Below are 144,179 nucleotides of genomic sequence, written 5' to 3'. Positions count from 1 at the left end.
TACCACCTTGTCAGGCAGACATCCTATAGAATAGGAAGAATCAATAGACATATTCAAAACTTACCAAGAAGATGTAAATTGAATGAAGTCTTCCTGAGGCAGAAAAAACTCTTTTGTTGAGTGCTTTGGGTGAAGAAGGACAGTCTGTATGCAAGTACTGCTGATGTATTAAAAAGAAGCCAAGTCATGATTTGATTCATCACAAAGTTTGAATGCAACCACAAAGACCGAAAGAGACAATGAACAAATGTGTTGCCCCATTAAGAGTCCTAGCCCTAAAATATCAATTTGGGTCTGAAATGGGTGAGTTAATAAAATAGCAAATCATCATACAATGCATCAGTAAAAAATGCAGGCGATACTGTGGATGATGAGATATCCCGCAATGAAGGATGCCACGTACATTGCCAGAGTTGTGGAAGAATCTGACCATTGCATGAAAGAAATGCTACAGGTGGCAGGAAAAAATCCTGTGTGAGTATCAATAACTGATGAAGTTCTTGCAAACATTAATGTGACGAACAAGAAACCAGAAGCATAAGGAAAAGGAACCAATGGTGAGGTGACCTCGAGAATAATAGACCGAGCGATGCTGCTTTGAGGAGTGCCACAAAAGGTTGCCAAAGATGTGGCTGGAATTATCGTGGACCAAATTCGAAGAACTATTTTACCATTGGCAAAGACTGTAGAAAGGGTGGAAGAAGGGGAAATGTTGGTCAAGTTGCAGAGAAGGAAAGAAGAACAGCGTGGAATTTGTGGAAAATAATGAAGAAAGAATGGACAGGGGACTGTGAGTAGAGGGACAGGATAGCAAATGTCAACAGCTTCAATGGTTGACGTGGGGACTACGTACACTATAATTCCTGAACCATTGTTTGTGGAGTTATAGCCACCGACCGAGGTGTATCACAAGAACATCAACCCCCAAGGAATATCAGACCAGTAGCATAAATGTAGTAATGGACATTTTAACAGATTTCCACTTCAAGAAAAGGAAAATAAAAGGGGAGGTATATGTAGTGAAAAGAGGTTTACCTATATTAGGGTGTACACACCAGCATGACTTACATATCATCATCAGGCCCAGATCAGTTTATCATATTTGATGATACAAATTTAAAAGAACTCTCATAAATGCAAGAGATGTATCTAAAGGCAAGGTAAAGAATGTTGAAGAACTTTGTGCACCGCATAGTATTAAAGGAAGCAGCTGCGTAGTTCGGTACGGTGCAAGACAAGTTCCAGTATCAATAAGAGATCAAGTAGACGTTGAGGCAGTTGGTGCATGAGCGAATAATTAAGTCTGTAAAAGCCATTGAGTGGGTGTCACCGATTGTGACCGTCAAAAGTCTGATTGGAAAGTTAAGATTCTGTGTAAATCTTTGCTACTTAAATTGAAGTATTTGTTAGACTATTTGCTTCCTAATGTTAACGAAATAGCATTGTTGAATTGTGGTTATGTACTTATTTATTTAGGACCTAAAAAGTGTTTTCCATCAAGTCAGATTGCATCCTAAATTCAAAGCGCAGTTCCTTTAGTACAAGGAAGGGGTGTTCCAATTCGTCTATTTGGGCTCATATCAGCAGCAAGCGTGCTCCAAACCATGATGACAGAGATTTTATGGGGGCAGGACAAGGTGACTTTCTTTCAAAATGAAGTCCTGGTGTTTGGAAGAAGCATCCAGAAAGGGAACATAGTGTTGAAACATAGTGCTGAAACACGTGTTAAATTAACTGGAAAAGTTGTGAATGACATTGTGGAAGGAAAACATGTAAATATCTGGAGGTAGGGTGTTTGGGTTACATGATTTCAGCTGCAGATGTGAAATTGAAGAAAGACCTGGTTGGGGGGGGGGGGGCGGCATAGGAGAGGCTGCCACACATGTAGAAAAGGATTAGTTAAGATCCTACGTAGGGTTTTTCTAACATCTGTTTGAGGTTTTGCCAACGAGATAGAGCAAATGCTCATATTGTTAGGGAAGGGGAGATCTTTTAAGTCATGAATTGCACTGCAAAATTGTTCAAGAGAATTAAAGAGTTAAATAATATGCTAGAAACCGTAACATCTTTTAATTTAAGGGGAACAACTTATGATAGGGTAGGTACAAGCTCTATAGATGTTGAGGCAGTTCCATCACAATCCCACGGAGAGGAAGATGGTTACCCTCACGTTGCTGTATGTCACAGTCTGAGGGGAGTCATTGGCGCTATATGAGCCATTGAATATGTACAGGAATACATATGGGGCTTTATAATTGCCTTGAGAACATTTCATAAACCCTATTTAAGGCTTTGCTTCCAGGTGTTGCAATAGTTCGACAACAATAGCAGGACTAACCACAAGGCTAGAAGAATCTACTATGAGAAGGAATATATTCCAGGATGACAAAATAGTGTGGCTGATTGTCTCTCCAGGCTACCTGAGAATAGAGAGTGTGACAATAGTGAATTTGAGACAGACTAGGTGGTAGCTAGTGCAGGTAGCGCTACTGATAGATGTGGCAGTGCAATTTCAAGTGGCAAGTGGAATAAAGAAGTTGAGGGTGGTAATGTGTAAAGGAAGTGATGTAGAAGAAAGAAAAGAAGGTATAAGAGAGAAGATGGTTTAGCAGACCGTGTAAGGCTCAATACAAGATTTTGCATGAAATGAGAGTGTGCGCGTAGAGTAGTAAGACAGCAAGACATATTTGTGCCTCCAGAGACCGTGCAAGGCAAACTGATTGGGTTAGCCCATGAGGGTCATCTGGGCCACATTATATCAAAAAGATAGATGAAGGAAAAGTTCTAATGGCAAATGCATCAATTAATAGATTTGTAAAGGTTTAATTTATTTTGTGCATACAGGGAAGGGAACAACATTGTTGACGGTAGGAGGGGATACTGTTCATGAAATTAGTGACTCTGGGACTTCATGAACAAAGACATGCTTACGTTTCATTGGGCTGTCTGTGTGTCTCCCAGTGGCAGTGTTATGGATGTTCTTGCCAAACGGCATTCATGAAAGTGGCAACACAGTGAAGGTGTTGAGGAATATATTCATCAGAGAGGTCTTGCCTACATGTATTGTGAATAATATAGTCACCAAGTCATGTCACTGGAGGTTTGTTTTTTTAGGCATGCGAAGTAAAACAATCGGAGCTACTTTATACAGTCCACGAGCCAGTGGAGTAGTGAAATGACCCAACTGGATCACTATAGAGATAGCTGTAAAGGGTAGGTTGAATGTTGAAAGGGCTGCAGTGAAAAGAATCATACTTCTGCCTTACCTCTCTGAACCAAGAGATGCGGAGTAGCCCAAGGGTCCTCCCTCAGCCCCACACTCTTCCACATCTACAAGGCCCGCTAGCAGCCATTGTCAGAAAACACGGACTCCGCATAGTATCCTATGCCGATGACACCCAGCTTATCCTCTTCCTCCCCAAGGAACCTGGCATCACCAGACACAGTTTCCAGGACGGAATAAAGGACGTCACATCCTGGATGAGCAGCAACTGCCTGAGGCTCAACTCAGAGAAAATGGTAGTCCTTGTCCTTGGATCCACCCCCTCCATATGGGACAACACCTGGTGGCCCCCCTGCCCTCTGCAACTCTCCCATACCCACAGACCACGCCCGTAGCCTCTGCTTCATTCTGGACTCCCCTCTCACCATGAACCGACAGATCAACACTCTATCGTCCATGTGCTTCGACACCCTCAGCATACCCTGTAAGACCTTCAATCCCCCCCCCTCCCCCCTGGAGTCCAGAAAGACCATCACCTACACATTAATAACCAGCAGACTAGACTACGGGAAAGCCCTCTTTGCCGTAATCAACAAATGTCTCCTCCACAAAACTCTAGATCGTTCAAAACATCTCATCCTCAGCATCCCACGACAAGCCCACATCACCCAGCACCTACGAGACATCCACTGGCCCCCCTAAAAAAGGGAGTAACTTTCAAGCTGCTCACACACGCCTATGAAGCCCTCCACAACACCGGACCCGAATACCTCAACAAAAGAATCCCCTCCTATGCACCCAAGAGGAACCTCCGCTCCGCCGACCTTGCCCTGGCCGAAATCCAACGCATCTGCAGAGCCAGAACAGGAGGAAGATCCTTCTCCTACATCGTGGCCAAGACCTGGAACTCCTCAGCATCAGATGAACCCCCACACTGCAAGCAGTCAGGAGGAGCCTCAAGACCTGGCTCTTCAGGTGAACTGGAGCGGCCCGATTTCCCCCCTCCCCCAGCCCCTTGAGACCCTCACGGGTGAGTAGTGCGCTTCATAAATCTTGGTTGATTGATTGAGGAACGCACTCTGCTCTCCTGTAACACATCACCCAGTGCTCCTCATGTGCACAGCTAGTTGTACACGTCATCCTGTGTCCCGTGGTGCGCAGGAGAACCTATGACTCTTAGTCCATGTGCCATGAAGAATATATGTTGGTTGAACGGTGTCCATGGGAGCCTCTATGTCTTTTAACGAAAAAGCGTGCCTGCAGACGTGTTTGTGTGTATACAGGAATGGTCCATACACGACACAAAAGCCACATTGATTATCTTTGCCTGTGCTTATTTTAAAATGTATTTATTATTTTGCTCCTTTTCTTCCTCTGTTCATTGTGGGAACAGACCATGTCTTGTCTTTCTGCTTCCCTTCACGTGCTCTCCATGCGGGTCTCCTTCTCTTGCTGCTGGGCGGGCGCCTAGAAGTCTATGGCTCTCTATTTCTGTGCCACTATCTGCCTCCTCTGCTATTAATAAGCAGTCTTCGACCAGCACTCACTGCTGCAGCCCTGCCAGCTCCCCTTGCACAGGGCTGTGCTCTGGCTGAATCTCTCCAGCTGTCAATCATCGGAGTGTGTGCAGCTCTCTCATGCAAAGGGCTTTGGACAAGAGGACTAAGGAGTATGAATGAATACATGAATCCTAAAGTGACATAGCACCCCAATTGAATCTGCACAGCAGAAAGCGCCTGGAAGTCACTTCCAATCTCCTCCTCCTCCAAAGAGGGAGGGGGCAAGGGAGAGGTGTATCATTGGTCACACATCGCCTATCCATGCAGGTCATGCATCTTCTTCCCCTGCCTGGGGGGGGGGGGGGGGGGTGCACATCACACCCCAGTAAGGCAGCCCCTCCAAAAGGTTTAGGTAGAAGTCTGAAGATGAAACCTCACTCGTGGAGGACAGCCCTCCAGCCACAATCTCTTGTCTAGCCCCAGAACTGGAAGCTACAAACAGTTCAAGTACAAGAAGTTTTCTGTACCCAGCCATCCACCTGGGTGACTGAGCCCCAAAACGTGGAGTGCACAATACCAGAGTGTTGCTGGAGTCCTGGCCTGACCCTCGGAAATCTGAATATCTCGATCCTGTCCATTTAAAAGCAGCAACTGGGAGTTGAACTCAGCTGAATTATGTTGACTGGTCAGTCCTCCCAAAAAAACAATCTTGGAGGCCTAAATCTAAAGGAGGCCGACATTGGCAGACTGTAACAACAGACAGACTCTGCCCTCAGATGCCCACCCCAATGCATCTCCATAGACTTCCAAGCTACAACCTTTGACCACACTGGAGGGGGTGTGGCACTAGCTGGAGTTCCAGGGTGGGGGTTGGATCCTGGTGCCCTCCCACCTCCCTTCCCCCCCCAGAGCAGAGTTAGACTCTGCCCTAAGATGCCCCTCCTCAGGGCATCTCCATAGACATCCATGCCACAAATCTGCCACAGATCTCTGACCTGGTCCCCAGCTTCCATTGTTCTCTTCCTGAAAAGCATCACCCACTGCACATGTGGAGAGACCAACCCCGGCCCCAGCACAGGGCCAGAACCCCACAACTATTCTGGTAAGTAACTTTGCAAAGCTTGGATATACAGATGGGAAAAGCACACTATTTTCTCTCATTTTATTGTTGTACAAATTTCGAAAAGTACTCGACATTGATGTTTTTAAGTCCGGCCTGGAGATAGCTTTAATCTCCAGCTAGCCTAACTTTCCAAAAAAAAAGTTAAACATGTATTTGTATGCACAGAGACTTTCTTACAGCCCTCTTTAACCATTCATGTTTCATTCAGACTTTCATTCCGCCCACCAAAGTTTACAGGATCAGCCCACTCCGACACTTAAGTTTCTCCACTGTGAGTGATCCTCTTACGCACTTGGTCTCTTCATTTCTGATTACATTTTGTGTATCTTTTTGTTGTTGTTTTTCCAAGGGGTTATTTATTTATTGCAAGCACTTAAAGTTCGACAGTGGTATTTTTGTATTCCATTATTTTGTACTGTTACACGTTTAATGTTTATTTCATAGGTTTCCAAAACAAGAAAAAAGCAGGCTTGCCAAGGCCCATTCTAATTGACTTGGCCAGTGCTTGTTTGTGTGAGAGAGAGCGAAGTGTTGCGCTGCATGCGTGTGATCCCTGTGCCCAGCTCTCGTGGGCGGCGCCTTGACTACTCGACCAGCTTCCAGCGCAGTGAAGGTTCAGACTGGATACAAATGTGTAAATCCCCCCTTTAAGGGGAACTGATCAAACTGGGCATGTTTCTACTCTTTGCACCGCGGGTTCGCCTTGTCTTTACATGACGCCTGGGCGGAATAGGCGCTTCTATAAATATTTGGAGTTGTGGGCGCTACTTTGTGCTAAGCACGCCTGCGCCACCTTTTCCCAAAGAGATTCGAGCATACAAAGGCAGGTCCAGTTTCCAGGACCCGGTGGCACTACCCAGACAGACAGCGCCGTGTTTACGCATGAATACACCGCATAATAAAATCCATCCTATTTGAAAAGTGCGTCTCCCAGGGGGAGGGGGGGCTCGGTGGTAACATGAGGAAGTATTTATCAACGTGCCTGGGCCGTGCCCGGGTAATTGGCGCGCCATTTATTTCGGGCTAATTGGAGGGGAAGGTGTGCGTGCCTGTCCATGTTAGCGTGTCATTGTGCGTGTCCGGTGCGGAGGCCGCGTGGAGCGCGGGGGAACAATGCCCCCTTTCAGGAGCCCCTCCCGCGCTGAACACAGGCAGCCCCGCTCGTTTCTTGAGAGGGGGCTCACGCGGTGCGGGAAGGGAACACGAGACGGGGGCCCTGTAGGTTGGGAGGCGTTTAAAAGGCCTAGTCGGAGGGCACCAGGAGAGGTTGTGGGGCCAAGGTGACCTTGTGCTGCGGTATCACCCAAACGACCCGGGGTAGCGGAAGTGACATCACATGCCATTTGACCCTTGGGTTCACTTACACATAGATGCACACACAATCATACATACACAATTTCTCTCACACACAAACACCCTCTCAACCTGCAAGCATGCACACAATATACATTTAAAGATTTTTTACTTACCTTAGCTGCCAGGGAGGGTCATATTCCAGTGAATTATACTTCATTTTTTATTACACTAACAGACAAAAGTGCATGACAAAGGAAGTTGCGGCCTGCTAGCAAAAGACAGCTGCAAAGCTGTGCAGTAAAAGGGCATCCACGGGGAGGCAGAGGGGCACATCTGGATGGGGAACAACAGACCAGCTGAAAGGGGAACATGAAGAATGCAGGGTGTGGATCTGCACACAAATGAGAAAGCATGAAAAAACAAGGAATGCAAAAAGAAAGAAGCATTGAAAATGCAATACGTCTCGCTCTCGCCTTTGATTAAGTTAAAGCCATTTGCTTTGCTAATTGTATTGTATAGCAAAGCAAATGGCTTTAACTTAATGAAAGGCAAGACCTATTGCATTTTTAAGGCTTGTTTTCCTTATGATTTTTTTTTCAATACATGTATATGTTGACTGTTTGACTTTACATGACTCCGCCCGTTGTGACTCCACTTTTCATAAGCCACACATTGATCCCCAATACATGGGTTCTTGGGCATTTTTGTTTTTGTTGCAATTCCAGCACTGAACCCAGAACAACTTTTCATGCCCTCAATAAATCGTCCCAACTGGGGTAGGTGATACTAACACCTGTTATTGTAATAACCTAGCTGTGAACCACCATGTCTCTGGCAGCAAGCACTATATAAAGCAAAATTTGAAATCTGTGCCTTTACCAGGGAGCAGAATGGCTCAGTGTCCGTCCATATGGCCGCTTGTAAAGCACTCCTGGTTGACGCTACAGCCTCTTGATGCTGTGGGGGGTGTAGGTGGCCCCAAGGTGCACAGCATGCACGTGTCCACATCTCTCCAAGATGCGAACACTGTGACTCCAGGGCAGGATGCTTTGTGGAATGAGATGTCCACCTTGAGCATTCCAGCGGTCTGTTCCGTTCACTGCTCGGACCCTGGGCCTCCCAGGAGTCCAGGGTTGCGACAAGCGCCAGCAGATGGGGGGGTCGGGGGGGCAAAGAGCAGCACGCACCAAGGGAGCAGGGCTCTGCTATCGTCCCGGGACACCCTTTAAGGGCGAAGAGTTCTGGGCACAGCACCGGTCATCCCTCAGAACTGGGAGGGCTTTTTGAGGATGACGCCTTTCAAGAGCACAGAGTACACTTGCCCTTCTCGTGGAGACCTGCAGCCCTCGGACCCAGTACGAGCTCTTCCAGGACGTCCCTCCGAAGTTCAGAAGGACCGACGCCACAGCCATGAGCCCTGCACGCCTCATGGAAAGCACTGCGTTTCCAATGCATATCCCTTGCCTCCTGTAACAAAACGCTCCAGTGACACATACTTCAAGGCCACCCCGAAGAGACCGCTCCAGACTTACCTAAAACAAGCTGATCGCAGCAAAAAGACAGAACTGGATGGCTGCTTGTGCCCCGGGAGAACTGCAGGACAGCAAAAAGACAGAAGTGGATGCCTGCTTGACCCCAGGGGGAACTACAGGGTGCAGCCTGTCTGGGAAAGCAAAAGCACGCCGCCATGCCTGCGTAAGGACAAAAAAATGCACGCGCGTGTGCACATCCCTACGCTAATGAAAGTAAACAAAGATGGCGTCGGGCTGTCCACATGCGCATGCATTTTTTAGTCCCTACGCGTGCATGTTTCGTTTTGCGGATGGAGAAAGCAGCCTGCGTTGTCCATCTGGACACGCGTGCCTTCAGCTTTGGCTGAATCAATTCCAAAAGGTCCTCTCCACGGTGAGAGCAGCGTATGCTCTGTTTTCGCTAGTCGAGACCTAAAATAGGTCCCTGAAAGCAAGCCGTGGATGGACACAAGTGATGCAATCAAAACATGGAAAAAAAATCGTCAGCGGTGGAACAAAAATAGAGAGTAAAGTAATTGAATAAGTAACAGGGAAATTATGTAGACAAGAAAAAAAATCCAATCGAGAGAAAAAGCATGTTTATAAGAAGAAGTACGGGCAGCAGGGCCCTACAGTGTACGAGGACACTGGAATGATCTGATATTACGGATGCAGCAATTTATTCATAGTGATTCATTTGCCACATAATCAATTAACTGATGCATAGCCTGCTAATATTAATAACAAAAGGGCGTTTCTAGCTCAAACTGATCAATAGTTATTAAAAACGCAGCAACGTGTTGCTGACCAGTGCAAGGTCCTTCACGAAGGTTGCACGGTGACTTGTTGCTTTTTGTTGCATTTGGGTGTTGAACTGTGATTGAGGAGGAATGACAAAATAATGAAGTAATACTATTGCAAAAAGTGTTGCACTGCGCTGCATACTTAGCCTTTGGTTGGTGCATAACTTAGTCAACGCTCCCACGTAATTTGGTCTTCCGCTGCCACATAATTCCAGTGGCCCCGAGTATATTTCTGACTGCCATCACCCCAGCAACCACCCCCACATCGGTTTATAGATTGCTCAGTGACAAACATCAGTGTGACATTACCGACCCACTTCATAGACAGTATGATAAAAAACACAAGAAGCCAACAAATGAATTCGGGTCCTCTCACATTCAACGAGTACAACACAAGAACTCACAGGGAAAAAAAAAACATACAATTAGGAACGCCCACGTAATCCAGCAAAATTACACCCTCTTTAGTAGACACATTAAACAGGGCGGATTGCTCTGCGTCAACCTGAACTACAGCACATGCAAAACTGCAATTATTTTGTAGAAAAACATTCAGTTTTTCTGTGCTTTCCACGCGGAGAGGGCGGTGACACATTTACAGTTGTGCGCATAATTAACGCCTTATTACGTTCTGTCTACAAAAGTACTACTTCCCTGCACGCTTCCCAAGCAGGTGCCAGGTGCCGCCCTGGCAGAAACCTCACAGGAGGGAAAGGAAGATGGCAATACAGGTCTCGCGAGAAGGGAGCAGCTTCCGGGGCATGTAATGAATCAGGCCATTAACTGCACATAAGGACCCAGCACCAGTACAATCGGTCCAGCCCTTCAGATGTGGGCAAGGGAGGAACTTATGCCACTTCTTTGCACCCATGAGTAATTACCGACAGATATGAATTCAAGCATGTTACATATCACTGTTCCTGTTCGGGTATCCACGCCCTGGCTCCAGGGGCTGCTCTAGGCCTATGGCGGCCCTGGGCAGGGAGAATAGGTTGGGGGCCCCGGAAGAGGGGGTCCTGGCGGAGCGCGGAGGCCAGTGAAGGGAGGGGGGGGGGGGGTGTTTGGAAGTGGAACAGAGCCGGCCACCAAATCCCTGCCAGAGGCCACTACGCAAATATGTATCCATCCTCTGAGGATTATTATATTAAGGATATATTTTGGTGTGGTGGCCCCTGGGGTTTTGTGGCCCTGTGCAGGTGCACCGCTTGCACACGCCCAAGGCTGCCCCTGCTAATAGTTTGGCATGCACGGCTCTGTTATCTGATTATGGTTCCCATTTCTGACTGAGTGCTGTGCATGTGTTAGGTTGTGCTGGTCAGCAGTGACAGTGGGGAGCACTTGTGGGGAAGATTGTGTGGGGGTGGGGGGGGGCTGGGAGGGGAAGCCAGATGTGCAAGTGATCTGGTTTCCGAATATAGAGGTCTAAAAAGAGATTTGCCCAAACCCACAAATGCCCCCATTGAGGGTGCAGAGGCAAACTGGACTGTACAAGAATGAAGACGCCCCTCTCATTTTGTTGTAGACAAGAAGATAGCTCAGTGGGCTGAGAGCAGACACCAGAGGTTGGTGTACAGCTTGCAAAACACATGCATAAGGCCTAGAATTGCGCATCAGGCTTTCATCCTTGCATAATTTGTGTACTTGGGTCGCAGGTCTAGAACATCTTTTATTATAACAGACCGGAAGAAATGTAGTTTGCATTGTGTGCTGTAAATGGATATTATTATAACCCATTTTGACTGTTGGGAGTGTTGAATTGCGCAAACATGCATGCCGGCTAAACCGAGGCAAAGATGGTTGCGAAATGGTGTGGGGATTCCACATTTTTTTTAGGATTTGGGTTATAACACAGAAATAAACCGGTTTAATTGTTCAGATTATATGTGTATATATATATATATATATATATATATATATATATATATATATATATATATATATATATATACATACAGTATGTAGACGTCCCAATGCAGCAAGGATGGCCAAAACAGACTAAGCGAGACCCGAAGTTTGGTGCAAATTTATTTATCCAGAAGCCCAACACCAAACTGCTATATATATATATATATATATATATATATATATATAACCTACTGGCGGTCGCCAGAAGGTATATATAGTTAGGATTTTTTCTCTATGGGATTTTTGAAAATTCTATGTCTAATAACTTTGGCGTTTGTGGATGGAATTGGCTGAAATTTTCAGGAAAATGGAACATTTTGTTTCTGAGCAGCCCCTGACAATTTGGGGGGGTTTCATCAAGGGGGGCCGAGAAAAAAGGGGGGTCCCAAAACGCTTTTTTCCCATGTTAATTTCCATAGGGCAGTTGGCCTCACTTTTAGCTCGAACGGCTGAATGGATTTGCACGAAACTTGGCAAAATTGTAGGGACTGTTAGCCCGATGTGCCTTTGCTAGGTCTCAATATATGTGCTCCAGTGGATTTTGAGTAATTTAGGTTAAAAAAAAGATATATATCTGGGCGGAGCCTAACCACACATCTGATCTGATTGGCTGTCAGCACTTCATCCAAGAAGTGTTGGCAGCCATCTTGGGACCAATATACATGATAGCACCTCATTAAAAAGCATTGTAGTTAATAGAGGGTTTTAGGACTTTAGTTACATTATAAATCATTTGTTGATGGTACCATACTCGTTTTAGGAATTGTGGTGGGTTCTAAGGTGATTTTACCATGTGAAAAAACCTTCTGCTGTGATATCATGAATATTGTTTGAAAGAAAACTAATATCTCATGATTTTCCCACAGTGGTTTGGAAGGGGATCTATAAGCTAAACTGAAAGCATATTTTCTGTAAATTCACATTATCTTTCTCAGTCATGTGAAAATGAAGTCTGACATTCTCAGTAAAACATGTACATCCAACAAGGACAGAGACTGTCAGTTGATTCCTTTGTGTTCTACTGCAGCCTCCTAGAGTGTTCTAAAGAACAACTAGAGCGCTAACAGTCCTACTTATTACAAAGGTATGGCACACCTGAAGCCATCTTGATTGGAATAAAGTGGTAACTCTTAAAACATTTAATTTAAAAAGAAACAACATGAGGGGGTATATTTTGCCATAGAAAGTATGATTAGTGCTGCAGAATGAAAAATTAGGGCACATTTTGAGTGACTTCTCAAATCCTTTTCTATTTCATTAAAACATTCTGACATGCAGTCTCCCAAAATGGCCACCAGAGACAAAAGAGCCCAAATGTAGCCCAAATATCACCCAGATGTAGCCCAAGTATAGCCCAATGACAGAATGTCCCAGAGTGTTCTAAAGAACAACTAGAGCGCTAACAGTCCTACTTATTACAAAGGTATGGCACACCTGAAGCCATCTTGATTGGAATAAAGTGGTAACTCTTAAAACATTTAATTTAAAAAGAAACAACATGAGGGGGTATATTTTGCCATAGAAAGTATGATTAGTGCTGCAGAATGAAAAATTAGGGCACATTTTGAGTGACTTCTCAAATCCTTTTCTATTTCATTAAAACATTCTGACATGCAGTCTCCCAAAATGGCCACCAGAGACAAAAGAGCCCAAATGTAGCCCAAATATCACCCAGATGTAGCCCAAGTAAAGCCCAATGACAGAATGTCCCAGAGCGTTCTAAAGAACAACTAGAGCGCTAACAGTCCTACTTATTACAAAGGTATAGCACACCTGGAGCCATCGTGATGGGAATAAAGTGGTAACTCTTAAAACATTTCATTTAAAAAGGAACAAAATGAGGGGGTATATTATGCAATAGAAGGTATTATTAGTGCTGCAGAAAGAAACATTAGGGCACATTTTGAGTGACTTTTCAAATCCTCTTCAATTTCATTAAACAATTCTGACATACAGTCTCCCAAGATGGCCACCAGAGACAAAAGAGCCTAAATGTAGCCCAAATATCACCCAGATGTACCCCAAGTATAGCCCAATGACAGAATGTCCCAGAGTGTTCTAAAGAACATCTAGAACGCTAACAGTCTTACTTATGACAAAAGTATGGCACACCAGAAGCCATCTTGATTGGAATGAAGTGGTAAGTCTGAAAACACTCAATTTAAAAAGGAACAACATGAGGGGGTTAATTTCGCCATAGAAGGTATGATTAGTGCTTCAGAAAGAAAAATTAGGGATCATTTTGAGTGACTTCTCAAATCCTCTTCTATTTCATTAAAAAAATTCTGACATGCAGACTGAAACATGCACTTTGAATACCAGCAGCAGACGTCCCTGGTGAGCAGTAGCTTTACCACAGTGATCTAATGTGCAACTAGAGTGCTAACATTCAGAATTTATGGCAAATGTGTGACACATCTGAATGCCTTCTTGATGGAACCAAAGTAAACAAGCATTGAAAATGCAATAGATCTCGCCCTCGTTTAAGTTAAAGCCATTCTGTTTGTAATGAGGTGGCTTTTTAGCTTTGCTTTAATTAGTGTTTTTTCAACTTTCATGTAAATAACATGCATCTGTATGCATATAAGTATATGTATGCATGCATTTATGTTTGTATTTATATAGATATACAGATGATATATGTTTATATATGTATGTATATATATATATATATTCACTGAAAAAAACATAGGCTATAGACCATATATAGTTAGGAATTAGCATTTACAAAACCTTGAAAATTCACTGAAAAAACCATAGGTTATAGACCATATATAGTTAGGAATTAGCATTTACAAAACCTTGAAAATTCACTGAAAAAACCATAGGTTATAGACCATATATAGTTAGGAATTCGCATTTACAAAACCTTATTTTACTCACACAAAACCATTGAAATTCCATATATAGTTAGTTGCACTAACTATATATCGCGCACCCGCAATCCACTGCTGATGATGTCACATATTACATCATTCATGACATGGTCAGTGACATCACTGATGACATCACTGACGACATCTCAAATGACATCACTGATGACATCACTGATGACAACATCCAGTGACTGTATGTTTCTGTAAAGTTAAAATATGTCTTACATATTGAAGAATGAGTGGATGTATAAGTGTCTGGATGAAGGATTTAGTAGGTGCATGACTGACTGTATGAGTGAGTGATTAAATGTGTCTCACTGAGTGCATGGGTTAGTGACTAAACTGTCTTAATTTGTGCATCATTATGTCTGTTGTTCTGTAAACTGTTGCATGTGTTGATAAGTAGCTATATGAGTAACTATATGGGTTATTGATTGGTTGCCCAAGTATTTGTATGGGAGACTGAGTGTGTGTGTGTGGGTGGCTGGGAGGTGTATGACTCTGTGCATAGATGTGTGAGCAGTGATTCACTAGATGTATGGTTTCAAAAGTGCATGTGGAAACAGCTGTATGGGCGGTTGACTGTGTGCATGAGTGTATTGGTGAGTGAATGGATATCTCAGTGCTACATGTCAAAGTAAGTACATATGTAAAACACAGTACATGTGAGAGTTGACATATATAAATAACTGTGCATAAGAGCCAGTGAATGTGTGAGTGGCTGTATGGATCATTGTGAACTTGTATCAGGGATTGTATAAGAGAGTAAATATGTGTTAGTATATGTTTGAATAAGTAAAGTTTGTATAACTGTATAGTTGAGGAAATGGAGGTGTGATTGATTCTTTGCATGACTGACTAGGTGTGTGAGTAACTCCATGGATGAGTGACAGTCTGTGAGTGTCTGTTTACACTGATTGTATCTAAGGTTATATTAGAGTCTGAAGAGGTTCATCGTATTATCACATGAATGATATCATCAGTGATGTGATCAGTAATGTCAAATGAGATGTCATCAGTGATGTCATCAGTGATGTCATTTGAGATGTCATCAGTGATGTCATTTGAGATGTCATCAGTGATGTCACTGACCATGTCATGAAGGATGTAATATGTGACATCATCAGCAGTGGAATGCGGGTGCGCGATATATAGTTAGTGCAACTAACTATATATGGAATTTCAATGGTTTTGTGTGAGTAAAATAAGGTTTTGTAAATGCGAATTCCTAACTATATATGGTCTATAACCTATGGTTTTTTCAGTGAATTTTCAAGGTTTTATAAATGCTAATTCCTAACTATATATGGTCTATAACCTATGGTTTTTTCAGTGAATATATATATATATATATATATATATATATATATATATATATATATATATATATATATATATATATATATATATTCTTTCAACAACACCGTTCCTCAACGAAATCAGACAGCACTCCAAGGTTGTGTTTCAAAAAAGATTTATTGGCAGACCCCCTGCCCCCTCCGACAGACGCGTTTCACCTTTCGGCTTAGTCAGTGTCAGCAAGTGTGTTGAAAGGAAACCATTATATCGTCCACAACAATAGTAAAGAGTGAAAGTGGACTGTCCCGACCGTTTTTTGCGGTGGCCATCTTTCAATGGACTAGTGGGATAGATCTTTTAGGTTACATTTTAGTTAAAAATAAGGGTTTCTAAAGTGCAAATGTGATTTTAAAAACAGATTCTATTACACAATTCATATTCAGGCTAATAATTGTGCACATACCATACATGTTGTTCCAGCAAAATCAATTTTGTTATGAAACACAGGGAAAAATTTACCCATTGTAAAACTCATGGTAATGATAAATTCTTAGGGGTACAGGTTCCCAAGTAATTGTACAGAGAATCCACTTTTGTCAAAGCATATATTTGAGTATTTATATTGCACCATTCCCCTTATGTTTTGCAGTCATAGCATATTACACTGTCCCTGTGATCATCTGTCAATATCTATGTTTGCCCTCTTTGCATTTTAAGGTATGTGTCTGCATATATAGCCCTGTATGGGCATGTTCAACTTCAGTTTTACTATGTTGTTAGTTATGCCCTGTATGGGCCTTTTTCTAATCCATTATATTTCAGCTATTGGATGTTGGAGAGGGGGACCGGCCAGAGGGCATCGTCGAAGCTCTATGTAATGAAAGTACTAACATAAATCTAAGAACTGATGGATGTTAAAACTTGTTGTGAGTTAAATCAAAGCTGGTTAGCACAATGGTCCTATTGTAAGCACAGTAAAACAATCCTATTTGTCTTCCATGTCCTTGTATTCTAACCCAGTACCGATGTTTACCTGTTCTTTGTATCTATTCTAGATGAACCCACAATTCCTCGTCGTTGTTTAGCCCCATCGGTTGTTTGCTCTGCAGGTCAGTTACATATTTTGATTCTAGAACCCTTATTTCTTTAATCCGGTCTCCACCCCTCTCCCTTCTGTCCACCTGATTGAGGCAGAAGAATGGGAGTAAATCTCGATTGCTGTTGTGGTGGGTTTCAAAGTGGCGAGCCACTGGATAGCCTTTGTCGTGATTTGTTATCGCACGCATGTGCTCCAGTATATGTTTTTTACCGGATTAATGGTGCTGCCAATATACCTTTTAGAGCATGGGCATTCTAAACAATAGATGGCAAAATCAGAATTACAGTTTAGGAATTTCAAAGTTTCTCTTGTGGGGCATGGGTCATTGGGTCTCCCCTCATATTTTGTTCTTTTTCTGCTGTACTTGCAAGCCTTGCAATGCATGCAGGGAAAGAAGCCTTTGATGGGTTTTGTCCTGGTGGATTTAGACGGGTCTTGGAAATGGCTTTGTATCAGGTGGTCATTCAATGACTGACAGCGTCTATAGGTTATAGACAGATGTGGAGGTATTATATCTTTCAAAATGGCATCGGTTTTTAAAATGTGCCAGTTGTTATTGAATACCTGAACCAGTTCACTAGATCTCATATTGTAGCTGGTAATCATCCATGTTACCCCCTCTGAATCAGTTTTCTTTTTCTCTTTTAGAAGGTCCTTCCTGTCAATTAAGCCTACTCTACTTGCTGTATTTGCTGACAAAGTTCTTGAATAGCCTCGTTCTTGAAATCTTGTTATGGCACCATCCCTAGCTTGTACAAAATCTTCAATGTCTGAACAATTTCTTTTCAGACGAAGTAGTTCTACGAATGTTCCGGATCATGCTTTTGGGATGATGACTACGTTGCCCGCTGTAGGCTTTCTGTAGAGTTTTCGGTGTAGTGTATTTCCTGCCACATAGACCTCTAGGTCCAGATAATACACTGAGCTGTTTCTGACAGTGCTGGTAAATCGCAGATTTAGATCATTACTGTTCAGAGCGGCCACATACTCCTCGGCCGAGGCCCTGTCGCCGCGCCAAACAATAAAGAGATCGTCAATATGTCTGGCCCAGATCATAATTTGGTCTAGCCATTTTTAATTTGTCCCGCCCCAGGCCACGTGCTTCTCCCACCAGCCCACGAATAAATTTGCGTAGCTGGGGGCGAAGCACGTGCCTACCGCTGTCCCCCTGGTATGTCGATACAGGGTACCTGAGAATAGAAAGATGTCATTTTCAAGACAAAATTTCGTCATTTTCAAAAGCATACAGTTATGTTGATGGAATGTCAGTGATTTTCTGCCAAGAAACCACTTGACCGCATGAATGCCGTCCTCATGGCCTATGCAGGTATACAAATTAGTGACATCAAGGGTGATCAGAAGCATGTCTGTATCCCACTTGATGTCGTCAATTTGTCTAAGGAAATCCTGGGTGTCCCCTATGATGATGACAGATCTTTAACAAAGGGTGCCAAATACATGTCAATTAATCTGGACGTATTCTCCAAAAGACTGCCCATTGATGAGATTATTGGTCTCCCAGGGGGATTTTTGAGGTTTTTATGCCCCTTGGGAAGGTGATAGAAGGTGGGGATCACTGGATTCTCACAATGTAAGTAATCAAATTCGTTTTTATTAATCATTCCCTCAACCCTCCATCCCTCCAGTAAAGCTTGATACTCAAGGGTGCATTTTACATAGTCCGTTCTTGTGATTGTTTCGTAGCAGTCTCTGTTCTGTAATTGATTCATTGCCTCTTGTTTGAAATTCTGCTTGCTGAAGATCACTATATTTCCTCCCTTGTCGGAAGGTTTAATTTCAATAGTATTGTCCAGCTTAAGCGATTTAATGGCTTCCTATTCTTTCCTTGAAGAAAAAAACTATATACATATATATATATATATCATCACACGATTCCTGACAATGACGAAGCCTTGAGCGAAACGCGTCTGTCGGGGGTGTAGGGGGGTTCGGAAACAGAATAAAGAAAAAGATCACATCATCTGTGTGCTGGCCGTTTTTTCCTGGTATCATTGTCAGGTATCGTGTGATGATGTCTTAAGCGCTGCAAGCACCCGGAACATTGTGGAGCGGCGGCGGTGACGGAGCGGTGAAGTAAAAAAAATAAAAAAATATATATATATATACACACACACACACACACACACACACATATACACACATATATATATATACACACGTATACACATATATATATATATATACACACACACATATATATATATATATATATATACACACATACACACATATACATATACACACATACACACAATATATATATATATATTTTTTTTTAACACAAACTCTATCCCGTTTCTAAAGGCTCCCATTTTCTACATCTGTGGTACCCAGCTAAGTTACATGTGGTTTGCCCAGGGGGACACAGTCAAGAAGGGCAGCAAGGATTAGATGCTTAGAAGTCACCACCTTACCTTGAGGAGGTGAATCCTGTTTCACTCTGTTGATTATACCAAGTTAATTCAATTTCTCTCTAAACGTAAAAATTGATTATTAATTTGAGCGTTCCGACAGACCTTATTTTTCGGTGGGCCCAGACCTCTACAAGTCAAGGCTGACGCATGCCAACGTAGATTATCACACAGCATGTAATGTCCTTCCCATAGGCATGGAGTGCCTTGAAGGCATGCAGAAACACCTCTGCAAAGCATTATAAACTGCTCTTCCACAGCACTGGGAATTCGTGGGTGCATGGGGACTAGGCAGCGGGCCTGCTTAACATGCTAGGCACAGACGAGCGACCAGACGCATAACTTACAATCAGTGAATAAACTCAAATGTGGAAATGCAAAAGCACAAAGTGTCTAGGACTTGACACCGGGCCGAAGCAAGAACCTCTTCCCCTACGACATGTTCTGAATAGAAGCCGGTGATTGGTGGCGGCGTCCCTTGCACGTAACGTTGTGTATCATTCCGTCACAAAAAAGCATGTGTAGTTCTACTGCCGCAAGACCTAAAATCAGGGCTCAAGTTGGGGTACCACGTGAGTGGACGGCGTCCCCTCACTTATTTTACCTGGAGCCTTGCTGAAAAGGAGGGAGCAACACATGGAATTATTGGATTCTTTCCGAACTGGGATAGGCCCTGCCACCCTCTGCATGGAGGATGGTCGCTAAAAAGTTTGGGGTATGAGGTGGGACTCTACGATGTTGTTGGTAATGTCCAGTTTGTGAAGCAGGTTTTTAGTCACTTGGGTGTGTACGCAACACTGTGGCTGGATTGCGCCATCAGCCAATTGTCTAGGTATGAGAATTCGTGGATGCTTGGTCTTCCCAGGTGTGCACACACTACCGCACAGCATTTTGTGAAAACTCAAGATGCGATGGTGACCCCGAGAGGCAGAACTTTGAACTGATAGTGTTTGTCACTTACCACAAAAAGGAAGTAGCGCGGATGTGCTGGATTTATCGGGATGTGAAAGTAGGCGTCAAGTGCAGCCATGAGATGCCTTGCTGTAGCAGCAGATTGACATCCCGGAGAATGACCATGTGGACGTGTTCCGACAGGATTTACCGGTTGAGGTGACAGAGGTCTACCATGGGCCCGTCCTTCTTTGGACTGAGGAAGTAGAGTGAATACACCCCTGTGCCCTCTTGGTTTTGTGGCAAGGGCTTTATGGCCCTGCTGAGGGAGCACCTGAACCTCTTCCCAAAGCTTGTGGTGGTGTTCTGTGGATTGGACTTGTCTACATGGTGGTATGATGGTGGGTTGTAGTGAACTCCAGATAGTAACAATGCTAAATGAGGTATAATACCTACTAGTCTTAGGTAACGTGCTGCTGGGTGGGGGGGAAACATCTGAAGTCATCCCCTATAAGTGTTAAGTGTTTCAGGGAGGAGTGACAAGTCTTTGCTTGGTTGAGGCTGCTCCTTTGTGGGAACCAGTTTTGACTCAACCTTTGGCATGGTTACCACGGTTGTTGATGTTTGCTGGGCTGGCTGACAATGAAAGGATGTGGAGGCTTCGGGGGAGGTGGTTTTCGAACCTCCACGGTAAGCAGAGTGGTGAAGGACCCACGAAGGGTAGGTATTTGTAAGGCACCTATGGCCTTCACTGGATCTGTCTTCATCTTCTCCAACAACTTGTCAACCTGGGGCCCAAACAGATGTTCCCCATCAAAGGGCAGGTTGAGGTGATATTGTTGTAAGTCTGGATTGAAGCCGGCGACATGGAGCCAGGTGTTTCTCCGGAGGAGCACTTTGTAGTTGATACCCCACGGACCAGCGTCAGCGGCATCTAACGCACTGCGAATAGTGATGTTTTAGATGAGCTTGTCCTCCAAGACCAGCTTCTGCCCGCTCTTATGGTGCTACCCTGGGGCATATTTGAGGAGCCCCTCTTTTTCGTTCCAGCATGCTTGGTCATATCTGGAAAGCAGTCCGATGGAGTTGGTGATGCAACAATGGCTGGCAGACTGCGCTGCAATGCCAGCAGCATCTATGCGCTTGCTTTCTTTATCAGGAAGAGGGTTGTCACTGGTATCTTGTGCGCTTGCCCATTTGCGAGCAGTATGCACTACTAGACAACTGGGCGGGACTTGGCCCCTAATGTAGAAAGGATCTGAACATGATGTCTTGCACTTTTTATCGCCCCGGAAAGTGAGTACTCGAGCCATACCCATCTCCTTGAAAATGTCAGGAGTGGGTTTGATCATTCCCTTCAGCATGATCAGGTACTGCAGGGAATGGTGGGCAGAGGAGTTTTAAAGGGGAAGTCGTCTTCAACAGGTTCCTTTTGTATGTCCACCTTATGGAATGATGTAGCCCTACCTAGTACCTTGTGGTAGGCGGTTGCAGTGTCGGCAGGGTTGAGGTCAGGATCCTTATCCACTTTGGGGATCCACAGTGTAAGTTTACCATGGATCTCCTTGTGGGGGCATGGCATATGGTGTCCACCCACCATGGTCACCCTCATGCTTCGAACAGGTTTTTTCTACAGCTTAGTTGTACATACTACAATGGGAATGGTATTTACCTGTAACAAATGGTTTGCAGCCTGTAGTGCTGTAGATTCACATGCTGTGTACACTCCCGACATCTAGTGTGGTAGCGGGTGCTGCAAGTTGCTTTTCAAACCAGAGGATTCGAGGTGCCTTGTGAGGCCTTCCTTGAAATGCAGAATCCACCACGGCACAGAATCCACATCAGATTGCTTTTTTCATCATTGGGTTTGGGCGTGTTCGAACATATTTCTAGTACACGTGAAAATAACCCACTAAGCTGGCTACTTTTGCTTACAGGAAGCATAAAGACGAAGGCTCCACCAACATCTGGAATGTGCAAGACATTCACAGATTTGCCATTCAGTGCAAACTTCAGGGATATTCAGCTCAGCCTCAGAGCCATCTTCATTTATTCCACCATTGTCATGCGTATGTGCCAGGTGCAATCTGGGCCCGGTGGCGAGAGGAAGCGTCATTGGTAGTGCCTGTGCAATACAGTTTAGCAGCACCGTCTTACAAGGGAAGCCAATACTGTGTTAGTAGACATGGGCCATGGATGTGATCCTGCTAACTGCATCACAAGCTCAATGGCCCGGCTGATCATACCGCCAATCTAGGAACATTGATAAACAGTGCACAAATATAAAGTTACAATGGTGCAAGCTCGTTTCACAGCTTCCGTTCCATAAAAATGCCTGGAGACTTGATGCATGTCTCACATCTATCTCCGCGAGTGCAGTCATTGTCCAGAACTGATGTCTAAGGCCCCAGTTTTTAGTTTAGAAATCCTGGTCAATAAGACGTTTGTTAAATCGTGACTACTCACCCGTAATGGTCTCAAGGAGCTGGGGGAGGAGAGGTGTGTGTGTGGGGGGCCTGGGGGGGGGCGGGTTAGCAGGTTCCAGTCCATCAAGGGGGTGGGGTCTGTTGAAGAGCCAAGTTTTTAGGTTTCTTGTGAAGATGGGGAGGGATGTGGTCTGTCTGGGGTGGAGAGGGAGGGCGTTCCAGGCTCTGGCCGAACAGAGGAAGAAGGAGCGGCCTCCCGATCTGGTCTTTCTGATGTGGGGGACCACGGAGTAGGAGAGCTGGGCTGATTGTAGGGTCCTCTGGAGTGCATGGAATTTGAGTCTGCTGTTCAGGTATGCTTGTCCGGTGTCGTGGAGGGCCTTGTGGGCATAGGTTAGCATCTTGAAGGTGCCTCTAGCTTCGATGGGGAGCAGGTGGAGTGTGTGCATGTGGTCTTTGTTCGAACTTCTGGGCAAGCGGGGGTGGTGGTAGGAGTCCACGAACAGCTACTTCTCCATGTCAAGAAGTGTCTGTTTCTGCACAGATGTCCTCAGACTAGACTTGCATGGCCGTCACAAAGTCTGGCCCTGTTGAACCATCCTGCTAACCTCTGTCCCCCTGGCACTTTACGGATTGTTTTGCAAAACTCAGGCAGGGGTGGTCACTCCCTGTAGGATCCCTTGGTGTTTCTGTTGCAAATCAAAAGGCAAATGTTTGGCCTGAGCTGGTCATCTATGTTAATTCACCTGTGTGCAGTCCATAACAGCAGGCATATGCAGTTTGGTTTCTTAGGTTGGCGGGTTACTGGAAGCCATTCATTGACCCGTGCTGGGCAAGGTCATTGACCGAACATTGCTATTGGCTGAGACACAAAAACATTCAAGGAAGAATATTAGAAGGACAGGAATCGGGGGTGATGACTACAAAGGAAGCAGCTGCAACAAACTGGGCTGCCCTGTGTGTCAAGTGGAGAAGTCTGAATCCACTCCTGAACTAAGCTAAATTGCTCGTGAACCGGTCACAGAGGCACTCATTACCAAGTAGGCACTCAAAGTCTGCTGGGCATTTGTGAGAGCTTCCGGCTTGTGGGTGGTTCTGTTTGGTAGCAAGGGACTTAGAACAAGTGTCTTAAAGAGTTCAGGGTTTTATGACTCGAGATCTTGCAACCTCTTCAAGAGGGTTGCTGAAAACCAACTGCATTCTGCCAAAGTCCTTGTCAAAATTTGCCTTTTGATGGGAAAGTCAGCATCTCTGCACTTCTTTTTAGAGGATGGTTACGAGAAAATGAAAGGACACCATTTTTGGCAACATTTTTGCGTTCCCTCGAAGAAAAATGCAGGTTTTTCTTAAACTTAAAATTGTCACACCACACTTTAACAAGTAAAATTGGCTGTTGTGAAAGACTCATCCATGGGGACATTGCACCCTAGCAGACCAATCGTGCTGACCATAGACGCCAGTAACAAAGCACAGGGTACCACACTCATGCAACTGAGAAGAAAATTAGCAAATTACTGCTTTCACTTCCGGTGCCTTGAAGGGACCTGAAAATCAAAAGGAAGGAGGCCCTAAGGTGTTAGTGGGCAGTCCGGTACTTCACGTTTTTTCTTTGGCGAATGCCATTCTTTATTAGGACTGTCCGCAAGCCCTTATCAGCCTTCATTTCTAAATTGTCTGAACATACAACACTGAGGATCTTTGGTTAGGTCTCAGGAAATGGTTACTTACCAGTAGGAGTAGTTTTGCAACTTGAACAGTTTTCTGGATTCACACACTGTGCATTATTCTGCCATCTAGTGTTTGGGTCTCGAATTGTCTTTTTTCTTGTTTGGGGTGTCGTCGACCACCATTTGGTGCTTAGACCAACACTTGTGTGACGTCAGACAGCACCCCGGAAGTTCCTGTGCGTGGTAGCCATCTTCAGATTCTCTTTTCACTCCTTCTCTAGGGTAGGTCTTAAATCATGTTGCCTTTAGAAGTTAATTCTTTGCTTTCAGTGATATTTTTCCCCACCTGTTAGCATTCCTCCTCTGAGGGGTGGTGGATGGGTCGCATGTGAATCCAGAAAACTATTCAAGCTGCATAAAACGACTCCTACTGGTAAGTAATTATTTTGTTTTGTAACATGAATCCTGTTCTGGATTCACATTCTGTGCATTAGATTATATAGCGGTGTCCCCTCCTTGGGGTGGTTGTGGTAAGATGAGGAAGACCTTGCGAATAGATGTTGAAGTACCTTTTGTCCTACTCTAGCTTCCCCAGTCATCTGAATAAAATACGAAAATAAACAATGTATAATTGCATAAAAAATATTAAGACACACTGTACCTGTATTTAAACACCTTTCTGTTACAATTGTATAGCGCTCTGATACCTCGGGGTCCAGCCAGCGCTATAGAAAACCTCTAAAATAAAATAAATAAAATAAATATCCACGCAGTAATGTTTGGTGAATGTGTATGCCCATGTTGCTGCAGCACATATGGTGTCTATTGACACATTGGCCATGAAGTGCAGGGTTGCCCCTTTTTTTTCCTTGTTGAGTAGGCTTTTGGTTGTATGTTTAGAGTTTTTCCTGCCGAAACATAGCATACTTGAATTGCCACCACAATCCAATGTGCAACTGTCCTCTTTATCCCAAGTGCTCCTTTGGTGGACCGGAGTGAGAGACGAACAAATGTTTCCCTTGACGGAATGGTTTTGTCTTCTGTAGATGGTAAAGCCCTTCTTAGGTCCCGGGTGTGAAGGCGTCTTTCTAGTTGTGTTTGTGGGTTTTTGAAGACTGCACTTTATGCTTAGGTTCATGTGGAATTTGCTTACTTCCTTAGGTAGGATTTGAGGGTTTGACTTAGGATAACCATGTCCTTTTAGATTTTCATGTATGGTTCCCCACTCGTTAATTTCTGTAGTTCACTTACTCTCCGTAGAGATGTTATAGCGATTAAGAAGGCAGTCTTTATAGTGATGTATCGGAGTTCTGCTTTGTGCATGGGCTCGAATGGCTCTCTCATTAGTTGTGTTAGGACGGTGTTTAAGCTCTGCATTGGGGCTGGAGCCTTTCTTGGGGGTGCAATCCTTTTGAACCCTTCCAGGAATCTTTTGTTGACTGGTGCTGTGAAGAAACTTTTACATGAATCTCCCCTGGTGTAGGCTACAATCGCTGCCAGGTGCACCTTAAGGCATGTGTAGTTGATGTTACTGACAAGCAAGTGTGTAAGATATATGAGCACGGTTTCCTGTGTGGAAATTGCATTTAGGATATTGTTTTCCGTACACCATATGGTGTACTGTTTCCACTTAACTGCGTTGCATTGTCTTGTGGTCTTTTTTCTTGCCTCCTTTAGGATTTCCATTGTTTTTTGCTGTAAGTTCGAATTTCCAAACTATATGTATGCAGGCACAAGGCCGTGTGTTGCTGGTTCTGGGTTCAAAATAAATATGACCCCTTTGCAGTGTGAAAAGGTCCTGGTCTCCCTTGAATTGATCATCTGTTCCCTGGACAGTTAGAGTATGCTTGAGTACCAGGGTTGCTTGCCCATTTAGGGGCTCCGAGGAGTAGATTTGTTCCTGGTTGTCTGGCTTTCTCCAGAACCCTTTTTAGTAGAATTGGAAGGAGAGTGTATGCAAATGTCCCTTACCAGTTTAGCAACAGTGCATTCCCTTTAGATATGCGGTGTTGAAACCTGGAGGTGAAGGATTGGAATTTTTTATTTTCCATTGTTTATTCTGGAGTTCCCCAGAGGTTGAAAACCTGTTGCAGGCTTCTTTGTTTTATCTCCCATGTGTGGGAGCTGCTGTTCTGTATGCTGAGTTGATCTGCTTTGATGTTGTCCTTTCCTGGCAGGTGTATTGTCAATAGGCTGATTTTCCTTGAATTGGCCCATTTCCCGATTTTCTGAGCTAGTTTGCTGAGGTGTCGAGGTAAAACATTGACGTGTTATTGTCCGTCTGAATCAATACGGTCTTCTCTCCTATGTGGGCTTGGAATGCCTTTAGTGCCAGGAACACCATCGTGATGGCTAGGAAGTTGATGTGCTTTATGCAGTCTACATTGTTCCACTGACCCCGTACTCTCAGGTTTCCTGAATGTTCTCCCCAACCCTTGTGGGACGCTTCTGTTGTAATGGTCCCTGAGGGAGTTGCTGCTTTGAAAGGTCTGCCTAGTGTTATGTTCTTGGATGCACCCCATTGTATCTCCATCTCAACCCTTTCTGTTACAACCACAAGATCCTCCCAACTCCCTGTGGTTTATGACCAACTGCTGCATGGCCACTCCTGCAGAGAGCGCATGTGGGGTCTTGCATGAGTGACGAGTGGAATGCATGATGCTATCAAGTCCATGAGTTTCATGACAGTCATCACTGTCAGAGGCGGACCCTTCTGGTAGAGGAGAGTTGCTTGTGGGATAGCTTGTATTCTCCTTTGGTTCAGGTATGCCTTTGCAACCTTGGAATGTCATCTTGCTCCTAGGGGGGTATTTTCTTGTTCTGGCTTTGTTCGTGACTTTTTGTGGTTTATTGAAAAATCTCATTTTTGCAGTGTTCTGATCACCTGATGAACGTACGTGTGTGTGTGTGACATCTTTGCTTTGCATTTGCCTTCACCAACCAGTCATCTAGGTAGGGCTAGATGTGGGTTCCTCTCCTCGGGATGCAGCAACTGCTGCTAGGAACTTCGTGAAGACTCATGTTGCCGATCTTATCCCGAAGGGCAGGACCTTGAATTGGTAGGGAGTGTTCTTATGGAATAACCAGATTCATTTCTTGTGAGCTTGGTTCATGGGGAGGTGCGAAAGGAGTCTTTTAGATCCATTGTTGCTGAGAAGTCCCCATTTTGTAGCGGTGGGATCACTTCCTATTCTGTTGATATTTTTAAATGTTGCATGCAAATTAATTAGTTTATGAATCTGAGGTCTAAGATGAGTCTTAGAGTGAGTTCTTGCTTTGGTACCAACAGGTAATGTGAATAGTTCCCTTTGTAGTGTTCCTTCCTTGGAACGGTCTCTATTACTCATTTTTGTAGGAGGTTAATTATGTACGGTTTTAATTGCAGGGGCGGCTCCTCCACTAGGGCAGAGGAGTGGCGCCCCACTGCTTTCTCGCAGTGCGAGAAGCAGAAACAAAATGGTAGAACTACCATTTTATGTTTCTGCTTCTCGCACTGCGAGAAAGCAGAAGGCTTTGGTTGGTGGCGGGCGGGTGGACGGGTCTGCTCTGGGGTAGGGGAGGAGTGGCTTGCCCACTGCTTAGGGCGCTGACTGTTTGGTCGATCATCTGGGGCCAACCAAACCAGTCTCTGCCTTTTCTCCATGTAGGCTGCATGCAGCCTAGATGGAGAAATTGGCCTCCCCATCGGCTCCTGGCTTATCAGCGTCCCGACCAATCACAATGCTGCCATTGCAGCATTGTGATTGGCTATGGGGAGGGAGGCTGCCTGCTTCCTGTTCCTGCCAGAAGCAGGAGAGGAGCAGAGACGACGCGGGACCAGGCTTGCAGAGGTAAGTTAACTTTATTTTAATTTTAAATTACCCCCCCCCCCCCCAAATTCAGCAACCCAATCCCAATGCGACCCCCTAATCGAGAGTCATGCCAGCTGCTTAATTGTAAGAGTTCTGTTCTTTGGATTTTGTTGCTGCGGGTTTGATAGTTCTATATAATAGCCATGGCGTACCACATTTAAAATCCAACTATCTGTGGTGATGTTCTTCCATTGAAGTAGGTGGTGCACTATGCTGCCTCCCGCTACTGTTGTGTGGGGGGTCTTCTGTTGTGGGTAAGTCAATTATTTTGCTCCTCCCACTCAAGGGTTGTCTTCTGGCTCTTCCTCTGTCTCAAAGGGGCTGCCTTCGTTGCTGGTGCCAGGTTTGGTATCCAGACTGCTGTTTGAATGCTGTCCGCCACCCTGTGTGTGCTGTTGACCCCCACTTCCTGTGGGTCTTCTGAGGTTAAAACAGCTCTTGAAGGTGCTCCTCTGTTGCAGGACCCCCATAGGTCTGGACGTCTCATTGTCCTATATTTGTTGAAGGGATTCAACTACCTAACTTCAAACAGGGCATGACCTGTCAAGCGTTTGGTAATTATTGAGGTTTGGACCTCTTGAATGAAGCCTGAGATTCAGAGCCAGGCTTGCCTCTTAATGTTGTGCCCGTGCACATTTGTCTCTTGGCTGCATCGGCTGCGTCTACGGCTGAATGCAGGCAGGTGTTCACAATGTTTTTTCCCTCCTATGTGATGGATTTTGCTCTCTTTTTGTTTTCTGCTGGGAGCTAATTCATCAGTTGTTCAATGCCATTCCATTGTTGGTGGCAATATCTGTTGAGGAGGGCATTGGAGTTTGAAATGCACCATTGGATTGCTGCCTCCCTCTCCATCTTTGTACCCACCATGTCCATTCTTTTACTTTCTCTCAGGAGGTGGGCAGTGGAAGAGTGAGTGTTGCTCCTTCTTGCCTTGGGGACCATTTATTTATTTTTATTGTTTTCTATAGCGCGAACATGACCCTGCACAGGGTATCAGAGCGCTTTACAGAAGCATATAAAACAGCATTTTTACATATTACTGGCCATTGGTGAATGAGATATAAGCAATTCCGTAATGGCAGCACCATTAAAAGTTCACAGATATCCCATCCGAAAGTTCACAGATAGATTTCCATAAAGTCTTTAGAACTTAACTGAGATAAAAACTAGAATAACATTCCAAACTTAGTACCATGGCTGCTTGTGTGAAAATTCTGCCAGCCCTGTATATTGAAATACTTGAAGTACAGTTGTAAGGATTAAGGGAGAAATTTCCTCATAAAAAGATTTTGCTTGCTTTTTAAATTTTGCCATGGTTGGAATTCTTCTCAAGTTCGGGGGGAGGGCGTTTCAAATTCTCGGTGCAGCCTCTGAGAATGCTCGGTCATACGTTCTTTTCTTACGGAAGCGCGCCGGTTTCAGTAGTAGCTCCGCATTGCTCCTAGAGGAACGTGCCCCTCCCGACAGCGTGAGTTTCTTGGCGAGGTATACTGGAGATTTGTTATGTATTGCTTTGTGGGTGATGCATGCCAGCTTGAACTGGATACGTGCTTCAAACAGTAGCCAGTTGAGAGCTTTCAAGTGTGGAGAGATATGGTCAACTTTTTTGGATCCCACTAGGAGTCTTGTGGCTGCATTAAGACAGGCTTTCAATGGTGCTGTTGAGATCTTTGGCAGCCCGGCTAGGGTTGTGCAACCGTATTCAATCCGTGAGATGACCAGTGCCTGAACTCTGTTTTGAGGTTTGCTTTGTTTAGGAAAGGTTCTAGTTTTCGTAAGTAGCTTAAGTGGAACCTGGCGTTTTTTGCCATTGTGTTGATATGTACAGACATATTAAGGATTTTGTCCAGAGTTATTCTCCAGAGATTTAGTTGATTCCACAATCTTTGGAGTGCACTTTAGTGCAGTGATGAGGTTGGACCATTCATCAATCAATGTTTTGCTTTTTTTGGAGTAATCAGGAGGAATTCAGTTTTTTGAGGGTTTAGTTTTAGGTGGTTCTTGGTTAGCCATAGAAGTGTTCTTGTTAGAGCAAGATTCATTGTCTTTAAATCATCAGTCAACGCCACCTTAATGTACAGTTGAGTGTCATCAGCATACATTTGATAAGCAATGTTGGCTTTTTGAAGTATTTCCGTAAGAGGTTCTACATATAGATTGAAGAGTGATGGAGATAGCGTGGCTCCTTGTGGAACTCCTATAGTAGTGTCAGTTGCGTTTGAGAGGGTTTGGTTAACCATTACTTTTTGCGATCTATTCTCCAGAAAGGAGCTGAACCAGGATAGCACTGTACCCTCCAATCCCATCCTGTTTTTCAGTCGATCAAGTATATAGGCATGGTTCACCGTGTCAAAAGCTGATGGAGTCTGGCACTATGTTTCCCTGAGTGTATTTTGGGTCTTTTGTCGAAGGTTTGAATTTTTTCTCAGCAAAAGGGGTAACCCCAAGGGTTGAGGCAGGCTCCTTGAAAGCCTCCTTACCCTGATCCAGTATGCTTGGTAGCGTTGGGACGTATTGTATTGCCATGGTGGATGGTGTTAAAGTCTCTAGGAGGAAGCAGAAGACTCCTATCCCCTCCTCTTATGGGGAAAACCCATTGAGGGATAGCTACAGACCTTTTCATCTGGGATTCTGGTGTCAAGGTTGTTCCATTTATACCCGAAAGTCCCAGAGGCTTCTTCCTCTTCTGAAGAATTGAGCTCCTCTTCAATGTCCTCTTCGTGATTTGGGGGTTGCCAGAGATTGAAGGGCATCTTCCTCCTCTTCTGTGTTTGGCGACAGGCTTTGTGGGAATTCTGAATTCCTTCAGCACCTCCTCAAACTCCTTTTTTCATGGAGCGAATGCTGCCATTTCCGCTTTCAGTAGTCTTTTTTTTCTCCACCTCGAGGGTACTTTTGGCATCTGAAGCCGCAGAGATCCTCTTCTTGGGTGTTGTGAATTCTGCCTCAGAGAGTGTGGTCTTACCCTTCGCAGTCTCTTGTTCGGTGCCTGCCTTCATCCCCTTTTGACCATTTTCCCATGTTTGTATCCCTGGGGTCGATCTGTGGGTTTCTTTTGGTCACGGTTGACCCTCAGTTATTATTTTCTTCAACGCCTGGGCCACCTTTGCAACCTTCTTTTTGGGGCCCCTTGTTTCTGATGGGGGAGGAGGGGCGGGCTCTTGCATTGTCAGTCATCTTCTTTGTGTCATAGTAGATGGTGAGTACACAGGGATGGTAGGATTGTTCCGCCATGTGGCCTGAAAAAATACCTGAATTTGGCACACAAGGATTATCTAGGCCGCAGCTGGACTAAAAGTGAGGTGCAGTTCTAATACCTGTGTCCAGGCATTGACACTAACTGAATGGAAGATGAAGTGTGGTCATACTTGTGGCAAAAAGGATAAGACCTGCATTGTCGGAAGAGCTACCATTTCACCCACTAAACTTCTTGATAGATCATGGGTCCAGTTGGCAATGGACATTGAACCTATTCACCAGAAAAGAGTACCTGTGTCTTTCATCTCAGTAACTGTAGACTATTGCACCCTATGGATGGTAATGTAATGTGTACAATGTGCCACCGTGAAACATTACTGGAAATAATAGTGTGCAATTTACTTCTGGTCTATGAAAGTTTGATGAGATGTCAGACCTCCACCAAAAAACTGCACTGTATGCACAAACACCAGTAGGTTAGTGGAGAGGATCAATCGCATAGCGAAAGAGTGGTTGCAGGTAAACCCTTGAAGGAAACTGGCCGTGCAACATTGCCCCGAATATTATTACTGAGTATTGCCCTTTGTATCCATAAAGGGAGATGTCCTAGAACTAAAATAAGAGCTTTGTGGGTGAGGAAGGGGATCTCATTGATGTGAACAGGAATGAGGTTATTGGGACACCCAAGTCAAACCAAACAAAGTATGAAGAAAGATCTGTATCCATGAGCTGTATGAAGATGGCTCGGTTTTGAGTCAGACACTGGATAAGTGTGAAATGACCTGCTTTCAGGAAGTGTGATGATAGTAGATATTCTCATACTAAGGGAATCAGTTGCAAGTGTCTCAATGTCGTCAACCTTGGAAATGGATAAACTTGGAGCATGGACAGAGTCAAAGGACAGGCAAGTGTGCAGTCAGACACCCATAAACCATGCATCTCCCTTTTCAAGGGCAGAACGCAACACTCCGGAATGTTCATGCTGCGCCTTAGTGGCACAATGATTAGGTCATGGCCTAATCTCCATAAATATTTAGGGTTGGATTTAGATCTCGATTCAGAAAAGGGGGTGGTGATGAACAGAGTGTCTGAATTAAGCAGACCACTCTTACCCAGTCCAAAGATCAGGGCTTGATCCATCACCGTTATTTATCTCACTGCACCATCCCAGCTCTGAACCTGGCTATATGCAAATCAGTCTGTCCCTGGCCCAGTGCATCATGGGAACAGGGCAGACTAAACTACCAAGCCAATTCGTCACCAGAAAGGAGACAAGCTACCGGGGACCGGTTTCTGGCATTTCAGCCGTCTTCGGCCCGGCTTGCTTGAATCCTGATGGTGCAGTGAGAAAGGGACTCATGTCTGAGTATACCCTGCCACACCTATAGTGGCCAAAAACGATTCAGAAAAGGGGGTGGTGATGAACAGAGTGTCTGAATTAAGCAGACCACTCTTACCCAGTCCAAAGGATTTAGATCTCAGCAGACAGGTTACTCCATCACATTATATCCTATGGTATTTATATATTGGCAGACCATATATTTGTCAGTTGTGACGGAGTAACCCATTTACCCTTTAATATGTTACTTAATCTGAATTGCAAATATTGTATCTGCTTCACCAATGGAATTGGAATATTTGATTGCTTGACTTTTTTTTGTGCACCTAGTTTGTTTTTCCCTTAGTTGAGGAGGTGTTTTTTATTCCCATGCCTCCTCTCCTTAACGGTTCATTCCCTCTAACTGTTACCACATTCATTTTTTTTTACCTTGTAGCATTCCAAAGATTCAGCGATCAATTGTCAACTATAACTGCCATTTCTTGATTTCCAGGGGCTAGCCTGGTGGTGGGGAGAATAAACCCTCTCCATATTCTCTTCTGGTAGCAGAATGCTTCATTTTACAATACAACGATACACCAGGTGAGTTGTGCTTTTCTGGACACCTTTCACTGAGACCAAGGCCATTACAGAATGGTGTTGATGGGGGTCTTGGCTCAAAAGGACTCAGAACTATTGGTTAAGACCCAGACAAGTGAGTTAGCACCCCAACTGTTGGTTAGCTTAGGTCTCTTCATCTTGCACCAGGAAGGATATGTGTATATATTGTGGATTTAAAATCAGCAGTTTTTGTTTTTAACCCTTGCTTCCATTGTTGTCCAAATTTGTGTCCCTTGGAATATTCATCACCATTCCTCAGAATTCTTTAATGTATCTTTTATTTACACATTTCCGTTAAGTGGTATTAAAAATATACCAGATTCCATTACCATCTCACTCTTGCTTTCTAGCGGATGCATGAATTCAGCAGGCTGCACCCCAAGACTCTTACGATAGGAACAAACAGGAAACACGCTTGAAACCGCTACTCCAGAGAGTAGTGCACAAGTGAAACCATTGTTAACAAATCTCAAGCACCTAAACAATGAGGTTTACACTTCGAGGCAGAACTCGTGCGAATGTGTTAACATGACAAGGCAATTGAGGGGGGAGGGGGGGAAGCACACACAATGCATGCCAATCACCTCATTTTATCCTTCTCTGTCCGTCATCCTGCCCCCATCTTGCTCTCTCTGTTCCGTATGCCCCCATCATACTCTGCTTTGTCTAAACTGTTCAGCTTCTCTCAATTCTTCAAAAGTCATAGTTTTTTTTTAATCAGACGGTTTCTCCCAATGTTAATTTTTCGATGCACCCTTGAGGACTTTTACCTTCTTGTCCTTTACTCCAATTCTCGGAAGTTTCCTACAGTAGCCACACCATGAACTGTAGCGTCCACACTATTTTGCTACTACTTCAATATGCGTAGTTCTTCGGCAAAATTTATTCTCATTAACTAAATGAAATAAACTGCATACTGTGCCTGTGAAAGAACAAACATTTAGCCTGTAGACACAAAGTGTAGTGAGGGTGAAACCAGGGAGAGGAGGCTCATGAGGTGATGCACTAGGAAAGTAAGACAGTCTCCGATTTCCATAGGAAAAAACTCTTTATTTAACAATATAACAGGTTTCCAACATGGCCCAGTGGAATTACAATCCAACTCCACTGGCTGGAGTACTGGTGATATGATGTTGGGGGGGACAAGTTGCAGCTTAACAGTACAAATAAAACAGGTCAGCATTTGAAATATCGTGTAAAAACAACGTAAAATAAAACAAAAGTGACCTTCGCCTCTGTGTTCTTGAAATGTGATTATGTGCTATAAAATACTGAGAACTTTGGACCGAGGTGACAGGTGAACAGCCCTGTTGAGGGTTCAGGTGTAGGGGACTCTAAACCAGAGAAACAGCCAGTTAAGGGAGAGAGGAAGTGTGAATGTTTTAGTGAGTCAAGTGCACCATTCCCGATTTGTGCAAGTCTAGGCAAACCCACATGGGCTGCGCATGTGCAGAGATAAGGGGGTGCAGTGTCTAATTAGCTGAAATGTACACTATGAAATAACATTTGAAGTGCCCATAAATGCCCTGAAACAAGTGCAGTGTGGGGAATATCCTGGGAAGAGGGCAGATTTTGAAGGCAATGGAGGATCAGGCATGCTGGGTTAAGTGCAGTATTGTGGATGTCACAGAGGCGTTAAAAGGTAGTTTGAAAAGCACTAGCCCTAGCAGTGATGGGTAATATGTGTGTGTGTGTGGAGGGGGGAGGTGGGGATGGTGAAGAAGTGGATGGTAAAGAAGGGGTAGGGATTTTTCCCTGTGACTTGTACTCCCATTTATCAGACTTGCTTGCAACAGTGCTGTGAATACAGCCCACCACCCAACTGGCTGGCCTGTGGCAAACTGAAAAAAGTTGAAGGCATATGCGTCTTTCCAGGCAAGGAGGCTGTGGCATCATTAGTGTTTCACCACACACTTGTTGGCTCCTATGGAGCACAGCCACCTTCCTATGTAGAGGAGATAACCTTGCCTTTAAAAGATACCATAAAATGTTCCCTCACAGCAGCAAAATGCTCCTTCCTTTTGCACACCAACATTAACAAATACTGGAAACTAGGACGTAGTGTGCAGCCTCCTCCTGGGGGCAGGAAACTACACCTGTCTCTCCACTGACACTCTTGAAGATGTTTGGTAGTCTGATGGAGAGATCAGAAGAGTCTGATGCCCCAAGAGTGGAGGGCTTCTTTGGTGGCCCAAAATATCTCTGGTCAATTAAAGTACTTTAGAAATGAAACATGATGCGTTTATACAGCATGGAAAAGGTCATGTGTGAGGGTGACCCAGCCAGGGCATAAACTACGGTTAAGGCATAGCCCGCCGGTGATTATTGCTATTCAAGTTAAAATGTATGAGGATGGTCCATCTATTCTCCAAGGACACATTAGGGGTCAACACCATTTCTCAGAGCACAGGCCTTGCTAACCAAGTCAGCTGCAGGCATCTTTGAAACCAGTAGGGGATTAACAGAGTAAGATAGTTTTAATGGAAAACTACGAGACATGGTAGAGCTACGGATAAAAACATGAAATATGTAGCATAAGTTTGTCCCATGAGCATTTCTGTGCAACACCACAGTCTGGATAACTTCTCTGGTAGGATTAGTGTTATGTTTGAGGTATGTCTGGATGGGAGGCGAAAAGAAGATGAAACAATTTACTCCAGGAAATTAGCAGTGTGTTAAAAACTTTTTCAAAGGGATGACTCAGCCCACACCTAACTTGTATGATGATCAGCTGCTAAGACAACTGTAAAATAGCAAGGAGCTTGAGGAAATGCAACTTATGCAATGCAGGCCTTGTGCTGCCTCAAAGGAGGGGGCGGACACATGCGTAGTTTCTCCTTGACTTCAGCATCATATATATATTTTTTATGTGACTACGTTTTGTGGAAATGTTGATTTTAACCACAGACCATGACTCCTGGTATTAACATCACTTACGAGAGGCGGGGAACAGATACAGATTTAATGTATGGGGTTGGCTCGTCAAATTAAACGGTGTAGTATTTATCAAACTATTTTCAAATATCCAGGCAACTTTAGGGCATGGAAATGCCCAGAATTTGAAGACCCACATTTATTAGTGATGCAACTTTTCTTTGTCTTATTCTGGTGAGCTTAGACACATTACAATAAATGTATAGTAAGGGGAGAGCCAGAATAAATGTGCCCTTCCCATTTAAGGCAGCATCAAACACCACGATTGCCAATAAGCAGAAGGCACTTGGGCGGGTCTACGCAAGGGCCAATGACAGAACTAAATTAGGCAGGTCAGTGGAAAATAAAACAAGCGGAATGACGCATTCTCATGCAGGTGTGTAAACAGATCGAGAGATGTCAAGATTTTTCTCTTTTAGAGTCTTTTCTAAGAAAAAATGCACCAGAAAATAATTTGGCGTCCATACAAAATAGCTTTTTACAATATTAAAAAAATTTCTAGATATTTACAAAGCACACAAATGTAAAATTAAAAGGAAGGTCAGTGGGTAAGGAGTGCAAAGTTTTTTTCTTTGCTTCAATATTTTAGAATGAGAATTCAAGGTATATTAAGTTAGATTTTACTTGTCTATATTTACAAAAGCTTACATTACCTGTGCACCCATAATGGGAAATGCAAAAGAAAATGTGTTTTGAATTTAATGAAGGTGACCTAGACAGAGGAAGTTAACTTGGGGAACAGCCTTCATTTGAAATTGATCGATGCAACGTGAGTAATGGACCAATAAGGTCGCTGTATTCCTTTATCAGCTGCAGATCCTTACTGGAAGGGCTCATCGAGTGACAAAATGTCTTTAGACAGCGGGGGACATTAATTTTTGATTGGGGGTAACATCTACATTTGAAGTCTATCGGTTGTGCATAAAGTCACTAATTTTTCTATCTGTTTCTATCTGTTCTCTGCTGTGAAAACAAAGAGGCGATTGCAAACACCCATGGGTAAGGCCCATGGGTAAGGCCCATCTTGCTGCAAGTTAAGCGATGTTTGAAGTGCATAGGAGGAGTAAAGATGAGGCGGGAGCTAAAGAGATGCAGAATTCAATTTTCCCCAGGGTAAACAGAGAGCCATCACCTTAAGAAAATTCAGCCAGACTGACAGCTCCCCTATATAGGAAACAGTCCCTTGATGCAACACTTCTGGAGTCCCTCCTACTGTCATGGCCGCTCCCCTATATAGGAAACAGCCAGACCGACAGCTCCCCTATACAGGAAACAGCCAGAACGACAGCTCCCCTATACAGGAAACAGCCAGAACGACAGCTCCCCTATATAGGAAACAGCCAGACTGACAGCTCCCCTATATAGGAAAGAGCCAGACTGACAGCTCCCCTATATAGGAAAGAGCCAGACCGACAGCTCCCCTATATAGGAAAGAGCCAGACCGACAGCTCCCCTATATAGGAAACAGCCAGACCGACAGCTCCCCTATATAGGAAACAGCCAGACCGACAGCTCCCCTATATAGTACAGCTGCCCTATATAGGACACAGCCAGACAGACAGCTCCCCTATATAGGGCACAGCCAGACCGACAGCTCCCCTATATAGGAAACAGCCAGACCGACAGCTCCCCTATATAGGAAACAGCCAGACCGACAGCTCCCCTATATAGGAAACAGTCCCTTGATGCAACACTTCTGGAGTCTTCCTACTGTCATGGCCGTCTCTACGGAGTGTTGCAGAAAGACATTAACAAAGCGAAATAAGAGTTGAGACAAGGCATAGAGACTCAGACTACAGAGAGTACATAGAAAAGCACAGATGCTGCCTACTTTCAGAACAGGTACAACTCAGCACAGTTAGCAAACCAAACAAAGTGCCAACCACACCCAATGCATCTGTAAAAGCAGTGGAATTAAGTGGTGAAGAAGGGAGTCGGCGGGGGGTTGCAGGGAGACCCTTAAACGCCAAATCTTTATGTGGCGAAGTGTAATCAGGAGGAGGAAAGGAAACTTGGTTGTGCCCCTGCTGGTCAATGAGAAGCTGACACTTTGATTGTCAGTTTGGTCTCTCCTACACAACATACAAGACACGCGTGATCAGCTGTCTTTGGGTAGGAGGCCATAACAAAAAGCCCAAGAGACCTCAATGCTTGGAAGCTTCTTTCAGCCCATGGAAGGTCTTCTGGAGCACCAGTCCGTGCCCGCCCTCACAAATGTGGTGCCCACCCTGTTGCCGTGCCTTTGCCCCTCGCTGATGGAATAACAGTTCTGATGTTTGGGGTTCCTGCAGCAATCGACTAGAAAGGCAACACTCCTACTGGTTGTCGACTGAGGGGCATTAGACACCGCTACCTGAAAACCAGATCTGCTGACCATCTGTCCACCATCCAAAGAAAAAAGAGGTTCTCCATGGTTTTGGACAATGGTCTGGTTCCTCCATCTAAGAACTACACCTGTGTGTGGACATTTATGGACCCATTGTGCCAACCCTGGGCTGCTCCAACTCTTCTTGGACTATCATCCGGGTGTCTCAGAGCAGCGTGCATCAGTGACGCTGTACGCTCTAGTGATGCACCAGAGGAAGCAACGCCTGCTTCACAATGCAACCCCCGAGAGACGCATGTGTGCATGTCTCTTCTTGTATAGCGGACATTGGTATTAGGTTTCGAGGGACGGTCTCTGGGGGCACTTGAAGGAGATGAACCCATGTTGAGATGTTTGCAGGAGAAGAAACACAAATGTTCTCCAGAGTGGAGAAAAGTCACAGCACACGTGACAAGGTCAGCTTTTGACAACGTTGATGTAATCCTAGGAAAGAGAACGATGATCTAAGGTAGGTGCTCAGGAAAGAGGAGGCGTGGAGGTGATGAGGTGCTAGCTGTGAAGCCTGGATGAGGAGAGGAGGCTTGTTGTGCAAAAAAGCGCACAGTAGAACATCACCTGTGCACAAGAGGGTGCGTGTGGCCCACCCTAAGGGAGTGGAACAACCCTCCACCCCCTTTCTGACAGACTGTAAGGGAGGAAGAGGAGAACCCTACCCTGGGCAGGAAACAGCACAACTCTGATGTAGTGTAAAAAAGGGTTCCCTTAAAGGCCTGGGCCCTACTTGCATCTCTATGTGGAAGAACAGCAGCACACCATTAATGTACCCAGATTAAAAACAGGTAAGGTTTGTGGCGAGAGAAGGTTAAAGGTTCAATAAGCAGCCCACGACTTTCAAACATTGATAGCCAGAGACACGTTTCATCTTTTAGTGCTTGAAATTCTCAGATCTCTACGCTTCACAGACAACGTTCCATGTTAGTTCCAAGCCCTTCGGCACCAGGTCCTGGTACGCTCTGGAGAAGGCAGCCAGGGTCCAGCTGTCTGCAGATGGTACACCGGATGCCCTCGAAAGCTAGGCACCAATGCTGCTGACAGAGCAAGGCCATGGTACCTGGTGCCCAACAGCCCCATTATGCCACCAATCAAGCAGATGCCCCAAATATGAGATACGAGCTGCCCGGTGGAACCCCCCCAAGTCTTAGAGGATTTGGCAATCCTTGATGGGGGCGGTTACTATTTCGCCCACGGCAAATCTCAGAAGAACGCAAAAGGAAGTTAAATCGAATGAGAAATTAAGGTGGGTCGTCTGTGATTGGCTCATTGGCCTGAGCATGGGGTGCTGCCTCTGATCGAAGACTTTGCCCCTCGTTTGTCCAATCCTTTACCGCGTTTCCACAGGATGTACTTGCTGACAGCAGAGGGTTTTGCGGCACTCGTTTTCTTAGAAGTCTCTTCCCCCTTCTTGAATCCCTGGCTTCGACCACTGTCAGCGAGCCTCAGGCAGGTGTTGTGACCAGGTCTACGGTTTCTCGGCCTGGTACAGTCTGCCAGCGCTCTAGTCCCAGCAGTAGTAGGCCAGTGGCTGGAGGAGTGGTGAGGCATGGGTGGCCACCAGTGCCGGATTAATGAAGCTACACCTCCAGAACTAAAAACCTAAGTATAAAAGGAGTAGAGAAAGCTGGAGTGGTTGCCTCACTGCAGTCCGCAGCCGTTGGTTGCCCTCGCAGCCTCCTTGTCTCCCCTGCCTCCCCGTAGGGCGTGCTGCAGAGGAAGGTTAAAGTAGGGGCCAGCGGCTCTCCTTTCCACGGCCCACCAATGTCCCAGCCGCTTGCGTGTTGCACTTGACCCTCCCTACCACCACTACGAGGAGGGAGGGTGTGCAGAAATTGGGCAGAAAGGGGGGAGGCGCCCTCAGACCTTGTAGTAGATGTTGGCCGGGCTCTGTGGTGGCATTTCTTGCACAATGTAGACTGGGTGCCCGTAGTCGCCGCTCACTTTCTCGTAGTGCGGGCAGTAGTTGTTTTCACTAGTCCGCAGCGGGATGATGATGTCGCTAGGTTCCGAGCCGGCATTGCCCCCACTGCACTTCGGGCTGGCTAGCGTGCTGAGCGAGAGCGCCGTCGCTCGCTGCTGGGTGTGCTTCCGGTGCCGCTTGCGGATCTTCAGCAGAAGGACAATGAGGAAGATGATGATGAGGAGGAAGATGATGCAGCCGGCACCAATGGCCGCAAACACCGCCACCTTGGAACTGAAGAAGCCGTCACCGGCGGATGGAGTGTTCTTTTCTTCTTGGTTGACAGTTTCTGGAAGGAAAAAAAATAAAAACACTGTCAATGGCAATCTTTCTACCTCAACATGAGAAACAAACATCACGCATCCTGGCTGGCCATGCGACGTTGTGCGCAACGGCATGACATGCCAGGCTGGTGCAACCATCGCAAGAAGGAACCCAGACATAGCACCAAGCACGCATTTGAACCCGGGCTTTCATACCCCCAATAATGCGACCCTGTCCAGGGACCTCTGTCCTGGCCATCTGACTAGGCTACTGCCTGTGGCTGAGGGAGGTGGAGAAGTGTGGCTCACTGGTTAGAGCAGGCAGACCCTGAAGCAGAGGTCAGACCCGGGACCAGGGTTCAATTCCTGACGAGGCAGGGTCTTGAGCTCAAATGTCCATGGACTCTATAATTCTCGCTTCGGTGCCAGACCTAATCATGGGTTCACACTCTGCAACTCTGGGCATTAAGCTTGCTTAATCTCCACAACGGCCCCCCCGCGGCGGGATGCCTGGCTTTCACCTTGGGGATGCCCTGTAGGGGCTATCTCACAGGGAAAAGCCAGGACGGGTTCCCAAGGCAAGCGCGGAGATACCCCTTCGGGGGTCGATTCAGGCGCTATATAAGAAACATAATAATAATAATAATAATAATAATAATAATAATAATAATAATAAAGCGAGCCGGCTTCAGGAATTGTATGTAGGTGGCTGGAAACCAGTTTGTGGTTTTGCTCCAGTTTTCATAAACCACCCACTACTGGCTCAGTGGTGGTAGGGGTGCCTGTAAGAGCACTGCTTGCAGTAGTAAGACCAAAGTACTACTACTAGACGTAGAAGCAGTATTAATGCTAGAATTAACCAATGGCACTAGTCAGCACTTAGTAGGAATGGTTTCAGGTTAGAAGGGTAGAGGAGGTCTTGGGATATTATGATCTAATACACAGGAAAAAGGAGGACACCCTCTTCTAGGAGGGGAGAGGAGAAAAGAAAACGTTGGGGTCAAGGTCGACTTTCCATCTCGTTACCCCAAAAAATCCTCATCTCAGAGAGCAAATATGAACCCACTAACAGATTCTTAGCAGAACCCTCGTGTAACATGGTGACTTTATAAGTGAGCAAACTCATTCCAGTGGACTCAAACTTTATTTGCCCCTCGTAGCGCCCAGATGTCAAGGAATTCATTCAGGCACCGTATTTAAGTCTGAATAGGATCCACTGTCCTACGAAGTTTTTTTTTTTTCAATACAAAAAAATGTGCAGCAGAGCAGAGTAATCCAATGGATTCGGTTTACGAGGGTAGCGCCTCCTGCTGGCCGACGCTGTTGCCACATTCCTAGGTGTCTAGACGGATGAGGCAGGCCCTTGGTCGGTACAATGCAGCAAAGTGTGAGCCTGGGGGCCACTGGGCGACACAATGGAGTCACTTTACAGCGCCTCCAGCAGGGGGCAGCACAGAGCACCGCATATGGGGGATGAAAAGAGCCCTTTAGCTGAGGGAAGCAGTTAAGTTAGGGTGGTTCTACAGGAGATGCCCTCGAGATGCGGTGAGGGCGGCAGAAGGTCTGAGGCTCTGCCCCGTGCCCTCCATCATTCAAGTCTTCCCGCCCTAAGACTCCTCAGGCTTCCGCAGTGCACGGGGTGAGACCTTCCAGGCGCTAATGTGCCTCCCCCCCCCAACACACAGCAGCAGAGTCACATTCCCAGGGTCTTGAAAGGCTCAGAATGTAACTTTCCAGGGCCCCGGCCTTACCGGTAAAGCTCCCGGATTACCAGCTAAGAAGTGCCATTATAATGCACCTGCACGCTAAAAATAGGCGCGGGCTCCCGGGGACGCCGAGTGGGCGGGCGTGCGTGCGTAGGAAGGGGCGGGGACATCCAGCATGGACCAATGGAGGCGAGGGTCATGAGGGAGTTGAACTCGAGGGAGATGCAGGCCCTGCGTTTCATCAAGGCCATGGACGAAGTAAGTAGTCCTTTCCATGAGCAGGCCTCAGGCCTGTCGTTCCCCATTGGCCAGATACCGTCACAGCACTTCTATGGGAGATCACAGTTCCACCTGCTAGCGTAGGACCGAAGCAATAAGGAACCAGCACAGCTCTGCCAGTGCACCTCAACTTCAATTTTTTTTAGATACCCCAAATAATCCACTACGAAAACTATACCAGTGCACAGCTCTGGCAAGGAACCTCAGTCTGCACTCTCAGTTCCCCACCTGCACTCAATGTGCACAAGGGCGCACACGCCACACTCGAGGCGTGCAAGGGCGCACACGCCACACTCGAGGCGTGCAGGGGCGCACAGGCCACACTTGAGGGGCGCACAGGCCACACTCGAGGCGTGCAGGGGCGCACAGGCCACACTCGAGGCGTGCAAGGGCGCACAGGCCACACTCGAGGCGTGCAAGGGCGCACAGGCCACACTCGAGGCGTGCAAGGGCGCACAGGCCACACTCGAGGCGTGCAAGGGCGCACAGGCCACACTCTAGGCGTGCAAGGACACACATGCCACACTCGAGGCGTCCAAGGATGCACATGCAACACTCGAGGCGTGCAAGGGCGCACATGCCACACCCGAGGCGTGCAAGGGCGCACATGCCACACTCGAGGCGTGCAAGGACGCACATGCCACACTCGAGGCGTGCAAGGACGCACATGCTACACTCGAGGCGTGCAAGGACGCACATGCCACACTCGAGGCGTGCAAGGGCGCACATGCCACACTCGAGGCGTGCAAGGACGCACATGCCACACTCGAGGCGTGCAAGGACGCACATGCCACACTCGAGGCGTGCAAGGACGCACATGCCACACTCGAGGCGTGCAAGGACGCACATGCTACACTCGAGGCGTGCAAGGACGCACATGCCACACTCGAGGCGTGCAAGGGTGGAGGCTTATACTTTAATCTTCGCCTGTAGATCTTTGGAGAACAAGGGACCCGAGTATATGAAATGCCAACTCTAGGCTCATCTAAGGAGTAGATACCTCGGGTCTCATTACCAGAGGGTCCTGCACAGTGCACAGCGCTACATGCAATGGGAGATACTTTACTGTTCCGACGCCAAAACTCTGGAATTAGCTTCCCTCCATCCTCAGTTTTGCTCTCTCAAAAGGATCTTAAGGAAAGGCTTGAAGAACCCCAATGTTTAGGTCGGTTGTCTAGTATGCAATCTGTTTTCTAGGGCAGTCATGCCGTCAGCACAGGGACTCTCTCTCTGGAGTAGCCGTGCACTCTATAAATGCCATGGCGGACTTGAGATGTGCAAGGATGCACATGGTGTACTTTAGATTGGTGGAAGAGCTGTGGCGCAGAGGCCAGAGCGGCTGACTCCGGAACACAGGGTTTGACGGTTCGATCCCTGGGGCAGGTGGCAGCTTAGCCCAGCACCATGTGACTGTGGGAAATGGCTTGTTTAATCTTCCCGATGGGCCCCAGCGCCTTGACGCCCTTAGGGGTAATTCTTTGCGCTTTACAAATACTGGTACTTCATTTCATTTGCAAGAACGCACATGGTCCTCTTCAGACAGCCAAGGATGCACACAGCAGAACAGGCGAGCGAGAGCTTTTCAACGTACCTGATTTTCCAGAGTCCTCCACTGGGACCCGATTCCGGGGGCTCACTGTAGTAATCTTCCCTGGGGTGTCCACCGCCTTGAGTGGCCGAAGGGTCGTCGTCTGCTCTGGGATATACGTGCTTGGATCTGTGGAGGACACAAACAAGAGAGTGAGGACAAACAAGAGAGTGAGGTCAAACAAGAGAGCGAGGGCAAACAAGAGAGCGAGGGCAAACAAGAGAGCGAGGGCAAACAAGAGAGCGAGGGCAAACAAGAGAGCGAGGGCAAACAAGAGAGCGAGGACAGGTATTAGTGCAGTGAAAGGAAGCATCATTGAGTATGAGGACATAAGAGAAGCTTAGGTCACGTCAGTGGCTCGACCAATGGCCTGAAGTCCTTCACTGAACTTGGGGCAGGACACACCCACCATGCACCAGTCACCACTGGAGGAGGGAAGGCACAAAATCAATCTCAGACACGTTTGGGCCTTCTTTGGCTTCATCAACAAGATATGCTTGGAGTCCAGTGGCAGACAGCACAGCTTGCACGGCTGCTACCCCGCTGTGCCTGCTGTGTGCTTATAGAGGCTAAGCTTGCACGGTTGCTACCCGACTGCACCTGCTATGCGCATATACAGGCTAAGCTTGCACGGTTGCTACCCGACTGCACCTGCTATGCGCATATACAGGCTGAGCTTGCACGGTAAATACGGTAAAGTCTGTTGCAGTACTTCACAATTTTGCTCCTTTGAGGAAAGGTGAACTATTAATCTTTGCAAAGGGTTTCCCACTGTGCGACACCACATGTGGCAGGATTTTTAAGGTAATGTTTAAGCTACGAACAATACTTTTGGTAATGGAGTGGACGGTGGATTATGCGGCAAGAACTGTAATTGCAGCACTATGAAAAAAACTGCGGCAAAGCATACTAAACTGACCCCGATGACATACACAGACGGGGTTTACAAAAATGCACCAGTGCAAAGTAACCGGGGCGCCAGTGCCCCCGCTGCGCACTGGCGCGGTTACAATGTTTTGCGAAGAAACACGCCCACACACCCCAATGTCACAGAATGTCTGATGGGGGCAGGGGTCTCACACCTGTGCAGCAGCAGTTTCCAGTGCAGCTCATACCATCTGCTGCACCGGTGAAAGGTGGGGGGCCCGGGAGCCCTCTCGCCCACTAAATATCCCCAGAGACCCGTTCTGTTCACTTCACTCACCGTGGGTCTCCGCGAACCGAGTCAGACGCCGGTGTGCGGTGAGGACACAGAGGGCACCACGGAATACTGAAAGCGCTGCGAGGACCTGCTTGAGAGAGAGCGCTGTGCAGCTGGGGAAGAACACGATGCCGGCCCCCAGTGACGCCACAGGGTGCAGCGCACCAGCCCCACCCTGCTCCGGGGCGGGCCCCCATCAATCACGGCTGGCGGCCCCTAACCATTAACGGGGCTTAAACAGAAATCAATGGCCTCTCATGTCTGGATCGATGGAAGCCGGGCAACCACTCTACAGGTTGAGACAAATCAAAGCCCGGGAGATAAGTAAACGGACCCTGACCCCGTCACCACGGCACTCCCAGGGGGCTGGAGAGCCACCAGCGAGCACCTCCGCCTGCCCAAGCGGCCATACAAGAAGTACCCCCGGTCAGCTCAAGTGGCTACACCGGAAGTAACGCCTCCTGCGGGCATCTCATGGTCTTTCCAAGTGGCGATACAGGAAGTAACTCCTCCAGGGAGCACCCTGTGACATGTCCAAGGGGTCATGTCACACGTGATGCCACAAGTAATGCCTCCAGCTGGCACCTGATGGTCTGGCACGAGGCTACACCACCAGCACCTCCTCAAGTGAGCACCTTGGTCTGCCCCAGCTGCCCTTCTGGAATGAACACACGCTGCTAGGGAACTCGCTAGCATTTTCCCAGGGGGCAAAAAGTATGATGTATATTGTGAATGAGGGCCACATTGCTGCCAACAGGGTGGACAGGGGGTTGCGAGCTGAACAGGGGGGAAGCAAAGCATGTACATGGAGTGAACAGCGAGTCATGGAGGTCCGGGTATCGTGCCATACTGTCCTCTACATTAAGTCACCGGGAGACTCTGATTTCTTAACACTGTTCTGCTTAATACCTCAACCACACCGTGGAGTAAGGCTTCTCCGCTCACCATCGCTACCTTGGGAGGGTCAAGAGCACAAAAGTAGTAAGTTGGTTATTTAATTGCAATGAAATCTAATTTGCCAAGCGCGATGCTCGAGGAGCGCGCCTCAAGGGCTCGCCCCCGCCACGCCCCCTAGTCAGGTAGGCGGCCGGCTAGCCCAATGGGCGACCGGCTGCCTTTCACTTCCAAGTCACTGAGTGACGCACATCCGGTGGGGGGAGAGGGCGTAGACTGGGACCTATTTAGGTTCTGGGAGCTGTGGTCCCAGTCTCTTCTTCCTCTCCTGCATCGGACCGGCTGTGCGCTCCCTGTAGCTGCGTCCCGTTTTGGTTTTTACCTCCCACCCACCCGCACCTTAGTTCAGTAGTTTGGGGGGGGGGGGTGGGGTGGAAGAGTTGCAGTAAAGAGACCGTAGAACATTGACATGGACTTACAGAATGGACGGGAGTCCGCCTTGCGTACTCCCTAGGCCAGCACTGAGGGGAGGGACGGTAAGCTCTCCGCAGGGAGAATGTGGCCACTGGCTGGAGAGGCTAGGGCGACAGGTTACGAGCCTCCTGGGTTCCTGGGCCGCCTGGTGGTCGAGGGGTGGGCCCCGGAGATGGCAGACAAGGACCAGAGGGTTGGGGCACACCACTCAAGGCGCAGGTGGGTTGCGCCTTGCGTGGGACGCTCAACTTGGGAGATGCGAGCCAGATGGCCCCTTAGTGCTGGGGATAAGGATCTTGCAGAGTGAGAACTTTGAATGTCAATATTAAAATTGTGCCATTTATTTATCTAATGATGAATATGAAATGTTTGGTCATGTTTATGAAATGTGGATATTAAACATGGCCGTTTTACACCCACTCAATCTCTGTGGATGATTTATCTGTGGGTTGTATGGTTGTCTAGGCGGGCGCGGAGCACGCTGGGGGATCCGGGCTTAGCATGAAAACCTGGAATCAGCCCTCGCCTCTCCATTTGCCAAATTTTGTGATCCTAGGCAATTGTTTTATATCACTTTGCCTCCTTTTACTTCATTATCACACAAGTTAAGTACACGAGTTCAAGATATTCACTGGACCAATACAAAAAATACTTCTCATTGCAGTGATATCTAATAAACCAAGGTGAAACACTTCTGCATCTTAATGAAATATTTTTTTGAACTTTGAAGAGACTTTAATCCTATTTTACACATGTATTGCAAGAGGTCTTTAAAAACGTACCTTGACCAACTTTCATGACGATCTTCATAGACCTGGACTGGCAAACACCCCCTTCGCGGTTCTCGAGCCCTTCGAAGGTGCCGTTTGACGTTGCTGTAAAAGAAGAAAAACACAAAAAGTATAGGTTAGTGAACGAAACCCTAACCACACTACAACACGTCATCAGCACGGTCAGCCACTCGTAACGAGTGGTACATGGCTCCCACGCTCCAAGGATTTAGACATGGTCAGAGCGGCTAAGCAACAGTAGCTGCTTAGCTTACATTAGAGGAGATCATTTTTTGTATTTTTTAAAACAATTTGATAGTGTTGTCAATCTTAGTTAAAAGAGGAAGACATTCCTTTCTTCAACTAAATATCACTCTAAAACAGTCATAATATTTCTATAAAAAAAGAAAAAAAGTTACTTTCCTATCTGTGATAGATGTACATGATTATTTAAGTTCAGCCATGGAGTTAAAAATCACTTCTTAATCGTTGACTAGGACTTGCATTTCCATTACTTCTCATTATGGGGGAAGAGTGAGAAGAAAACAATGCTTTGCTTTATTTACAATTTTCTGAATGGTTATGACTGAGGAACTGCTGCCTCCGCCAATAGGATGCAAGTCCCAGACTCCACTAAGACATGCCAACCACCACGTCATAAAAAACAAAATCATACAAACGTTAGTCATGGTACTCTGTGGGGACCCCACACAGGTGATGCTCTCAGAAGTAAATCAGACACGGCTCCTGGCCCCGAGGAAGCTGTGAGCCCCGAAAACTGGACCACACTCCACGGGCGGACGAGCCAAGGTTTGGTTCAGTTGTACTCCCACGTCAGGTCTGGGGTGCTCACCTCAGGCACCCCAACATTCTTCACTGTGTGACGCCTAACAGTCATCTGGGGGTGGGGGGTCGGACAGAGAACCCCCAAGATAGCGCAGCGCGTGTCCACGCATGACACGGGACCTTTTATGCCCAATCTCCCATCACGCACTGCTCCTCAGAAGTGTCTGTGCCTTTAAAAGCAGGACTCTGAACTTGGTAACACTCAGCCCAGCACAACTGGACACATTCCGGAAGTCTCCCCCGGGGAACGTACGGGAGTACTTTCTAAGCGTGCCCAGGGGGCAGAGAGACTTGACCTCTGACCCCTGGGCTCGTGAAACCCTGTACTCCGCATGTCTAGGCCTGCTATAAATGCGAGGGGGGGGGGGGGCGGAGGGGGGTGGCAATGAAACCATCAGAGGTTCCCTGTGTGTGCAAGCCCCCACGTCCTGACTAGAAACACTGGTCCTAGAACCCCACGAGATTTCACACTTCACAAAATATTTAAAGGTCACTTCCATTTTTGACTGAAGCCCTTAATAATATCAGATTTTAGGTGATAACGAGAATCTCAAAAACGAAACCTACATTTAAAAAACCTAAAATGTATGACAGTGTTTGCAACTAGGAAACTAGGAGTTCGTACAATACTATAAAAAGCATTAACAGAAATGTGGCAGTAGATCGCTCCAGAATGGGGTTATACTAACTTCAAGGTTCACCTTACTTTTGATAATTATTTTTTTTGTCAATACCCTTTATTTATTTATTTACTTTTTTTTTATTTAGTTCATTTGTATAGTGCAACAGCTACCCAACAAAGGGTTTCCCGGCACTAATGATCCAGTGATTTGATTAATTCAGGTCTTTAGATGTTATACAGCCAGGTTTTTAAGGCTTTCCTGAATTTCATGTAATTGATTTCATTCCGAAGTGTCAACGGGAGAGTGTTCCAGAGTGAGGGTCCAAGATATGAAAATGATTTGCCGCCCATTCGTGTCAGCCTGATTTTTGGAATCACAAAGTGGTTAGCCGTGGCTGATCGAAGGGTTCGAGATGGGCGGTAGGGGTGTACAAGATTTTATAAATACTTGGGGGCATTGTTAGTAGAGATCTTATGCATAAAGCATAGGGATTTAAACTTAACCAGATTCTCAATTTTCAGCCAGTGCAGTTCCCGTATGTACTTGGAGGTTGGTGTGGAGATGGGAATTTTCCACAGTAGTCTCGCGGCTGCATTTTGCACTGTCTGTAATCGGCGGGTTGTAGCCTTATTGGCCCCCAAGTATAGCATTTTACCATAATCAAGTCTGGAAGTTACTAAGGCATTGATAACTGTTTTCTGAGTGTGTTTGGGCAGCATCCAGCAATTTTTTTTTAACCACTTTAATATCGCAAAGCAGGTGGCTGAAGTCTTCACAGCTTGCTGATTAAGATTAAGCGACTCATCAATGATGACACCTAGGTTGCGGGCCGATTTGGCTGGAACCGGAAGGGTACCCATAGCATCTGGCCGATGTTGGGGTCCCCAAAGCTCTTTGTTCTTACCTAGGACAAGTAGCTCGGTCTTCTCACCGTTGAGCTTGAGAACATTTTTTCTCATCCACTCAGCAATCTTACTTAAGCCGAGTTTTAATGAAGAGGGGTTATCAGACTCCGAGGATGATAAAGAGAAGATGAGCTGAGAGTCATCAGCGTAGGAGAACATAAGTAAACCAGTCTCTTCTACCATTTTGGCCAGCGGGCTCATATAAATGTTAAAAAGCAGCGGGCTTAAAAATACGTATACAACAGAAAAACAACATTCATGAAAGCCTGTCACTAAAATCTTTGAATTTAAGCTAATGCCGAACTAAATAAAGCCAAGCCTAATGGGGATTCCAAAAGTCACCACAGCACTGTGCCCTGAAGACCAACGATAACCCTAAACTTAAAATGCAAGACTCACACTAACGCTGAGCTCACGTTGGGCTACGACGCTAGGCACTCTGCCAATTCTTCTGCTAATCTTAAAACCAGGACTAACCGTCCCATGCCTCTACTCAAGTCAAATAACTTATTTTTCATGCCAATTAAAAAAAAAAATCCGCATATAAAATTCTTCAAATGCAGTTTTCCTATCAGGGGCTCTTATGTGACCAGACAGATTTATTTATTAGTAAGTTTCATAAAACTACTATTTATGTTGAGCATTAAGATGCTACAACTTTCCATTTTCGATAACTGCTCAAAGGTATTGTATAGGTGTAAAGCGAACGGTCCATATTTTAACGTTAAAATCTCCCTTGTGAATGAAGGTAAATGTGGCGTGGAAGGTGCTTTCAGGTGTTCCCAAATCACTCCGATTATGGAACTGCAGACAGGAAGATGCAGACACTGAAGTTTGGTTCTTAGTTCAGTAGTTAAAGTGTTAAAATAGTGTTTATAGTAGGTACACTAGGCAAAGCATTTATGTGAGAATATAAATTAATCTCTCAAACTTCGCTGAGCGGAGGAAGGTCCCCCCCAAAAGAAGCCTGCATGTGAGGAGCCCACTTCAAGAGCCACCCACCAACAGGGCACTACCACCCAGAGGCAAGAGGCAGATGGGAACTTCGTTATTTATAGTCTGCCTTGACAATACATCTGCCTGCAAGACCTGGTTATCAGTTCTTTACAACATATAGAGTAGCGCCACCTAGAGGAGTATTACAAGCTCACATCATGAAACAGGCCACGTGGTGCATCATACATACCTCCTACCAGGAAGTGCTCTGATTGGATTGCATGAGGGACTACTACTGAAGAGCTGAAACTTTCAGTCGTCATGCCTTCTCTTGCATTCAATTCCCTACATTCTGAATGCTTTCTTTACACAACAAGTTTTAGCTGCTTTTCCTAAACATTGTCAAAGCTAAATGGGTCTGCTTTGAAGCTAAGAGACAGCACTTGTGAATTGCTGTGTTTACAAGACGTGTTACAATAAAGCCTTCAGTATTGGATTTGCAAATGCTTGTTTGGTTAGGTGGGGTCACCCTAGCTTTAAATGTGTATTATTCTGCCGCCTAGTGGTTGGTTCAGAAATATTCTAGGGGAGGAGGGGTGGAGGGGGGGATACTTTTTGGTTTCTACAACAGGAGTCTCAGCATGGCTTGTGACCCAGCATATAGGGCCTGGTCATGCATTATATAAAACCTGCCAAGCATAAGGTGATAATTAACCGAAGCCACCCCGTTTAGATAGAAGGGTCTGTCTGAAAGGGGGAGAAGGGGTATTTTGATTTAAATATTACCAGATTGTAAGGTAATTTCCTCAGAATGCAGAGACTTTCAAAGGGTAGTTGGCAGACAGTCCAGCGGTTCAGTGACCTAATGCATCCAACATAGTGATGTTGCATTAGACCCCCATAGTCACAGGTTTGCCTTCTGTTAAGCCTATTCCGCCTCTCATCCTTCAATGGTCGATATAAGGTGCCCCGTGTTCTAGAACAAAGATCAACCATTTGTCTCGTGGCACCAAGTAACTGCCTCGGTTAGTGGTCGCTGTACAAATACACATTTTAGGTCATGTCAGTGAAGGGTCAGCTTGGGGGTCAAGGAGGGTCAACAGACAGCATATGGACAACTACGGGTTACAGGTCTTAAGGATACTTCAGGGTTTTGGGCTAAATGACCTCATTTCGTTGTACCTCAATGCAGAGAGCGGATTCCTTTAATTTCTCATGCAGGGAGCTGGCATGAAGCCGGAGATTTTGCATACATCCATCCCCTGGTATGGTCAAGGTGGCAGGCACATGGGTGGGGTTAGGGCTGTGCTGGCCAGTACAAGTAGCTGTGTGGAGCAATGCACCTGCTGTACACAAATGAACAGGCAAAGGCCAAATCCAATCAAAATAAAACAGCGGCCAACCCCCAGTGATGGATAAATTGAGTCAACCCAGACAATAACAGAAAGAGACATTCCAAAACTTACTGAAATCCAAAATACAGGGCTTGGAAAAAGAAAAGACTAGGTATTCGTTGGCAAAACGCACCCAGTGAACTCTTTCCGCGATGCAAAGTAGACCAGGGAACAATCGCCAAATTATAAACAAAAAACCCTCCAAAAACGAAGAGTTGGTAGGCTGGGTAGTTTTTCCAAATTCCAGGAGCTGCAGCAGGAACCGGAATTAGGTCAATTTAAAGTTTCCCATATTTTGTTGGACAAAGGCCTGGCTGCCCCAAACCATTTTGTGTTTCACTCTAGAAAGCATGTACGTTTAAAGGGCAGAATCCGTGCATGCACACCTCTGCCCCCAAAGCCAGGAACCTGCACCCTTCTTTCCTCTGTGCTGTTCCTAAAGTTCAGGAAATCATAAGAGACTCATCTGTTCCAACAGACAATTGTCTAAACACTCTGATATCACAACTACTCGATACAGACTGACGGAACAGTTCACTTTCCTCCCTCATTTAAGCTACATAAGGGATGATACCGCACTACTCAAACAATATATGTGATAAGGTACCCCCTACAGTACATTGACAGTTGAGCAGCCAGTCACTACTTTAGAACCGGTGACTAGCGATGTCACAGTTCGGCCGTCACCATGGGTGTGCAAGCCCCCCGCGGCTCCCGACAGCCACTCTGAAGCCCCGGGCCAGCTGGCCTCTCGTGGCGCTTAGATCATGGCGCGCCGGGCGCGGGTTTAAAGTGCCAAGAGGCCCGGCCTTCAGAAGCCATCACTCCAAGCACCAGCGCGCGCATTCCTCGCCCCCCTAATCCCATCGCGCAGCACCCCCCCCCCCCCCCCACCTCTCCCCGGCCATTCACTCATCAGCCCTCGGTGCATTATCCCCGGCTTCAGCCGTTTGCTGGGCCGCTAATTAGATCCCGCTCGGCTACTACGTCAGAAGAGAGAGGGAGGGGTAGAAAGAGAGAGCGGGTGGGGCAGAAAAAGAGAGACCGGGTGGGGCAGAAGAGAGGCCGGGTGGGGCAGAAGAGAGGCGGGACAAAGCCTAGACTTTTATGACTTCCATAAGGGGAGCCTCGAAGCTGGTTAAAGTAGACGACAAACAGCAGAGGAGAGAGGAGCCCACGCCTCAGGAGTGTGGACTCAGGGGTGTTGGGGTGCAGGGTGGCAGGGGAGCTGGGCTGCAGGGGCCAGGATGCGGTGTCACGCGCAGATATTATCCTGAACATGAGTTTGTTTAAAGCGCCTGCGCCTGTCAATGCCTCGCGTTTAATAGAAAGGAGGCCTTGGCCGGCGTGAACAGCTGCGTCGCCTGCGTGGACAGGAACCCGCACCCCGCACATCTATAAAGCTCCACGCGCCCTGTTAAGGCAGTGCCGGGTGTCAGTCCTCGGAGGGGTGGGTAAGGGAGGCGTCCCAGAAGCAGGTCTGAGACAGCGCTGAGTGGATACGTTAAGTGCAGACAGGGCACAGCGCGGAAAGGTGACGGAATCGTTAGGCTGATCTGTTTTGAGGGTAAAGGTATTATTCTGATGCAAGCGTCCACGCAGAAATAAAAGAAGGGGTCTCGATCTCTGAACTTCTGGGAGTCCAAGATCGTTTTTCCCCCCACACTTTTTAGACCGATGGCCCAATGTTTCCAATTGACCAACTTTCCAGACCCACCTAGCTTTAATGGACCCGAGGCAGGCGATTTTTGTATTTAAATAAAGCTTGTGTTGCGCGCATCGTCTGTAACCGCATATTTTTCAGTAAAAGTGCCACTAAATTTGCAGACACGTAGTTCTGATAAAACTATATTGCATACAAATTCTGCATGGAAACTGGGTTTCAGTAAATACTTGTTTTTGCATCACCAGGTAAAAAGTTTTGGTTTGAACTTCTTCAAATCTTCCATCACACTTCATAATTACAACAAAAAAAGTGTTTCATTTTTACTTTCCTTGCTTCTTAATGTGTATAGTTCAATTTTAGATCATTCAATCTTGTTGTGCGCTACAAAAAAATGGCATCCGACAGTCAGCCATTCCTTTCACACTGCCTCTACCCCAGCAAGATTCTCACTTAATTCACTTCGTCTTTCTTTGACTGCAAAGTGAAATGAGTTTGCAAACCCCAATCCTCATGTTGGTAAAGCAGGCAGCAGCGACCTGTTGGAAGGCAGAGCCGGACTGGTTTGAGATCTGCGCTTGCAGCACAGCAAAGGTGACAAGATAAATACAGAATTGAATGGAATCCTTATTGACCCACCAAAAACCGGCTCCGCTGCTCACTGAAAGGCCTGTAGATCAGAACTGCGCGTGCATTGACCTCAGATCCATGTGAAAATAGTCCTAGATTTACCGGGACCCTCCCGGTTTTCCACCATATGCCCTGACAAACTTCAGTAAATTCTTCAGCATGTGTCCAGTTATTTCCGACTCTGCTTTTTAAAGGGGGAGTGGACAGAACACAGAGGGGGGAAGTAATTGTGTGTTCTTGTGCAGAATTAATTAGCTGCTCCTATTAGCAAGCAGTGAATTTAATACGGTGATGCAGTGTGTAAAACTTGCATTTTTGCCTCCTTGTCTACGTTTTCTATGTTGGGGAGTGATGTCAGCGCAGTCATTCTGTGGCTCAGTCGATGCAACGAGGAGGTCTTCTCTGTCTGAGGAACACCCCGTTTTTTTGGGTTTACATACCCGGCCTCCCTGGCTGAAGCCGCCACCACCGCTGAAAACGAGCCATGAACCCTGACGCAGGCATGCTTCGAGGCAGCGCACCTGATCTCAAATTTGTACCATTATGCTGGTAATGCCTCTGCCACCCCAGTCTGTTTCCTCTCCCCTGACAGTCCCCACAATTCACCCCCCCCCCCGCCCCCAATCTCCCAGCAAAACTTGCATCTGTGTGCAAGTAACAATTTCTCACTCCTTACGACACTTCTAATTGCAAAAACAGAAGCAACTGAAGAGTAAACATGAAAGGGAGCGATCCCAGCCCCCTCCCCGGCGAGGACACCGGGGGCATCTGAAAGGCGCCCCCATCTGGCATGTGTCACCGCGCGCCCCGCTCAAGGCCCGGCCACAAAAGGCCCGAAGCACCTTTAGTCACGGCCGCGAGGCGCACGGAGTTAGTTTTGGGGACAAAGCTGGCTTTGACTGCAGTGTATGCCCGGCCCAGCAGGGAGGGAGCCGAGGTGGCCCCTGCGGAGGGGAAACATGCCCCTTTCTTCTGGAGCTTTCTATGCAGCAGACCGGCTGCTCTGGGGCGGGTGGGGGTGCTCTTACAAGAGACGGGGGCTTTGAAGTGGCATGGCCAGGCTGGCATGAAAGGGGGAGGGGGGGGGGGCGGGTGACGGTCATGAGAACGGTCATAAAACGGAGTTTGGTCAGATTTAGGGGCCCACAGCGACGGCCCCAAGGTCAGGCAGCAAGAGCCACACTCTGCATGCAATGTCCCCAGAGCGGAGCCTGGAGCTGAGGTCACTCACCCACGTGATGGAGGCGGGGCCTGCTCGAGCTGCTCCATCCACCTCGATGTTGGCGCCATGACGTCATCACGCCCAGCCATCCGCGCACGTGCTTCCGTAAACCGAAGGGGCCTGCACTGTCGAGCAGGCACAGTGACCTGGGGAGGGGGCACGCAGCAGGCGCTAGGGGGGCACGCAGCAGGCACAGGACTAGGGGGGGGCACGCAGTAGGCACAGGGACTTTAGGGGGCACGCAGTAGGCACGGCAACTGGGAGGAAAGGGCATCAGGGCAGGAGCAAAGTGGGGCAATGGAACAGAGAGAAGGAGAGCAGCGAGGGGGGGTGGGGGGGGGGGTGGGGGTGGGGGGACGGAGGAATCGGCAGGGAGAGGAGGAAAGGCCACCTTGCAATCCAAGGAGGGAGAAAAGTAGATTTTCTAACATAACAGGTGGAATGCCGCATGAGATGCAACAACGGAAAAAGTCTAAAGAGGGACAGTTGAAGGGAAAAAAGGAACTGTGTCCAATTCCAGATTAACACTTGTTCACAGGTCCCCACTGTGCCATTCCGGGCTGGTGGCAACACGACCCCGTGACCTTTCCATCTGAGCTGCAAAGAACAGCCTGGAGAGGGAGGCAGCAGAGGGAGCCCTGGGTCCCTAGAGAGGGCTGGATTTTGGAGGACAGGCAGGCTAGGGATGCTTGGAGCAGGGAGGGCGCGGGTGCTCACACTGCAAGACAGTCAAGTCTGAGCTACAGCCAGCGCGCGGAGGAGCCCGGGACAGAGGCACACAGACCTCTTGGGGTGTGTTTTATGCCCTTATTCCATACCCCACCCCCTTAAGCTCTGCGCATGAAGCAAAGCCCTAGTATCTGAACTAATGGACCTCAGACTCCCTAGTACCAGGGGCGGCCTTAGGCATGTGCAAGCTGTGCACCTGCACAGGGCCACCAAACCCCAGGGGCCACCACGCCAATATATATCTGTGGCGGCCTCCGGCTCTGTTCCACTTCCAAACATCCTGACTCCCTCCCCCCCCCCCCCCCCCCCCCTTCTCTGGCCTTCGCGCTCCCTCCCACCCGGACCCCCTCTTCCGGGGCCCTCTACCTACGCTCCCTGCCCAGGGCCGCCATGAGCCTAGAGCAGCCCCTGCAAGTACAGGAAGGCGCAGGCTGCCTTACAGGAGCTACAGGAGATTACTTTGTGGAGCCACGTGCTGTATGCAATGCACAATGAGCACAGGATAGAGCTTCAGAGTGCAGGACGGACCGATGACTAGTCTATGGTAAACGCAGTGTACAGGCAGCCACATGGTATAGACATTCAGCTCAACAAGGGACATGCAGTCACTGAAGATAGTTTGAGACCTTACAATCTGTGGAGCAGAGTGCTGCCCACAGAACACTCTGCACGTGCATAAAAACAAGCCTTGGCAACAACAATACTTTTGGGCTTTTGTATTGTGAAAGCGTTTTCGCAAGCCATAGTAATGAGGAGAACGGTATCGCATGGCCACCAGCAATGCACACTTCCATTGCAAACACAGAACGGCACGGCGCAGGCATCCGTAATGTAAGCTTCCAATGCAAACTCAAAACCAGGACAAAGGCAGGCATCGGCAATGTACGCACTCACTGTAAACACAGCAGGTCCCTCTCAAACAGAGGCAATGCAGCAGTTGTATAGCGCCCAGAGCATTAAGACGACACCAAGTGGTGGCACCAGTTACTGAAAAACAAAGCACAACACCCGTTTAGTGTGTGATGAGCACGCCTACAAGACGCACAAGGGTCTCGCTTTGTTGATGGAGACACAATGTAGCTGGCACTGTTGACAAGGTTATTGCCAGGATGACTTCTGGCAGCGAATTGCAACACAGATGCTGCTGACGAGTCCAGTCTGGCTAAAGCCACCCTTGGAAAATGGCCAGTCACAACCATCTGTTATTAACACTTTCACCATCCCTGGCCTTACATTCAACCAGAGGCCCAGGGAAGGCAGTCAGTGTGTGGGTGTGGACTTCAAAAAAAGCCCACCCACTCTTCCTAGGTAAAGGGCATGGTGGACAGAAGGTACAACACATTCAAAACAGACCCCCTGTGCCTCAGTGAGTGATGCCAACAGACCTGTTCAGGATGGGTGCCTACCAGAGACTCCGAACACATCCCTCGCTGACACGATATTATGACTTACAGACCTTTTAAACACTGCACCCATGGCCATTCCTTGCAGTGGGCCGCTCGGAACATTACTTCCTTCCACAATCCGGACGTGTCACGAATGACAAACCAGTGGTTCATTTGTAACACAATCAGTGCCAGGGCCCTCGACAGAAGTCCACTGCCGCTGGCATCATCCATTGCCCCTGCTAGCACTGCCAATGATAGCAGCAACACACCGACCAACTATCATACTCCTACACGTGTGACAAGCTACGTTCCCTCTAAGGCGCGCACCGCTCCTGACCTCACCGCGTACCACCTTGCGTGGAGCGTGCACACGATCAGGAAGTTGCGCCGCTGGCCGCTTTGAAAGAAGCGAGCGGCGCGAATGCGGCGGAGCGGTTGTGAGGCGTGCAGGTAAGGGGGGGGGGGCTTGTGGCGCTTGAGGCTATGAGGGAGGGCGGGGTAGACTCAGGGCTTTTGTTTAAGTATTGCTGTTAATCAGAGCCCCTTCACGGGCTGCGATTAAGTGTAATACTTAAACAAAAGGCCAGAGTCTTCCCCGCGCTTTCCTAACAAAAGAGTAGACAGTTTCCAAACACACGCTAGTGGGACAGAGGGCAGGAGGGCACCAAAAACGAGTGGGACAGAGGGCAGGAAGGCACCAAAAACGAGTGGGACAGAGGGCAGGAGGGCACCAAAAGCTAGTGGGGCAGAAGGGCACCAAAAGCAAGTGGGGCAGAGGGCAGGAGGGCACCAAAAGCGAGTGGGACAGAGGGCAGAAGGGCACCAAAAGCGAGTGGGGCAGAGGGCAGGAGGGCACCAAAAGCGAGTGGGGCAGAGGGCAGGAGGGCACCAAAAGCGAGTGGGACAGAGGGCAGAAGGGCACCAAAAGCGAGTGGGACAGAAGGGCACCAAAAGCAAGTGGGGCAGAGGGCAGGAGGGCACCAAAAGCGAGTGGGGCAGAGGGCAGGAGGGCACCAAAAGCGAGTGGGGCAGGAGGGCACCAAAAGCGAGTGGGACAGAGGGCAGAAGGGCACCAAAAGCGAGTGGGACAGAAGGGCACCAAAAGCAAGTGGGGCAGAGGGCAGGAGGGCACCAAAAGCGAGTGGGGCAGAGGGCAGGAGGGCACCAAAAGCGAGTGGGGCAGAGGGCAGGAGGGCACCAAAAGCGAGTGGGGCAGAGGGCAGGAGGGCACCAAAAGCGAGTGGGGCAGAGGGCAGGAGGGCACCAAAAGCGAGTGGGGCAGAGGGCAGGAGGGCACCAAAAGCGAGTGGGACAGAGGGCAGAAGGGCACCAAAAGCGAGTGGGACAGAGGGCAGAAGGGCACCAAAAGCAAGTGGGGCAGAGGGCAGGAGGGCACCAAAAGCGAGTGGGGCAGAGGGCAGGAGGGCACCAAAAGCGAGTGGGGCAGAGGGCAAGAGGGCACCAAAAGCGAGTGGGACAGAGGGCAGAAGGGCACCAAAAGCGAGTGGGACAGAGGGCAGAAGGGCACCAAAAGCGAGTGGGGCAGAGGGCAGAAGGGAACCAAAAGCAAGTGGGACAGAGGGCAGGAGGGCACCAAAAGCGAGTGGGACAGAGGGCAGAAGGGAACCAAAAGCAAGTGGGACAGAGGGCAGAAGGGCACCAAAAGCAAGTGGGGCAGAGGGCAGAAGGGAACCAAAAGCGAGTGGGGCAGAGAGCAAGAGGGCACCAAAAACGAGTGGGACAGAGGGCAGGAGGGCACCAAAAACGAGTGGGACAGAGGGCAGGAGGGCACCAAAAGCTAGTGGGGCAGAAGGGCACCAAAAGCAAGTGGGGCAGAAGGGCAGGAGGGCACCAAAAGCGAGTGGGGCAGAGGGCAGGAGGGCACCAAAAGCGAGTGGGGCAGAGGGCAGGAGGGCACCAAAAGCGAGTGGGGCAGAGGGCAAGAGGGCACCAAAAGCGAGTGGGACAGAGGGCAGATGGGCACCAAAAGCAAGTGGGGCAGAGGGCAGAAGGGAACCAAAAGCGAGTGGGGCAGAGGGCAAGAGGGCACCAAAAGCGAGTGGGACAGAGGGCAGAAGGGCACCAAAAGCAAGTGGGGCAGAGGGCAGAAGGGAACCAAAAGCGAGTGGGGCAGAGGGCAGGAGGGCACCAAAAACAAGTGGAATTTGGCACGGCAGACACGCGAGGTTCGGTTCCTGGCGCACATAGCCATGGTTGCAGCGCACAGAGACCCTCCACTGCCGCACACAGAGGAAAAAAATTAGAGGGAACATTGGTGACAAGTCATACTAGTCAATGCCCCCAAAACTAAAAGAAAAGCTCAGGTGGGACGATCATGAATATTAAAATATATTATATTAATTAACAGCTGTTGTGCTCATACACAAGTTTGGCAGACAGCACCATCATGTGGCAGACCATCACAAGCGCTGGTGCCAGAAACCACCGGCTCAACGTAAACACAGATAACAAACCAGAATAGAATATCCCTTCTTGTTCTTTGCAATACAAGAGCTTTCACTTCGAAATGCCAAAGCAGCGTTTGCATGCAAGTTTGCGTGCACCGCCAATGCTTTCAATGGTCGCTTCCCGGTCTGTGCATTGAAATGGAAGCATTCCTTGAGCAAAGTAAGGAGGGGAGTGCCTTAGCTCCAGCAACTTCCTGCCAGGCATCACATTCCCGCTTCTTCCATGCTATGATCACTGAAGTACTACTCAGCCTGGAAGAAGCCACTTGAAGGAGGAGTTGTGTTGAATAATTCGTCGAGGCTTACAGAAACTAATGGGGTGTGCGTATTAAGCTACATTATTCATCCAAGGCCTTCTGGTATTTCCCTACCATACTATAGGAGCAAAACGAGTGTTCGAAGAATTTTTGGGACAATGGATTTACCTTACACTCAGACTACGATGTAATACTACTGCAAAGAAATACAGAAACCCTGATGAAGTCCTCTCAGAGGACGAAACGCGTTGGCCGGGCTGTTTCATTGATGTATTGAAGATTAATAAAGAGAACTGTTTTTGAGAACTATTTTTGAGACTTCACACAAAGGCTACCACACCTTTTCCGTATTAGAGAACAGTATATTGGGATTGACACCTTTGAACTACGTGCTTATCATGAAACGAGGAAAGGAAAAAAAGAGCACAAGCTCTAGAATACAATTTTCGGACTCAAACTCTTTTTTGTGTTTTTTCAAATTTCTTTTTACTGCCGACCCTAGCCAGACTCCCAAAAGGAATGTCCCTTGCGGGATCTCCCATTGAGTTGAATGCCCATCCTGGATTATGGTGCCGGCTACATTCCCACAATGGCGCGCCTACAGCGCTTTCCGCCATGAGGCGCAGAAAGCGGACATTCATTTTTAACCACGTGGAAGAAGGATAGCAGTTGGAGACTTAGGCTCAACAAAGCAGGCAACATCATAAGTGGCTTTAATTAAGAAAATGTTTGTAATTAAAAGAGAATCACTTGTATCTCAAAGAATGTGACATTAAACTTATGTATTTACAGACATTCTATTGGGCGAGACAAAAAAAGGATTACATGAGATTTACAGCCAGAGAATGTGGATGTACATCTTGATGGAGGCTTAAAATAAATTAAAAGAAAAAAAACATTGTATGCAAAAACCAATGAAATAACAGGACGTGGCTACAGAAGGGTAGAATGCGGGATTAAGACGCAAAAAGTGTGATTAACAAAACGGAACAGTGTCTCATACTTTTTGATTTATAAACCTCGCTTCTCCAGTAAAGGATAATTAAATGTGAATGTGTACGCATGCCAGCATAGTAATGTTTCAGGCTCTATAAATCAGTATTTCTAGAGATTCGTGAAGTATTTGTGTATTTATTTGGAAATTATATATTAGGTTAAATAATGTTATGAGATCGTGATTTTGGAATATGAAATAATTGGTTGTAAAGATACGTGATCCATCTGCTGTCCCATCGGGGGTCTCGTGCACCCCGTACTCTTCCTGGGGGTACCTGCAGACCTTTCTTGCCTGCCCTGCAGAACGCACTTCCGGCTGCCGTGAGCAGCGCGCGCTGGCATTTGCTTCTGGGCACCTGCAGCAGCAGCTGGCAGGGCCCGCGGAAGGACCGAGGTGGTGTTTACGGCGTCACCTGGCACAAATGCCAGTCCGGGGGCTGCACTCAAGGAATGCCCCATCCCCTTCCCCCTCGAAAAGGAAGCAGGGTATACCCAGGAATGCCGGGAATGGGCCAGGGAGCACGTCGTGTGGTAGGGGGACACTCGAGGCGAGGGAGGGAGCACCAGGCAGGACCTTGGATGGGGTGACCGCGTTAAGACGAAGAGAAGACGGCAGCCAGCATGTGGCGTGGTTTATCTTGTGCACATGTACGGTGGCGGCGGCCTAGCAGCGGTCACCATGGCGGACTCGCCATATTCTGCCCTCCCGATACAGTTTCATATAGCGCGAATTCAACCCAAAGGTATCAGAGCGCTTTGCATGCGCACCAGGTACATTCATTTTGCAGGCAGAGGGGAGATTACGTGATTTGCCCAGAATCACAGGATGTTTGAGGCTCCCGCCAATACGTGATTTGCCCAGAATCACAGGATGATTGAGGCTCCCGCCAATACGTGATTTGCCCTTTGAGGCTCCCGCCAAGACTATGGCCTGGTTCTCCAGCTTCAAGATCGGTCACTCTGGCCGTTACGCCACGTCCTCTCCCCAAACAGCTGGCTCAAAGCCGCCAATGTTTCCAATCTAGAGGGCAATTTATAATTAACTGTTTTGCGCTTCTTTAGCCAAATCGGTTTGCCTTCAAGCAAATTTAAAACTACGACTCCCAGAATGCAGTAGGTTCTCAAGAAAGTCACGCGCTGAGAAACCACCGTTCCCACGAGAGGAAGCGAGGTGTGGGGGCGACAAGGTCTCTGCTCAGACTGGACGCCAAACCTCTCAGTCCCAGCCCCTCCTCGCCGGCTGCTGAGCCTGCTGCTGGCAGCGCCGAGGGGGCTTCCGTCCGTGAGCCGCGCGCCCACCCCGAGCTGGGCACCGTGCCCTCCCCTCCAACAGCACAAGAGAAAGGCTCTCGTTTTGTTTTGCGACGGGGACAAGGAGCGGCGCAGGAAAAACAGATGTTTCTGGCAACTGAAACCCAGCCTCCGGGCCAACCCCCCCCCCCCAGTAATCCAGCCCCCACCCCGCACTAATCTCCCTCGTCCCTGCCATCCGCGGCCTCCGAGTTTAATGGACACCAAGAGGGGCACAAGGCGCGCGCATCCGTGGGCGCGCGGTGGGGAGGAGAGGACAGGACTAGGAGGAGGAAGAAAAGAGGGAAAGGAGGGCGACAACGGAGAGGAGGAACGTGACCAGACAAGAAAAGAGTCGAGGAAAGGGGTCGGAAAATATAAAGAGGGCAGGAGGCGAAATAAAAACATAAATAGAAACTTTTTTAAAGTGCTTTGAGGAGACCACCGTTTGGCGTTAGGAGCTATACAAGAATATGAAATGAGGGGAAGTAAAGCAAGAGAAGGGAGAAAAGTGAAATAAAAGTAGGGAGCGTGCACTGGAAGAGGAGAAAATGAAGGATATAGGACCCCGGGGGCGCAGTCCCACAGAAGCAGAAACACCCCACGTGCCGCCAATCATCACTAGGCTCGTCTCCAGCCCAGTCCGGGCGCCAGGCCTTGAGCCCCTCCACGGGACCCCGGATTACCCCAGGCTGGGCCTTCAAAGGCGTAGCCCGGCATTGTACCCTCTCACCGGAGGCCGGTGCCAGGCCCAGAACTAAGCCCCTCCGTCCTTTCCAAGAGGCCATCGGATTCGGGTCCGACCCCAGTCCACAGCCACACCGGGGCCAAAGGTCATCTAGCCAATAGTGCTGCGCGCGAGGGGTCTAGAGACGGACTCCACGGGAGATTGGGCACAGGATACCCCCCCCACTGACCCCGAGGTCAAAGTTGAGCTGAGCTTAGATCTCAGGTTCAGGGACACAGTCAAGCCACATCAGAGCCAAAACACCGATAAAGGCCGGGGAGAGAGGCTCCCAGCACTAGAACCTAAGAAGGGATGGGCAAAGGGCTACATGGACCAGTGGGCGGCCCTGCACATTGCTGCTTGCCCACGAAGGTGCCCAGGGCGATCCATCTGGGTCCAAGCTGGCATGAAGTTCTCCTGGACACTTCCAGCGCCTGCTGCAAGCTGTTTACCAGAGAACTGACTGGTAGTATCCGCCTGCGGACAGAGGGGGCTGGCCTCACCAAGACCAACACAGCAATCCGAGGCCGCCACCGCGTGCCACAGCAGAGAGCTGACCCAGGCGCCTTGTGCCGAGGAGGGATGCACAGTGTCTGTGCAAGGGTGCGAGGAGCGAAGGTCTCGATGTTTGGTGGAAGTTTAGGCGGAGGTTCATGTATGCTGGTCCCTGGTCGTGGAGGGCCTTGTAGGCACCTTGAATTGGCAGCTTTTCTGGATGTGGCGCCAGTGTACGCTCCCGAGGTGCAGGGTGATGTGGGTCCATTGTGAGGATGAGTCTGGCCGCTGAGTTCTGTATTGTCCATGTGGCCTCAGGCTGGGTTCTCTCCCCCACACAGGCTGCAAAACTGTTTTGAGACTTACCCACTCTACAATATTTCCAGCAATCAGGTATAAATATTAACAAACAGCGGGCACCATGTGCTACCATACCTGGGCACCCTGCACCCCCGGGGCCATGTTACCAAGCTGTGAGACTCAAATTTAGATTCAGAGCCCAGGCTTCTGACCCTAGCTGCAAGAAGCCTTGGGCAAGGTCACTGAAGAGAGGTGAAAATATATAGTTAATTGGAGTTGAGGGTGCATGCCATTTTTAGTGCCAAGTTGCCTTTAATTGCCCTGCCTGATGCCTCAGTCATGAGTGCGGAGGCATCAGAGAAGGCCAACTGCTTGGTCTGGTGGCTTAGTGGACTAATGCATCTACTGTAGGTGCCTGTGTTCGACCTCATAGTCAAAGGCTCAAATCCTGGTTGGTCTACTCAGCCATTCATCCTTCGGAGGTCGATAAAATGAGTACCATTGAGAAAAGATCCAGTGTTCAGCTTTTAAGAAGCGATTTCATCTTCCCGCTTACATGAGTAACACCTTGATCAGACTAGAATTTGGGCTGGTACAGCAGAACTTGGAAAACTTGGCGGCACTTTTTCAGGTAACAGCTGTTCCCCCTAACAGAAGGCTCGAATGAAAATAATTTTGACAAGTCCCAACAACCCCTGGTTCACAAACCTTGCGTTGGCCAAAGAACGTCAGCAACTTGAAATAGAGAAGTGGGATACAAACAACAATCACACCAGTATCAAATCTGCGATAAGGAAACGGGTGCATAACCTATTACGAGAGCTGGACACGGAAGCTTTAAAAAGCGATAGCCAAGCACGAGTCTTTAACAGCGACACAACTGAACTACAAAGCAAAACCACATCTCCAGCAGGCAGTGGCAAACTCGCTCTTAAACAGATTAAACGTGCAAGATTGGTTCCGCTTCCAATCCGCGAATTGAATCCATTGTGGAAATCCCTTAAAAGCGTTATCAGGTGTAGATTGTGGGATTATAGCAGGGAACCCATAGCCCATATTCCGGGCAGGACTGGGAACTGAAACCGGCCCTGGCAAACAGCTCGGCTGGCCCCGGGGGGCTGATAGTGCGGCCGGGCTGTTTGTAAGGGCCATTTTCGGCCGATTTTGTTACAGGGGGCCGATATTACCGTCCCCGGTAACAAACAACCCCACTGGGGCTCAAAACCGGCCCCCCACCCTGGCGGCCCACCGGGGAAACGCCCGGTGCCCGCTACAGCCAGTCCGGCCCTGTCTATATAATACTTTGCTGCCCTGCTTTAATATGTGCCTCGGACCCTTCTTACAGCACGGAATCCGCTCGGCCAAGGAGGCGGACTCCCTTCTATACTGCCTGGAAACAGTGACAGAAACTGCTAAATTTGGGAACTTTATAATGCTGGTCCATAATCTGTTAATGTTAATACCCACCAATCTCAGCAGCCATTAGAGATCCCCGTCCATGAACCTTCTTGCACTTTAAAAGCCTACTCCCATACCTTTGTATCCCATTCTGTGTGTAAAGTGCTCTGATATCCATAAGGATCTAGTTTGCGCTCTATAAAACTTTCAAAATAAAAGAAATAAATATACTGAGCGGGTCTCAGCAATGCGCTCAACCCGATGTATTGGAAATCGTACTTCAGGTCTCTATAACAATGGCTTGTTTCCTTGCACATTAAAATCTATTATCTGCTTAAGAGTTAACCATGTCTAACCGGATCCGGCCCTGCCACGGATTGCGTTTACCCTCTAACAATTCATTTTATGGTATAAATGTTCATTTATAGGACAGTATCTGTCTACAATGGCATGAATCTGTGGCACTTTAGAACCCATTTTATACTATATGTTCAAAAAATGTACATACATTGAATTGCACTTTACTGTTTTTATGGTTTTTTTAAAAACAGATTTGTCTTTTATAGTAAGATACCCAGTTTGATTCATCCGCAATATTTTATATACTGTTACTTATATTCGCTTTTGGAGAGGAACAGTCCCTTTAAGGCTTTTTCTTCCCCCATTATTGTGCATTTATTCTATTTTATATTATCTGCTTTATCTATTTTGTAATGGTTTTAAGTAATCATACAATAAACTTTGGATTGAATACCATTGAGTTGGATAACAAACATCTGTTATTCAGCGCCAAGACACCCCTCTGGGTGAATGCGTGCTTTACAAATACACATGTTAAGTGCAGGGCTAGGAACAGAGAAGCACCAGTCAGACCAGGCACGGAGAGCCCTCACCCCCTAAAGAGCCACTAACAGGGCTTAAAGGAAGAGCAGCCCCAGAGGGAGAAGACAGAAAAGAACACGGGAGGGAGAGCAGAAGAGAAAGGAGGCAACGTGGTACCAAGAGAAGAGAGGGGAAGAGAGGAACCGCGTTGGGGGCGGGGGCTAGGAAAGGATAGACTAATGAATGAGCTCGGAACAGCTTATTGTTTCTGTACAACCTAAACTGAGTGTCAATCAGAGATGGGAAACATCCTTTACAACGCAACCATTACATCGCACTACACTTACAACGCAGGCATTACAGCGCATACCATTACAACGCATAGTACCCCTACACTATCCAAAACTTACCCTACTGTTGCACCCCCTGGAGTTAGAATAGTAATTTTTACCCCTATACTATCCAATATTTACCTTACATGCAATGTAATGGTATGCGTTGTAATGGTATAATGCGATGTAATGGAATGCGTTGTAAAGCTAATTTCTAAAAATGCGATGGTGTCATGCGGTGTAATGGAGTGCGTTGTAAAGGATGTTGCAATGTAAAAACTGCCTTGTAAAGGCATGTGTTGTAAATGTATACGTTGTAACATCATACATTCATCAGATAGGTCTTGAATCTGGACTATAAACAACCTCAGCCACAGACCCATCGGGCAGAGAGCTGCCGGAGACTCCTGACAAGTTATTTCCCCCAAAACTCCCATAGTAAGGGGTGATATTATAGACCAGTCCCAAATAAAGCCAATGCCCCTTTCCCTTCCACAGGCTGCTTGATGTGTCACCGCATGGCTTTGGAGCTCTACATCCCTGCAACAACAAGCATTGGCAAATACAATAGGTCTCACATTTATAAACTAGAGCTGAGGTGTTGGCTTTGGCAAGGTTGGTCAGTAACATTGCTCAAAAAACGTAAAGGAAGAAAATGTTTTCAAAATGCAGGAGCAAAAGAAAGTATTGTACCTCCAAATTATAAACTGAAATTAATGTTCCCAATCGTTATCTTTGTAAATGGCATGGTTTACTTTTCAAATACTTTTTCACTTAGGAAACTTTGAACAGAATTTGAAACGAATAAAGAAGAACCAGAATATAAAGGGGGGAAGCTTTATTAGGCCAGGATTCAGCCATTTAGTATTTGAATTTACCCAAGAAGCTGATTTATGGGCCTTGAGGAGAAGTGTTGTGCCAAGTACACCTTTTGCCTCAGAGACAAGCCGAGTGACTGCTGCAGACAGCCCTCCCCCCACCACCACAAGTTCTTTGTTCGACAAAGCCTGTGCTTTTATGCAATGTGTGGAATGCAGGAGACAGAAAAAGAACCCTTACTCTAGCAAACATATCTGTTGCTGTGCTGCATAGACAAACTATGAGAGGTGGGGCGCAACACAGCAGCAGGGGAGGCAGGTATCGGAAGGGGGCAGCACACAGGGAAGAGACCTAGAATATACACAAGCATTCACATGGAGTGCTGAATGTAAAAGAAAAAAAGTAGTTGCCATGTGTCAGAGTGTCACAAATGCTGGTGATAAGAATGAAGTGCCGGTGCCAAGCACTGGAAACGACTGGCTCAAATTAGGCACTGGAAAAGACTTTTAAAAATAGGTGGAGGGCAGCTGTACCAGGCTGCTCCGCACTCTGCTCAGTAGAGGGACAAAGCCGTGCATAAGATGGGTGCACACTTGTATTGTTGCAGGCTTCCTGTCGCCCTGGGATGGTGGGAGCTTGGAACTGGAGTTCGACAGTCTGGGCTCTTTCTAAACGTGCAGAGATGTGGAATATTTAAAACATATGTGGCTGTGGCTCAGACCTCCCTCCTCCTTGGAACATGCCCCAGGGCCAGGCTTGTAAGCAGAGCACAGCGCAAGGCTCACTGAGTCGGTCCTGATGGGAAGCTGTGCGAGGGGCGAGAGGCCAAACCTGGGGGGCGGGTGGTTAGGGGTGGGACCGGGCAATGCTTGGGTATCCGAGACAGAGGGAGAAGAGGGGCTACAAACAAGCCATCCCCCCCCCCCCCCCCCCCCCGCGCGCTGGTGCTGCCGATTACGGCTGTTGTGGAGAAAGAGTTGGGAGCCAGGCTAGTTTGAGATGGGTAAGATGCTTAGGGCGACCACCTGACAGTCCAGCACTGTTTCCAGCCCTAGAAAAGAGTGTGTAGCGCAATGCATTCTGGGTGAATCAATTACACGAACACACTAGAAATCAATGATTTGTAGGTGAAAAGTTCAGGACTGGAGACGGCGTCCATCCGTGCGGACCTGGCGTGAGGCGGTCACCCACCTGACAAAGCTTGGACATCAAAGGCAGGCGCGAGAGCTATGAGCCAAACTAAAGGAGGCGTGGAGGTACCAGGGCACACACGAGGGGGCGGAGCCTACAACACCTGAGTGAGTGAGGGGCGGGGCCTGAGCGCGGACCTGGAGACGAGGCGCAAGATGCGCGGACGCCGAGGCCCCCCCTCTTTCCCCCCGCCTCCCCCCTCCGAGTGTGGGAACGGAGAGGAGGCAGCCATGCGAGCGAGGGATGGGGCTGACAGGCCCGACCTGCTCTCCCGACGCTGTGCGTTTGGGTTATTGTACTCAATCCCAGTGAGGCGGAAAGGAGAGCTAGGATACTAGGAAGGGAGGGGGGGCGCACATGGCACAGAGGATAGGACAGCAAGGAGGGAAAAACAGCACAGATGAAAAGAACCAGAACTGAAACAAGCATGACAGAGGGAATGGGACAACGCTGAGGGACAGACGCAGAGGACCCCTACGAGGCCTTTACCGCGCTTCTGTGGCAACACTAGTTTTTGGTATAAAAAATCCAGTGGGAATCGAAGACCTCAGATGGGGTGCTCCCAGAGTTAGGGGATGCAGGGTCTAAAGTGGGCCGGGTCCTGCCGGTGCTCTGCACCGGGTGCAGTTCTAAAAAGCAGGTGCTGAAACGGGTCCCTTTCGGGCTCTCCATTTCTGCCCTCACCCTCAGGGCAAAAAAAAAAAAGAAAACTAAATCTGCAGCAGTGCCCCCCCCCCTCTTCACTGCCTGTGATGTAACTTCAAAGAGACTCGATCTAGCACTTTCACAGTTTTGTCATTTCAGAACGGAAGCACTTTCAATATTCTATACAAGGAAGCCATAGCTGTTGCTTTTTTTTGTTATGCAACTAACAACAAAAATCAGAGTTAAAAATCAGGGTGAATGGCACGACTGAAAGCACTCCGCCACTTGGGGAACTCCGCGCAACGCTGCAGTTTTTTGGCCACTTCGCAGAGTTCTGCATGGTGGAACTCCATCCAGGCCTACTGCTAAGCAATGTGCAAACCTGCTGAGGAGTGCGCATTTGCCTACTTAGAGTGAGTTAGGACACCGAGGAGCGAGGGGGTAGATGCTGAAGAATTGTATGCACCAGATCAAAGTCATACCCTATACTGTAGACACAAACCACAACCCATTTAATGGAACTCCGGGACCATGGGTGACCGGCTCCAGAAAGGGTGGGACCTATGAAGCCATACGCTGGGCCTGCATGCCAGCTGCTGCCTCCAGCTTGAGCCCGTCACACACAACACACAGACAATCTTTTCCATCAGTGCCCAAGCCGGAGTGATTTGTGCCTCCTGAGAAATCCCTGCTACCCAACACTTGTGTAATGGACGAACAGCTACATAAAGTCTGGGCTCCTAATGTGACAGAAGGGATGGCCGCACTGTCTAATGCCCAGCCTTGAGCATTCGTAGAACTGGAGGGATAGCTCTGCTATCTAATGACCAAGCCTTTGGAACACGCGTGATGCCAGGGACAGGTCGGATGTCTAAAATAATGCAAGACATGGTAAAGAACACACTAAAAGCATCCCAGACACGAAACCACATCCGCAGAGATTCCATAATGCATTAGGTGAACAACCATGAAACGCCCGGGGTTGTTGAGCTAGTGAGGTGGTAACGGCTGCATGGTGCACTCTTCTGAAACCAGTTCCCCGCACAAGGCTCGCGCTCACAGGAACCAGCATATTGTGGCTCTCAAGAATTCGGGCCTCAAGTACCCTCAGGGCCAAACCGCCCTCCACTTCACCCAATGAGAACTGAAGCACCAGGAAATTAATTAGTGAAGAAGTTGAACAAGCCCCGTCTAGGTTCACTGCCCCCAGCAAGTCAATGTTTTACCTGAGGTATGCGCCCTCCCCCGGCACTTCACAGCGGCTACAGGTAAGAAGCACGTTGTGGTCATTGTACGAAATGGAAACAACAATTCGAACCAGTGCTTCTTTGTGCAGGAGGTTCCACGTAGCCACCACCGGGACGCTCTCGTCTTTCACCCGGTCTAAACCAGGTCTGCCACTGCCTCAATTCACCAAGCAGAAGGAGACGGCAGTCCTTCGAGTTATTCTATAGTAGTCAATGGAAATAGGAGGCCAGCCAATACAGTTCATTTGTAGTATTGGAAACCTTCTTCTATTTCCATAACCATGGTGAACATAAAGGAAGGACTGTGGCTCTCCTTGACAACATCCATGCAAATCTCCATGCAAATCAAATGTCAGGTAGGGTCTTCCTCCTCTTCTTACAGCTTCTCCTTGCTCAGCTAAAGCCCTGATAAAACTTTGAGGACCCGCCTTAATCCTATTACGAAAGAATTACTGAGGTGGAGTGAACGAAGAGCTCGGGTCCTCTAGTCAGCATCTCCCACCCTTCAAGGGTAAACATTCTTAGGCCCTGGATCAGACATTTGCGACAAGTAGAGTATACAACCCCCTGCGGGATTTGCGTGTGCCGGTTATTACACTTTTACAACTAATGTAGCAGGGGGCAGAACAAGAACCACGTATTTTCTCTTTTTTGAACGCCATTCGTGTACTCAGCCCTACTGTCTGCTTTAAGCAGGTGGTACATGAGATGGTAAGATCAGATTGAGATACTGGTATCTGCTTTCGGTTCATAACTGCATTTAACAATGCTTCTTGGTATTTAGGAGACTGTCACCAGCTCTGTCTTTGCACCTGCATTTCTCGAAACAAAGCATGTTCTGCACATGAGGCGTGCATGCCTCAAGGACCCAATGGGTGTGCTCGACTGTGCAATGCACAGAAGGATGAAGGCCCAGTGTTGGAGGAAGGTCTGTCCACCATTCACTCGTCTTGTGTGCACGGTCCATGGTCGGACTTGGCCCGGTGGCCTCGCACCCCAGAATACCTTCCTTCCGTACTTCAGTGCTCCCCATTAGACGGGGGTACACGCCCAACCATCAGACCTCAGTCAGGCTGTGTGGAGATGAAGCTCCTGGTAGCCTTGTCATGTCATGTCATCATGAGTGCGGATGGTAGGGTGTTCAGGATTGGTGGTTCCCTACCCTACTTGCTGACCACTAGCCAGGGCAGAGACTCCAGGAAGGGCACCCAGGCTGAAGACAAGCTCACTCACGCCATACACTTGAACATGTTTCTTAAACTACAACTAGGAGGTGGCACCTTTCCCATGCACAGCAAAAAAAAAGCTACTGCGGCCACCAGAGCACAGCATTTGGGGTGGTTTTCGTTTACTGGTGCCTCCAAGCATGTCAATCAAAGCTAGCTACATACCAACGCCCCAACATGCAAGCCTTCCCCAGTAACATCATGGAACCCCTCAGTCATTCACAGAAACGGCGTTTCCACTTCTGCTGCGTTCCAAGATACTTTGTTTCCACCTGTGCTGCAGTCCAGAATACTTTGTTTCCACCTGTGCTGCAGTCCAGAATACTTTGTTTCCACCTGTGCTGCAGTCCAGAATACTTTGTTTCCACTTGTGCCGCGTTCCAAGATACTTTGTTTCCACCTGTGCCGCGTTCCAAGACACTGTTCCCACCAGTGCCGCAGTCCAGAATACTTTGTTTCCACCTGTGCTACAGTCCAGAATACTTTGTTTCCACCTGTGCTACAGTCCAGAATACTTTGTTTCCACCTGTGCTGCAGTCCAGAATACTGTTTCCACCTGTGCTGCAGTCCAGAATACTTTGTTTCCACTTGTGCCGCGTTCCAAGATACTTTGTTTCCACCTGTGCCGCGTTCCAAGACACTGTTTCCACCAGTGCCGCAGTCCAGAATACTTTGTTTCCACCTGTGCTGCAGTCCAGAATACTTTGTTTCCACCTGTGCTGCAGTCCAGAATACTTTGTTTCCACCTGTGTCACAGTCCAGGATACTTTGTTTCCACCAGTGTTGCTTTTGGAACCACCCTGCTTCAGTCTACTTTTTAAAGCAACTTTTATTTTGAAAGTTTTATAGAGCGCAAACAAGATCCTTACAGACATCAGAGCGCTTTACACACAGAATGGGATACAAAGTTAAGGGAGTAAAATTAAACAAGTCATGTTGTGCAAAGACGAGCAAATGGTTACACAATAGAAACAAGGTAAGGTAGCAACGGTGCATAGGTGGTCAATATACACATAAAAACTGCCCTTTGCCCATCACTGTACCACACATTTCAATCGGCAGAGGGACTCCCCTGTGTAATACCTATGTGGGTGATAACTTGAAGTGTGCCAGCTGCAGACATCTGGCTTTAAGAGAATGCATTACATTGTATTAAAAAGCAGCTCGTGACACTCCACATTGGCCTATCTTGGCGTCGATAGCCAGGGTTGCATGTATCTGCTATGCTCCTTACCACCTCCCATGCGGCCCTGGGGCTCGGTCACTGCTACCACTGAGAGGCAAGAGGGCTTCAAGCCCCGGCTACTCACTGCAGGCGGCCTCCCAATCCTCAGGGGCACGGGCAGTGCCGCCCCCTCAGGGTCACGAGGGCGAAGGGTGCTCTGTGGTAAAGCAAAAGGGCTTTCCAAACATTTAAACATCAGAGGACTGTCCCCGTCTGCCCCCTCTCCATGTCCCATGCCAACCAGAACCCGCAGTTCAACCACAGTAAACACATGAGCTCACTTCTAGAGTACACGAGCGTCATACGAGGCGGTGCCAACTCACCACAGGCCGGAACAAATAAAACACGAGAGAGAAAGAAGCCTTAGCGTCACTCTGCACCGGAAGTGGACTTACAAACGCCAAGACGAAGTTGTAGCACCTGCAGCGGAGGAGGGTGTGCCCTGCAGGTCAAAGGTAAGATTCCAAGGGGCCTCGTGCCAAATGTGACAACTTTAGCCGGCGCTGGCCTTTAGTCCGATGACTCACTCCAGTTTGGGGCTTTCGGTTTCGTTTTACTATAAACCTGGGCGCAACAGCTCAGGTGCAACTCGGGGTGGGGCGGGCTGCACCCTGGCAGCTATGAAAAGAATGGACTCTCGAATACTCTGGACTCCACCTTTCATCATCCACACATGAGAAAATGTGTTGCACCGAATGACATCTACTTCAGTACAAAGAATAAAAGTTCAGAGCGCACCGACAAGAGTGGACAATCTACGAGAGGGTAACAAACAAGGCAGCAGTTCGAAAAATTACTTTATAAGTCCATTTGTCGATCTTACTAACACAATATTTTGGTTTGACTACTAAAACAATCTACACTTCTCCACCAAACAGTCCGCAGCTGTGAGCCAGTGTATGAATGAATTAAACGGAGTTCCCCACAGCCGCAGAAAGAAAGGGCTTGCCAAACACTTTAAATAAACTGTGATTTAAATAAAGCAATCAAAATATTGATTTCTGGAAACAGTGAAAGAGGTGATTTAGTTCTGAAAGTATAAAAGACACTAGTTATGTGTTACGAGCAGCAAGTTTTTTTTTTTTTACCATGGTACTTTGGAGGACTATCGATGCCTTTGATGCTTTCAGCCAATCGAATGGCACTCATTTTAATGACTGGCATGCCAGACAAACCCATCATGTAACACACTCTGCCCCAGCCATAGAGGTCTCCTAAAATGGCTACAGCTCTGTTTCCCCTTTCCCATTGTGCACAGCACCAACTGTTGACCGGGATATAGCCAGGGCCACTGGAAGTATGGAGTGTGTGGTTGCAGCGTCCCCCCCCCCCCCAATTATAGATTTTGCCACATTTGCAACATAACTCATCATGAAATGAAATTAAATTAAATGAATTTGTACTTGCAAAGCGCACTTATACCCCAACCGGGGTTTCCTGGCGCTGTACGCATACCGCTGTGGAACCCTTCCTGGCTTTTCCCAGTGAAATTTCCACTCCTGGGCACCCCCAAGGTGAAGCCAGGCATCCCTACGCTGCTGGGGCTGTTGTGGAGATTAAGCAAGCTATTGCCCAGAGTTGCAGAGTGGGACCCATGATTAGAATAGGCACCGAGGCGAGAATTATCAGGTCTGAGGAAATTGAGCCCAAGACCCGCCGAGGCGGGAATTGAACCCTGGTCCCGGGCCACACCTCTGCATCAAGGTCTGCCGCTCTAACCATTCAGCCACATTTCATTTCAAACTGGTACTAAGGAGGTACACCCAATGGACAGACAGTGTTAACAAGTACTAAATAATGAAGTACTACTGTCAAAAAAGTGCCACATAATTTGCCTTTTCTTGCTGCATAATTTGTCCCTCCCCTGCCGCATAATTCTAGTGGCCCTAGATATAGTGTAGAAAGTAGGAATTAGAAGGGTTCACAGAGTTCTCTAAAACAAACATACACATTTTGTAGGGTACTAGAGGTGGGAGCCCGCGGGCTCTGGGGCGCCGCGACTTACATGTGATGAAGTAGTCCTGGAAACGCTTGAACTCCAGGCCCATGTAGTTGGGGCTAAACTCCTGGAACTTGATGGTGAAGCGGATCTCCTGCTCGGGGCGGTTGCAGGTAACCAGCACGTTGGGGTCCATGATGGTGCTACAGGAGTCGGCCTGCTCCCGCCGCACCAGGTACAACTTGTAGTACTCGTACGGTCGCGAGGAGTCTCCCTTCGGGCAGATGATGTCCAGTTTGTCCCCGATCTCTGGATAGATGACCAGCCCTTTGCCAGGGAGAAACCTGAAAGAAAGCAGAAGACCAGAGTTAGGGAAAGACGTGCAAACATCAGAGTTCGTGAAGCTGTAGGAAGCTGCCCTAATCTCAGCCCCGTACCCCAGTCCAGCCCTGCAGCAGCACTGCCCAGGTAGCAGCATTAAGAAGCCTTGTCTCCCTCAGGTGTGAGCAAACACCAGCGCTTAATTTGAGCTGGTGGTTTCCTGTGCTCGGCACCAGCACTTAACTGTCAACACCGGCGCTTATGACAGTCTGCAACTTGGTGGCGAGGTCTAATTTACCGAAGAGTACAAAAAAAAGTGTTTATCAATTCAGTATACATAAAATATGTTTAATTTCTGCCACCCAAGCCATTCTTACAGCTTTAGGGGCATGAAATAGTTTGGCTGTCACATTTGTAGCAGTGTGATGGTACAGTCACTGGCAGTGCTGGCAGGGGCCATGGGTGGAGCAAGCTGCAGTGACCTCCTGACTAGGACTCTGGCACTTATTTTGTTACAAATTAAGCACTGTCCCAACATAAGGACATACCTCAATCTGAATGCAGCCTCCTGTCCCCCCCACCCACTCCAACCCCCAGTCCCACATAGTTCTGACCACGCACATTAAATCATGTGTCTACCTCAACCATGAATCCTTCACAGTCTAATGCTACCACTCGCACAGCTCTAGAAAGCACTTTAATGTTAATTCTACCTCTGACCCGATACAGATCAAGCACCAACACCGCGCAACCCTCACACAAGGCCCATGAGTGCAGCCAAGTCTGTGCCCATACTGAGCGAGCACCAGCCCCGCGTAACCCTCACACAAGGCCCATGAGTGCAGCCAAGTCTGTGCCGATACTGAGCGAGCGCCAGCCAAGCGCAACCCTCACTCAAGGCCACCAGTCTTGAGCCCGCAGCCCCCATGCCCACTTTAACCAACACCCTAATTCTACGTGAATCCTCACACCAGCCTCAGCCCGTGCCACATTCTCCACACTGACTTCGACCCATGCCCGGCTCTCCACCTCAACCCTCGCTCCACACCTGCTTCAATCTTCGCACCACTGCTACCTCAACCCTCACCTCCTTCCCACCTCAACCCATGCCCCACCTTAAGCCTGGTCTTAATCCCCACATACACTTCAACCAACACCCACACCACCTGCCTAGTGCTGAGAGGATTCTTCTTCTCCAGTGGGCTGTGAAATGAAAGCCCTTCCAGCAGGACTCGCTAGGACTGCGCGTGGAGCCTGCACACTCCTCACGAGTCCTGCAGGAAGGGGTTTCCATTCTACATCCCACTGGAGGAAAAGAATCCTCCTGCGCCTAGAAGGCACCCCGGGGAGGGACAATGCCTCGTGCCGAGATCCAAGTAAGGGGAGGACTCGGGCAGGGGTTAGGGTGGGTGGCAGGGAGGAAACTTGGCCACCTGGTGAAGTCAGAGTATTTTTGCCTACTTCGGACTTCCGGCAGAGTGCGGAGTGGCAAAACTCTGCAAACTCCGCTGTCAGTGCGGAGTTGCCCACCAAGGGTTAGATCTGCCCTCAACCCTCTCCCGCCTCAAACCCACCTCGGTCTTTGCCACATTCCCCACACAAAGCTCTAACCCAGGTCTCACTCCCGCCTCAGACCCACCTAAGACCCTGAGACAGCACAGCAGGGCGGGGAGCTCCCGCCTGCTGTCGCCAACATCAGTGCAGGTAGAACGAGAGCATGAGACGGCTCCACCTGGCGCCCTCAGCCACGGCAGGGAGTCCATGTCCTGAGCCACGCGGAGGTGGACGTCATACACCGCACATGCATACATACATACATACATACATACATACATACATGATGAAGAGACTCCGGCAGAGCACCTAGAGCAGAGACGGCTCCTCCAAGGTCCTTCAGCCACGGCAGGGAGTCCATGTCCTGAGCCACGTGGGGGTGGACGTCACACACCACACATACATACATACATACATGCATGAATACATGACTAAGAGACTCCGGCAGAGCACCTGGAGCAGAGACGGCTCCACCAGGGGCCCTCGGTCACGGCAGGGAGTCCATGTCCTGAGCCACGCGGAGGGGGACATCACACACCACACATACATGTCAACAACCCGGATGGAGACACCGGCAGATCAAATGCAGCAGACAGAGCTCGGGCGCTCCTAGACACACGAGACGTTTAGCAGAGGTAACCCGCGCCCCCTGCAGACAGACGGCTGCCCTGCAGAGACAGCCAGACAGACAGGGCCACAGCACACCACATTACTGCGGAGCCGCGAGACCGCTTTACTGAAAGCTGACTATGGGCTGTCTCTGGAGCGCAGCGCCTGGTAAAGGTTCAGAGAGGCTCGGGTTAAAGCGCTGGCTGTCTCAGAGCTGCGTATGTCTCTGCAGAGTGCCGTCTGTCTGGTGGAGATGAACCGTCTGACAGACAGACTCCCCACTCCCCTCTTACTGTGCAGCCTCTCACAATGACGGGCTGAAGTGAACAGTCACGGCCCGGCCCCTGCGCTCGTCTCACGGAGACAGCCCGGAGCGGCGTCAGCACAGCTCCCGCCTCGGCCAGCCAAGCAGGGAAGCGCCGTGACCCGGAACTAAAAGGAATTCCAGACAAATCAGTGATCTAAAGAGTGCAGCAAAGCAAGCTCTGCAAGCACGGCGAGAGAGATAAGGGACTGCAGCAAAGCAAACCTTGCAACCCCAAAACACTCCAGCAAGAGCACTGAAGCAAACCTCGAACCACCCGGAAAGGGACAGATGAGCAGAAAACACCCAAGCAAAACACTCCAGCAAGGGCACTGAAGCAATGGACCCACCAGGAGAGGGACAGAAAAACGAAACCTTTCAACCTCAAAACACTCCAGCAAGGGCACTGAAGCAAACCTCGACCCACCAGGAGAGGGACAGAAAAACGAAACCTTTCAACCCCAAAACACTCCAGCAAGGGCACCGAAGCAATGCTCGACCCACCAGGAGAGGAACAGAAAAACGAAACCTTGCAACCCCAAAACACTCCAGCAAGGGCACTGAAGCAATGCTCGACCCACCAGGAGAGGGAGAGAAAAACGAAACCTTTCAACCTCAAAACACTCCAGCAAGGGCACTGAAGCAAACCTCGAACCACCAGGAGAGGACAGAGGAGCAAAAAACACCAAAGCAAAAAACTCCAGCAAGGGCACTGAAGCAATGCTCGACCCACCAGGAGAGGGACAGAAAAACGAAACCTTTCAACCCCAAAACACTCTAGCAAGGGCACCGAAGCAATGCTCGACCCACCAGGAGAGGAACAGAAAAACGAAACCTTGCAACCCCAAAACACTCCAGCAAGGGCACTGAAGCAATGCTCGACCCACCAGGAGAGGGAGAGAAAAACGAAACCTTTCAACCCCAAAACACTCCAGCAAGGGCACCGAAGCAATGCTCGACCCACCAGGAGAGGAACAGAAAAACGAAACCTTGCAACCCCAAAACACTCCAGCAAGGGCACTGAAGCAAACCTCGAACCACTAGGAGGACAGAGGAGCAGAAAAACACCCAAGCAAAACACTCCAGCAAGGGCACGGAAGCAAACCTCGAACCACCAGGAGAGGACAGAGGAGCAAAAAACACCAAAGCAAAACACTCCAGCAAGGGCACTGAAGCAAACCTCGAACCACCAAAGCAAAACACTCCAGCAAGGGCACTGAAGCAAACCTCGAACCACCAGGAGAGGACAGAGGAGCAAAAAACACCAAAGCAAAACACTCCAGCAAGGGCACTGAAGCAAACCTCGAACCACCAGGAGAGGACAGAGGAGCAGAAAAACACCCAAGCAAAACACTCCAGCAAGGGCACCGAAGCAAACCTCGAACCACCAGGAGAGGACAGAGGAGCAAAAAACACCAAAGCAAAACACTCCAGCAAGGGCACTGAAGCAAACCTCGAACCACCAAAGCAAAACACTCCAGCAAGGGCACTGAAGCAAACCTCGAACCACTAGGAGGACAGAGGAGCAGAAAAACACCCAAGCAAAACACTCCAGCAAGGGCACTGAAGCAAACCTCGAACCACCAGGAGAGGACAGAGGAGCAGAAAACACCCAAGCAAAACACTCCAGCAAGGGCACTGAAGCAAACCTCGAACCACCAGGAGAGGACAGAGGAGCAGAAAAACACCCAAGCAAAACACTCCAGCAAGGGCACCGAAGCAAACCTCGAACCACCAGGAGAGGACAGAGGAGCAGAAAAACACCCAAGCAAAACACTCCAGCAAGGGCACTGAAGCAAACCTCGAACCACCAGGAGAGGACAGAGGAGCAAAAAACACCAAAGCAAAACACTCCAGCAAGGGCACTGAAGCAAACCTCGAACCACCCGGAGAGGACAGAGGAGCAGAAAAACACCCAAGCAGAGCACTCCAGCAAGGGCACTGAAGCAAACCTGAATGAGCAGGAGGACAGATGAGCAGAAAAAAAACACCCAAGCAAAACACTCCAGCAAGGGCACCGAAGCAAACCTCGAACCACCAGGAGAGGAACAGAAAAAACTAAACCTTTCAACCTCAAAACACTCCAGCAAGGGCACTGAAGCAAACCTCGAACCACTAGGAGGACAGAGGAGCAGAAAAACACCCAAGCAAAACACTCCAGCAAGGGCACTGAAGCAAACCTCGAACCACCAGGAGAGGACAGAGGAGCAGAAAACACCCAAGCAAAACACTCCAGCAAGGGCACTGAAGCAAACCTCGAACCACCAGGAGAGGACAGAGGAGCAGAAAAACACCCAAGCAAAACACTCCAGCAAGGGCACCGAAGCAAACCTCGAACCACCAGGAGAGGACAGAGGAGCAGAAAACACCCAAGCAAAACACTCCAGCAAGGGCACTGAAGCAAACCTCGAACCACCAGGAGAGGACAGAGGAGCAGAAAAACACCCAAGCAAAACACTCCAGCAAGGGCACTGAAGCAAACCTCGAACCACCAGGAGAGGACAGAGGAGCAGAAAAACACCCAAGCAAAACACTCCAGCAAGGGCACCGAAGCAAACCTCGAACCACCAGGAGAGGGACAGAAAAACAAAACCTTTTAACCTCAAAACAGTCCAGGAAGTGCACTGAAGCATACCTTGAACCACTCCAGGAGAGGAACAGAAAACAGAAAAACAAAAAACAAAAACACACTACAGCACTTTAGAAGCAGGAAGGGGCTCATCACTATACTACAGCCACACACAAGGGTGCAATAGGCAGAACACCAAAGCACAAAACAGCACCAAAGGAAAGTGCACTAGAGCAAACATTTAAAACAAACCCTGAACCAAAGGGAGGAGGCTGGAGGCGCCTAAACGTCCACTAAAGCATACAATTCAATCCCTCAAACACCACCAGGAGAGGAACAAAGAACAAAGCAAGCAGTGAAACAAACTACATCACTGTACCAAGGGAGGAACATGGAGGGGCTGTCACTAATACAAACAGTTCAAATCTAAGGTGCAGTGGAAAAGCGCATCGAAGCATTGTTTTAAGCATAAAAGCACTACAGGAGGGGGTGGGGGGACAGGAAGGTGCACCACAATTTGAATCTACAGAAACACCACAGCAAAGGGGAGGAGTGGGGGTACATACTGCGCCAGAGCAAACACTTCAATCATAGGGTGGGCCCAGGACATTAAGGGTAGTAGGGAACAGAGTACCGAGACAAACCGCGCAGTCACCAAGCGCTACAAAAGGTGAGACAATCCGATGCAAGTGCCCAAATGGAACCTTTGTGGCCATACTAGTGATGCACTGCGGTGGAAGAGGCGGGAAACCGCAGCCAAGTCTCGGCTCCGTCCCCCGACCCACCACAAGCGAGGGTTCAGGGGGAACAAAGCGCGCACCAGTATACACCTTCCCGCCGTACAAGCACCAGGACACACCAGCACCACAAGTTTACAAAATGGAGCACAGAGCAAGGAAGACCATTTAAATGTGCATGGAAGGAAAGTTATTCAAACAAGTAAAAATGTCAGAGGCTGAAACAGGGCATTGAGCCCAACTAGCTCTGCAGTGGTTGACTCGACGCTCGCCTTTGACCCCATCAGGACTATGCGGACTTTTGGCTCTGTGGGAGCTATAGAAGGGTCACACACATGCATACATCGAAAATACTACTTTACGAGGGCACTGAAGCAAACCTCGAACCACCAGGAGGACAGAGGAGCAGAAAAACACCCAAGCAAAACACTCCAGCACGGGCACTGAAGCAAACCTCGAACCACCAGGAGAGGACAGAGGAGCAGAAAAACACCCAAGCAAAACACTCCAGCAAGGGCACTGAAGCACGTCCCACTTAAGAGGGCCAATAAAGTAAAATAACAAAAGGGTAGAACATGGGGCCATCACTCGAATGCCTACTTATAGATCACAATGGCCTAAGATTGAATAGCTGGCTTGGAATAGAAGTGAAACGCTTTCTGTGCGCCAGTGCAGCAAGCAATGGATGGGTGGCACGGAGGAGGCATCCGCCCTGGGGAGGGCACGTGCCATGCACCTTGAAGCACAGCAACAAGGCGGATGGATTATGTAATTTTGCATGTACACGTGTAACTTTTTGCTGCACTTGAATTGTAGCAAACCTGTAGACGCCGATATGCAATCGCAAGTACTATTGTAATTAGATTTATATAGCGTGGATTATCAACCGTGAGGGCTTCCAGGCGCCATCCATGGGCACAGAGGAGATTAGATGATTTGGCCAGAATCACAGGACGTTGAGCAGATGCCAAGACACGAACCAGGATCCCAAATCCGGAGTCTGCAACTCTGGCCACTGCACCACACCCGCTTCTCCTATTAGTACGTTATATGCTGTAAGGTGGTTGCTCGACAGATTTAACAGGATGGTTGTGGCTTTAATGTGTATGGACTAACGGCATTTTATTAGCCCGTGCCCTTTAATGCCGGGTCATCTGCACTTTTTCATTTCTTATATTTTAATACATGGTGTGTTATTTGCACTGTTTCGAACATTTATGCTCAAGTTGACTGTCTTGTGTATCTGCACTATTTCAGGTCTTGGCACTGGATTATTGCGCGCTGTATTCAGTATTGATATTACATGTTTGTATTAAAGTTTTTGTATATTCTCTGCGATGGAGCTCTGTCCTAGATGTGTCACTTACACAGACGGCTTGATGGTTATGCCAATGGATTTTTGTATGTCAATTTTGAATGGATGAAATAATGAATTGTATTATGGTATGGATATGCATTTTCTTTTACATTTTTCTTTTAAATGTTTTTCTTGTGAATGCTTTTATTGTCTTTGCTTTGAAAATTAATTGCTGTATTAATAATGTGGATCTGTGGTGTTCCATACCATAATAAATACAAGTTTAAATAGTATGGCTGATGTATACATTCCTGGAGACGAGCCGCTCCTTTAATCAGAGTTGATTTCTCCAATTATGTCAGTTTGGTGCCTGAACTAGAGGAGAGACACGGTACTTTTGCTAGCATCTGCTGGATTCCTTATTCTAGCTTCACATGCTGTGCGTGCTTCTGCCATCTAGTGGCAGAGCTCGGAACAGCACCAGGAGTTCCTACAGAGATACTAATAACGCGCGCGCCTAACATAAATCTAGGATCGTTTCCAACGCCCTCGTCCAGAAACCCACAATGTGCCACTCCAGATGGACTCTAGGGGCACGGCAGGGGACCAGCCCGAAACACTCTTTCCCAGAGGGTCCTTTAGCCTCAAACAGGAGCTCCGCATAGGGACCTTAAAGGGCCAGGACCCGAACCCTGCAGTCCTACAGCCTGGCTGCGGTGAAAGCACGCGCACGTTTGAGTGGTTTTGGCTGATTGGTTAATGGCTCAGACATAGGAAAAAATTAACTCCACCAATTTCCCTACGTCAGCACCCACGTCATCTTCCTGGTAGTTTTACACAGAGCCCGTGACGAGATGGGGCATGCACCCCAGTCCTGACCTACAGAACACCTCCAATCCTGGCCGTCATCAAACAGCACAGCTCAGTCAACGCCCCTCTACCCCAAACTACAGTGAGACTTGGTAAGCAGCACTCCAGCTCGCCACCGCTCCAATGACACAGAATTAACCCTTGACCCGCTGTTTCCCCACCCTGCTCTGTCAAGGCCCCTCAGGCCGGCTCCACAGGGCCAGGCCGTTCATAGCTGTGCCGATGCCCCCTCCCTGTGCCACTCTGCTGCTACGGGTATGAGGCCCAGCGCACACAAGCAGTGCACCCCAATTCTCCCTGCAGCGCCCCTTTCAGCGGCAGCCACGCAGCGCTACCAGGACACCGGATATTACTGTGTAATGCGCACGCATGCTGCACGGAGACACCCAGCGCCGCCAGCCGAGACGGTGCTCGTGAGAGACTGGCAGAGTCTGGGCGAGAGGGTGAGGCCACGGCGGGGACACTGGACGCCCGGGGCCAGGAAGTGAGGCAGGAAGCGCCTACACTCACTGCACTGGGAAGAGGCGCAGGGCCCTGCCCAAGTGAAGCAGGCAGGAGGAAAAGGGCGTTGGCATCTCGTGGCACTGCGCCACCTGCCCGTGACCTGCTCCTGACACATGCTTGGCCCGCTGCGCGCGAGGGGTGGGGGCACACCTGGGCGCTCATGGAATGGGAGAGCACAGGAGCCATCCTGGAAGATCAAGGGAGGGGACGTAGCCAGCATCCTCTTCCCAGCAGGTAGCATGGGCTGCCGACCCATCCATTGCCCCCACAACGTCCCCTTCCTGTCGAGGCCACCGGACGCATTAACACTCCTACTGCGTCCTTCCGGTCTCTTCCTTCCCCATTGGTTCACCATGCAAGCCCCCCCTTCAAAAAGAAAATATAATATTAATGTAATCCTTGGCAGCCGATCCTTTCACCCGAGACCTCGGCCTCCCTCTCCATAGCCATAAACTGCCCCCCCCCCCCTCATTGAACAATCAGGTCAGCCCGAGCACTTCCGGCTACTGCCTCGCCCCTTCCTGTCTCAAGCTACCACTGCTACTTGGACAGGGTTGGAGGGTCAGAAGGGCCCCTTCCGTTGTCACTCCTCCTCCCTCCTGCCAGGGCCTCAGCCGTGCACAGCAACCTCCCCCCCCCCTCCTTGCAGGTGCCACCTGTCCCATCCCCTTCCCCCCCAGCTCGTGCCCCCTGGAGTGCACACAGTTAACAGATTACATATAAACAGCGGTTTATCTATTTGCTTGGAGGGGTAATAAAAAGAAGTGTGTAATTCTGTCTTTGTTCTCGGACTGCTGAGCACGGCCCGCCGGCAGACTGTTTACCCACGGGTGGGGGGGCCTCTGTCGGACAAGGTAATGAGGAGGCCATGCGTGGGGGGGTCCAAGTCTGAAGGCTGGCAGGTGTGTGTGGAAGGGGGTGAGGGTCATTACAAAGCAAACAAAAAACGTGCAACTTCCAGGCACTAGCTGAGAACCTCTCCATGCGTAAATATGTTAATTTAACATCCACGTGTACATTAAGTTGGAAGGCGCGGCTGTGCCTGGTGGTTGGGGGGGGGGGGGGGGGGGGGGGGGGCACGGCCTGACCGTAAGTCCGGCGGTAATACAAAACAGGCCTGGCTTGGAAACAGCGGCTGGTGGCACAACCAGCCCATGGCACTCTCCGGACCGTCATCGGGTGTGAGAGGGAGGGGTAAAGAAATCCAACAGAAGCACAGGTGGTAAAACAGGGGGTGCTTAGAGGGCAGTCCGGGGAGAAAACCAACTTCAAGTACATATCAAACCTGTCCATCGAGAAGAGGGGAACCGGCGGGTAAGCATGACAGACACACAGCACCCTTTCCTCGCTCCTCCTTAGCGCCCCCACCCCATGCAGCATTAAGCGCTTCCTCCCAGGACTAGAGACCAGCCCCACCCACAAGCCCCCCTGGGCCAGAGCCCCTCCCACAGCACGGGCTGTCTCATCACTCCTGTGACAGGACTCACGAGCAGATAACATTCCTGTATCACTGCTTTGGAAGAGTGCGCTCACGGGGGAAGGAGTTTTTTTTGTTTGTTTAAATGGGAGTCGAGGTGCTTTAGTGCAAAAAGCCACGAGTGTGTGCCATCACCAGGGCACTTGTCAGGTGACTGACTGCCCGTGTGACCTGCGGCACAACACGGTATTTGATTAACTTGATGTATATCCATGTACAATTCGTAAACGTAGCGATAAAAATGTTGCTTTCCGTTTTTCTCTTTCGATGGGTCACTCGCCAGCCTCGAACAGCGCAGCTCTAGTGTATTGAAATGTGCACAGTTGTTGTCGTGTTTTCTTACACACGACCTTTGCACTTGTGACGCTGCTCGGCAGCGATCACAGCTCCCAGGGCCCGTCCCGGCACACGACGGACTCACGGCTGATCCCCTCCAGCCCGAGGCCTACAAAACCCGCCTGTCCAGTCACGCGGACCCTGCAGATTTCCATAACAGAGCAGTGTCCAACAGGCTCATGCATCTCATCTGCATACATTAGCATACGCGCCGCCCCAGGGGGCCTCCCCTTCAGAAGGCTCTGGTTAGGGCCACACACGCGGGAACTTTAGCTCAGTCTTCAGGGGAAAAAGGTTCGCACTAGAAAAGCGTGTCCTTATCGACCCCGAACATCCTTTTCTGCTAATATCGTGTTTATTACGATGCCACACTATTACAGCTAGTGAGGTAGCTCAGTTAGTTAATGCGCATTTTTAATGCAACAGGTTCATCAGCCCACTGGCTTGTGCTGCTACCACTGGGCTCGAGAGACTCGCAGGGTGGCTCAGTATGTTGAACGCTCACTGCTGAACTATGCGGTAATCTGCAGGGCACTACCTCAGACGCAAATCAAATAGAATCAGCCTTTCATCCTTCAGAGGTCAGTCAACTCCATTATCATAAAACAAGCAACAATTTCCCCTGTTGATTACAGCCTTACAAATGGCAAGTGTGTCGTATGAAACTCAAATAAATACACATAGATACATACATATCTTCCAGTCATAGATGCAAAGCACCTGGACAGCGCGGTGGGTGAATGCACCTGCTCAGTAACTGTGAAGGTCAAAAGCCCAGCACTCAAGTGCATGTGTCTGGAGGAGAGGTACCTGTTCTACGAGTTGATGGTGCAACAACCCTCCTCTCTCCCTTTCTTCGGGGGGGGGGGGGGGGAGTCGCCTGAGAGCACACCAGAGGTAGGCCAACAAGCAGGGAGTCAGCACAGGGGCTCATTAGTGCAACAGGATAATTATACAGTCACCACCTGCACCAACGGACTTCGGGAACCACACCTCGCACACAGTTCCGGTACTGGTGCACTACCTCCTAGGTGTCAGTTGTTGCTCGACACCACTGCTGAGCAGAGATGCATAAACATAAGCCACTGGGTGGTGCACCCACAAAAGTGTCCAAAGTTCCTTTTGTATGTTAGTTATTTACTTTATTGCAAGTATTAGATTTTCTTCAATCACAGCCCAGGTTTCAGCCAACGCGTTTCGCTCCGTTAAACTGAACTTCATCGGGGCTTATTTTTTAGTTTATGACGTAGAAGTCTCTTTTCAGAAAAATTGAACACATCACATCCATTCTGATGCATGCCACTTCAATGGTTTGTGGCACCATTTTCATCCATAGGGGTGTGGGTGAGAATCATTCCCCAGTCACACCACCTGAATCAGTGTCTTCCTTTGCACCGTCACATCCTCTGTTAGGGGAACAATTCTCACCCAAGCCCAAATGGATGAAAATGATGCATATGGTAGCGCCTGTGACCCAGACATGGCTGGGCATCAGTCACCCCTGGTCACCCTCTCCGACAGTGAGTTCGGTTGTAGTGAGCAGCCATGTACAACGCTTCTTTAGGAGGGCATTTTCAGGGCAGAATCAAAAAACTTTCTAAACAGTGGGGGCTACCTTGTACGGAGGATGGGGAGGTGGGTGTCAAAATATAAATAAAAATTGATTTACCTTCCATTGAGACATCCTCCTTTGGTCTTCTGGTAGGCTTAACCACAAGACCTAACAGCAAACTCCCCTAACCAATCCTGGCGTTGCTCTCACCAGCATGAGAGCAGCACCAGGATTGGAGGAAGCTGCCTCGCTCAGCGCTACTAAGAACACTGGAGCCTGCGCTTTCTCTAACGCCGCTCTAGGTTAGAACACTTTTAAAATGCACATCTGGCTGTCGCAAGATGGCCGGCCAAACAGACATGCACATTTTAACGCACACAGCTCCCTGCCGCTCAGCAGTGGCCCGCTCTGTCCGGTCACTCAGTTCAGGACAGGTCAGTTGCTGAAAAATAAAACTGTAATAAATGAACTTCATTGCTTTTTTAGTTTTCAACTCTGTCCTGGGGCATTCTTGGTAGGGCGACGTCCCCTCTGCTCGAACGGAGAAGTCGCCCCCGATTCTAAAGCTCTGGAATCCATCCCGTATCCAAAAGTGGGGCATTCTCTACGCCAGAGTACACTTCCCAGATTGCATTAGAATGTTGCCCTCAATACCACACCATTACTATAGATTTAGGCAGCATAGGCAGATGCACAGAGTGTAATGTGCCATGTATTACCATTGTTGTTTTTTTTGGGACGGGGGCATAATTCACACCCTATGAAGCCTGCAGTGGGTGAGGGCGCCCTCGATGGCAGCTCAGCGGAGCTGCAGGCTGGTGGCGCACCCGACTGCTCTTTTATGTGCAATAGTTTTATTGATAATAGTTATAAAGTACAAGAAATGCCCAAGGGCGTCTTGGCGCGGATGTCTAAAAGAAACTAATGCGATGGAATGAAATTGAAGGAACTCAGAGGAGGCAAAGAGACAGGATTTAATAGGTTTGCTAAAATGCTCAAAACCATGGCTGACCTCTCAGATGCCAAGGCAGCTGATTCCAAAGTAGGGAGAAGGAGTGAACACAACCCCCCCCCCCCCCACCCCCCCCCCCCCAAAAAAAGACTCCGGTGCACATTCATAGCCAGAGCCCAAGGGGTTAAATCTCTGCAGAGAGACAATAACCAAGCTTTGTGTGCACTGGCCCAGTTATTCCCCTCGGTCAGCTGACTCCAGAGAGGAATCCGAGACAGTCAGCATTGTTTTTGCAAGCAGGCCAGACAGTAATGTGCTGATATGGGGACTGACCTTTGCACTTTGGCTAAATGGGTGAAAGTGCAACATTTGTTGGAAACAAAAGTGCTATGTGGACCCAGAATTCTATGCGTTCCCCCAGAAGGGGTGTCTGTCAGGAGAATGCGCAGACTTTTCGAATAATCACCGACAATGTTAGTTTCAAGAGTGGGGTGCACTTGTATCCTGTGGCTCCCGGGCCTGTCAGGGATTGGCCATTCCTGGCGGGTGCGCTGCAGACCCCGCCAAGGGCAGCGATTCCACAGAACTATTTACAGAAATCCCAAAGAGCGGTTTAAAGTAAGAAACCTGCGTTCCTTAGAAGGGATACGCCTCTTTGTATGACAAACACAAGCAGCGTAATCTCTATGCACTTCATAGGTACTCATTTTACCAACAGCAGGAAGATGAAAGGCTGAGTCGGGATTACTCCACTGCCCACGTGCTTGACTGAAATACTTTTTTCTTTTCTTTATGTGGGTACAAGGGCCAACCTTTCCCGCCCATTAAGGCTAACAGACGGTTTGTGGTTAACTTTCAAAATTAGAGAGAAAGTTCGAAACACCGAGTGGCTTTCACCCCCAAAATTCTTCCAGGAATCCGGAGCCTCCCAAATGTCCCAATACTGGTGCAAGACGGGTGCCACGTTCAGCAGCGTCACCACGCAGGGACATTTCAAAAGGGGGAGGGGCGGGGTAAAGCATTTCCCAGAAGAAAACCTGGAATGCGGTGAAAAAAATACAAAGACAAAAGTGAAAAAAGCCCTTGAAGGCCATGAGATCCTCGCATGGCGCTCTAATCGAATCAAACGCCAACCCCGGGCCCCTCCAACGCACGAATCGGATAATTAAATTATGTAAAATCTCACCAGGTGCGGGTGGGGGCCCCGTGAGGAGGGGGCAGGATGCCGAGGAAGGGGAGGGCCGGGGAACAAGCACCCCTGAATTGTGCAGGGTTAAAGGCCTCGTTTAATAAACTGCCCCAGATGAGCGGCGGCTCGAGGGCCCTTTGTGCGCGCCGGCCGAGCTCATTGATGGGGGCCCCGCCCCCCCCTCGCCGGCCCGGCCCCCCAGACACACTCTAAGCCCATTTTTTTCACATTGCGGCCCTATTGAGGCCGGCTCCGGAGACAAGAGCCCTTTCTGTGGCTAAATAGACTTACAAGATGCGCCAGCCAGGCGGAAAAGGGGGTCTCCATAGAAACCCCGCACCCCTCTCTGCTCTCACCACACAACCCGGGTTTGCACCGCCTCAGCGGGGCTGGGAGCTGGGGGCACCAACACCGCCATGCCCGATGCCACTGCAGGCCTGGGGCCGCTCCACGCACCCGAAGTCTCGCGGGAACGTGAGTCCAGCGCCATGTTGACTGTCTAACATAAAACTAAAGGGGGGGGGGGGCTACAGATCTCAGGAGCGGGGTAGAGATGCACGGGGGAGGTTGCTATCTGGGGTGGGGTACAAATGCACCAGGTATAAATAGTGGGGTAGTTAGAGATTGAAAATTAGCTGGGAGGTAAGACAGGTTCTTGTGAAAGGCGCTTTACTGGGCGCCTCAGCGCTTTGTCAAACAAGCGCAAAAAATATATATATATATATATATATATATATATATATATATATATATATATATATATATATATATATATATATATATATATATATATATATATAACTAGGCAGGAACGGAGGACTGGAGATGGAGGGAAGGGGCTGCGAGGGGAGGCAGGGGAGAGAAGACAGTAGACCATGATGAGGAAGTCGATTTAGGTCTACCCTGATGCAGGGGGAGTGGTAAGCACTCTTTGCAAGGGCGCATGATTGTTTGGCCGGCCATCTGGGGCCGGTCAACCATTCATGCACATTTAGCATGTTCTCCACCCGGGTTGCATTACAGTCTGCGTGGAGAACATGCCCGGGCCCCAATTCCCTGGCTGTCAAGGCTTAGAACAGGGGAACCCTACTCACTAGGAACCAGGGTATTGGGTTTATTCAGGAAAACAATGGTTCTTGTGGCTAATAAACAAACAATTATAGTAATCAATAAGCACAATGGCAATTAATTTTGTGAAGGCCTTATTAACACCAGAGGGCGGAATGGACTCTACACAGTTTGATCTTTGATGTTTAATTAATATACAGTTTATTAGTATAAGGCACTTTCTTAAATTCAAAAAGCGCTACATTTTGTGCATTGTGTCCCCAAGTGAAGCATGGAACCAAAAAACAAATGTGACTTCTATACAGTGTACAATTTACAAAATGGTTTCCATAGACAAGAATCGACCATTCATATGGTTTAATTTCTTAACAGCCTGGGTGTGTGGTGACACTGGCTGTACGCTGATCTGTTCTGTGAGGGTGTCGACGGCGTTTCGACCCACTTAGTATGGGGGGGGGGGTCCCCTTCAGGACTGTATTTTAGGGGACAACTGATGTCAAGTGGCGCAGCTTAAAGTGAGTGGTGCGACCCAAGTGGTGAAGGAATACAATAAAAGGACTCGTGTGAGGACCCAGCCGGGTTCTCACAGTCCGGAAAAGGAATTAAACTGTCTCTTTCCAATATTTAAAGCGGGCTCTAGTGATGCCCTGGTATGTCCGTCCCTAATTATTTCTTGAATAAACAAAATCGGATGATTCTGAGTGTTAGTCCTATGTTAAGCGGAACAATCTCACCGCACCTCAAATCAACACTCGAAGGCAGCTGATTCATTCGCCAGCCTCCATGAGAAGTCGGAGATTGTTCTGCTTAAAATAAGACTAACACTCGGAAATCATCCTGTTCGGTTACGGCAGTCCTGTGGGACGAGGAGAAGAGACTGAGGAGAGACACTACGGTACGTTTTTTCAAATTATATTTTCAATTATATTAATTCTCCCCACCCCCTATCGGCGCCGGCCGGGACTGCAGACAGCAGCTCTACCTTCACTTCACAGGCACCTCGAAGGCTTTGGACGGCCCAGCTGGCTCTCAGCCGCTGCCAGTGGCACTTGGCAGTCATGTTTCCCAGGACACACCCGGAAACATTGCTTCACACTGGGGGATATAAAATTTAGAAATTAGCTTCTAGTTGTAATGCGTAATGGAGGGCCAGGCACACCCTACGTCTAGTCACCTGGCCCAGCCCAGTGCAGGTGTATGCGAAGCTGTACAGGTCCTGTGCCAGTCACCGACCCGCCCCAGTCCAGGTGTAATGCAGCGGTGTACAGGCCTTGTGCCAGTCACCACCCCAACACAGCGAAGGTGTAATGTGGAGGTGTACAGCAACTGTGCCAGTCACCAGCCCACCCCAGTCCAAGTGTAATTCACATGGGGTTCAGACATGCACAAAGTTACCTGCACGTGCCCAGTCCAGGTGTAATGCAAGGGGGCCCTTACAGGCATTCTGTGACAAAGAACAGTCCATTTCCCTAAATGGGTACGTCTCTTCCCCTTTCTCCCTACCTTGTGTGTACCGCAGGGGTCCTCCTTGAGCCCGACGCTCTTTAACATTCATATCACACCTCTTGCACTTTTGATTAGATCATTAGGGGCCACACGCATGACGCAACTTGCAAACGGAGGTGTAGCAACTCGAAAAATGAAATGTACAACAGTGCCAGACACAGATTCCCAAATGGTTCGAAAGGGACCTGCCTCAATGTTCATGGGGCAGGTCAAAATTTGCGGCACTCACAGGGATGGTGGCCTGCTGGGGGCAGTAAACCAACATGTCTGTGACCGTTTTTTAAATAAATCAGTTCTTTACTTTATGCAGCCACTTTTGCTTAAAACGGGGTGCCTTCAAAAAGAAAATTGCAACGTTTGTTTAATTTTTTATGGGCAGGCAGTGGTCCCAGTGACCACCTAAAAAACGTTTTTGCTGCCAGTCACAAAGTTGGAAGTACCCTGGAGATCCCATTCCATTTGCAACTGGCTTACAGCTTACTTGAATTTGGTGGTAAACTGCCATTGTTTAGTGACTGCACTCCGGTCGCAAAACAATTGCATATGGCCTTGCATCTCACTTAAGAAGGGAAGCCCTTGGCACGCTTCTTCCTAATAGCGACTCGCAAATCCTATTTTGTGACTCGCAAAATAGGGTTCATACATACTACAACCCTTTCAAGTGGTTGCAAACTGTCAAAATCTGCACCTGCGACTGCTAAAAACGGTCGTACATGTGGCCCTTGGGTTCCTCCCTGGTATCGTATGCCGATGACACACAAGCCATCATCTCAAGCTCCAGTGAGATGCTGGAAACAGCATCGAGATTTCACAAATGCGTGGAAGAGGTAGGAAGGTGGATAACAAAAGTGCCTGAAGCGGAACTCAGGCAAGACTGAAGGCCTCCTCTTTTTGGCAACAATCACACCTTTTGGTACCCATCACCTGCACCAGCCCAGTCCATATGTACTGCACAGGCGGGTCAGCCCTACACCCAGTTACCTGCACCTGCCCAGGGCATTTGTACTGCACAGGTGGGCCTGCCCTGCACCTAGTTACCTGCCCAGGCCATTTGTAATGCACAGATGGTGTGCAGGTACCCCACGTGTGATAGCTACTTCTAGGCACCCAGCGGCCCGCTGGTCCACTCTGCACCCAACGTGTGGTAGGTTCTTCTAGGCACCCGCCGGCACCCTCTGCACCTAGAGTGTGGTAGGTACTTCTAGGCGCCTGCTAGTCCCCTCTGCACCCAGAGTGCGGTAGGTACTTCTACGCGCCCCTGTGCTCCCAGCCCACGTCACCCCGCTTTTCCTCTTTCGGTTGCCAGGCTCCGAGGTTCTGTATTCAGCCCAGCTCCATTCAAGGCCTTTGCTGCTGTGTTTTTTTTCCTCTTTCTTTCTACGCTCCTTTTTGTTTTTTCGCCCTTTTTTAATGATCACTTTAGTACCGTCCCGGCGTCTATAATTTGCCCTCGCAGTCTCACGGACAGCTTAATCGGCGTTACAATGGCGGGGGCGGTGCCGGTGCTGCGGATCCGGTGGGGGGGCGCAGCCTTCCCCGGGCTCCCAGAAACCCAGGATTGTAACAATGGGATTTTGATTAAAATAAAACATCTAAACTCGTGATAATGGTCGCGGGTTCGTAACTGCGAATTCCAGAATTCCACCAGTTTTTTCCAGTGCATACGAATACTGGCCTGGTGTAGCGAAATGTTTCTAGCGCCCAGAAGGCTCCTTCAGTGCCAACAGTCATACAGCCATGTCCCTCAATTTCTGTTGTCCTGGGGTTCTAACCCAACCAGTCCTGTTCATGCAGCACTCTGGTCTGTGGGAGCAACTCTGCTTTAGGAGTTCAATTTTCAACTTTGTGACAATTTTCACTTCCTGCAAAAAACTAAAAACGATATTTCAAGATTTAATGGCCCCAGATGTGATGGAAACTTTCTAAAATAGGACAGTGTCTCTTCATCGCAAAAAGACGGCACACACTTTGCCATGAGATGTCAAGGTAGGAACAGCACAATATATTCGCCCCATCACGGAAGATCAGCTCTTACACCACATTTTAATTTTTGGGGTCAAGAGAGTGATATTTTTTTAATGGGAAATTAGAGAAATTCACAAATTGCAAAATAGCAATGTAGAAAAAAAAAATCAACGGGATTCAAAAATACGAAAAACGACTGCATTCAACTGGTAAAATCCATTCCACGTGGTCTTTTTTCTTCATCTTCAATTCATCCATTCTGCAGCAGCAAATAATGCTGAATAATGTGTGGAGGTCATCTCAGTACAACACCAAGCGGAGCCGCATTCTGGCAACGCTTACTTATGGATGAGAATGTGGACTAATGACGAAGAGTGACATCACCAAACTCCCAGCCCGCCACATTAGGGGGACCGCGAAGCATCTCCAGCCAGGCACTGTGAACCAGATGCAAGCAAGACTGCATGGACTCCGTCATTATGAGAAACAGAGGGAGCTGGGCAGGATACACCATCATACGACATCACAAGAAGAGATCTCCCTGGACCCAGGAAGGCAAACAGAAGAGAGGCAGGCCAAAGAACACGTGGAGGCGAACGGTGGAACAGTAATTAAGACCCTGAACCCAAGCTGGGGTGCCGAACAGAAAATTTACGAAGACAGACAGAAGTTGAGTTCTTTCATTGCTGCCCTAAATGGCAGTTGGCATAACTGGCAGCAAGTTAAGTAATCACACAGAGGTACCAAAAAACAACACAGCTGCCTTTAGAGAGACAAGGAAAGTTATTTGGTGGATTACAGGAATGCAATTTATTTTTGTAGATAACGGTCAAATAATTTAAGAAAATTCTATGTGACCATAGATATATGCACCTACCGACCGGGTAGGTGACGTCCTAGGAGGGAATCCACAGCCCGTCTCCCCTTTAGCTAAACAAGGTAGCTCCAAAATTGCATCAGTCCAAATAGCTAGGTCTCAACCGAGGAGGGGGAAGCTCACAGAAGAAAGTCCAGTTGGTTGTTCAGATGAATAAATGACCTCGCAGGACCCAGCATCTCCAGTGGATCGAGATTCCCACTGGTGATTTGCCACGCTTTACAAATGTTTGTTATAAAGGATTGATTTTTCCTAAGCATGTTTGTTGAAGCATCCAATGGCGTCTGTCGAAGTTTTAGGTGCACCATCTAAAATCCACGTTGGTTTTGTTTAAGCCCCTTTTTATCTCTTGCAGAGTCCTGGTGACCAACTCACAACCTCAAACATCTGCACTTTCCCCAACAGGAGACACAAATGACCTAAAAATCACCCACAGAGGTTGGCACAAGTCGAAGACCAACTCCCTCAGTCGTGCGGTGGGTGAAACCACTTACCAGCAGTTACCACGCTCTGGAAGACGAACCACTGGTTGAAAGGAAATGTACCCCATGCGAAATAGGCAAAATTCAAAGACACACAAAAAACAAAGACACAAACGAGGCTGAGGCTTGGTGACCCCAAAAAATATGGTGAGAAGCAACACGAATGAACTTCTGAGAAAACGTGGTCCCACCAAGATCTCTCCTCCTTCCCACAAAACTTTAAAGAACACAAACTATAACAAAGCAGACGGCTTTGGAAGCAGCATGTGCCCCGCTGTACTCGCGAGGCATGCTGGGGGATGAGCTCAGGCGGGGACGCCTCTGGCCCATCACATGCAACAGGCAGCTTTCGCTGCCAATCATACTGTGTGATGGGCGGGCCGTCTGGAACCGCCCTTCTTTGGTTGAATATCTGAGCTGTTTAACCAGTAAGAGACGGGTCTAAACTCGGTTCCATTATCCGCAGGGCCCGTCTCTTCCCCCCAGTGTCCGGGGACGACCCTCGTCGGGAGCCTCACTGAAGATGAAGCAGAGGATGACGCCGAGGACCCACTGAGAGCGTCAGAGCCCGAGGGTCACAGGAGCCTCGTGCAGAACCGCGGGGGCGGTTGCATCCGGCCTGGAGGCCGCGGCACCCGGACGTGCTCCTGTTTACGCACAAACAGGCTGCGCACAGACAGCGCCTGATGGCTTCATTATGGTCGGGGGGGGGGGGGGGGGGGTGTGCGCCCCGCCAAGCCTCATCCCCTGCTGAGACTCCCCCCTCACTCTCCCTAATCCATGCAGATGAGGCCTGTCGGGTAGAATGGGGCACAGCAGGTCAGTGTGCATTCATAGCAGCTCGGGATGCTGCGGCTCCTCTGCTGGTGTGGGGGCCGAGGTCTGACTGCTGTGCACGAATGCACAAGAGTACAGGGGTCGCGCTGCGTGCAGGGAGCACCTGGTGCACAGTAATGTAGAGCCCTCTCCCCCCCCAGTGTTGCACAGTATAGAACACAGAGCAATACTCTGCAAACCAGGAGTGGGGGCCACCTCTTGTGCGCCAACCAGGAGTAGGGGCCACCTCTTGCGCGCCAACCAGGATGCATCCTAGGACCGGTTTCTAGCTATCAGCCAGGATAGCTTGATTCCAGTGGCATGGGGAGCACGGGACTCACGTCTGAGCATACCCGTCCCACTCGGCTGAAGACGGCTGATAGAAAGAGACCGGTCCTCGGATGCTTAATTCCGGTCCAGGGAATACATGGCTTGGCAGTTCGGGCTAGACTGTTCCCATGAGGCACAGGGTCAAGACTGATTTGCATATGGCCATGTCTGAACTGGGGTGGTGTGGAGTGCAAAAAAACGATGGATTTAGGCCCAGATCTCTGTACTGGGGTGAATGTATGACATTGTTCTGCATTCTGTCCATCAATTGTTATTTTGCAAGTTTCAGCAAGGAAGCACTACTCCTAGATGAAAGATCACCGAGCGGATGGAGGAACTGCAGACAAAAGTACAAGAACTGTCCAGTACAATGGGGCACGCTCAGTGGAGGGGAGGTCACACTGGTAGAATAAAATATTCTATAACCAATTTGTTCTTCTTTCACCTATCTCCAATTGAATTTAAAATGAGGTAGCAACACTTTTAATGAAAGATAAACTCAAGTTATGTGTTCTTTTAACGCGCTCAAATGACCAGTTGGTTAGTACGATCACTCAAGCATTCAGCTGCCTATGTGTGTAAACGGAGGGTCACCGAGTTACATCCGGGTCGGTGCACTGGGTAAAGAGATGTGTATTTTTAGTGCCAAGAGTTTCCATCCTGAGACAGTAAGCACTGTGAATAAGCAAGGCATTGGTTTATAAATAAATCACAAACAAAAAAAATAGGCTACACAGTTAAAAATGAAATGCAAGGGCTAAACAAATAAGAGGCTGCTGCAAAATGTGCAAAAATATCTGAAGGAAGTCATTTTGTAGTTCTCTTTCGAAACGGTGTTTTCCCCTTCTACCAAGTCTCCTTGGCGTTGCCACAGCGCACGTGCAGCCTTCGGGCACACTCCAGACTAATGTTTGCTCCTGAAAAAAAGTTTGGGTGTACTCATGTTTTAGAGTGAGGGGCTCCCAGATTCCCCAATTATATTTTGCTAAATCCACGACAAAGTAAAACAAGTATTGTCAAAGTCCACTGTCTGTACACAAGGGCAAGTCCTATTGGATGTGCCAATGCTTGTTGATTTTCTGCTCTCATAAAAGGGCCTGGAGCAATGAACGTCGAGAGTGGCGGAGTGCCTCAAGCTGGAGCCGTGCCCGGACGCCCTGCCAGGCCGTACTCATCGCAGAGTGGGGGTGCCATGTGCCGAGGCTGGCTCTGTGCCCCCCGAAGCCTCGATCCAAACGCTGCCACCTCACGAGCATCCCTCGACCCCAGACAGTAACCAAGCAGCCCCGCGCAGCGCCCAGGCAGCCGCCCCCAGCGCTTTACAAGCCGATAAAAAGTTACAAACTGCCTGGGGGACAAAGCGGCATCTGCCCGGGGCTGGCCTGGGGTATAAAACAGATTGAGTGCTGGTGGAAGGTGGCAGCAAAGCCAGCGAGAGCCACACAGACCTGGCACACGTACAGCGTGGGTCACACGGGGAAGCTACCTGCACACAGCAGAGTCAATACCAGCTCCCAGGGTGAGGGCACAGAGAAAACATGGCAGAAAATCAAAGTAAAGAAAGGGATTAGCCTTCTACTCTGTTAAAAGTATCCCAATCATCCCCTGTACAAGCTCTACACCTCTCTAACAAGCATATTTGCTCGAGTTGTCTCCAATGTTATAAGGTGGGCTTATAAACTCTTTCACGCAGCTCCAGACGCATAAATATATTAAAATTGGACTTTTAGAGACAAAGCTTCTTGGTACACCCTCAATAGGAACCTTTTAACCGGTTTACGGCGGCGATAATTTCGCTACCGTGCGGGCCATTCTATTATGTGGGTGGGGCCGCGTTCGCCAACGGACTTGCGCACCACTACCAAGGTAGTGCTCGCGACAGCCATTGGCCGACGGCAGCAAGGAAAGGGTTAAAAGTCCGAGGTGTCACAAAACACTGCCGCACTTTCGCAGGCCACGTCTCCAGCGCACCTGAAGCTCTTTTTAAAACAGGACGCCGAGAATAAGCTATGAAATGTACAAAGAATATTGTGTCCAATTAGAGCATTATAAAACTTCCTCGGAAAACATAATATTTAAAACCCCGAACCTGATTTACAGTTTGTTAGAGCACAGTGTAAGTCGCAGTACCCTTCTTTTACGACTGGGTGTCCTCCCTTTAAAAACACAGACAGCCAGAGGAGACGCCACAAAGAATTCTCTGGGCAAATGTGACTTGTGCAACAGCGGACAACAAGATCTGTATCGTGTATTGCTAATTTGTCCTAACCCGATATTGGTAGAGGCTCGGCGTCGATATATAAAGCCAATCTGTTTAAGACATGATGCTATTTTAGCTGAAAATATAATCATGTTGTGCAAGGCTCCCCCGAATGAATTTGTCACAACTTGCATAAGTTTTTAAAGAGTTTCTTAAAGTTATTTTAAAGAAAAAGTGCAAAAATCTAATAGTTTTAAGTATTGTATGTTGTTTGTGTGGACCACAAACTATTATTACTTATCTCTTCTTACGAAGAGTTTTAAAATGTTTTTAATAACAATCTAACACTTTCTATTGTATGTATTTGTTGACCTCAATTGGTCTGAATCAAATAAAATTATTTATATTTGTGTAGATACGGAGTCTGTATATACACACAGTGGGCTGGAGGGACACGGAGCACATCCGCTGCCAGGCTGCGGGCACAGAGTCTGAATATACACACAGTGGGCTGGAGGGACACGGAGCCCACCTGCTGCCAGGGTGCGGGCACAGAGTCTGGGGCCCACCACTCCAAGGGGCAGGTGCGTGGCACCTGGCGTAGGATGCTCAGTTGCGAACCAGATGGGGCTCCTCCCTTGGTGCTGGAGGACATGAGAAGAGCCATCATAAAAGTCGTTATTAAAAGTGTAATTTTGAAATATCATTTATGCATGTAAATTGCTTGTCATGTTTATGCATTGTTTGTGAATAAACATGGCCGTTTTTAACCCACGTAAATCTCATGGTGATTTCATTGTGGGCTTGCATGTTAATGTCAGATAGGGGGAGGTGGGGACAATGCTGGGGGGTCCGGGTCCTATGAATATACACACAGTGGGCTAGAGGGACACTGAGCACACCGCTGCCAGGGTGCGGGCACAGAGTCTGTATATGCATACAGTCAGGGGGCACAGAGTCCACCTGCTGCCAGGGTGTGGGCACAGAGTCTGTATATACACACAGTGGGCTAGAGGGACACGGAGCACATCCGCTGCCAGGCTGCGGGCACAGAGTCTGAATATACACACAGTGGGCTGGAGGGACACGGAGCACACCCGCTGCCAGGGTGCGGGCACAGAGTCTGAATATACACACAGTGGGCTAGAGGGACACGGAGCACATCCGCTGCCAGGCTGCGGGCACAGAGTCTGAATATACACACAGTGGGCTGGAGGGACACGGAGCACACCTGCTGCCAGGGTGCGGGCACAGAGTCTGAATATACACACAGTGGGCTAGAGGGACACGGAGCACATCCGCTGCCAGGCTGCGGGCACAGAGTCTGAATATACACACAGTGGGCTGGAGGGACACGGAGCACACCCGCTGCCAGGGTGCGGGCATAGTCTGTATATACATACAGTCAGGAGGCTAGGGGGCACGGGCCCACCCTCTGCCAGGTTGAGGGCATAGTCTGTATATACATACAGTCAGGAGGCTAGGAGGCACGGAGCCCACCCGCTGCCAGGTTGTGGGCATAGTCTGTATATACATACAGTCAGGAGGCTAGGGGGCATGGAGCCCACCCGCTGCCAGGTTGTGGGCATAGTCTGTATATAGATACAGTCAGGAGGCTAGGGGGCACGGAGCCCACCCGCTGCCAGGTTGTGGGCATAGTCTGTATATACATACAGTCAGGAGGCTAGGGGGCACGGAGCCCACCCGCTGCCAGGTTGTGGGCATAGTCTGTATATACATACAGTCAGGAGGCTAGGGGGCACGGAGCCCACCCGCTGCCAGGTTGTGGGCATAGTCTGTATATACATACAGTCAGGAGGCTAGGGGGCATGGAGCCCACCCGCTGCCAGGTTGTGGGCATAGTCTGTATATAGATACAGTCAGGAGGCTAGGGGGCTAGAGGGCTCACCCCCTGCCAGGGTGCGGGCACAGAGTCTGAAAAGCATAGCCTTTAGAGGTGCAGGCTTCCTTAAGCTTGGGCAGGTACAAGGTGGATAGCGACAGGGCACATTTAATGCAGCCAGGGAAGGCTCCGCATGAGCCAGAGCAGGCCTCACCCACGCAGGGCAGGCGCAGCACAGGCAAGAGTGGCAGGGCGAGCCTCACCCACGCAGGACTGGCGCAGCACGGGCAAGGGCGGCAGGGCGAGCCTCACCCACGCAGGACAGGCGCAGCACGGGCAAGGGCGGCAGGGCGAGCTTCACCCACGCAGGACTGGCACAGCACGAGTAATGTAATGTATGTATACTTGTAAAGCGCACTGTTACCCCGTTACGTGGCGTCCGGGCGCTGTATAATGCTGGGGAACCCGTCCTGGCTTTCCCTGTGAGAGGGCACCCCCAAGGTGAAGCCAGGCATCCCCGGCGCTGCTAGGGCCGTTGTGGAGATTAAGCAAGCTATTGCCCAGAGTTGCAGAGTGGGACCCAAGGTTAGCGATGGCACCTAGACGAGAATTATCGAGTCCGCGGAGATTGAGCCAAGACCCTGCCGCGTCGGGAATTGAACCCTGGTCCCGGGCCGACCTCTGTTTCAGGGTCTGCCACTTCTAACCAGTGAGCCACACTTCTCCACAGTAAGAGTGACGGGCGAGCCTCACCCACGCAGGACAGGCCCATCTTAGGTAGCAGAAGCCAGGCAAGCTTCTTAAGTCCCCCATCCCCCTCCCCTCCACAGACCCCACTTTACCCAGCCTCTAGGCTCTCCCTACACGCGGGGGCTGGCACTGCCTCTTCAGGGGGCCCTGGGCAGCCCCTCGCAGAGGCCGGCCGGCGGGTGTTTGTGCAGCCGAGGACACAGTTTGCTTTTCCCAGGCCTCGGAAGCATCCTTCCGGCAGAAGGCCGCATGGCAGGGCGCACGGCCGGCTGAAAGGCACTCGCCGCCCCGGGACACGCCATAAATCTGGCAGCCCCGCTGCAGGGCAGCTGAGCAAACAGGGCTCTCGAGAGGGCGCAGACTAGGCGCCTTTCCGGCCTCAATGAGCTATCCCTCTGCCACCGCTGATACAAGGGCCATGTGCCTGCTGTGTAGGGAGCAGGCGTCGCCAGCCCTTGCACACAAAGCCCTTCAACCATCTATGTAAAGGATGCCTACGATAAAACACAGCACCCCACTCCAGGGTCTGCGAGATGTACACAAGTTGCCCAGGGTGACACGTGGAATGCGAGGAGCAGCCGGGAGCCCTTTCGTTGCAGTCAGTGCACGCAGCGGTTGATTTTCTTTGCCGCGGCGCCTTCTCGCCCTACAGCCTTTCTGAGGATGCAGCCAAATGCTGCCCTGCTGTGCCGCCTCCTTGTACCCCAGCCCCCCGCCATGCCAAGGATTGCCCAGCCGGAGCCGGGCTCACTGGGCCATGAGCACCCCGCTCCCACACTGCCCCGCGGCGTCACACGGTCACTGGCAGCAGGCTGCAATGCAGATCTATTTACATAAAAAAACTGTCACCAGCCCCCAGGAGACACCGCGAGAATCACAGGATACCGTGGCCTTTAATTCGAAGTTTAAAGAACCGGAAACTGCAACAAACAAACGAGTGGGGAGACGGCACAGGGAATAAACACTCGCTGCTGACATCCGCGGTGCTCTGCAAGTCACGTGTGAACCCCAGCAAGGCCGGCCATGCCTACAAGGAGGCCAGAGCCGCCCTTCGTTAGGACAGCGCCCTGGGCGGAGATCCCCCCCCCCCACGCTAATGCTTGCCAATTGAATGAGGCACCAGGGGTGCCCTGGCGAGTCCCTGGCTGAGCAGTGACTGCCCCTGAAGACAAAGGTCTCTGGGCCTCCTCCAGCTCATGCAGATGATGGCTCTGTTGATGTGTGCCAGCAGGGGTGAGACGTTGAAGGGAGAGCAAGGAATGGGGCAGTGGGGCGCTGAAAACTTTGCCCACGGTATGAGAAGGAAGGATTAAAACACTTCCTGGAAAATCAAAATGAAAGGAGCCCTCAGGGACAAAGACAAGGCTGGGGGAAGACAAGGGCTCTGCTGTGGACCTTACCCTAATGCTCACAGCTCCGTGTGCTCCTCTGCACATTGGCGCCCTGGGCCTGGGCCCAGCTCGACCGTGCTAAAGGCCGGCTCGAATTGATGTGGTACGTAAAACAGGGAAGAGTCACATCTGCTTATAGTGCTTGGAGGCCGCAGGAGTGCAGTATGTAGCACTACCTAAAATGATAGCCATATTGTGGCTCTGATGAGGGAAGGGTGCAGGTGAAGCCCCCAGCCGCAGAGAGGGGCGGTGGGGAGACCGGAAGTACAGATCTGGCCCACACTCCCTCGAGTGAGCTCGTCTTATGATAAGCAACTTGCGGTATCGGGACCACGGTCCGGACACCATTTGGACTAGTCAATTTCCTGGTGGGTGTGAAGGGGGGGATTCTGGATGTAAATATTGTAAATGTCATGAAAGTTTGGATAATTGAATAATTCTGTTGCTATAAAATGTCGTGTTTATGTTGATTGTAATAAATACGGCCTGGGAATTGTGCATTCTCTAACGCAGTGATGGCGTCTGCTGGTCTCCGTCGCCCTTACAGGAAGCCCCATTTGGGGGAGAGGTGCATTGGGGAGGTCTCCGGCCTGTCCCCCACCTGTCCGTACCCAGCCTCCCAGCAGGACCAACAGCTTCCGATGCGCCATCATCCCAAGGATGGACACGAGTTCACTGGGAGGGGACCGGACAGCAAGCCTCGTCCTGCTGGACTCAAGGGGGCCCAGAAGACCCCCAGTGTCACCCGACACACAACATCCTTTGAGCAAGGGTCACAGCGGTGGCCTCAGTTCTCATCCAATGTTTTGTTCGTGATAGGGTGACCAGATTCTAACCAAAAACCTTCCCCAAAATAGAGGAAGGACTACAACTTTACATCAACCGAAGGGCACAACCAGGGACGGACTGGGAACCAAAACTGGTCCTGGCAAAGTGGTCCCCCCCCCCCCTCTACTCCCCGGGGGGTTGTGGGTGCCGCCGAGCTCTTTTCCAGGGCCGGTTTTCGGCCGATTTTGTTACAGGAGCGGTTTTGCAGCTATGCTACAAAAACGGCCCCCAGGGGCCTAATACCAGCCCCCACCCGTGCGGCGCACCGGGGGATTGCCCAGTGCTGGGCACAACTGCACTCAAAATAAAAACACAAACTAGGCACTAGGGGGATACATAAACTGCAATTTGTACAGCCGGTATCACAGCTGGTAATTAAATTGCTTTATGTTATCAGGTTATAACCAGGCCTGCTTTGGAACACTTCAAACATCCCATTACTTTCACGAGGCCACTCTGAAAAACTGGGACATGCACTGAATTTGCCATGATCTGCTGGGACAGTAATTTGAGGCGGTGCTTTCCAGTGCTGAGCACCAGCATTTAATTGGTTTCCGGTGCTGGGCACCGGCACCTAATTGTCAACACCACACTTAGGGCAGTCTGCCACAAGGTGGCGCTGCTCATGCAATTTAGAGATGAGCAGTATAACAGTTGTTTAAGAAAACAATATACACTCAAAAATTGCTAATGCCTAGCTCCCCTGTCATTCCTTTAGCGTTGGGGACCTGGACTAATCTGAACGGTCGCATTTACATGCGAGAGACATGATGAGTAGTCGTTGTGACAGCAATGACGGGGCGATGGGTGGTGCAAGCTGCAGTGGCCTCCTGGTCAGAGCCCTGGCACTTAATATTTTACAAATTAAGCACCGCAGCAAATCCTGGACGCCTGGTCGCCCCAGTTCATAGAAGCGCCGCATTTTTCTTGCCCCAACCCCTTCCCTCCCCAGAAGTTTGAAGGGTCTCTGCAGGTTGAGAACTGGAATCGGACACAATATCTGAAGCAGTGTGGGTTCAACTCCCTGCATCATCGGGAAGGGATCCGAATGGACTCTTAGCAAACCAGGCTCTACCCTGGGGCCCTCAGGCAGCACTAGAGGGGGGGGGGGAAGAGGGGGCTCTACGAGCCTAAGTGAACACCCCCACCCCTTCAAAGTCCCTGGCGACTCCAGCAGTCTGCACCCCACCTCCTCACCCCATAACTTGCCCTCTCCTTCCCCGAGCATGTAAAGGGGCAGGCTCCCCACGCCCCCGGCATAGAGATGCTAATGGGGGGGCACCCCTGCCAGCACCCCGATTGTATGAGAGGAGGCTAGGGGGCGGGACGCCTCCGGCCGACCCCGCTGCCCCCGTCCTTTCACCCCAGCAGGGAGAGCCGTCTCTACCATTTTGTTTTGTGAAGGGAACATGCAGCCTCAATTTATGGAAGATTTTACACTGGGGTCTTTGTACACATTAATAGGGAAGATTTGCCCCTACACTAACGGGGCCCCAAGGGGTGACCAGCCCGAGCGCAAAGTGGATTGGTTCGAGGCGCTTAATTAAAATGATGCTTTGCAGGTGTGGGGGGGAGGGGGGGAGGCACCCTAACTCCTCTCTGGGGACCACAACTTAAATTTAAATCACGGGACTTTGCCCTAGAAAAAAAGAGAAAGGAAGAAGAGGGAGGAAAGAGAAGAAAGCTGTGATAACTTGCAAAAAAAAATAGAAAAACAAGAGTACAGAATGGGAGGAGAAAGATCCTTGGGAATCATGCAATAAAGAGACCGGAAGTGTAGGGTGGTGGAAGAAAGAGGCACGAGGTGGAATCCAGAAAAGGCATCTTTGGGGTCCAGCAGCTGCGGGCCCCTATGAAAAGGCTGGGCCTCAAACTAGTTTATTTATTACACACCTGACCTTGTCAAGGACTGGTGTGACCCAGCTGAAGGACATCCGGTCACCAACCTCGAGACAGAGCTGGCGCTTCAAGGCTAGAACGAGTCACCTACAGGTCAGTCAAACAGAACGTTGAATCCTAAATAACAAGATGCAAAGGGCCACATTACAGGCCGCAGGCCCCTGGTGAGAGGGCCACATTACAGGCCAAAGGCCCCTGGTGAGAGGGCAACATTACAGACCAGAGGCCCCTGGTGAGAGGACCACCTTACAAGCGCTTCTGCGGTTCAGGCAGGATAACTTTGCAAGACCCCTTAGTTTGCGAGACATGCCATGAAGTAAATATCTCTCCAGTGGAGTCAGCACAGCGTCATGGGGGCTGCTCGCCTATTCACCATCAGAGGCAGGGGGCAGCCTGCAAACTTTATAAGTTCAGACATCAGAGATTTCCACATCAGCTGCTGCGCCATTTATCACATAGGTGTGGCAGCTGCTATCAAGAACCCCTTTGTGGTCCAATCAGAAGGATTGGACGCTGGCTGCCTGCCTCTTCGTCATCACGGAGAGGCGCTACACAGACCAGACACAAGCAGAGTCCAGAACAAGAAGGCAGGCCAGATGTGTGTGACGTCACCTCTCGGCGGATGGGGACAGCTGGAGGAGGGCCCCTGCTTGCAGGGACAAGAGAACCAACGAGAGCCGAGGGACCCCAGAAGCCGACCAGTGCATTTTAAAGGAAACACAATCCGGTGCCTGCTTGGATGAGAAGGGAGGGGGCGCAGACTTGAAATTCGGGGCATCAATTCTGAAAAAGCCTTAGCGGGACCAATCCCATTACTGTCCCCCATTGTCAGAGGAGGGGTCCCTGAAACAGGGGCACGGGTAGTTCTAAAGGTGGAGAGTGACAAGCACATTGGGGAGGGCAGTGGGGGGGGCCATATCAAATCCAATTTCAACATCTTTGTCCCCGATTCTGGTGAAACAGGGGAGGGGACCAGAAGGGCCAGTGGGGGGGGGGGGGGGATCGGGGGGGGGGGGGGCGGAGGGCTCTTGAATCCAGAGGAACAGGTGGCCCACTCACCCCTCCGGTCCCAAAACTCGAAAACAACGCCAAAGTCCACAGTGGAGCCGGGAGGCCGATTTTCTGCAGCACAAAAACGATTTAACTGGGCCTGGGTGAAATTTTAATAGCGCCAGAGAAATTCACAGCGTTCCCGAGTTTTGCCTTTTTACTTGGATGCTTGTTCGGGCTCAAATTGTGTCAAGGGGACATTTGTTGCTCGAGCCAGCCTCCTGCCAGGGTCCCACCAAGCTTTCTGCAAAGAGCGCACTGAGGTGAAACGGCGCGCAAGGGACCGTGGACCACATTTTGCTCTAAAAGCACAGTTTCACCAAGTTTTTATGGTAATTTGTGAAAATACACAATTTCGCACATGCACAGATAACTTGCAACCAATGGAGGCCTCGTCTGAATATTGGGTGCAGTTCCAGAGGCCAAATCTCAAATGCTTTGGCCAGTTCTGAAGGTGACATTTTATGCACTGCGTCCAGTACTGGAAGCCAGATGTGACTGGTCTCCACCCCTGAAGGTCACATCTGAAGGTCTGAGTCCTGTTCTGGAAGCCACCTCTGTCATATGGTGCCAGCTTCAGTACTGTGGCCTCCAGGTCTGGACATATCTAGGAATCCATCTTCGATCAGATGCCACAAAGAAGATGAAACCAGAACTGGAGCAGGTCCCAGGACTTTCAACCACATACTATTGTACGGGGCACACTGTACTCTGAGGGGGTTTTGGGGGGTGAAAAATCTAAGGAGGCCTCTTGAGTACACTCGAGTGGGGGGAACAGAAGTCTGTTTGTATTGTACAGTTCAGGAGGGCTCTTAAACCCCAAGGTGAAGGACGGGCCCTCCCTGATTCAAGGTCAGGTGGCCCAGAGGCCTGAAACATGCGCTACATGCATTAGTGTTTCACATCTTGTCCAGAGGTTTGAATCCTGGTCGGTCTGCTGAGCTGTTCATGCTTCCAAGGTCGATAAAATAGTCTTCTTTGAACTGGGTAACGATAAACAAGTTACTCGGTGCAAAGATGCCCCTAGGGCTGAATATGCATTTTTGTTAAAGCGGACTAGAGTGAACTTATTTTCTTTGCAGAATTGGCAGTGCCTGGAAGGAGCGCCCCCCCCCCCCCCCCAGACTACGGGCAGGCACCGCCAAGGCTGGCGTCGCCGGGTCCCCGGATTAAAACAAGGCTCAGGTGAAAGACAAGTTTGTGGGGAAGTTTGATAAATAGTCACATTTGAAAGCTGGTTGGTTTCGCATGCCCTTCTCCCCTTCACGCCTCCTTCAATCTCCACACGCCTTAAAACAGCAGGGGGAGGGTGGGGAGGGTGGAGGCGAGGCTTGGGCAGGACTGATGCTGGTGGGAGACACGCGGGCCAGGTGTTGCATAACTGAAGGCTTTGTGTCGAGAGACACCTAGTCACAGTACAGCTTGGGGGGCTGGCAGGATACCGAGTAAGGAGGGTGTAGGGCTTGGACGGCAGATGGCAGCCTTCTAAATCTTAAGGGGAAAAAGGGGCTGAATGCAAGTATTTTTTTGGTCTCAAAGCACATTGACAACATGGTCCGTGGCACTGAAGAGAACTACTTTGTGTTCGGACGCGCTCCTGGTCATAGGGTAGAATGTGGTCACTCACATTTAAGTCTCCCAATGGCTGGAGTGGGCTGACCACTGTCGCCTACTGTAGGCTGTAATGGGTTAACAAAAATAGGAAAGAGACCAAGGGACCAATAAGGGATGACTGAAAACCTCTATAAGTATAGGATAAATATAATTTTAGAAATTAAAAGTTCTTCTACACAGCTGCCTCTCCGAAATGGCAGATTGGATGCGCAACCACTGCCTTAAGCTCAATGCCGGAAAATCTGAAATATTACTGTTTGGAGGAGCCAAACTATCGTGGAACGATACGTGGTGGCCACCGTCACTGGGAACAGCCCCCACCCCGAAACAGTACACCAGAAACCTTGGCATTATGATGGATGACGCACTGTCCATGAAAGATCATGTACGCATACTTTGGGGTAAAGGATTTGCAATCCTGAAACTCCTAGCCAAAATCTTCTCTTGGATCCCACTGGACTGCCGACGTACGATTACCCAGGCCGTCCTAGTCAGCCGCCTGGATTATGGCAATGCCCTATTCGAAGGGATGAACGAGCAACTGTTCTCCCGCCTACAGGTTCTTCAAAACCAGGCAGCCAAACTGGTATGCAATAAAGGCAAACGAGATTCGGCATCAGCATGCCTGAAACAACTTCACTGGCTGCCAATGCGCCAGCGTGCCACATTCAAGCTGCTCTGTCACACGCACAAAGCCCTCCACAAAACAGGTCCTACAATCCTGCAAGGGAAAATCGAGTTCTATATTCCAAATAGGAACTTAATATCCAATAACTCAGCCCTAGCAAAACCTAAGCGCATCTACAAAACAAGGACAGGTGGACGAGCCTTTTCTCACCTGGCGGCCAAACGATGGACTGAACTACCTATGGATCTTAGACACACTACAAACCTCCTCCAATTCCGGCATAAACTCAAAACCCACCTTTTCCCTAAAAACTAACTCCCCCCGCACAACCTCAGCAGTCCCCTTTTCTTTTTAGCGCCTTGATATCCCTTGGGATGAATGTCGCGCTCTATAAATACCAGAAATAAATAAATAAAATAAATAATGGAAAAGCGCGTTCCATAGGTCAGCGCGCCTTTAGGACGTGGGTCCCCGGGATCCCGGCCCTGCCCTCGTGGCTCCTGACCAAAGGAGTGGTCACCACGAACGGCAGGAAGTACTTCAGGGGTGAAGTGACGTCACTTCCAGCCAGGGCAGTTAGCGAGGGGGGGGGGGGGTGGATAGGGCTGGGGACCTATTTAGGGCACGTTGCCCAGGCTCTCGTCCTCTCTTCCTTGCAGCGCCGGCCCCGTGTGCAGGGGACTTCGTGAATCTCCCACCCACTCATCCCTAGAGGTAGAGCTTGGGAAGGTGTGGGAAGTTGAATTAAGAGTGGCGATAAGGAGGCCACATAAATTGCCTTACATTCTTAAGGGGAGTCCTCCTGCTCACTCCCTAGGCCAGCACTGAGGGGGAGATACGGTACGCTCACCCCAAAGAGAATGGAGACACCGGCTGGGGGCGAGGGCGCCAGTTTACAAACTAGGGCATGGGGCATCCGCCCCTGGTTATTCCCTACGTGCCCCGATGGGCAGCCTGGTGGTGGAGAGGTGGGCCCCTCGGGTGGCGGACAAGGACCAGATGGCAGGGGCTCAGCTCTCAAGGACGCAGGTGGGTTGTGCTTTGCGTGGTTCTCAGTTGGTTGGGGGACGCGAGCCAGAAGGCCCCTTAGTGCTGGAGCGATAGAGAACATTCTTTGTCGTTAATTTAAGTTCTGTATTTTCTGCTGAGAGAGTATGAAGTTATGATCAACATAAATAAAAAAGATCGTTCGGTGATCAAAGTTGATAAATATCGTATGAAATCTGAATCTTATTGACGATATATGGTCATGTTTTTTATGGGTTCGTTTATAATAAACATGGCTTTTTTACCCACAGCTCAGGTAGTCCAGTCTTGATTTGTGGGTTCTGTTGGGGGGCAGGGCCGGAAGAAACTGGGGGGGTCGGGGTCCTAAAATTACGAATCAAGGTATTGCACTCCAGCAGAAAGATACAGAAATGCTACACAGAATGACAGAAATGCTACACAGAATGCAGGTATTTGTTTTATAAAGCGCTGGCTTGTGCCATGATGCCTCTTCATGGCGCTGATAAGCTAGACGGGCCCTTTGATCAGAGGCTACCGATCTGGGGCCGCTGAAGTTCCCTGGCCCTCCTGGGAGTCAGTCAGCTTTTTGCCCCTGTGAAGGTCCAGGCCCAGACTGGCCGCTGCAGGCACCGGGCAATCCCCCGGTGCGCCGCAAGGGTTTTGGGCCCCTGGGGCCCGTTTTGTTACAGGGCCGTTTATGCAGCATAGCTGCGAAATCAGCCTGCAACAAAATCGGCCGAAAGCCGGCCCCGGCAAAGAGCTCAGACCTCCCCCCGAAGGGCCGGCCGAGCACTTTGCCGGGGCCGGTATTGGTTCCCAGTACGGCCCTGTGAGGGTCGCGCTGGTTTCTGTCCCTTCCCGCGTGGGCTCTGGGTGGTGGAGGGGATGGAGACGCAGTGATTTAAGAAAGGCTCACAGGCTGTCGTCTGACTGTTCAGGGGCATCTTAAGCCAACGAGATCAGCCTCTATATGGAACTGCTGGCGCGTTGGGGACTCTGTGCTTGAGACTCATGGAAATATTGCAAATTAAGCGGCAAAGAGAGTTTCGTGTTATCACAGTGCCTAGTTTGTAAAATATTAAGTGCCGGGGCTCTGACCTGGAGGCCACTGCAGCTTGCACCACCCATTACCCTCGTCATCGCTGCCAAAACAACCAACCATCTCTCTGGCATGTAAATGGACAGTTAAGATTATTCCAGGTCCCCAAAGCTAAAGGAAAGGCTGGGGAGTCCGGTAGTAGTATTTTTTTTAATGTATATTGTTTTCTTAAACAACTGTTATACTGCTCATCTCTAAATTACATGAGCAGCGCCACCTTGTGGCAGACTGCCGTAAGTGTGGTGTTGACAATTACTTGCCGATGCTGAACACCAGAAACCAATTAAGTGCCAGTGCTCAGCACCGGAAAACTCCAGCTCAAGTTAAGCACTGCCGGTTATCACCTTGAGCTACACGGACCATCGCAGATGGTCTACTGGGGTACAACAGGCAGTTTACACAGCGTGATACAGGCAGGAGTCAGCAGCCCACAACCAGAAGATCCAAGCAGGTTCTTTACAGTTACAGTGAATCAGAGAAATGCAGAGACTTTGGTAAACACACAGACTCTCAGGGCTGTCTCAGACATTCAGCCTACTGGTGCGATACAGGAGAGATATGGAGTTGGGCTTTTATCAGTAGCCACAATTTAAGAACTGGATTAATCCCAACCAATTGGGATTGCTAAAGTGCAGCAAGTCACCTGCGAGTCTCCAGTAGCTGGAGTTGCTGGCTGCTTCGTGGCCGTCTGTTCAATTCAACAGCCAAGTCTAGCCTCCTTTCCTGAATTCGCGGGGTGATGCGGTGTTCCTCAGGTGCAGGGGAAGGTCATTCCAAGCTTTGGTCCCCAGGTGAGAGAAGGAGCGTCCCCCGCTGTTTCCTCGGCGGAGCCGGGGGTGGCTGCGAGGAAGCGGGAGGTGCTTCGGAGGCGTCTGGTTGGCTGGTGGAAGGTCATGCGTTTGTTGATGCATGCTGGACCCTGGTTGTGCAGGGCTTTGTATGCATGGGTCAGCATCTTGAACTGGCCTCTCTTCTGCATCGGGAGCCGGTGTAGCTTCTTCCGGTGCAGGGTGATGAGTCCACCTGGGGAGGTTGAGCTTTGCAGCTGAGTTTTGTATTTTCTTTGGTCTCTTCAGAAGGTGTCAATTCTTACCTAGAAAGTAATGTAAACATTCATTTGGTCTGCAGAAAAGAGGTTCTGCCCAAAAACAAGGAGTGATGCCGGCTGGGCAGGTCTACTGACATAAAAGTAAATATTCGGTGGACGGACTTTCCCTTGTTGAAAAGGTCCCTAAAATCGGCCTATTCACAACCCCAGCAGAGGCGTGGCTACACTGAACCACCCTCTGGAACAGGAGCACAGCCTTCGCAGGCAACCAGCAGCAGGCGAGATAGCTCAGCGGGGTGTGCGCCTGTCCTTGCCAGAATGTAACTTGTAGCAGGAGGTCCGATGCCAGACAGGGCCTACTGAGCCCTCTCATCCTTCAGAGGCGACAAAACAAGGGCGCCACGGTACAATGCGTTGTGTGGCCTGCAGTGTGTAAATGACCAACGTTAGACCAGGACCATTATTATACTTGTAAAATCTTTTCAATAAAATACATTTGAAATAAAAAAAAAAATCTTCCATAATTCGTGCTCTCCTGGACCCCTGCTGAGACACCCATGTGTCCCTAGGAGAAGTTCCTGTAAAGTTAAAAGTCTGTAGACGGACGCCATCTTGCAAGGATGCCCTGAAGGCTGAGGGCGGGGGTGAGTTCGAGGGTCGCCAGCCTTGCGCCGTGACCACCTCCCACAGGCCGTGGCACGGGAGTCAGGGGGTGGCGGGGGCCCTCTCCGGCCCCCGCGCTCCCAGCGCGCTCATTAACGCATACCACGCCGAGGCAGTAATGTTACCCCGTCTCCGAGGCCGGCGGAATGTTTCCACTCGATAAAAGCGGGTGTCGGGGGCGTGAAATAGCTGCGGCCATCGCTCGACAGCGCCCACCTGTGTCAGCTGTCAGCGGCTGGCGGGCCGGGGCCGGGTCAGGTACCGTGGGACGGGCCATCAGTCCGGCTCGGTTACACACGGAGGGTGCAGCTGCCGCCGCGTCTGGCTCAGGGGTCCCTTTGCCCCCTGACCTGCATCAGACAGTCAGTACCACAGTCCACCCGCTGCCTGTCAGGGGGAGGTCATAGGTCACTCTTGCACGGTGAGGTATGTATGGGGCAGAGGGGCTGTATGTACAGGAGGCGTCTATGGGTCAGAGGGACGCACTGGCCTCTCTCGCACGGGGTGTCTATGTGCAGAGACACAGGAATTATGCGGTACTGCGAACCACTGTTTATGCACCATTATGGATTTGCCACCTAATCTATTATCTTCTGCATAATTTGCAGACCTTTAAAAAGCTGTTTTTAAATCAAGCGGATCAAAGTTACTAAAAACGCTGCTGCGTGCACTGCTGGCGGTGGGAGGCATTCGTGGGCAGAGGCAGGCAACCTTTCAGTCGCTCGTTGCTGTATTTAAGTGCTAAACTGCTATGAGGCGAAACGTGTGCTTACCCTGTTAATATGTGTTGTAAAAATAGAGACGCAAGATGCGTCAAACCGTACCATATTACGCTGCGTAACTTGCTTTGACTTGCTGCAAAATGTAGCCAGCCTTGCCACATAACTTGGGGTTCCTCTAACGCAGCATTCCCGTGTCCCGGGTCGGCTGTTTATGCAGTATGGGGGTGGCGGCGGTATCGGGGATAAGCTATTGGTACTGGTCTGTGTAGTGTGCCCCCCCCCCTCAATCTCGCACAGGCTCATGGGTAAGCAGCACCCCGCTGTATGACGCACATGCCTCGGGACCTAATGTGCGCCCAGAAGCGATCGCCCTGGAGGACCAGTCCACAGTCTGTGCCCACAGCTGGGGGCAAGGGGGGGCGGTAGGAGTTATTTTGCCTTTATAAGCCCCATCTTCACCAAGATCAAAGGGTGCCACAGCTCCTTTCAGCCAGAGATGCCGCAACTGTTCCCCAGACGTCATTAAAGGCCGGGAGAGCCGCGGCGCATTGCTCGGGGGTCCCAGCTGTGATCTGGGGAGGGGCTGATGTGGCGGTGGGGGCAGCTTCCACCACCCTCTGACCTGGTAAAACGATGCTGACAGGTTGTAGCTGCACCAATTATTTCAGCAATTAGTTCTGGTTAAGGGGGAGTGGGCGAGGGGGGGGGGGGGGGGCCTTCCCACGTTTGGCACCAAGAGGCAGCGGTGCGCACACAATATGGACGTGCTGGAGTGTGTGGGAACGCGGGCCGGCTCCTCAATACACCAGCCGGGGAGGGGTGAGGGGGGGCTATGGAAGCCCTGGAAGCACGGAAGGGGGAATGCACTTACAAGCCTCGGCGTATGGGAGAGTGTTGTGCGTAAAGGAAGTGCAGATGTAGCCAAGTAGTAGGTGGATTATAAGTAGAGTTACACATGATGAAGATGGTAAGTATGATGATAAATAGGTAGTTAGACAGCCCCCCCCCCCTGCTGCTTCGCCTGCACACACCAACTGACACTCAGCACATCACCAGGCACCCGTGCATTCCATGACATCACCAAGCACCCATGCATTCCATGACATCACCATGCACCCGTGCATTCCATGACATCACCAGGCACACGTGCATTCCATGACATCACCATGCACCCGTGCATTCCATGACATCACCAGGCACACGTGCATTCCATGACATCACCAGGCACACGTGCATTCCATGACATCACCATGCACCCGTGCATTCCATGACATTACCAAGGAGGGAAGATGCACTTAAGGGAAAGGAGAGGCGACAATTAAGTCACAACAGAGAGCCATAGAGGTTAACCCAGAACCAGGCGAGGACTGGTGTGCGGGAGAACCAGCGAGGGTACCCCAGAACCAGCTGAAGCCTGGGCGCATGGATGAGCCAGCGAGGGAACCCGAGAACTAGGCGAGACATCTTGTGCAGGAGAGCCAGAGAGCCCTGGAGAACGAGGCAGTCGGGTAATGCACCAGCGGTGTACTACAGGCAACAAGCCATGGTGTACAACCGGGGCACGCTGCAGAGCCAGACAGGAGATCGTGTCCTGAATGGAGAACCAGGCAAGCGTGGCGTGCAGGAGAGACAGACGGATGACCGTGTACTGCAGAACTAGGCTAGCGGGTAATGTCCGGCAAGCGTGTTGCAGAACCAGACAATCGTTTGTGCTCTGCCCGTCTGGGTGATATGCGGAACCAGGGCAGGAGATGCAAACAGCTTGGTATACTGTACGACCAGCCAGGACCCTTGCACACCTTTGGCCAGGCTGTGCACAGCTTCTCCTGCATCTGTGCAGCAGACAGGTGGCACGGCCTGAGTATACTGAAGGCCATATCAGGAGGTCAAGCTAAACATTAAATAGGGCAGACCTAAACTTTTGCTTTTCCAGGACACAAACTATGTAGAAAGGAGGACCCTGCAAAACAATTAAACTAGTTAAGTGAGAGAAGAAAGCCTTGAGGGACACAGGAAATGTGACATGGGAAACCATGAACTGTGAGGATAGCCAGGTCACTCCTCCTGCACCGGCAGGCAGTGGGGAGAATGACTTTAGCAAGTGTAGGCTGGGGAGACGAGTTCAGCAGGCCCCGGGACCAAGTCCAGAAGGAGTGTTATGTCATGATGGTGGGAGTGCTTACCTGGCTGTCTCGGAAACAGCGCACAACATGCTGTTACCTCTCTGAAGCAATCAGAAGGCTCCTTTTCTGCGCTTCACGACGTGGCCACCCAATAAGGGTGCTGCAGTGGCTGCATTGCATGCGGGTGCACATGGCCGAGGAGAACGGGGGCTGTGCACACTCCTAGCACACGAAACATGTGCACACAGATATAAGTGCATCCCAGGTACATGCAGTGGGTGCAAACAGTCACCGTGCAACACGTCCCCCCAGCACCTCCCTCACACAAGGTTCATAGGACGTGGATCCCCCAGCATGCTCCCCGCTCCCTCCTGTTTCCAAGTCGAAAAATGTACAAGCTTGTGATGGGTACTGCTGAGCAGGTGTGTGGTGCAGGAAAGGGGCTGAAAGCCAGTTCTGCTTTATATGGTTGTGTCCACTTTAGGAGTTACATAGCGACCCCACGCCATCAACAATTACTTTCAACATATTGGATGACACGGTTTATTTAGGATTATTTTTTCTGAAGAGAATATACGGACAGTGAAATATTATGAATTAGCCTTTGCCTCAATAAATGTTAGACTACCTTCTGTTTATTCTGGGTATGTTCGAGATACGAATGCAAAGATTCGTCTTTCCCTCGCAACCAGTTGTATGGCAGGGTCGGAAATTAGATTTGCAGGTTTCCAGGGAAACATTTATTATAGAGTACAGTTGTTGAGATTGCAAAAAAGGAAGTTCACACAAAGGTAGAACAGGAGGTGAGGCAAACTGCACCTCCGCCTGAGGCGGAACCACAGTTCAGGAAAGCAGCTATATTATCTGCAATACAGCCAAAGTCAAAAACATTTTAGGGACAATGACGTATGCAGATCCAAACAGCAATACAGATTAAAATGAAACGGTCCTTTCCAGATATTGGAATCATAGAAACGCTTTTCCTACTGAAACGAGTGTCTATAATCTCAATGCTGAAGCTCCGCAAAACAAAAAGCTGGGCACTGGAAACAAGAATAGCAGAAGGGCAGCAAAACCAGATCTTAAGCTTGCATCTGGAGGGGGAAGGCTCAGGCCTTCAATCTTCCAATGCTTGTTAAATACGTTTGTTTAGCGCACACAGTGATTTTGGGCAGGCACTGCTGGTTGTTGCCTGCGGTGGGTATAAAGCACCCCACACACTGCGGGGCACCTTTGTTTCTCAGGTGGGGGTGATTAATGCAGCCTATTGCATTTGTGAAGCCACTCCCTCATAAAACTAGAAGGTGGGGGGGGGGTTTAATTCCTTTCTACAACATCCCAGAGCTCAGCCACAGACCCCTCCTCTGGTGATGTCAGCCAGGAGCTTGAACATGAGTGCCTCCACACAACATTCCTTACACCCCTGTCCCCTATGGATACATCTTGCTGCACCTGCGTCCAGGTGCAGTTGGCACGAGTGAGTGGCTGCCAGGTGGGCTGGAACACTCACCCTCCCTTTCAGGCAACACAGACTAGAAATCCACACAAAATCTACTGCACATTATCAAAATCTGGATGAAACTTGCACGATCGAAGAAACTGAACCAAGAGTTTTAGCTGCTGGGAGGTCTCCTGGAAACCCAAAGCAGCAGCGAGTCGGGAGAGGCTGCGCGCGTCCGTGCGCATGCGGCCAATGGCACCTGCGCCCTTGCCGGGCCATACTCGGCAGGCACCCCCCCACTCGAGCACCTGCGGCCTGGCAGCACCCAGTGCTGCTGGGAGAGAGCAGCAAGGACAGGAGAGAGGCCACGATCTTCCACAGCAGCCTGGCTGCCCCTGACACGCTGACATCACTGGCACCAAGCTCTGCACAGGTGGCCACAGCGGCCCTTCTCGCCCTACGATGGATAAAAATGTTCAAGAGACGGGAACCTATCCTTGCCGATGATTGCTGAAAGCCTGAAATCGGTCCTAGGATGCTTGTTTACAGTCCAGGACTGTTCTCATTGGGTGCATGGTCAAGACTGATTTGCATATGGCTGGGTTCAAACTGGAATGGCACGAGGAGCAAAAACCCTGTGGTTTAAGGCCCAGATCTCTGTACTGGGGTGAATGTACGACATTGTTCTGCATTCTGTCCATCAATTGTTATTATACACCCCAAACTCTAGCCAATCAACACTGTGTGCGTCAAGTGCCGCCATCCTCTGCAGCCTCTTGGAAAGAAAGAGCACCCACAGCGTCCCTTCAGGACATTGTGTTAAAGTCTGCAGGAACGTAAATCGAACCGTAGGTAGCCGCCACAGTACCACTCCCGGCAAGACCGCTGCAATAGGACTTTACTGGAGGCTTCCTACAGGCCAGTCTCACCTCAGAGTGAGGGGTCTGTTTCTACTAGACCCAGACCAAACTTCTTACTCATGTCTATAGAATAACACGCAGTGCTTTTGGGGTGCGACCAGGCCTTATTTGAGCCGGTGTTTTGAGGTGGTGGACAACTGCACGGGAATTATTTTTCGTCGCCTGACTTTGAAAGAGAAAAAGAGACAGACGAAAAGAGAAAATGGTACAGGGGGTAGCGAATGAGAGACAAAGGGCGAAAAGACTGAGAAAGGAAAAAAAGCAGGGGTGAAAAAGAACATGCAAGAGTGAACTAAAGAAGTGTGTGGTGGAGGAAGGAAAGAAGAGGCCTGATGTGAACCGAGCCCACGCAGTCTCGAGATTATGCAAATTCAGTACTTAAGGGCACAGCCAGTGGGATGCCAAGTGAGGGGAACAAACCCCCACAAACTTTGGGCCCCTACAATATCCTTCTCGCCAGTCCCCACAGGCCACTGAAAACTCAGCTTCGCGGACTCCCATTCTGGGCGAGAATATTTAGTCTGCATTAAGTTGGTCTACAATGCTAAATAATACTCCAAAGCCGCTCCGCCCAGGCAGCACCTTGTGGCTGCGAAGGAATCCGAGGCCGGCGTTTAAACACCACAATTTACCAACCGAAAAGGGGATTTGCACAATCCTGTTGGTGAAATCAAACATGAGAAAAAACAGATGGGAAAAGGCCCTCAGCAAACACAACACGCTCTTAGACAGCCCCATTGAGAAGGGAAAACGCAGAGTTCAGGGGTCAGATGTGCTCAACAAACACGGGGCTCACCCAGCCAACAGGAGGGTTCCTTTCAAGCTCCGATATGGAACAGGGAACGGGCCCGGAGATCCTGCACCGGCGCCTGAATGTCAGCCTGATTGCTAAAGGCAGCAGAAATGTAGGGCACGGCGGCAGGAGGGCCCCGTGAGGATGCGGCCTACATCGGCGGGAGCGCGCCGCAGGGTCTTAAAGGGGCCGCGCACCCCCAAACGAGTCGGCTGAGCCGTGCATTCAACCCTTTCAAGTGCTTAGAAAACCTTGCACTCCATGGCCGAGGCTCGAGCGCGAAGGAAGTCACCCAGGACCACGATGATTCGGGGCACAACATATAAAGAGTGCCCCCCAATCAGAACAGACAAGTTAAATAAACAGACACGCGTAGACTGTAGGGTGGGAGTGCACATATGTTTACGGGCTTTTATAGTGCTCGATAGACATGTGCAGCTTTGTAGCGCTTCATCCTCCTTAAAAATAGGACACATTTTAGTAACTACATAAGGATGAAGAGCACAGAGACGGTCACGCTTAAAAGTGCACGCGCATAAAGGGGATACATAACATCTATGACAAATCCAGGGAGGGGTGGAACCGTTTCTATTTTTGGTAAATAGAAACTGAAAAAGAATAAAGTAGAGCACAGTGTAGCAAAAAACAAACAAAAAAAACAGGTTTCTAATGATGACAGCACTTGGTGCCCCTACGTCCTAGGGTCTTTCGGGACCCTTTTAGTGAAGGGCACACGAGCAAGGTCATCACAAAGATGAAAGCCCCAGAGGCAGCGGCAGATCATCATACTGACAGGGGGGAAAGTCCATCGGGGTTTAGGCCTCGTGGGCTGAGAGGCGACCAATGGGTCCTCTAGAAGGAGCGGTGAGAGATGGGATTGGCGCAGGGCTGTCATAGGTCATAGGATGCAGAGATGGGATTAGAAAGATTAAATGGTGGGATAGAGATATAGGTCAGTGCGAAAGGTAGAATGGCTATCACAGAGCTGGGATTCGGGGTAGGACTATGACGTGAGGGTGACAGCTGGGATTAGGGGCGGGGCTAACACCGGCCGTGGTGTGAGTGGCAGGGAATTGAAGCGCTTTGCACAGATCCGTGTGTAAAAGGAGGCGGCGCTATTGGGAGCGGGTTGGGCCTGCTTTGCACGGCCGGGCATGTCTGGGCATGCGCAAGGACTCCTGACCTCGGCTCGAGGCCTCCTGGTGACCCTTACCAGGACACGCCCATCTTTGTGTCCGGTGACCCCCACAGCCGGGTCTTTTTGTTCCCGACATCTCGCCAGCACTTATCACCCCAAAGCCAATACAGTGTGGGGGAGGGAGGTCACGTGACTGGGGAGGACGATCAGGTGACGAGGCGGGGGCTTTCTTGCAGACCCAAAACTGAAATGAGAGTCAACGGGTCTGATTAAAAATGCCAGGAGGGATTAGGGAATATTTGTCAGTAATTACACAGGAGGCGGCCAGGGCTACTTTTCAAGGAATATTTTGATTTTTTTTCTTTCTTGAAAGTAAAGGCAATCTAGGAATCTTTTTATCCCTTGGGTGCGGGCGCTAAAACCGGCCAGGGCGGCGTCTGGTGCCTGGGGCAAAGGGAGAGTGGGGCAGCCGGGCTTCGAAGCGCTAATGTGTCTTTAATCTGAACTTTCACCACCTTATTATGGCAGCGACAGTGCACCTGCTGCTGAGGGCTCTGGGAAACCAGCAGACCACAGGTTGGTGGGATAGGCCTCGCCTTTTATCCGTCTGGAGGGTTTTATCTCACTAGGACATTCGCTGATGACGAAAGTACCTTCCAGCCCCTAATTAGCCACATTACTCATTGGAACCAGGGTCGCTGGACTTATGCGGCAGGGAGACGGCCAAATTATGCGACAGAGTAAATTATGCAGCAATACAAGTCACATTATGCAGCATAAAGCGGCACATTGGGATGGTAGGGCTTCCTTATTTTGTGATTTTCATACTGGTCAACATTAACTAGGTACCGGTTGCATCTCGTTAGTACCAGTTTAAAAACCCAAATGTAACAATTCAACCTTTGCAAAAAGAGCCTTCCCCTGCTCCACTATGCGTTCGACTGCATTTTTAGTAACTTTTGAACAGTTATGTTATTTAATTTTATACCACGCACAGGTACTCCGAGGAGTGTCCCGGCGCGAGCAGAAAGGGAGAAAGAATAAATGCAGGGGAGTGGGGGCGAGTTAGTCAAAAAGGCGGGTCTTCAGCTTTTTCTTGAGTAGGCAGAAGTCCTGAATACTGCGGAGAGCCGGAGGAAGGGAGTTCCAGGCCGTGGCCACTGGAACAGCAAGTGAGCTGCCCCCCACTTTTGAAAGCCGAAAGCGAGAGATATGGGCCAAGAACTGAGAAGATCGAAGGTGTATGGCGGGGGTGTAAAACAAAACCCTCTTCCGGAGGTAGGAAGGGCCCTGGGCATGCAGAGCGCGATGCAGCAGAGTCCATGCTTTAAACTGGACTCGATTGGCCACCGGTAGCCAGTGGAGAAGACGCAGATGCTGCCGAACACGGCTTCTCATCTGGACGTTAAACACAAGTCGTGCCGCAGCATTCTGGACAGGCCGCAGTTTCCGAAGAAGGTAGCCTGGCAAACTGGTAAACAGAGCATAGCACAGTCGAGCCGAGAAAGTATCCGGGCCCGAATCACTGTCTCCATAGCTGCTCTGGGGAGAAGCGGGAAAAATTTCCTAAGAATTTTGAGTAGCCCAAAGCTGTATGCGCACAAGAAAACACACATGTATTTCAGTGTCCTCTCACCATACTAGGCAAAGTGAACCCACCGCGTTGCACAGTTAAACGCCCGAATGATTCTCTTTTTTTTCACTGCCCAGTTATCTCTGGGACCAGCTTCACCAAAGACAAACGTTTTTTAGCACACTGCATCTCTTTGAAGCCACCCGGTGTGACTTTACACACATGGCAAGCGGTGTTCAGTGGGGTTTAAAAGTCTCTGGCCCTTCCTTGTCAAACTGGGCCTTCGCTGCAGATAAACTAAAACGACTGCTGCAGTGAAGAGAAACCTGCTGGACAGTAAAGAGAGAAATGCCTTTCGGGGACTCTGTGTCAGATGCAGAAGATTGGCTGCTGCTACCTACAGAAGTGAGCACAAGAGGGCGCCAGATTGCACCGGCCTTTAAACAAGGCTTGTCGATAGGGGTAAGGGAGCCAAACATGGTATTCGGCCCTGGGAACATAAAACGACTTGCACCTGGGTTGGCATCAGCAGGGCAGGAGAAGGGGGGCCAGCTTCCACGTCTAAGTTCGCATCTCCCCTTTGCCCGTAATTAATCTTTTCATCTTGGTTTCCAGCTTTTTCTTGCATCCTCCGCCACGAGGACATTCGAATATTTAATCAGCTCAATAAGGTAGGTGTAGTACTGTTCAGAACCCATCCAAGGTTATAACCTAGCGCTTCTCAAGTAAAGGACAGGAACAAATCTATATCTGTTTAAAATAAATAAATCTGCCCATCAGCAACAGAAAACCCCGAGATGCTGCGAGATTAAGGCCCTCATAACTACAATGCACCGCCACAACCGCACTCCCATCAAACAAGCACAAGCCGCATCTATGCCAGAAATAAGAAACCAACCCACAAGTGCTCAATTTGAGCCGGGGTTTTCCGGTGCTCGACACCGGCAATCAATTGTCAGCACTGGCTCTAGTGACAGTCCCCACATGGTGGCGCTGTATTTAACTCTGATATGAGCCTAATGTTCAATGCAGAGCCAACAGGGGCAATGGGTCTTGCAGGCTGTAGTGGCCTTCGGATAAGCACCTTGGCAATCACCCCCCCCCCTACTATTTTACAAATTAATCATTGCCCCCCACCCACACACTGACCTCCAGCCCCACCTGTGCAAAGGTTCCAATGAAACCTACCTACGAGTTTCTGAGCAGTCTGTGGTAAAAAGGTGCGCGGCACAGTATAAAAAACACCACAATTGAACAAACATTCACTGTGGGATAATAACAAAAATGAGACAGTATGATTCTATAAACAGGCCAGCAGGACAGGGAGTAATCTGTCTACAAAGGAGCTCGACTTGGAAAGGCGGTTCGGAGGTATGAAATGGGAGTCACAGAAACGATTTCCAGAGGTTTTCTCGAGCGCTGCTGCTCAGGAGGCAGCATCCCCTGTTCGAGCTTTAAATTAACAGATGGGCCCTGGAATCCATCTCGAGTCTAATAAATGTGTGGGCCTCTTTTGCCCGCAGGCCGCGTGCTCGGCTGCTTTCATGCTTGACTAATGCCGGTTAATTTTAGGTTATGTAAATTGATTAACAGTAATATATATCAATGGGCCCTAAGTGGGGATGACAAGATCAAACACAGCATTTTATTCACAGCTCGAGGGTCGTCAGCGTGAACGAAGCGTTCCTACGACCGATACCACAGAGGGAGCTGCCACGGGCTTGTTTCATCTGGGCCGCCATTGCTCTCCTTATCGTCACTTGAAGCATGAACGTGGACGTCAGGTGAGTGGTGACCTCTCTAGAGAGGCACACAACCAACTGAGCTTTCCAATTGCCTTAGACGAGAAAGGGGGTCGCCCGTTAACATAACTGGAGCGTGTACATGCATGCCTGCGGTTTGTATCTACCTCACAAGGATGAAAGGCTGGGTTGGAACGTGCGCCCTACAGGTCGCGCTGCACCTGTGCACAGCGCACGAGCCTGCAGTTGCACACGTATGTGTCACAAGCCCGCTGCTCGAGCCTGCAGGTGCACACGTGTGTGCGTGCCACACGCCGTGTGTGTGTGCCTGTGTGTAAAGCCCGATGCTTGCGCCGGCAGGCACACACGCCCCTTGCCGCCCTCACAGGAAAGCAGTCATTTTCTATCCTGCGGGCAATAAAAGTTCTCCGGCAGCCTGTGATGTTTATAGGGCATTAGCCACGGGGGCCTCTGGCTTCAGTAAAAGGAAAGTGACTTGCACTCGCCCATCTCTCTAAAAAGAGTTCAAACGAAAGAGGCGCACCCCCACAGACCCCAGCCCCACACCCACAGACCCCAGCCCCACACCCACAGACCCCAGCCCACTGAAGTGGCCCTGCCCCACAGACCCTGTCCCACACCCACAGACCCCAGCCCCACACCCACAGACCCCTGCCCCACACCAACAGACCCCTGCCCCACACCCACAGACCCCAGCCCCACACCCACAGACCCCTGCCCCACACCCACAGACCCCGTCCCACACCCACAGACCCCTTCCCACGCCCACAGACCCCCGCCCCACACCCACAGACCCCCGCCCCACACACACAGACCCCAACCCCACTGAAGTGACCCTGCCCCACAGACCCCGTCCCACACCCACAGACCTCGTCCCACACCCAATCCCACTGAAGTGACCCTTCCCCACAGACCCCCGCCCCACACCCACAGACCCCCGCCCCACACACACAGACCCCCGTCCCACACACACAGACCCCTGCCCCACTGAAGTGACCCTGCCCCACAGACCCCGTCCCACACCCACAGACCCCGTCCCACACCCAATCCCACTGAAGTGACCCTGCCCCACAGACCCCCGTCCCACACCCACAGACCCCTGACCCTGCCCCGCATCTTTAAGCTGCAGTCGCCACAAATATGTTAAACACACAGGTTTCATCGAGCAGTAATTCTCAGGGGGGATATATTAGGAGCACAGCACAGGGAGGGGGTCCCTTCATCCATCACGGGTGGGGGGTATAGACCCCAGAAGGATGGAGTGCGGGGAAGAGTCTAGTAGTTAAACTGACCCATTCTCCACTTGACTAAACTACATTATTTAAACAAATTACCATCTCTCAGGACCCACAGCTTCCAAGTCAACACCGGGGCACCTAAAGTGAACTAAATGAATTATGACTGAACTTGGTCCATCCTTGGCCTGGTGACGTTAATGAACGATATCGACAAAAGGCGCCAAGTATCCAATCCACGTGACGAGCCTGGGTGCAGCGCCTGGTCAGCAAGGCCTGGTGTGCAACCCCTGGTCAGCAAGGCCTGGTGTGCAACCCCTGGTCAGCAAGGCCTGGTGTGCAACCCCTGGTCAGCAAGGCCTGGTGTGCAACCCCTGGTCAGCAAGGCCTGGTGTGCAACCCCTGGTCAGCAAGGCCTGGTGTGCAACCCCGGGTCAGCAAGGCCTGGTGTGCAACCCCGGGTCAGCAAGGCCTGGTGTGCAACCCCGGGTCAGCAAGGCCTGGTGTGCAACCCCGGGTCAGCAAGGCCTGGTGTGCAACCCCGGGTCAGCAAGGCCTGGTGTGCAACCCCGGGTCAGCAAGGCCTGGTGTGCAACCCCGGGTCAGCAAGGCCTGGTGTGCAACCCCGGGTCAGCAAGGCCTGGTGTGCAACCCCGGGTCAGCAAGGCCTGGTGTGCAACCCCGGGTCAGCAAGGCCTGGTGTGCAACCCCGGGTCAGCAAGGCCTGGTGTGCAACCCCGGGTCAGCAAGGCCTGGTGTGCAACCCCGGGTCAGCAAGGCCTGGTGTGCAACCCCTGGTCAGCAAGGCCTGGTGTGCAACCCCTGGTTCGCAACCCCTGGGTGCAGCGCCTGGTCCGCAACCCCTGGGTGCAGCGCCCGGTCCGCAACCCCTGGGTGCAGCGCCCGGTCCGCAACCCCTGGGTGCAGCGCCCGGTCCGCAACCCCTGGGTGCAGCGCCCGGTCCGAAGTGCCTGGTGTGTTTGTTTAACTTTAAACGCCATTACAACTCGTGTATGACAGATGAGTCTAGGACCGACTGTTTTCTATACCACTTGATACCCAGGTCCGTGGACAGTTTCTTGGGTTACCCCATTATGTTAGAATGGTTCACTTAGTGACCCTCGGCACTTCCTGGACAGGCGGGTGAGTGGGCAGGACAGCGCCCTGCCCCATGGGCACTGCTCTGTCCCAGACTGCAACACGTCCACAGGAAAAGTAAAATCGATCCTTCTCAGCAAGAATATTTAATCCTCGCCTGCCGCAGGCCTCCGAAACTTTTTATAGCATTAGAACTCCAGAAATGCGATACATTTCAGAACCGTAACACACATTTCTGTGCACAGTTCGACAACCTCTCAGGTGGAATGGGATTATATGATTAACACTTAAATATGGGCTCATTAAGGTGAGAACTGGGGCTTCACGCGGGACGGGCATCCGGCGCTCCGCCTTTCAACAGGAAAGACCAGCCTCTTACCCACAGGAACACCTGTAACCGGGCGTTGCCCCCCCCCCCACACACACCCGAACACATTAAAAGCACCAACCTGGAAAGAGATTCAGAGTAACAGTCGAGAGCGCGGTTTGTCCTACTCAAGCCGGGAGGCCTTCGAAGCGCTGGACTCGCGCTATCTTTGGGATTGCGCCAGAATGCTTTCACACTCGCAATGAACAAACAAACAGCGCTATTACCGTGGGCGCAAGACAAACAACCTTCCAAAAGCGGAAACCCTCGCGGCTCTGCATCAGCACCCCTCCCCCCCCCCCCCCCCCAACTCCACACAGCTCGCTTGTTGAATCCATCAAAGGTTTCTACCCATCCAGACTTTTAGCGCCAAGATTTGGCCTCTCACCGACGAAAGATGCGCCGGGCCCCTGAACACAGCTCAGCGCCATGAAGGCTGTGCCGGGGGCCGGGAGAATATTGTTTAAATACATTTGTCCCACTTTGCAATCTGCACGCAGAAAGCTTCTATGTAACCTTTCACGCCAGCGGAGTAGGGGGCCGCGGAGTAGAGGGCCACGTAATATCTTGCCTGGTAAAATGTAGGCCTGCGAAGAAGGTGTTCAAAGTCGGTGCCCTCCCCGCCTGAAGCACTCATTCCTAAATGCTCCCCGCCTTCATTTGCACTTTCCACGCACGGGCACTTATTGTGGGTTTGACACCATTAGGCACAATTTACTACAGAGTTCTCCTGATTCTTACGCTTCTGGATCTTAAAGTTTTTACACTTGTAACCCGTTATTTCATTTCATTCCTCGATGCTGCCCGCCTCCATTTGCACTTACTACGCTCTGGCGCTTTCATTCTTGCACGTTTCCACCAATAAGGACAATTACTGTAGAGTTCTATTGCCTCGTGTGCTTTTATTGGGTTTTATACTTGCAACGTGTTCTTTTAATCACGTAAAGGTTTTAATTGACTGCATCAGGCCTGGTAAAATACCAAAGTGTCCCTCTTCGCACCAGACCGGAGGACGCCCTGGCTCGGCTCCTGGGTGCGTGAAGGGCTTCCCCGAATACAGATGTATTTATGCCCTGTTGTAAGCAGAGTACATTGAATTCATAGTTACGATTGAAATAAACTTTTTGCGACAAATCCTCTGCAGAAGTAAGTTGGACATGGGACCTGCCCACCCAATGACCCTTTACTTTAAGGGGGGCCCCCCCCCACGGCTACCACCCCCTTCACTAGACATGAATAAAACACAATCCCTCTCTCCTGCATTAAGTAGGCCACTTACATGAGCGAGGGCCGGAAAAGGCACATTTCGGATATAAACGGAACTGTTTATACAGTTCAGAACGTCAGCCACTGAGTGGATAGAGGGCCGGATTAGAGAGTCCGGGGGGGATTCTGGGGACCCCCCAGCCCACAGAGAGCAAATAGAAGGAGGCGTTTCATTTAACCTTGACAACATCATCAGCGTGCCTTGCAAGCAGCAGTTTGGCATCAGCGCCCACATTTCCTCTCTCCCTACAAGGAAACTATTGCAAAGTGACTTCAGGGGCGAGAGGGCTATGTGGGGCCCCCCACCATTCACTGGGAAATGACAGCTAAAGCGTCGAGCTGGGGAGCAAGGCTGGGGTCGGATCTCTGCTTATTCTGCTCTGCATCTCTCTGTGGGACTGGACTGCTATTTGTACAGCGCTCCGACACCCTGATGCGCCATGGTTGCGCTATATACAACTTTTCAAATAAATAAAGGCATCTTGCCAATGAACATATCCGAATGACTTGAAGGCAGGGGTGCTCGTGAGCTTTGCACTCACCCCAGTTTTTGGGTCCGGCTGGACAGAGCAGTTGTCTGTGATACATATTGTTACCAATTCTTTAATTTATATAAAGAGTGGCCATTGGCTCCGCCAGGAGGAGACCTCTCTCTCTACACCCGATTGGTTGTTTTGTCTATACTTCTGCTTGAGGGGTGCTTCAATTGCAATGCACGCGGAGCTACTCTACACCCCCAAACCACAGAAAGTCACCCTACAATAATTTCTCACATGTGCATTTTATACAGAGGTCATTTTTGTTTTCACAGCAGTATTTTTTTTTCCCTTTGTCAGAACTCAAAAGCGAGGCAGCCCCATGGCTGGTTTGAAGCCAGTTACTATATTTGCAATTACTACAAGGCCGCATTTTTACATCACGAAGCCAGACTCCTCCCGAAAAAACGCATGCGCCCTGCCTCCTAAAAGTAGAGGCTTGTCAACTAAGCGAGCTTCAAGGCGGTGAAAGCGGGGGGTATTTACAGACCTACCCATGGGTCACACTTCATGTTGAAGCAACCACAGAGGACAGCAGGTTGAATGGATTCTTTGAAGTTAGCTGGGGCCGTGAGCTGCCTTTGCACCGGCCTCAGAGGTGCTTGGACGGCACTTCTCATGAAGGGGGTATCTACATGGGGTACTGACATGTCGCCATCACAGTGTGTGCCTCGAGGGAGCATTTTCAGACTTTATAGGGGTAGGAAACCGCAGTGCGCACGGTGTGGGTCATTGAGAACACCCACAGTCCACCCGTGGGCACTGAAGGGCATGCCTTATGGGGTGAACTGTGGTAGGGAGGGCATTGGTACCGCTTACACCTTCGATTCATTGATGGGTATTTGAAGTCCAATCGCTGTCACAATGCCCGGGAGTGTTGGCGTGGAGTGGACCTCGCCTTCTAGGCCATCCATGACCCTTCCAGGGCCGCATTCACGCTCTACAGGACTTTGGGTGCGAAGTGGGATTCCATCCGGGGCAGTCACCTTACACGGATGCCCGAGATCAGACATTGAGAGCACACAGTTTGGGGTGCAGTTGTTGCCTTCATTGTGACCACCCAGTTCCCGTGAGTATCTTTAATGTTGCCCACTGGTCTCCAGGGCGCCATTATAACGGGTGATTTCTATAAACACATTTCATTTTACGTTCTGATTAATATGGCCGTGAGTGCATCCCATAGGGACCGGTCTGTGCCCCCTCTGGCCAGGGGAGGGTGTGACGCGCTTCCGGCCAGAGAGATATATTCACTAACATTCCAGGGGCACAGAATTGCGGCTCTCGAGGTGTGCGTTGGGGGTACCCGCCTGCCCGCTGCTTGCTGTCTGTTTCCGGGCATTGAAGGTGGCACAAAGAGGCACCCCCTGGGGGAAGAGGGCTGTGGTTACTTACAGACCTGCCTAGAGGAGTTTAATGTGCATTTACAGACAGTATAGGGGTGAAACACGCGACTCAAGGGTGTGTTTTTTTCAAAAGGTCTGTTTGAGAGACCCAACAGGCTGACCGCGGGGTGATACGCCCACAGGGCTCTCCAAGTCTCAGTGGGGCGCCGGGGGGGGGGGGGGCTGTTTTATCTGTGCTGTGGACAGGCCATATTCCGAGAGGACACGAGATTCCAACAGACCAGTGAAGCTACAAACCTCTCACGGAAGGCTAAACACGAGAAAAGGGGCATATTGAAAAATAAAATGACCACAGTGTTCCAATGTAACAGTTATTAGGGTGTTTTAAGGACAAAAGTTCCCAGGCACGGGCTGCAGGGTGCCCTGGAGCCGCGGACACTATGCGGACGGGAGTCCATTGCTTGCAGAGGGCCCCCCAAAAGACCATGATAATGACCCCAATGGCAACAGTTCAACCCCCCCCCCCCCTCTCCTGTGTGTCTATAACCTGCCAGCCAGCTCCGAGGCCTGGGTCTTCCCAGGGACTGAGGGAGCTCGTGGCCTCTCCACCGCCGCGGCCTCTCCACCGCCGTGGCCTCTCCACCGCCGTGGCCTCTCCACCGCCTTGGCGCAAGACTTTCTGCCGGCCAGACAAGGGTGTAGGGGCCGGAATATTTGTATTTCTAGGCCGGACTAGCAGAAGCCGAGCCTTTGTTTGCACAAAGTCTGTAACAAGAGACGCGTCCGAAAAGCTACAATTCCTACACCTCTGAAAAGTACGAAAGCGCAACGGAGACCTCTAAAGGGGACGTGGGAACTCTGTCCTCCGAAATGTGAGTTTCTGCTCTGGGATTCCGGGTTCTTTTAAGAAGTAAATATGGAGTGGAATTTAGGAACCACCTGAGCACCGCTCGTGAGCAGAAAGTGTATTTATTGAATCTATACAGAGCTTTTTCTAAGTAATGCACAACCAGATTCTAAAACAACGGACGGACTTGAGGTGGGTACAGGGTGGCCAATGTGGCGGGTCCAAGGGGAGTCCCGAGATTGGCACAACTCACCCCCGGACGGGGTCCCGGGCGGACCATTTTAGGAAGAGGGCGGTAAGCTGGCACCGTGCGGGTCACTTCCGATGGCCTGGCTGGTTATGCGTTTCGTCATGTCTGAAGTGGGCACCGCGATGGCTTCTTTCAATCTGCCCCATCCTGTCTCGAGCTGGCATCAAAGTGTTCATGAGAGGTTATGCTGCTGCCCGGGGGCAGGTGGTTTGCTTCGCCCTGCTCTGCCCAACAGGCTTTGTTCCCCCTAGACCCCATCAGAGGCCTTACACCTTCGCGGGGAGCAGAGTTTCTCGGTCTCTCGCACTGGTGCAAGTTCCTCTCTCAAGACAGGTCCTATGCTGTGTTGTTACCCCTGGCATGTCTGTCTGTCCATGAGAGCCCACAGATCACCGACCGTCGCCATGCCTTTGTCAAATGCCCAGGAAGGGTGCGAAGGTTTGGGGGTGGAGGGGCTGTTGCCTCGCGCATGAGGCGCGCGGAGCCGTGGTGTGACCCAGGCTCTGGGGTGGGCCGCGGGGTGCACCCGGGAGCCATCTCGCCAGCCGGGCATTACCCGAAAGACGGATGCCAAAACTAATTTAATATTAGTAAACAAACAAAACTAGATTAAGATATTTTAAAAAGCGCTCCAGGCCTGAAACGGACATCTGCTCCTCCAGTGACCCGGGCCTCGCCACAGATGGGACGGGCTGGCACCCTCCACCGGGCCTTGGAGAAGGCGAGACCTCGACTTGAGAAAACTACTCAATATAGTTACACACACCCCTTCTTCGGGCAGGCTTTTGCCGCGCCTTGAAGCGGGTTACCCCAGCACTATCCAAAGACACCCAAGAATGAAACCGGGCGAGGCTGCAGGAACCCGGCCTTCCCGCTCCACGCCGCTCAGACACAACCACGAGCACTTTAAACCATCATTGGAGAGGCCAGGAAGGAGAACAAGCTCGAAAATAGACCCCCATAGTATTTTAAAAAGACCCCGCACTCTCGGGCCACGTCATAGTAGAACACTGCCTCGCAGCTTAAAACGTTTAATGCCGCATCCCAGCAGAGCGCGTGGAAGCGTGAGGCGCTACGAAGGCCCGCCACCCACAGGTAAGCTCGGAACGGGCCGTTTGTTGAGCCCCCTCACAGCACATCCCAGGGTGATATGAAACGAGGGGGAGGCCAGGGCAAGATGAAGGCGCCCCAGGATAGAACTACAGACGTGCGCCCAGCCTGCACATAGCGCCTAGAAACTAAGTGGGCCACCTATTTATTCCTATTTATAGAGTTATGTAGCTCTACACAACTACCCAAGCTGAGGACACAAGGCTGCAGGGCCAAGACACCCTACCATAATCGACTGCCCTTCTCAAGAAATAAAGTTCACCTTCCACAGCTATACAGAACACTTGAGAATTAACATAATAAACGTGAACCTTTGTGCCGCCACCCTCGGTGCCTGGACACGACCAACAGGGCCCGGCTCCAGGCGCATCAAGCCCGCTGGAGGGGTAATCTTGCGCGGGGAATTACCTCCGAGGCCCACGGTTGCCTCTTATCGGTAACAGCACAACGTCTTTATAGCGCTTACAAAGGAATGTATTAGGCGCTATGAGTAACCGTTCGGTCTCCAGATATGTAATCCTGCCCGAGGATTCAGGCAGTGACAGCGAGGCTCCGGCCTGCCCCGTATTTGCGGAAGATGGTGCCTGCAAGCACTGGTATGTAAAACGCACCCACTGGTAGATGATACATCACTGCAGCCTGACCTGTGCCCAGCATGCAAACGCCTGCCCCGTTGGAGTCACTGCCTTGTACCCGGCCCACCTCAAGGCCAGGGCCGCAGCCCCATCACCCATGCCAGCCGCCAGAAGGGCCGGTGCCACCCCCAGGACTGCGCAGCTACCTGCCCGGCATCCACACGCCCCCCCCCCCCCCCACCTCGACGAAGGCCTCTTTCCCGTGTTCGCCTTTCTTGTCCTCCGCAACACTGTCCTAAGCGTGCCCTGGCAGCAGCGCCTGGAAGCATCCCACCAAGCGTCACGGTGGGAAACAGGGCACGGACGCCTCAGAAAGGGTGCATAGAGACATCGATGAGGCAGACACGAGGGCAGAGAGCTGTTCGCCTCTTGGCGCTATCTGACCATCTCAAAGAAATGGAGCTGCTGCACCCCCCCGCAGTAATAAGGAGCCATCCTTCTACTTGTAACCAACATCTATGATCCGGTAACTTCTAATAAACCTCTACTTGGATTTACCTCGCCATTACAATTATACTTTACTAAAATACCTTTCGGACCAAACCCCGTGGATGGGGGCTGCTCGCTCTCCGTCGCCTAGTTGCCCCCTCGCGGGTGAGATGTGCAAGTTAAGGGGGGCTCGTTTCTATCCGATGCCAGGAGGTGGCACTCGAAGGAGGCACATACGATCCGAATTTTGATTTCGTGAATATAAAAAACTACAAAGGCACGGGAGCTTTTGCATCCCAGCCTACAGGAAACAAGGTGTGGCCCGCGTGACATTCACTAGCGCCTCGTGACTTGTACAGGCAACTCGACCCGGTGGGTCACTACGGGAGGAGCACTGGAGGGGATGTGCAGGCCTCCTCTTAGAAAGAAGGCCGCCAGGCCCTCCAAGCGCTACAAGAGGACAGGCAGGAAGAAGCTCCCGCGACGTCTCAGCGAGTTGGCACCCCGACCACGGGTCCATAAGCTGCACAACAGCCAATAATACAACTGGGACGAGACTGTAGGCCTCCGCCGGCCTTCACTCCGCTCAAACAACGACGGACTCGCACTTATGAACGCATAGCGCTGGAAAAGGACGATGGGAATGACGCCGCCGAGATAGCTCAGAGGGTTGACACCCGACCAGGGCTGCATAAACTGCATTATACCGGGATTAGCGCGCTCGGGGAATACGCTTTCTAAGGCGCACAACTCGGCCCTTACACAATACCGAGGGAGAGTCTGCGTGACGTGAAGGTGTTACACGAAGGGCTTCGAAGCACTTCCTGGACTAAGCTTACTTGGTGGTGGTAACAGAGGCAAATAGCGCTGCTTACAAAGCGCACAGCCATGAAGTGGCCTAACTTAACATCTGAACCCAGGGGGCCACCCCTCCGCCCCCCACGAAAACACAAATGTGTGCGCTATACTATTGTGTGAAAGATGCCACGTCCCCCCCCCCCCCGACTATAAGTGCAGCTCCTGCGGCCCGAGCCTCGGTTCAAATTTACCCCCCACCCGGGCTGGATACGGCGTCCCACCCGTTCCAAACACAGCATTGCTCAATTACTTTGCACTCCACCAGTAGGCGCTTTAAGAGGTGAAGTAGGCGCTTTCCAACTAAAAGGCCGGGTGCACAGACCCCAGAAGCCATGATCACTGTGTGCCAGGTATGTTAGTATGGATGGGTCCGCGGTAGCGCCGCGGACCCTGGGTGAGGGACAAGGTTAACTCTTACTTCTGGTTGCGAGAGCTCCACGACACCGCCTCCAGGTTCTTAGCCAAGGGCAGGGCCACCCTGCACAGCACCAGCACGAGCCCAAATAGATACCTCCAGAGGCAGCAGGACATCCTCCCGCCGGGCATGGTCCAGGCGGCCCCAAAACACAAGCCACAAAGATCCCAACAAATCCACGGGCTCCTCTGGCGGCGGATCCACCACCCGAAAACTTTACACCTGCATCCGGCAGCCAAAGCAAGAAGGGGTCGGAGGCCAGAAGCGCCGATCCGCAGCAGACGATGAATGGATGCGCGCAGCGCCCACCTTCAGATCGCCCTGCCTCCGGGCGCTAGATGGGAGCGATGAGCAATGTCCTGGGATGGAGTGTGATGCGAGGGATGGAGACAATGGATCTAAGGAAGAGTGAGGCCGAATGAATCCCAGGTGTGCAGGGGTATTCCATGTAAAATCCACTGCAGGGCGGACCCCCGAGGGTGCCGGGAGCGTCCCGCCGGCCCCACGCGCGCAGACAGATCCTTATTGCACCGCGGGTCTCTGATGCCCCCTCTCAGGGCTGATCCGAGGGGTGGGCGCCATGGGTCACCCCCTGCCTGCTGCACCCAACCTTGTTTCTGGAGATGTGTCTGAGGGTGGGCAATCTGCTGCAAGAAACTCCCAGTATTCTTCCTGGAGGCGAACTTTCCTTTCGGTCCCACTTTCCCTGGATGCCGTCTGGGCTGCGCAGCGCCTCCTGGAGCTGGCTCTCTGGCGTCGCCCAGCGCCTATGATCCGTGCCTGCCCCAGTGATGCACGCGGGCTCCTCCGGGAGCTACTTCCTTCCTCCCCGGCTCGGACTTCTCTTCCCCCGGCTGTGCCTGCTTCCTGATCCGTGCTTGGTGTCCGCGTCTGCTCGCAGTGCCCTCCTTCTTGCGGCGCGCCGTAGCTTTCTGCGGCGGGAGAGGCGCTTCCTTCGGGCGCCCAGCTCAGACTGACGCGCCTCCCACGGCCGCGCGCACACTACCGCCCTCCCCAGGCCACGCCTTACGAGGCTGGCCAATCAGCGCGGCGCCTGCTGCCTGGCCGCACCCACTCCTGCCTGGGACAGTGCTCGGCTCCGCCGAAACCACGCCCACTTCTTAAAGGGGCCGCGTCCTCGTGTAAAAGCAGAGGCTTGGTGGACGGGCGCGCAGAGAGTGAATGGGCTCCGTGCAGAGCGGGAGCCGAGGAGGCCAGGAGCCCGGCAGGAGCACCAGGGCATGGCCCTAGGCACGGCAGGGCGCGCACTGCACGAGGAGCCCTCACTTACTGCACAGTGGCACATCCAGCCCACCACACAAAGACACTATGGCACTCTACCCCAGGGCTCGAGTCGGGGCACCAAGAGGGTGGACAGCGTCCCCCCACTTACTTTACTGGGAGCTCGAGAACTGGAGCAATTGGAGTCACACATCCACTCTTTGGCCTCTCTGTGGCAAGATTGGAGCCCATTCAGAACACTGCTCACGGGCTGGCTTCTCTGATGCAATCGCATCTAAGGGGTGAGCGAGGAGAGGCAATGAGTCAGATGGTGCGAGCCACCTTTCGTGACGTCAGCATCCCCCACTTCTTTTTTAGGACTTGTGCCCTGCTCTACCCCGCCACACTCTATCCGAAGGCTTACACCACAGCACGGACACTACACTGGAGCTATGGCAGGTCTCACCTGCTCTACCTTGGAACTGGGGGGATCCTTACCGCACCACAGCAGGAATCACACGCCTGCTGTCACCTTCACAGGCCTTGCATGCTGCTGCACATGTGTGTCCATTTGTTACCAGTGGAAATCTGTGCCCACTGCACCCTGGCGCCAAGTTAGCCTTCACCCACTGCACGGTGGAACTTTGAGAAGCCTCACCAGCTGCACAAGCCACGTCTCACGCATGAATCGTGGATGGGCTCACCCACTGCACCACAACTATCTGCACTCACAGCACCCTGGGAAGCGCCACCAAACTTCACCCACCGTGCTAGGCCGTGGCAGTCTCACCCACCAAGCTGTGGCATCAGGACAGCACTTTCCCCAGTGTGCTACAATAGCTTTCACCCATTGTCCACAAGGGAACACACTAAGGGCGCAGGGAAGCCATCACCCCTCTCCTCATCACCACCCCCTGCATGCCTTGTCGCTGTACGCCTCTTCACTGCACCTCACAGGCTTCATCACCCTGTCTTGCTACTGCTTATTTTTCCCTCCAATCCCTCAGCATATATACATCTCCGGAGCTCAGAGGTCCCTGAGAACCGGAGGCCACACCAAGGAACTTGTACCTGCAACAGCCACGTCAAACTCGACAATATCAGATAATAAAGTGCTCTCTTTGGTGTGACCTGCAAGGAAACTGTTCTTCTATTTCTAATAAAACTTTACAAGTGGGGTCCACCTTCGGTGATTTAATCCTTTGTTTACCCTGTGTCATGTGATGCTTGTGTGTGGACAGGTGAGTGGTTCTTTTCAGATTCTGTCTCCACCAGAAATAAAACACAACTGGCTGCATGGAAAGTTCAGTGGTTGAACAGATTCAGTATAAACAGAACATAGAGGGTTGAACAGTAAGGAAACTACCCATGAGCGTATAAAGGGATGAATATATTCAATTTTATTGCCATAACAACTATTGTGCAGTACGACAGGCAGACCTTTCATGCTGTGAACCCTGCCTTCTTGTGCATGCATCCAGATTGTGCAACACACCTCTCGAGGGCCACTTCTATGCATCTACTACAGCTCACTGCTATGAAGGCTAGAAAGGGGGGGGGGCTCAGACTTATCATTCTGATGTTGATGCAATGAGCTTTTTTACTATTTCACCTGCGTTGAGGCACTAAGAGACAATTCAGTTGATGGTAGAACTCAACACAAGCTCCGGCAATTCTTTTGACCTCTTTCAACTTGTTTTCAGCCAGTGCTTCGATTTTCACATCCTATCTCATACTACCAAGATTAGAAACTGAAGCAGTAACTCAGGCAAAAACATAAAAAAGTAGCCCATTTTGTAAAATATAGTGTACTGCTGAAGCAGCTAATATCCATGTCTTTTAGGGATATATTTAAAACTGGGTGTGCATTGCTGTTCATTGGCACGCCACACTAACTGCCCTAGGATGGACTTGCACATTTAATCTCCGGTTTGGAAGTTCTGTGTCTTTGCCCACATGAAATGAGTGTCGCTCTCAAAAAGCAGGTTCAGTGCCCTTAAAAGCCAGAAAAGGTTGTGCTTTCCTAAAACTCTAGGCCGATCACTGGAAACACGAGCCTTGCGTTGACCGTATCCAGCCCGCGTCTTCGTACACCACACAAGATGGATGAAAAGCATCGCTTCTTCTTTTACATCCCTATGCTTTATTTCTGTATTCAGTTTAACTTGCAAGGGCGTGGCAGCATAGAGCCAGACAGGCCTGACAGAACTCTACACACATCCATCACCCTCTTAAGTTTATAGGACAAAAAAAGGTAAGGTAATAAAATATATTTGTTAGGACCATTTTCTTTAAAAACAAGCACACCCTTTTCAAAATTCCTCTTTTTATCATCATGACCAATTCAAACTAAGAAATATATTAATTCATCAGTGCTCTTAAAAACTGTACCAGAGCAATTGTGATATCAAAGGCATAACAGACCAAAGATCAGAATTATGCCATATTTACATACACCGAATATTTGAAAAAAACTTTTAAATGTACTACGCAGATTTAAAAACAATGGGGGGACAAAAAAATGAAATTCTTGCATTCTCATAAACAGTTAACTTATTTTTCTGCAAACTTTGCAAGCTCCGTAGCCGTCATTGTCTATGCCAGTAAAGAGTTACCTCTCTATAAATACTGCGTAATATACCTTAACATTTACATTTTGTATCTTGCGCAACAGGGTTTTGACTCTGACAAAGCTATTGTAAATTTCCATACAGCTTTTATTTACAGTCAACGCAAGTCAGCCCTTAGTTCAATATTAATGCACTTTCAGTAGTCAGGGGATATCTAAACAGCCCTAGTTTTTTTTAGTTTTATATAGCGCGTACTAAACCTGAGACATCGGGCATCAGAGCGCTTTACATGAGCACCAGTTCCGTTACATGAGGACACATTCATGTTTTTTTTGTTAGGTATGGGGAGATTAAGTGATTTGCCCAGAATCACAGGATCCCAGCTTGGAGGTCGACAGCTCGAGCTGGAGGCTACATCCTCTCCTGTCACTGGCCAGAATAGAAGAAGGTTTTTGAAATGTGCTGCCAGTAGGGCATTTGTTTTCAAGGCGCTTTGACCCTTCGAGAATGTTTAGTGTCTGAAGGAAGCTATGTTAAAAAAATAGCACCTTGCCTATTAACTAAAGGAGATTTGGGCCACCTGGAAGAAATGAACGCTAGACGTGAAAAACCACCTTATAAAATATGGGGCACGGCTTTCCCAGTAAGATTTGGGGGCTTGGCGGAAAGTTTCAGATTTTCCAACAGTCAGGCAGACACAAAGACAAAATACATTGTAGGACAAACAGGCTGGTCTTAGGGGCAGTGGAAGGGGAAAGGAATTCGGATTGGGAGGGGCACTAGGTGAGAGAAAACACAATATTTTGTAAAACGAACCAACATTTTTGAGGAATTTCAAAACAGAGGGAGAGAGTGTGTGAGCATTCTTGTCTGTGTGTGGGTAAAAATTCCTGGTGAAATCCGACAAACACCTCACCATACCCGACTGAAAGGACTTGTTCTCAACTATTTATTTGAAAATAGATTAGGGAATGTACTACCCCAAACACCCCCCTGAAACTACCCCCCTGTATAAGAGCAATCCACTGGTTGGCCGTAGGACACTTTGGGACGTCAGCATTAGTTATCAAAATGTATCACACAACTATGATGCTCTTTTTATCCTGCCCACTTGAACACTAAGAGTGCATTGTGGTGTGTCATGAGGCCCCCCTCCTCTAGATTACAGCTCTGAACCCCTCTGGCTTCCAGTCCAGGCCTTTATCCAGGGCCAGCTTTAGCACATGGGCCTAAGACTGAATTAACAGGATATATCTGAGCAGGTTGACGTTCAGGCTGATTTTGAGAGGTTTACAAACTTTTCCAGAGTTACGACAACTTCCACGTCACAGGACAGAACAGACACAAAACCAAACTCGCTGTCAACACAAGAGCACAAGGAAATTGTATCCAGTCAAACAGGTAAAACAATAAAATAAATACTTAAAAAAATTGCAGATATATCAGAATTAAACTACACTTTGACCCCACCTTCTATTAGCTGACCTTCTTTGCAGCCGATTACCCTTCTGCCTGCTTTTTTAATCCCCCCTCTAAGCGCCTTCATGAGACCTCCGGGCTGCCCTAGTAAAACAAATACAATTTATAAACTACGCACACAAATAAACCTGGTCAACAGTACTGTTACCAATCTGGGAAAGGAAAAGAGAGTAACGTTTTACCAGTGGAATAGTTCTGCAGGGAAACAGGACACCAAAAAACGTTTTCGGTGCTATGAAAACGTGCTGCAGGTGAAGTTTTCTGAATATGACACAGCAGAGTGCACTGCAGCGGGTTGTGGCCATGAAAGACACACACAGCACAAGGCCCCCCCCCCCCGGGGAAGGGAAACCCCGCGCACTCCACAGCCTCAGATCTCTCTGGCAAAGAGGGCTCAGCTAATTGCAATTAAAACATGTGGGCAGAAGGGCCAGAAACAGGCACGCCTGTTGGACGACTTTCAGAGACAGTTTCCCAAGCAGAGGTGAGCTGGCTTTTCCTCCACACTTCAGAAAGGCCTCAAAATAATACTGTTTGAGAGAGGAAAAACAGCAGCCTTTCTTTTGCGGATTCTGAGGAGGGGGCCCATCCGGAATCATTAAGGATACATTTGTGCAATCGTTTTTTTTCCCGATAAGCAGATTCCACACAAACGGGGCCTGCTCTGCACGGATTCCTCCTCCTCCATTTTGAGATTTTCTAAAGTAAAACCATCTGCTTTGCCTTTAGTGAACATGGAGCGCCTGCCTTCTGTTTCTGATCTCACTCGGGCAGAAACAGTCGGTAATTCTTACCCGGCTTTGAGCAACTGGAAAGCGCAATTAATAAACTGAGTCTGGGTGGGACCCGAACCCTGACTGCCGTGGAAATCGCCATAATATCAGATTCGCCATTTGAAACTTTCGAAACTTATTACATTTCAAAAGAAACCCCAACTAGCAACTTTACACCCAGACTTTACGCTTTCTCGTCCTGGTACACATCTTACATATTAAAATACCAATATATGCAGGCCTAGGCAACACATAATAAACCTAGAAGCCCATACGTACCGCTGTATGAAGCTTTTCCCTTCCCCACCCATCTTCTTCAAAAAGTTATAAAAAACTTGCTTATGTCTTAACATTTTGTAGGTCTTGTGAGAATCGGTTATGGCGGGTCCTTAGTTAAAGGCCTAGGATTTGCGCAGTAACCTTAACTAGGAATATACACCCATCTATATATAATATCTAGTTGATAGCGGTGTCACAAGCTTAAGGAATTAGCAAATCTTCACAAAACTTTCCAGCACATTTTAAACACTTTTTTTTACTCTAATGTGTTTTTATTCACCACAAAGGGTTGAGGGGCGTTCAAAACAAAGCTGCAAGCATGGTGGATTTTGCTGAACTATGCTATAGTTGAATTTTCCTGCAAAAATTATTTTAGCTGAAATATTTCTCCACTTACAGTTGGTTTTAAAGGGGTTGTTTTGCGAAGAATCCCCTTTTTGGGCTTTTTTCTTACTTTTCTTTTTTACTTTAGAAAGTGGGTGAGAGTGGTGTTGCTCAACTTTTCACAGCGCTGAAAACTCACATTCATATTAACAATATATCGTGACTTAGTACCAAACTGTAATATCTGTGCGTGCCAGTTTGAACTCCGGAATCCACTTTTTTTTAGATTGTATTTCTCCCACTCTCCCTTTACAGACGCGGTTTATTCCCCGCTCTTTCTGCTTTCTCGTGCCGGGAGTTTCTTCGCGTCAGCGCAGCCTGCCTGGGACGGGGTATCTGTCTACTCGCACTTGAAAGCAAAGATTTTCGACAGAACAGTAAGAGAGGGTGAAACATGACCGATAGTGAAACGACGGGGGAGGGGTCGGTGGGGGCATGGGGAGGGGGCCGGTGTTTAGGGAAGGATTGCGTGTCTTTCTTTGCTTCTTAAACTCCAATGTTGCCAGCAACACCTCCGAAGGGGCCTCGCAGATCGCTATCAGCCGCCTCGACAGACGCAGGGCCTCGAAGCATCAGATAAGCGCAGGCGGCGCTTCCTTCCACAAACACGGATAGGATTCCCAGCGGGGACCCCTGAGATCAGCATTGCAGCCTCCCCCGGTAAGGAAGCGCCGAAGCTTAGAGGGTGATCAGCAATTAAGGGGGCGGGGGAGGGGTGGGGGCAAATGAATTAGGAAGAAGTCCCACCAGCCTGCTAAAGTGCTCCTTCAAAGTGCTGTCACTTTTATGGCAGGGCCACCAAAAGTGCCCTGGGGTGTGACCTGGGGAAGCCAACACCTTCTCCCTTTAATTGGAGCAGGCCGACACAAAGGCAAGCGCTGCACACCCCAGTGGGCGCTATAATATCACACCCCACTCACCAATGAACGGGGAGCCCACAGGGGCCTCGTGAAAAGAAAAGGCAGTGGTGAGAGTTTGGACAGTACTTGTCGCCCAATAAAACTGGTTATTTGGAGAAAGTGTCGAAATAAGCCAGCGTCCGTACATTTATTATTACAGTTCAAAGGTCAAGGTGCCTGTTATTACTGGAGTAGAGCCGGGTTAAGAGGCCGCGCCTGCCCTCTCACACATTCCTCTCACACATCTCTGCAGAAAGACGCACTTTATCTCAACCCTCGAATTCAGCCCCTGCCCTCGGGTTTGACTTCAGCGCCGGATTCAAAATCGAGGCCTACATGAGAAATGCTGTTGATTACAATTGTTGAGGGAGGGGAGAGGCATCACGACCCACCGCACAAGACATGTCCTAGAGGTTTCCTTACGTTTAAAGTACAAAAAGTGTAAGTACAAAAGCAATATATATATACAGTGAATATTTTCATAGTTCATGGGAAAAACTAAGTCATTGGGGCTATAAAGAGCGCAGAGTAAAACACTTTATAAAGATGCAGCTTCAAAACTTTTAAAATACTTAGAGATTTTGGGGGAAAAATAAATCAAAACCACTCTTCGACTACAATACCCCGTCCACAAGAACACAGCACACAACAGATTCAATGACTCGCGAAGATACACCTTTTGTGCAGTGCCACAATGTTATTTTTCATTTTTTGATGCGCTTCAGTACTTTTGAGAAGGTTTTGTAAGTTTTAAATTCCGTATCAAGACAACTCCAGGTTGTTTTTAATTATAAATTAACTAAAGAGCTGGTTTTAATGCCACATTCTCAAGTTGTGTACCAGTATTTGTTTTCCCTCTCAACAGGAGGCCGGGACCTGGTACTTGTGCGTGGGACAGCCCGGCCAGGCCCAGTGCCGAGAGCCCGGCATTACCAGGCACCAGAGGCAAAGACGCGCCCACGCGATATAGAATGGGTAACGGTCTAGGGTGACCAGAATTTTAAAGCCAAAAACCAGGACATTTCACAAAAATAGAAGGACTACAATTTTACTTCAAGCTCCTCATCAGAGAATTACAGAACAGGCAGTAAGAACATACATAAAATGCAATTTTTAAGCCCAGTAGCGTGCCTGTTAATTAATTGCTTTCTTGAAACAACTGTTAACTATCCCTGCTTTGTAAAACATAAAAAACACCTCAAACCGTTTTCAGTCGACCCTCTCTAAAAACGGGACATGAGCTAAATTTCTTGAAATTTGCTGGGACAGCTGGTTAAAAACAGGGACCGTCCTGGCAAAACAGGGACGCCTGGTCACCCTATAACTGTGTAATATGGTCCAATATTGCTATTGAGGGTCCTGGTGAACCAACGTGTACAGGGTCCTTAAAGCAAGTGGAGGGTTGATGTATCCCCTCGAATGTGTATGTGACTACCTCTTTCTGTTACGGATTGTCTTTTTTGAATTACGTTTCTGTAGCATCCGTATATAGATATAACAGGCAGGAAAGATTGGTTTTATATATGTATTTTTGTTTTTATGTGTTCTGTGGTATAAAACAAATAAAATATACACTTTTTACAACCGTTTTTGGAGTCGGTATTGGTTTGACAATAAAATAAATAAAAATTGTAGAGATTTAGGACTCATAGATAAGGACTAATATATTTTTCCCTTATAGATACCTATTGGTGTATCTGTTCCTCTGCTTCGCTGCTCATTCCCAGAGGGTTGGGCACAAGAATCATATATCTTATGTTACACTGGGAAATTCAATATTTTATTGATTCAGCCTCAAACTGGTGAAGGCAGGTGCTGTGGACAACAGCTTGTGACCAGCTGCTTGCGTCTCCAAAGCAGGCCTCATCCTTCGGAGGCCCGCAAAAAGAGTACTGGTGAGTGGCGGTACTCATACAACCCGCTAACTACAGCGCCATGAAGCCGAAGTCTGTAGCACCAATGGTGTTTAAACAAATAGTTGAGTCCGAAATAACTAGAAGGCTCTCCAAGCTGAAGGGAGGAAACAATTGGGACAATTCATAAAACCAAAGAATTGAGGGGCATATCACCTAGGAAACGCGATAAATATTGCATTTCCCGCTTACCATGATTCTGTTTACCTCCGCGTATCGCTGGATTTAATAGTCGAGGTATTGCGATAGAACCAAAGAATTGAGGGGCATTTCACCTAGGAAACGCAATATTTATCATATTTCCTGCATATCATGATTCTGTTTACCGCCACGTATCAATGGATTTAATCGTCGAGATATTGCGCTATTATCAAGGCATATCTCAATGGCGATTAAATCCTGCGATGTGAAACAGAATCGCAGAGAGCGGGAAATGCAATATTTATCGCGTTTCCTAGATGATATGCCCCTAAAACTTCAGTCGCACAATCCACCTGCCATAATAAGTATGGCTAAGTCAGTTACAAAGCAGGCGTAGCAAATCCGCGATAACTGCGGTTAGCGCAGTTTATTTTATTTTATCGTGGGTTTCCTCGCGGCTTGCTAATATTGCGCTGCTGTGTTTGCGCCGATTTCCTCGGAGAAATGTAAGGAAACGCCTACTTTGCATGTCATTAGCGATATTCATTGCTGACATGCAAAGTGGCGTTTGAAGGGCTGCTTACTCAAGGTAACACGTGTTAGCGTACCCTTGATGATTGAGCGTTAACAAATTCGCCGCTTTTTGGCCAAAAAGTGCAACTAAAGCGGCGGTATTTGGCTTGATGATATGCCCTTGAATTTATAAATCTATATTCAAAACCCCAAATAATGACAAGTGTATTTTACTTCTAGTCAGATACAACAGTGGGTTTAGCATCAGCTGCTGAGTTTTTGTGCTCCCTGCATTTAACATGCCTGAATCCTAGCAGAGCTGACCAGGCCTTTAATAAAGGAGTAGTGTGGGGTTAAATATCACCTATTATTTTTTTAAGAGGCACTTCAGCGTGCACTACTCATTATCAAATTTTGGGTAGGATGCATGTTTGTCTGAGCTCTTTCCTGCCAAAAGTCCTAATTTAATATTGCAATGTATGCATTTATTTGCCTCTCTGTATAATTTACAAAGCTGGCTTTTGCTAAGTTGATGTAGAATTTATTAAAGTTTACAAACTGTTGGAAATTGGCTAAGTTTTAAATGAAATTCAATGAAAACTAAAAATA

General features: G+C 49.5%; 1 protein-coding gene across 1 annotated transcript; it reads right to left on the bottom strand.

Annotated features, from left to right (window-relative positions):
• Positions 1 to 34,067: 34,067 nt before the first annotated feature.
• Positions 34,068 to 134,373, bottom strand: EFNB1 (ephrin B1). Its single transcript, XM_086918335.1, has 5 exons — positions 133,402 to 134,373; positions 75,267 to 75,544; positions 47,500 to 47,592; positions 44,152 to 44,277; positions 34,068 to 40,601 (listed from the first exon to the last, which is right to left on the bottom strand). Exons 1-5 carry the CDS (start codon positions 133,527 to 133,529, stop codon positions 40,210 to 40,212), a joined length of 1,017 nt encoding a protein of 338 aa, XP_086774461.1. The 5' UTR covers positions 133,530 to 134,373; the 3' UTR covers positions 34,068 to 40,209.
• Between the last annotated feature and the right edge of the window lie 9,806 nt (positions 134,374 to 144,179).

This window comes from Lissotriton vulgaris, chromosome 4_1 (genome assembly GCF_964263255.1).
Source record: "Lissotriton vulgaris chromosome 4_1, aLisVul1.2, whole genome shotgun sequence".
In the NCBI taxonomy this organism is placed as follows: domain Eukaryota; kingdom Metazoa; phylum Chordata; class Amphibia; order Caudata; family Salamandridae; genus Lissotriton; species Lissotriton vulgaris.
This window is presented reverse-complemented; position numbering and strand designations above follow the sequence as displayed.

What these genes read in the sequence shown, in the direction of transcription:
- EFNB1 (XM_086918335.1), bottom strand. Translation starts at nt 133,529, where the DNA reads ATGCCCGGCGGGAGGATGTCCTGCTGCCTCTGGAGGTATCTATTTGGG. An exon ending in CCAGGACTACTTCATCACAT is followed by an intron (nt 47,593 to 75,266) that starts GTAAGTCGCGGC and finishes CTTCTTTTACAG; the next exon opens with CAACGTCAAACGGCACCTTC. An exon ending in CGTCATGAAAGTTGGTCAAG is followed by an intron (nt 44,278 to 47,499) that starts GTACGTTTTTAA and finishes TGTCCTCCACAG; the next exon opens with ATCCAAGCACGTATATCCCA.